The sequence below is a fragment of the Antennarius striatus genome, chromosome 5 (genome assembly GCF_040054535.1).
Source record: "Antennarius striatus isolate MH-2024 chromosome 5, ASM4005453v1, whole genome shotgun sequence".
NCBI lineage: Eukaryota > Metazoa > Chordata > Actinopteri > Lophiiformes > Antennariidae > Antennarius > Antennarius striatus.
This window is the reverse complement of record NC_090780.1, coordinates 22916447-23055760: the sequence shown is the minus strand read 5'-3', so window position 1 is coordinate 23055760 and position 139314 is coordinate 22916447. Positions and strand designations below refer to the sequence as shown.

The following is a 139314-nucleotide window of genomic DNA, read 5'->3' as shown; positions in this document are numbered from 1 at the left end:
ATGCAAACACATCCCACAGAGGTTGTCAGCTCTTAAGCAAGAGCAGCTGCGATAAACGGGGCGAGTGGGAGTTTGGCCGGACGAACCGTAATGCAACAGACGCTGATGTGATCATGCAGATGTGAGATATTTCAACAGGCTTGTTAGTCAGTAAACTGCAGATGTACTGAAATATCTGGTCAACAAGATACAAATGTCATGAGGTGGTGAAAAGAGTCCTGATATTTTGAGAAAAAGATCTGTGGCTACATACTAATGCTTTCCAAGTGATAAATCTAGCAACGCCATTGTGCTAATGGCTACTTGGAGCTATGTCTAGCTTATTTTATGAGCTTATATGTTAACTGAAGTAAATTGCTGAATGTAAATTCTAAGGTATATTTAATTTAAGGAAATAAAGTGTCATGGCTGCTGAGTCTTCAGAATCTATTGTGACTGTTGAGCAAAAATCCACTGTTGCAGCAAATGGTCATTATTTGATGATGGTAAAACATAAAATTCACTGAAAATGTTCTACAATTGAAAAATTGTAAGTGATTTTTGGTTACACAACCATGTCTAATGTTTGCTAAAAATTAGCTAATAAAAGCCAATAAAAACTGACTTGAGGTTGTTGATTATGAATTCAATTTTTTCAAAAGTCTTTAAAGGTTTTCTGTAATTCTCAATCCAGAGAGAGATTTTAAAATTCAATATCAAATCCAAGAGAGCAGAACAAATTATGTAAACTGAAACAGAATGCACTCATTTAACTGTTTACCTCCAAAATTTTTCCAAACACTCATGTAGTAACAGCCTTTACACAATCATGTGTTATAAATTCACCACATGTCATAAAGGATTACCACATTCTCTTTCCTTTCCCAATATTTTTGGCTACAGACGGTAGCATTAATCAACAAAACTCCACTGTGGTCCAGCTGTTATCATTAACGATGGAGGATATGCTTAGATGTTGTTTTATCTTTAAACTTTTCACCCCTAAAATCTGTCGAGTAAAACAAGTCGTGGGCGATCGGACTCATTTAGATCATGATTCATCTTAATCTCATTTTCGTTGTGAAATCTAAGGAGATTGGCGTATTTGACATCATCTTCTGTTTCCAAAGTTTACCTGGGGACAAAGCATTCTAGTCAATGAGGTTCCATTGACTACCAGATGCCTGCTGTGTAAACATATCTGTTATGTTACTTCACCTGCATTCCTTCCCTTGGGATAAATGTTAAATGCTGCAGCGAGGAAACTCGTGCCAAAACACAAATAGTTTTAATGCAATGCTGTCTGTAAATGGTGCAAATGTGGAAACTGGTAGGCTACTTCTAGTCTTGAGCAATCAGTAATTATTTGTTCAGATTATCCACCGCAGAAAGCCATTTCATAAGACTTGAAAACATCCGGATTTTTAAAAAGAAAAATCATATCTTTAAGATATTAACTCACAGAGTGCCAAAGACGTCATATTTCGTCTTATAGAATCCAAACGTTGAGTGCCAAAGACGTCATATTTCGTCTTAGGCGTTTTTTATAGGGAACGTTAGATCAAAGCGTTTCGCACATTCTGTGTGATTTTCAGCCTTGTATTCCATTTATTCCGGTCGGGGGCAGTGTTTGACACCCCAGATCACCAGATAAAACGACGAAGAAGCGTCGGTGTTGGGGCAGTAGTGGAGAGCAAAATGGCGAAGCGCAAGGCGAAAGCATGTGGAGGAGGCAGGTTCAAGCAGCTCACACTGGCACAGAGCTTGTCTGGCAGTGTAGCTGCTGTGAAAATGAGCGACAGCGGTAAGGATCGGGGGGCAGGAGATGCACCCAAGGAGATTGAAGACCGGATCGGAGGCGAGGAAAGCGTGGCGGGTTGTAGCGGGGGCCCCCCGCAGTTCGGCGGCGTCCCACGTGGGAGCGCCGCTGCGGAGGGTTCTCCGCTGCGTCTGTCCGGCGACAGGTCTAACTCTGAACCGGACCCGGACTCGTCATCTGACTGGATTCCGTCGGAAAGCAGCAGGGAGTCCTCCCCAGACCTGGGGGAGCCCACGGAGGATCTGAGGAGCAAAGGTAACTATTTTGCTACTTTGTTACATGATGTAAAAAACACGCGTCGGCCCTCCATCTAGCATAAGTTGTTCCCCATCTATGAATGTATTACTCTTTTGTGTAAAATGGTACTTATTTCAGGCATGTGTGTGTATATATGTATAATATGTGTGTGTGTATGTTTTGTAGAATGGTACATATTTCAGGCATGCGTGTGTATATATGTATAATATGTGTGTGTGTGTGTGTGTGTGTGTGTATGTTTTGTAGAATGGTACATATTTCAGGCATGTGTGTATATAATATATATATATGTTGTGTAAAATGATATCCTACTTATTTCAAGCATGCATATATATATAGTGTAAAATTGTATATTTCTATATTTTACAGTCCCTAAAACGAGTAGAGGACGTGCACCTGCTAGAGGGAGAGGTGCGAGGAGACGCCAATCACTGGAGGTGGATGCAGGTGTTTGGAGTCATGATGGCTGGAAACCCACTAAGTTCCCATTCGTGGCAACCCCTGGTCCCCAGAATGCGGCTGCAGACCTGGATTCAGACCAGCCGGTTGACTTCATGCAGCTGTTTCTGACTGACGAGCTGCTGGGTCACATTGTGTCTCAGACCAACCTGTATGCACAGCAGTTTATACAGGCACATCCTGAAGCTCTGCCACACTCCAGAGAGAGGGTGTGGAAACCGGTGAACGTTCCAGAGCTCAAAAAGTACTTGGGTCTTACGTTCCTCACCGGCTACATAAAGAAGCCCAGCGTCAGCATGTACTGGAGTGAGGATCCAATGGAAGCCATTCCGTACTTCAACAACACCATGCCACGCAACAGGTTCCAGCTAATTGGGAAGTTTCTCCACTTCAATGACAATGCCTCACAGGATGCTGGAGATAAACTTTATAAAGTGCGTCCTGTCCTTGATTCAATTATTTCCAAATTCAAAGAGCTGTATCAGCCCAATGAAAACATTTGCATTGATGAGGGGATGTTGCAGTGGCGTGGACGCCTGAACTTCAGGGTTTACAACCCTCAGAAGCCAGTCAAATATGGCATAAAATCTTATATTTTGTGTGACTCGCGGACTGGCTATTGTTACAATATGTTGCCTTATGTTGGCCAGTCGAGCACACTCCCAGACATTGTGTTCTCCCTCCTTGACCGCCTGACCGAGCAGGGGTACACAATATTCATGGACAATTTTTATAATTCCGTAAAACTGTGTGAGCAGTTGTGTAAAAAAAAGACTAATGTTTGTGGAACCCTCAGGAAAAACCGTGGCGAACCACAGATCATCAGAGAGCCGTCAAAGACAGACTTGGGTGAGGAGGGGAAGGTGGTGCGACACAACGGCCGGGTACTGGTCTTGGCCTGGCAGGACAAGCGCCTGGTGAGAATGATAACAACCTGCCACAACGACAGGATGCAGAGGGTGGAGGTGTGGCAGAAGGGTCAGCGGGAAAAAGTGGCACAGCTCAAACCGGAGTGTGTGGTACAGTACAATTCCTGCATGAATGGGGTGGACAAACTAGACCAGAACATTGCGTACTACCCCTTCATCAGGAAAACTCAAAACTGGACAAAAAAGTTTGTCGCCTATTTGTTCCAGATTTGTGTGTACAATGCCTATGTGTTGTTCAGGTCCAGGAACCCAGGGATCAAGAAATCGCACCTTGATTTCATGAAGGACATTGCAAGGTCCTGGACTGAAAAGGGGTACGTGTCACATGAGGGGGGCGAGGAGATGGAGGTCGAAGACGTGCTGCAAACCAGGTCAGTCAGAAACCGAGACCCAGAAGGCAGACTCGATGGCCTGATGTCCAGGCACAAGCTGGAACGTTTGAGGGCCACCACAAAGAAGGCACATCCCTCAAGGAAATGTCGGGTGTGTGTTAGAAGGGGTGGGAGGAGTGAGACCAGGATGTGGTGCAAGGCCTGTCGTATTCCCCTGCATGCAGGAGAATGCTTCACTGTTTATCACACTCAAAAGAAATATGATTGATTACACCCACACATACTCACCTGTAAATGGTTCTGACAGTTGAGAGTGAAATGAATGTACTTTGTTATGTTTTGTCTAATTTTCAAAATTGTTATAAAATCATTTGTTCATCAAAAATGTTTTTTCTAATGTTGTTTGCATTGTTTCAATAAGTAAAAGTATTTTCAGAAGTTTGATGTTGGAGTTTTGCTTGAATTTGCTTCTCTGCAGTAAAACGTCATTATCTCCGTTTTCTGGTCAAAATCAGCTGTTTTTGCTGAAACCACCCTGTGTTCTACGGGCAATAACTAAACACACATAGATGCTAGAAACAAAATTTTTTTTTCTGATGAAAGAAGACAGTCTAAAGTTTCGGGTGATATGTGGAATGTTTATGTAGCCTAAAAAATGAATATTTGGTGGGCCTTCAAAATTCAGTGAAAATGCTCAAAATCTCTGGCACTGGGGAGCTGTCCGCGCTGAAAGTGTCTGGCAGTCAATGAGTTAAAAAAGATTTTAATCTATTTCTCAAGTTGCACAATGTTGGAAAAACAGAAAAAAAAGAGGCAGAAAATATTTCTTTAATCCTAAAGTGGAAAAAAAAATATTTCACCCAGATGTTTGGAAGAGAATTTTAGGATCTTTGGAACTTTTTCTTTCCAAAGATCTCCAAGAATGCAGCAAATTTTTTTTATTTTTTTTTACAAATCAGAATCACAGCCCTGCGACTCCTAATGTCATGGGGGCAAACCTGTCTACTGTTGACAGGGAAAGGCTGGTACGCGTCACTCCTCACTCACATCCAACACGCTTTTGGATTATGGCCTCGACTTTGGTGTCCGGTTGAACCCACATCAGCAAAACAAAACAAAACAAAAAAAACCAAAGAGATGCTTTTAAGAACTTCATCTCACTCAGCAGTTTTTCATCCGTCACCAGAAAACCCATCAGGAAACCCCTTCAGTCCCGTTAGTATACTTTGAGAGGAAGATTACACTATTCCTTACTTTGCTGTGGGTTCACCCTCCCTCCTCCTCCTGAATCACACAATCAGATGTGGATGTCTGGTTCCAATCATACTTGGGCTCCAATCCAGGGAGTGTGAATGTGTGTGAGAGAGGAAGACTTCTTACCCTAACGTTTCCATCAGTATAAAATACACTGGGGGGAAAAAAACAACTTTTAACACGTTTCTTAATGTTTTCTTAATGTTTGTTGCGAAGACAGCTTTAAATTTTATTGGTAAAATCCCAAAATGTGCGTTATGTTCTAAATGAAAAGAAGTGAGTGGATGGAAACACGTTTTCACTGGAGGTTTTGGGAAAAGTTTAAACTTGATGGTAAATGTTTAACCAATCAGAACACTGTCTGCAGACGCACACACTTCAAATTGTTGTATTATTGTAGGGAAGTCAGATGAAAATGAAGTCATAAAACTGTGACTATAAATAATCAGATTTAAAACAAGATGCCATTAATCTGTCCCTCTTTGACTCAAATCATTCCACAACTTGCTTGGAAGTGGTGATGATGGAAAAGACAGTCAAAGTTTTTGGATGAAGACTCTTACCTGGATGAGTTGATGAGGAACTCCACCGAATATCCGAAATAACTTCCCGGAGGTCCGGTAAAAACGACGCGCTTCTCCGTGTCCAAGTTAAACGCAGCGCAAAGTTGGAGCAAAACCATCGCTACATGCGTAACCCACACGGTGCACTGACGTTTTCCCCACGACCGGGAAGGTGAAAGTCCACGAACGGTGCCCATCTCTTCTTCTGCGCGTCTCTTCTTTCATTGAATGGCTGAAGCGCAACACGCGTCATCCGTGCTGTTCCGTGCGTAAAGTGGTTTGGATCATTAACGGGCGCCCCTGAAAACTCCCCTTCAGCTCCTACAGGTCCGATGTTCTGATCCAGACTGAATGGAGAAGGGGAGAGAAAGGAGAGTCAGATAGAGGGGGGAGAGAAAAGGGGGAGTGAGAAAGAAAGGGAGGGAGAGAAGAAGGGGGATCGCTCCAGACTCATTTGGGGTGGAGCTTTAAATATTACCAGACTGTTTGCGCCCCCAAACTCGGGACATTATAAATGAGGCAAGACAGAGAACTACAAATAGGAGACAGAAAGAAGCAGTCAGGGCAAACCAGTCATTATGGGGGAGATTAAAAAACACAGGATTCTGCTGTCAAACGCAGGAAAATGACAAAACAACGAGGAAACACATGGAAGCATCTTGTTGTAACACTTAAACAAAGCAGGTAATTCAGAACCAACAACAGAATGGACCATCAGTTACAATCAGACTAATACAAGCTAATTTAATCAATATTTAAGTCTCAAGTTGGACTCACACTGGTCCTGTTTGTTTGTGTGTTTTCTTGTTTTGTGTCTGTTTTGGGGTCTTGTGAACACCACAAAGTATGGTTTAAATCTGTGTTAGGCTCGATGAAAGCACCAGAAATAATAAATTACAGACGCTAGTGGATAAAACCAGTAAGAGTTGATCTTGACCGTGATTAAATCTCATGATTCATGACGTCAGATTTTAAGATTTGGATTTACCCCAAACTTTAAAAAAAAACAAAAACAAAAACGATGTGCAACTTCTCATATCATACTAAAGAGGTGTCTAGATTAAAATCAAACATAAAATGTGCAATTAAGACGTTATTAAAATATTACTTATAGCACATGAAAGCATTTAATGTCATGTGACTGAAAATGGACAACATATGGACACATTTTGTTCTTGACTTCAGACTCTCCTCTGACCTCATGTCTGTTTTCTATCTCCAAACAACTGACATTAATGTGATGACTTGACCCATCTGTTCAATGCAAACTGAACAGAGCTGATTTGTTTTGAATAAGATTCACAAACTGTACAATGATCATCATATTTATCCAGACATGGTTTCAAGATGTTCCTGTCAGGACTTTTTGTGTCTCTACATGTTGAGACATAATTCAGTGTGACTAAACCTGGAAACCCCACAGACATCCATCCTCGACTCCGTCTCTCAGCGGCTCGTTGGAAGTGAGGTTTTCACCACGGTGGACTGAAAGGCAGGTTTACAGTACAGAACGTGATGTTTGTGGGTCTGAGTGTGTTCAGCTCGTAAGAACAGAGGGGACAGTTAAAAACTGAGTCAAGTAGAGTTTCCAAAGACAGTGAAGCTCAGACAAAGAGAATATTCACACAGCAGAGAGGCAGAGAGCTGTGGTTTGAATAGTTCCTTTCATAAAATCAAAAGATATCAATCTGGACTCTGAATTCAATTCAAAAAACTTTATTTGTCCCTAAGGGGCAATTGAAGGCACATAAAGCAGGATTGGTGCACAAAACAAAAAAATGCAGAGTGCAAAAAGCAACAAACCAGACACAATAAACAAAAAATTCACAATAAACATATATGTTCAATATAAAAAGGTATGTGCAATGGTGTGATAAATAAAAATATCAAGACCCTTCATATTGTGGCAGCATTTAGTGTGTTGGTATGAATACACTTGTGATTAATGACGGGCTTAAATATCAACATTTATATATTTAAAAAAAAGACAGTCATTTTGATTATAAGCTACAAATAATCAAAATTGGAGACACGGGCTGTAAGACAAAGAAAATAAGATGCAACATGCAGGAATTTAATCATCCGTGACCTTTACTGACCTCTACTGGCACGAAGCACCAAGTGTAGAATACCGTGCGACAATATTCACCAACTGTGGTGAACACCTGCAATCACAGACAAAGCACGATGAAGTCTATCTGTGAGGTAAAACAGAATAATTACTGTTTATCTGTGATTCGCCAGTCGTGCAGTCGAGCAGCTGGTAAACAGAACACACACTTCCTGTTTATGTTGTTGTTCCGTTTCAAAGCATGTGAAGTCAGCATTAGTCCACTTTAAACGGTGTGATGTGACAAAGACTGTGTTGTTCCTTTTTTATTGCCTGTGTCGGCAGCTTCGTAACACAAGGCTTTGGTTATGACATCACATCTGAGGTCACGACACACACACACACACGCAGCGACCTCAGTGACTTGGTAACATGAGTTAAATGACTAAAATGACCTTTAATCTGAACAAAGATGGAGTTAGGAAATTGAAAACAAGTGGCTAGTTTTTAATAATCATATATTTTGTCATGATGTAATACTGATTCAGATTTTGGAGGGAAAGAGTTCACTTTTTATGAGTTCTTGCGTAACTTTAGGAACAAAATCCGGATGAACACCACAACGTGAATGATACTTGTGATACTTCAATGGTGATAAAAAGAAGACAAATGGTTAGACGTGTGCATTTTTTGACGACATGAATAACCTCAGTGTGGACTTATTACTTTACAGACAAACCTAAAGGATAAAAACAGAAATGGATGAACTCCAGTTCCTCTTTCAAGGCTAATTATGGAAAGTTTGCAGGTCTAAATAGATATTTGCATTAACTTTTTTTTCTTCTATGGTTTCTCTTAGGATTTAGTTTTTTCTAGCAGTATCAACACCTGGAGCTTCACAGATGGTCCAAGAGTGAAACGAAACTCTCCTGATGCGTGGACTCCCTCCCTCCCTGCAGACATTCTGTCGTTTCACCTCATTTTCAAAGATGGAAATGCGGAAAAAAGTGATCACAGGTGACCTTTACCGATTTGGCTCCAGACTGTGGAAAAAACAGCAGCCTGTGAGCATGCTGAAACTGCAAAAAAAAAAAAAAAAAGCAAGCTCAAAGACCCACCATTACATCTGCAGACTAATTGGAAAAGCCTGAGAAAAAGTGGAATGCCCGTTCCATCGCTTATGCCATTATTTTTGCTGTGTGGATGCTTGTAAAGTTTAAAGGGGTTTCATTTTCTGCTGGCCAACGTGCCAGCCATGTGGAGAGTTTTATTTATGCCCTTTCAGAGCCAGAATTACCCCACCCTCCACACACACACACACACACATCTGCATTATGTCAGAACGACGGCGATAAGAGACGTAACTCACACCCACTGGGAGTGTCTGCAGCCGTCTGAAGCCTCCCTCCTCAAACATACCTGATCAAGGCTACCTACAACACACAGGAAACCACATGATAACCACCACTAAAAGCACAGCAGGGCTGATGTGTGTCTCCAGGTTGTTCAGAACCAGGATCATGACTTACATGTTCACCAAAGTTACCTTTGACTCTTTTATGGTCTGTGGAGTTTTATTAAAACAATCATTTTTAGTTTCTGTGTCACAGCGAGCATCAGGGATGTGGTTCATGACTCTCTTGACTTAGAGCGGATTTGAGGGGGAAAAAAAGGGTCACATTAATTATTGATATCTATGTATAAATATTATGATGATATTCCAATATTAAACATTGTAATTAGTATGTAAATTGGTGTGAAGAGTATTTTTGACTTTCTATTTTCACAGCTTCTGCTTCCGAAATGTGAAAATCTTGGTTGTGATTTTGTCTTCTGGTTCCCTTTTTCTCTTTGTTGCTATATGGGCGGCAGTGGCTCAGTGGTAAAGCGGGCGGTAGAGCGGGTCGTCCTATGATTTAAGATCGGCGGTTCGATTCCTGCTCCCGCCCCCCCAAAAATACCCAGAGGTGAGCTAACAGTGGGAGGTGTCAGCTCATCTCCGGAGCACTGCCGAGGCACCCTTGAGCAAGGTGCCGTCCCCTTTACAAATTGCTCATTTGAGGCGCACCAAGAAGGAGCTGCCTGCCACTCTACCTCCCCTGCATGCCTACAGGCCCCTTTGTGTGTGTGTGTGATACAGGGGCCTGTACTCACATATATGTATGCATGCGTTTGTAATCAGTAGCTAGAGTGTGCTTCTTAATTTCCCTTCGGGGATCAAACCAGTATATAAAATTTAAAAAAAAAAAAAAATATTCATGATAATTATTTATTTTAAGGTTTCTATTGCTTTTTTATTTATCCCAGGACTGCATTGTCATATAAAAAATGCTTTTTAAAATATTTGTGCATCCTATTCCAATGGATGAATGTGATTAGTGAAGGTTAGTTAACTAATCCCCACTAAAGGTTACTTCTCATTGTCACAAATCATTTCTTCAATGAAGGGCTTGTGCCAAAACATCACAAGTTACACTGGGTAATTTCCTTTGGTGACTTTTACTCAAACAAGCACATCATCTACATCCTTTGACTCCAGCACACTGGATATATCTCCATTTTCAGAGAACAGTAGCTCAGTCTGTTCTTGTTAGCTGCCTTTTATTCCTCTTCCTGCAGCCTGACGTAACAGGAGTCCAGCAGAGACAAGGCTTAAGTCACACATCTGGATAAAGACACTGGAATAGAAGTATTTAGAGCAGATATCTGTTTTAACATAAAGAGTTCTCTGCAAAAGTCCTTGGATGCGGTCACTGATGGCGTCAACTGGTAAGGCTACCGCCATACGAGCACGTGCACTGGATTAACAAAACAGAACCTGTAATAAAAAAATACTGAACTGTTCTTTTATTGGTCCAAAACTCTACAGGTAACTCTTAGAGATGCATTAATATTTTTACATATCTTTGAAAGGCTGAATGCATTGCGAAAAATGCCACGTGGATGGAGGAGTCATCTGCTTTCTCTTCTCTTTTGGAGGTTGTTTTAGAGTCTTTCAGTTCATTGTTTTGGTTTTACAACCACCAACTTTTGATTGACTTCATTGCTGTCATTAACCTCATTTCCAGCAGCTGGCAGCTGCATTCTGGGAAAAAACAACAACCCCAAATGTAATAAAGCAAATAGTGACTAGCTAATAAAAATAGTGGCACATTTGTTAGAGGAGTCAGATAAAAACCAATATTTCCACCCCTGGAGCTGGTAGAGAATGAAAACTGATTTAACGTTCATTGACTAGGTGATAACAATAATGTTCCATTCACAACTAATGTTTCTAAAAATGAATTATTAACGCACAAGTAAAGATAAGCAACAGTGCTCCACTTCATGTGTGATTAAACTCCCACTTCAGCAGGCGGTGAAGTGTCGTTGAGTTGCAACCGGCTCCGCGGATGTTTCGTGTCGCCAAGCGTGACCTCTGACCTTTCTTTGACCTCTAATCTTTCGAGGTATTGGAAAAGAGGAAAAAGAATATCATTACAGGAAGAAAGGCCGATTAGAGATATTTACCCTCTTCGGGTTCCACGGAGAATAACTCGACAGTTTTCACACGATTCACACTCGCGTTGCAATATTTGATATCTGCGTCAAAAAAGTTTAAGTTTTCATGGAAAATATGAACTTGAGCTGGAATTAGAAAACTATGCATTTTCATGAACGTGTCTGAGCAGCGGTGGAAACTCACACCTCCCCCCTGGAGATTCCGAACAAGTTTATCTATCATGCGCCTTGTCAACACAACGCTACTTGTTAATGGACCCGAGCTGTCGCCCCCCGCCCCCACCTCATGAAACCTACACGCCTGTTCCCCGGAGGACCCGCGAGGAAAACTCACACCACAAACAAACGGCGCAACTCGAGGCCAGAGAAGAAGAAAAAAAGGGGCCTCTGAGGTGTTCCTGCCAAGATAAAGGCTCCTCATTCAGTAAAAGACAAGTAATAATGCAATATATTCATATTGGAACGCAGCCCGGACTCTTCCACGAGGATATCAGCTTTCTGTATTAACCTCTCAGTTATGCAGCTTATTTTTTGGATTCGAAGTTACAGTTGGGCTTCGATCAGAAAGAGATGCCTGCACGCGGTTTTCTCTTGTCCTGATATTTCGGTATTTATTCCGAAAGGATCTTTTAGAAACATTCCGCAGACAAGTGTGTTTGGTAGCGTGCAGTAACATGTGGTTCCTCGGTCGATCGCTCAAACACCGTCGCCGTTTCACTGCGATGGAAAGATTGAAACCGAGACCAGAAAGTTTTTTCTACGAGAAAGTTTTAGGTGGAGTAAGCTCGGAAAGTTCTAAAGGCGATTCTGTTTTTGTTACGAAGTACCAGAGTAATTCAAGAGCTCTGGTCTACTGTTATCAAGTATGCATAAAACCTGAAATTGCTTCCTGCAAGTTAAAAGAGAAATTGGATTACAGTAAATATCTTTGGCTTTGGGTTTGAGGAAAATGTGAGAAGGAAGAGAAGGAAATGGTTTTGAAGCATCATTAGCAGCTGTAAAGGGCGGGTCTGAAAGTTTAATAACCGGATGTTAATTCAATCTATAATCAAAAAGAAATCCTAATCCTCCTAATCTGCATCAAAAACATGAGTGAAGAGAAGTCTAATCCAAGGTCACTTTTAGTTCTTGTGTCGACTCGATTTGTCTGGAACAATGATTTGTACTCCAATCTGGATTTAGGGTAGCCAGGGTTCAGGTTTAGAGGAAGTGTGAGGAGGTTGATGTAGAGCACATGATCGTCTGCATAGAAAGGAGATGGTCGAGGCGGTTTGGACAACTGATTAGAATTCCACCAGGGAATCTTCCAACCCTTCCAAAGGGAGGTGCCGTTGGAAGGTTTTCCAGCATGTCGGAAAGGGAGGAGACACCGAGTCGATAGAACTCACGAGAAATCTTACAAATCTCATGTAGCTGGGGGAACATCCTAGGATCCCTCAGGGAGAGCTGGAAAAGCGATGATTTGAATACCCTTCTTGGCTTTCTGCCATCGTAACCCAAAGTAAAAGAATAATTGATGGATGCATGAAAGTAGGATCCTCTCATCTGGAACAAAAGAGTCCAGTCACTACATAAAAACTAAAGATTACCTGGAGAAGGCATCGCCAATGCTCAAGGTTGTATGTCATCTCACATACTTCCAGTATAAAAAACGTTTTTTTTAGTTTTTAAAGTTCATTATGACCTTAAAAAAAACAGCAGTTGATAGCAACAATCTAAGCTCTAGATCTATTCAAGTTTTTAATCATATCAGCTGGTGGGAATTTCACATTTCCCCAAAATAAGCAGTTATGAGGATCACAAGTTTAACGCCATTTACGGTCTTCTTTTTTTTTTTTTAAGTTGGTTTGAAACACGCCCTCTCCATCCCAACTTTTTTTGACCAGACTGTAAACACACCATAAACACCTATAACACAGGTCTTGTCTTGCATCTACCTGCCTGAGCCAAACGCTCTTCATCGCCCCCTGGTGGTGTTCCTTAACTGACCGCTACGCTAATGCTGAAGTTTTCAATTTTCCCCACAGAATAACTGTAAAACAAGGGGAAGTTGATTCTTGTACAAGACATGGGTTCCATCCATGAACTGCTCACAGTCCACTGGCCGGCGTATCAGTTTCACGATCTTGACAGTATTTTCACATTCCATTCCGGTGATTCGTCGGAGTCCTCTCCCAGGCGCTGACTGTTTATCTGCAGCTTCATAGCAACAATTTCCTTTATTTACACAATTCAAATCAGATTCACCACACATCAACCATTTCTTTAACACTGGAAAAAAAAAAAAAGAACCCTCCTGTTCAATGGAAGGAGTCGCATTGTTCATAGAAGAATGACATCTTTTCTGTATTTATAACTTTATTAGCAAAATTTCAGACTAAATCACAGCCACGGTATAAAGATTTTTGGGTTCACAGTGTTTTCATATAAAAATTAAAAACAAAAATATCAACATGCTTGTTTCACAATTTCACAAACATCTCTTCACTTTCCGCATCATCCGAGTATAATCCACGCGTTTGACCATCTGTCACATCATCGGGGTTTTTTTTACCGCTCCTGCATCCACAACATATGGGTTCACTCCCTCTGTGTGTGTGTGTGTGTGTGTGTGTGTGTGTGTGTGTGTGTGTGTGTGTGTGTGTGTGTGTGTGTGTGTGTGTGTGTGTGTGTGTGCATGTGTGTGTGTGTGTGTATTGCCTCATTCCGTCTGAACAGGCTGGATAATTTTTTCCAAGAACAGCCCAGAGTGATTTTCTAGATCCTTGTGCCGGTTCCAGCTCTCCTCCCTGATCCCCTTCAACAGGCCGTCCTGCGTGAAGCACAGCCATCAAACACATGTAAGCCGTGAACAAAACAAATACACCCTCTGATCACATGCTTTGCGAGTGAGCGTTAAGAGTTGGCCTTTGCGGCGTTTCCTGCTCTCTAGGAGACTGACAAAAACATCTGGGACTATATTCCCAGCACGTCTCATCTTACATTTAGGATTTCTCCTGAATGACACTAAAAGATTCCAGCTTTTAGAGCCATTGAAGAGTTTTCTATTCAAATCAATTCCATGGAAACATTTTTAAATCTGATGAATTCATATTTTTATTTGAATGTGCACAGTTTTGCACAATGAATGTGCACAACCAGGTCCGATACGTCTGCCTGAGTCCGTCTTGGGGGTCTACTTTAAACACTTACAAGGTTTGGAGAATTGTTTGGGTCCAAAAAAGGAATTGCATCAGGATGTTTTGTGAACATGTTTCCTCGCGTTTACCGAAGATATTTTGATTTGACATTCGAGCGGTTTCCTTCTGTCACACTCAATTTCATCTGTGGTGGAAATATAGTTTGACATCTACTCGGCCAGAGAAAAATTAAAATTCATCGCAGAAACTCAAAGAAACCAAAATTAATGATCAGCGGGACTCAAAATAACAATTCGACTCAAGATCCGGTGATTTACACGAACACACACTGACCTCTAGAGCTTCTGCGAGCACCAGGATGACGTCTCCTTCATCAAACTGGAGCAGGCCTTCTTCAGACGCCTCATGGCTCTCTAGCGCCACCCCCTGGTGTAAAACACACAACATCACAGTTTGAATTGACCTCAATTAACTTCAGGATGAGCGTAGAGCTAAAAGCATTGGAATAACAATCTTCCAATACTGGAAATAGATACAAATATAATTAAAGACATTTTGTTTGTATCTGATTTAATATGTAATTGTTTCTGAAGTCCATGGTTGAGATTTTTAAAAGCAAAAACAAGTATTCATGCTCCTTTAAATGTCTTCTCTGATTAAAGTGTTCACAATTTGTGGTAAACAAACACGTTTGATTACAGATAAGCACTTTATAAAACTCTGTCTGTGCTTGCAGTAATAGTAATGCCAGAGTTATGCAACAGTTGGACAAAAACTTTTATTTCTCTGCCAAATTGTCAGATTTAAACGGAGTTCTGTGTGGATCCACTGCTGACAAACCAACGGTTGAAGATAAGAACATAAAAATCTGTCACATCATGAAAACAGTGGAAAATAAAATCTAAGCTTTTTGGAAAAATAGGTTTATTAATAGTTTTAATATTCTGTACTTTAGTTTTAAGATCATAGGAGTAAAGATTGAATAGTTTGTCAAATAAACAATTTTTATTGGCTTTATTAGAAATAAGTAGATTTGAACTCATCAGCTAGCCACTAAAATTCAACATTCAAGGGTTTTCCAGGAAGTCCTTGTAAAGGGTTTACCTTGTAAAGGAAGCCTGGTGGATTGTGGGAACTGGAGTCATCTCCTGAGTCACCTCTCTCCTGGTTAACCGATGTGTTCTCTTTCTTCTCCCGCCCCTCCTTGGGTAAAAGCGGCCGTCTGTCTGCGGAGCGGAAGGAGATCCGCGGTGCGGGTATTGGAGGCGGTTTGGACTTGGCGTTCTCCGGTGGCGGATCGCTCGCACACTCCTCCTGCGAACTCCGTGGGGCATCACCGTCTGCAGAATCATGATTGGGCGCTTCCTGGTTCACCATCTCCATCTTTGGCTCTCCCATCCCAGAGTCATCCAGATGGTCAGCAGCAAGTTCTGCCTCCGCCTCCGCCTCCGCCTCTTCCTCCGCCTCCGCCTCGTCTGGACTTGGACTTCCTGTACTCCTGCCGCTGCTCTCATTGTTGCAGACCGACTGCCTCTTGGGCGTGTTGGTGCCGCTGGAGCTGAGGTCAGAGTCTGAAGAGTTCGCCGTCTTGTTTGACTCAACGCTCTCCTCTGCTAGGCTCGGCTCTTCAGAGATGCTAACGGTCTGCTGGGTGGGGGACGTGGGGACGGCGCCTTTGGAGTTTTCAACGGAAGCGTAGATGGAGACGTGATCAGCGGGGAAAGCCGTGTTGCACGGGATGGGATTCGAGATGACCAGCGACTTCCTCTTCTTTGACTTGTTCGACGTGCTGTTGGACGTCAAAAATAACAGAATAACAGATTTATCCCCAAAACAATAAACATCACAACACAAACATCTGACATTCCACCTGGACGACCATCAATGACGTTACCTGTTCAGACCCTTGATGATGAAAGCTTTCCCAGAGTGCTGATCCCCCAGTCTCTTCATCACATTATACAGTTCATGGTTCAGCTTCAACACAAAGTGCGACACAGGTACACAAATTTAGCTGCAACTGACACACCACACCTCAGAAAATGTTTAAAAATTCAATTCAAGTGTTTTCCTAGTAAGTTATTCACACTTCACTTGAAAAGAAAGACTTAAAAGCGTCTGGGGTTTTATCTCACCACACTCATTTCCTTATAGAAGACGTCCCTCAGGTTGGATATGTTCTCAAACACGGTCACGTAGCAACCTATCCGGCTGTCAGAGACACAAAGACACTTTTAAGTTTATCAGTTCATCCATATTAAAAAAAAGAAAAGTGTCACTTCATTTATTTAATGATGTAAAATCTGGAAAATGTCAGATTCATTTGTGAAGGTTTTTTATCCGTGAGCTTTAAAATGATTAAATATTATCATGCAACATTTGTTAAAACTAATAATTTGAGCAATAAAAAACTTTCAATATTTGACACCCCCGCTGATAGTGATAATACGAGTGCTCTTTTCACAACCTAGGGGTTAGGCTGGAGACCTTGAACAGAAATGCCCAGTTGGGTGTTCTAATTATCTAAACCCCTACCTGGAAACATTCCTAAAATTCTCCGTTTGTTTAGTTTAGTTTCGAACCTGAAGAACTTTTTCCACACATTTATCACAGACTGTCTGTTCCAAAGTGTCCAAGCACCCACTGTTAGTCTTTGACTACCCAACAACAAGCCATTCGTAAACAAACATCCGCCGTTATCTCACACCGTGCTCACTTCCTGCCGTGGACAGTAAACCCTTACCTCTGGTAGAGAACGGGAAGCTCCTCCCGCAGCTCATTATTTATTTCTTCAAAGACGTTCTGGGCTTTGTTGAACTCTTCCTCCGCCTGTGGAAGAGGATGTTAAAGTATATTTTATTTCAACTACTACCGTTGAAGATACTCGACAATTTTTAGATATTACCTTCGCTATTTTAAATTCATCCTTTTTCTTGGCGCTCTGCAGCGCCTCCAGGTGGTGCCGCGCAGAATCGTAGTCCACAAGCTTGCGACCGCGTTTAGCCACTCGTTCCTGAAACGGAGTCCAGAGTTTCATCTGAAGACCTCGAACCAACACAAATACTTTATTTCTTTAGGTAAAAACTGAAACTGAAAGCGTTACCTTGACCTCAGGGAACTGGCTCGTATAATTCTCCATGGTGCGGACAATCTGGTCACTTAGTTTCTCCTCATAGTCGTTCCACAGTAAGTCTTCACTCTGATAGAAACAGTCGATGTCACATCAATGCAAAGGTAGCAAATCTCCAAGTGCAAAAAAATCCAGAGTGAAATGAACAACTTTAAGCGACTCGTGACAAGGCTTCTATCCTTCAAAAGGTGAAGTTAAACCACATTCATCAACACCAGCACAATGGAAACTACACACACTCCAGCTGCGGCCTGCATGCCATTGTTGGAAAGGCCTTTGCGTCTGAATAACGTGCTGCAGCTGAACAAACTCTTGGCTGGGACCGAGCAGGTCGGCCATCTCGGCCAAAGTTACGTCACAGTTTGGGTGTCGGACATCCATAATAGGCGAGCTTTGATGTTAGTTAAACACCATCCGCTGGGGATTATTCTGTGAAGACGCACGCAGTCCTCGAAGACTATCAATCACCCACAAGGTGCTTGCTTTAAATTGCCTCTAAGTGGAGCTGAGGTCAGACAATCAGCTGCCAAAGAAGTTCTTCCTTCAGGGTGAGAATCTTGAGCTCTGATCGCTCCTACAATCCAGAGTTATGTGAGAAGAAGTGGAAAAAGGCTCTGAACTGCAACAATCTGACCGTAGGAGAGAAAACAGCCCATAGACGCATGAGGGAGAATGCAGTTAAACCACCTCAAGTAACAATAAATCTGACAAAACACTCAGGACACACTGTATCACCGAGAATGAGAAACATACCGAAGATAAAAACTAAAGGAAAGAACAAGAGGAACATCAGATAACAAAAGAAAAGCTCCATCGAGGCAGAGCCTTCCCACCACAGGGTCCCTTCACCCCGAGAGTTGGATTTAGATTCTTTTAAGGAAAACAGCTGTTCCAGAAAAATCTGGACTTTTTAGCCACAAAACCACATCACGATCATACAAGGACCACAGTCTTGACCTGGTCGTGTTTAGCACGCCAAGTCTTAGCAGTGAGCTTTCCCTTCATTAATCGGATTAATGGTTTGGTCAACAAGGTTAGGGTGCAGGACAAGAAATGCATTCTAAGTTGTAATTTATATAAAGTTGTTTCCTCAGTTTTTTTCCTCAATATACTGTACCTCTGTGATGACGGCAAGCTCCGCCGCGCCGCTCCAGTCGGACTCGTAGACGTCTCTCAGGGTCTGGGACAGACGCTTGGATGTCTCGTGTACGGCTGTGGAGACGAACAAGAATTAAATTTTTAAAAAAAAGACTCATTATGGCTCCATAAGCATCAGGAGCACAATGAATCTGGGTGGTATTGTTTTTATGGTTTGTGGGACGGTTGCTACACCCACGCCGAGAAGGTCAGAACAACACTGACTTCCTGCCCGGAGCGGGCAGAGCAGGACTAAAAGCTGACGGCGCTGGAAACCTGACGGCTTCGGGTACGAGTTCTACATACGTAACGCTGAGTCGGACATTTTCACAGCAGGATTTGATGCGTTCTTGTGCGACATGGCAACGCAGACCGGATTGCAAAAGTCAAGACAAGAATCTAACAATAGTTCAAATTCACTTCCCCTTTCATTTTCCACCCACCAACCTTCCTGAGCAGAGAAAGGCATTGTGGGAACATGGTGTAGTGGGTCTGTACGTGCCTTTGAAACCTACCTTTCACCGCCATGTGGTAGGCTTTGACGTCTTTAAACAATCTGTTCCCATCGATCTGAGAGAAGAGGCCGAACGCAAAAGAGAAAAGGTTAGCAAAGGTCAAACTGAGTCCCTCCCGGCAGCAAAATCTGAACGGCCAATCAGAGCCCTTCGTGCGTCATCATTTCCTCACAACTGTGAATTATGAAATCAATATTTACTTGAGTATTATTTTTTCCCGCACTTTGTTAGCGCTAGCATCTCATGCTAACAGCTGTAAAAAAAAATACATTAGGCTGCAACAGTGGAACACCTCCATTTTTTTTACACTGAATAAACATGAATTTTGGTATTTTACAATAAAACTTTTTAAAAAAAACCTGCATTATGTTTACATTTAAATGCTATATCATGGTTCCCGAGAACATGAGCTCAGGGTAAACTGTCAAAATAGGAAGCTTTTTGTTTCGCTGTCAGCGTTCTGTTTTGTAGAGGAGACACAACAAGCACTATTTCTGCAGAACTGTAACGGGAGAGAGAAAAAAAATATGCTTCTTGTTTTTCCTGCTTTCGAGGCCAAGCTGATTGTCTGAACTTGTGGGTTGGCATCTCCACAGCAAAAACACAACGCTGCTCTTTTCTTAGACTTAGCAGTGCTCCATTTAAATGGAGCTTATTGGAAAGGGGGATAAAGTCAGTGTTTTAACCCTAAAAGCAAAAGTAAAAACTTTGAGAACTTTATTTGTCTTGTTTACCTGTTGTTTATTGAGGCTCTGGGAACATAACTCAAACTGTTCATCCTTGGTCTCCATGGTTTTGCCCAGTTTTTGAAGAACCTAAAACAGAACAATAGAGTATCTTTTAAAACTAGACAAAGATTAGACATTAATGACTAAACTAGTTAGAGACAATCGCCATCAGTTTCCACATCAAAGTACTAACCCACTTTGAATTTTTCGGTTGAACCGTTCCTCATCGCTGCTGGAAACTGGCAATGCAAGACTAAAATTACTGCAATTTGCATAAAAGTCCTCAAGCTCTGACTGAGCAGTTAGTAGTTCAATTGCATTGTGGGTAATGCAGATGATGCTCTCACAAGTTATATATAGAAATGCTCTAGTGTAAACACAGTTTCTAAATTACAAAGCAGTCAGACAGCATGTCTCTAATGATCCAGATTATGATTTGGAATATGGCCTGAATCATAATCCAATAATCCAACGGTGAAAAGTGATGGAAGATTGATTACTGGCAAAATAGGAAAGAGGGGGAGGAAAGTGATCTAGTATCATCAAACTGTTAACAACCCTTACTCCACTTCAGATCCACCCCTACACAAGAATTTATCCTCACATGTTGACAACTTTTCCAGATATCTTGAAGAAAAAACAACCAAATACTCAAATACTACCCCAAACTCTCACTGACAGAAGCACAAGAAATCATCTTTGGCAATCTCACATTGTAAAGTCTAGGAATAAATTAATGTCTGGACACATTTTCTCAGGTCTAACATGATTAGAGTTCACAGGCAGAAGATTTTTATATAGAACGTCACGCCTCCAGAAACTAAACACATGAATATGTGCTGGACCGTCCTTCACTCTCCACTGCTTGCAGCTGTTTGAACACCACATCAAACGACCTTCAGCTTTTAAATTTGCAACAACGGCTTTCATTTCTACATCGACCCCCCCCCCCCAAAAAAAATCCCTTAGTTGCCTTAAAATAACTTTGTTTTTGTGCATTGGAGCTTTGGAACACAGACGTCTGCAGCTACTATGTAGAGGTGGAGCAAAGAAATCAACCACAAACTGAGAGAGAAAGGCTCAGCAAACAAGAGGAAGTGCTCAGGCAGGAAGTGGCAGCTTTTGTCGCCTCAGACAGATGCACAACTCTGAACATCACCGCGGTTCCACCAGGGAAGTCCACGCTACCGTTTTCATTAAGGCCTCACACCAACAGAAGCAAACTGTTGCAACATACCAGTCTTTTACATTTCTTGGCTTACATAAAGAGCTTTATTTTCCACTAATGGTTAGGATCACATGATCCCACACTGTGTTATGGGGAGGGTCAGCTTGACCTGATTTTATCCTCTCACTTGGGAACACACAAGAACACACCAGTAGTTTTACTGTAGCCGTACAGAGAATCATATTTCGTAAGAAATACTACAAAATTCCATATATTTGTATTCATGCCACAGTCAATAAAAGCTATGCAAGAAATACTACTAATCTAAAGGAGCTGCATTGTTGTAAATCTTAAAACTTCTTTGAGATAAGACTCTCATTGTGTTTCCAAAACCTTTCCAATGGATAAATCTGTTTCAGATTAAACTGGGGGGGCCTGCAGCTCAGCCAGAAGTAGACCCCCCCACCATGATCCACACATTAAACCCTGATGTCGAAATACACTCAATCTGACGATGTCAGAAAAGAAATGAAAAAAAAAAGAATCCTGGATCCACCCCTTTATCTGGCCCTGAATGTAATAGAGACCATTCTGACCCAAAAACCCATCCTTAAACCAACTAAACTGGAAAACTGGATTTTTTGGGTAATCCCGTTGACAAACCCACAGACAAAAGGCAAAAAAAGCCGTGGTTTGCCAAACTGATGACAGCGCTTCAGAAGTTAACCCCCCCCCCCCACTCAGTATCATAAAGTTTCCCTGGCTCACCTTCTCCTGTGCGCGATTCAGAGACTTCTGGACGCGTTTGGCGAGGAATCCGGCTCCAGCCTGGAGGTTCGGGCCGATCTTGTTTTCAGCCATCGTAAATATTTCTCTCTCTCTCTCTCTGTCTGTCTGCTTCTCCTCACCAGTCCGCTCCTTCTCGTCCGAGTGTCTCCCCCCACTGCAGCCGAACTGCGACTTCAATCCAAGGCGATGGAGGTGGAGCAACAATAATAAGTGTCAAGACGCGCACGGGCGAACAGGCGGTGTCAGCCGGCTGAGAAGCGTTCCTTTACGCAGCCGTCAGCGGGACGCGCCTCCTGTTCCGACTTGTTCAAAGTATTACTGACTGTTTCCACGGTGACCCGCTCTTCTTAACAGTTATTGCGCAGGTTTTAAAAAGTGTTGCAAAACTGCGCGCCGCTCCCCACGCGGATGTCCACTAAAAGTCATCCGAACACACTCACCTGGAAATGATGCGTAAAGATTGCACTCCCTTGATGATACCTGTCTGATTCAGCAAGTGACGTCAGCCCGGGTGCCACAGGTGGTTAGTGACGTAATGCCGCCTTCAAATATAGCTGAAAAAAAATGTGAACTATGAGTTCAAAGATAAAATAATTATTCAGAAAGACAGCTCAATTTCTTCATTGTGCCAAGGCCGCTGAAAGTAGTTCCGATCATTTGATAATCACAATACGAATCATTGGCCATAGATGATGAAAAAGAAGCTATGATTTTTCAATCGCCCGTCTTCCAAAATGTTTAAGTGACATGGGTTAACATGTTAGAGAAATAAACATAGTTCGTGTGAGGATATTAGTGAATTATTATGTTTTTGGATTATTAAAGTTTTACTCATTCATTTCACTAAAATGCGGAAAGTTTGCTGAATATAAAACAAGTAAGTATGGAAGTTTCTAAGTACGAGTGAAAATACATTCATACTTCTGGTGTTAAATATGTAGATACCCCCAAAAAACGTTTCTCTTATGAGACACACAGTAGAGAAAGAACAAATACAAACAAAAAATAGACATCAAATAACGATTAACTGACCCCTACATCCCCAAAGACATGAAAATCATCAAAGAGATTAAAGTGATTACAAACGGGGGGGAAAACAGCAATAATGAGACACAGAACTAGTACAAAAAGACACAAAAAATCTTCACAAAAACAGATAATTTTCATGTCATTCAGATGATTTTTTTAATAAACATCACTCAAGACTCAGAGTGTTATCTGTTAGATTATAAAATAGTGAAACGTTGACGCGAATTATCCATTATTATTGGTCCTAGGACTAAGTGCCTGTAATTTGTCATAGCCTACATTCACCGGTAGATGGCGTGAGATACCCAAAAATTGCTCATGTGGTGCTTCACATTGCGTTAACATAATAATAGGAAAGCGAAATTATATTGACTACACAGGTAGTCTATTACTGATTTAATTAAGCAAGCTGTGTTCCAAGGCCTCTATAAGTCCCCGTTTTTATTACCAATCTTGCCCGAAATGGAACGTGGTCTTAATTTTATATTTAGTTATTTATATATACTGTATTTAGATGAATATAAGAATGTTAGGAGAGGGAAATAATCACGTTTTAGTGCTTTTACGGCATGTAAATGGACAGCCCTGTGACGTTTATTGGTCTGCGCGTTTTAAAGTACGGGAGTAACCGTGCGGGCGGAGCTCACTTTCTTGTCAATGATAAGCAGCGTAGTATCCGGCAAACGCGGAGTACTTTATCGAGCGCACCCATATGAACGAGACCACAAATGGTGACAGACGTTTGGCGCGGTAGGTAGTCCAGCTTGAGACGGCGGAGGGAAAGGCGGCTACGCACAGTCTGCGATCCGTCTTTATTCTGGCGTTTTCTCATTTAGAAAGTTCAAAGACTGTTTCGCACGTTTGTTTTTTTTTCCTTTTGGGATTTCCACCACTTATCCAGTCCACCGTCTATCGAAGCTTGCCCAGCGCAGGGCAGACGGAAATACCTTGAAAAATGCCTCCCGTAGAAAATGACACCGGGAAGAATGACCTCAAGTCGCGGATAGCGGAGCTCATTGACTCCAACCAAGTGATGCTGTTCAGTAAAAGCTACTGCCCGTTTTGTGTCAAGGTAGGAAATTGTTTAGTACTAAAACTGAGGTATTATTCTTTTTTTCTTTCTTTTTTTTTAGCAGATAACTTCTCTCGTCAAGTCAGTGGGCTCGGTCTAATTGCTGGTTTCGACCTTACTGCGTTACAGTGTGTAAAGTTGTGACGTCGTTAGCTAACTCGCACTAAACAGCTAACACCGAGATGTTTAACAAGACTTTTTTTTGTTGTTGACATGTTAACTCGGAAATGTGTTAACCGCTTATCTGACTGCGGACGTACGATTTGGGTAAGATAACCTAGTGTTACGTAATTGACGAGTCACAGCTAAAAACAATTTAGCTTAATTAGTTGGCACCACTTCCGCACACTTGTTGACAATTCACTGCTAATTAATCAGGTCACGTGATTTCCCACCCCTTTTTTGTTTAGCTAACTTTCCTTTTATCGTGAAACGTCAGGTGCGCATTGGAGGTTAGCTTCCAACATGGCGACTAATCTTTTTTTTTTAACCAAAATAAACAAATGCTTTTGTCAATAAATATTATGGAACAAATACATTTTTGTGTATTTGATGACTGACTTGCAATTTCTCATCTCTTCAGGTGAAAGACTTGTTCAAAGGTCTCAATGTCGAGTATAAGGTGGTGGAATTGGATCTCATCGGTAAGGGGAAGTTTTCTTTGCATATCTTGGAATATTTTTAATGAAATGTCCAAATTTTTAACATCTGGCAGGATTTTGCAAGTCACTATTGTGACTCTTCCCTCTCCCACGTATTCTTCCGTCAATATGAAATATTCAACCCTGCTTTGCACATAAACATATTTCACATCAAACTTATATGAACAACATGTAATTAAAATACATTATTTGTCTGATCAGGATTATCCTGACAGCTGCTTACAGATACACAAGTGTCTGTGTTTAGTCTATTTTTATTTAAAGTGCGTTCACAGTTTACTGCAAACACATCTGAGGATTATCCTGTTGATATAGTGAATATTTTGTTACACAAAGTGCACTACAGTCTCATTTTCAGTGGCACAAAGCATGCTGAGTCACTCCATGAATATATTTTGGCCCAGTGCCATATTTCAGTCAACCTTTCTGCTCCCAGGTATTTGTCACTGAAGTATTGTATATTGATTAACCAGAAATCATTAAGGTGATCATCCGAATATTTGTCACCTTAATTTTGTCACATTATGTGTCTTTAGTAAATAAAAAAAATTCCTGTGGGATTTTTGACCACCGTGTTTGCATCACCGTGTTTCCTGAAGCAACCGTCAGTAAAACCTGATGACATCCGCATCATTGCGTGTGTAACAAGTGTGAATAATATGGTTGTGGATTACAGGAAAGTCCAGCAAGTCTTCTGTCTAAACTGATAGATTATTAAACTGATATTAATGCTACAGCATAGCTTTGTTAGCAGTGAACAGACTGGATTAAGTAGGAGACTATTTGGACTTATAGGTGGCCTTGGCATTGACGAGACTAAACAGGTTTCCCAGTGTAGATATTCTAGTTCTACTGTGTGGCGTGTTGTCATTTAAATTTTTTTGCATACTGATTGTCATCGGTGAGGGTGTACCTGAGGCCAAAAATGCAAAGCAAACTCATAAGAGCTACTATTAAAATTAACCACTAGAGAACTGGTTATAAATGTTAATGGTTAACAACGCAGTTCAGCCCGATTGAAACCACATTAATTCTTCTGTGCAGAGGATGGGACAAACTACCAGGAGATGCTGCTTGAGATGACTGGACAGAAAACTGTTCCCAATGTCTTCGTCAATAAAAAACACATCGGTGGCGCTGACAGCACGCTGAAAGTGAGTAACAAGGGTGTAAATAATATTATTCTTTTTGTGCTGAGTCTTGATACTGTACGTCGGTTCTTGGATTCCTACCACACCCTGAGCGGTGCCATTATAGTCCCAGGATATTGCAGTAGAAACAAAAGCAGAACCTGCAGGCGTAACGACACCCTCGCTTCTCCGTCAGCCTGTTAGTGTCGTCATTATGTAACCTTATTTCCTGCAGGCATACGAAGATGGCTTCCTGCAGAAGCTATTAAGTGGAGATAGCCAGGCTTATGACTACGACCTGATCGTCATTGGAGGAGGATCTGGAGGCCTCGCCTGCTCAAAGGTGACAGAATTCAGTCCAACAAATGCATCCAGCAGTTATTGGATGTTGCTCGGTTGTGCAATTTTTTCACATCTCCAGATAACCTGTGAAACTGAAGCTGGTGTTGTAATCAGTAACCAGCTATGTTTGAGACATTAACTATTTCCTCCTGCGCCCAGTGTTTACACTATAAGAGATATGAATAATTCACAGATCTATGGATTACTTTAGTGACTGTTTGTTGACAATAGGAAGCTGCCACTTTGGGAAAGAAGGTCATGGTGCTGGACTATGTTGTACCCACTCCAAAGGGAACCACTTGGGGTGAGAATTCCACATCCGAGACACCCATTGAGTATATCTGATGCAGTGTTGATCTGTTATGTGGCTGATAATTGATCATTCCTGTGTGTTGGGGCGATCAGGTCTCGGCGGAACATGTGTGAACGTGGGCTGCATCCCCAAGAAACTGATGCACCAGACGGCGCTGCTCGGCACAGCCCTGCAGGACGCTCGCATGTATGGCTGGGAGTTGGATCAGCAAGGTGAGGCGTCTGTGGGGAGTCACGAAGCAGGGGGGGTGCATCAAACTAGCTTGGTCATCATTCCACTGATGGCTGTCTGTCTGTACGCAGTGAAACACAACTGGGAAACGATGAAGTCAGCAGTGAATGACTACATCAGCTCGTTGAACTGGGGCTACAGGGTGGCCCTGAGAGACAAGAAGGTCCAGTACGTCAATGCCTTTGCAGAGTTCATTGAACCACACAAAATCAAGGTAAATCAGCACTTTAAAGGAGGAGAAATGTTCAGTTTCTTTTTACAGATGTTCAGATGTAGAAATATCAGATGGCAGCTTTGCATTTTCCTCGTAGGCGCTTCTTACTCAAGGTGACCTGTTGAAACTTGTTTTTCATCTCACTTAGTTGACTGCTTAGAAATAGTCTGGCTTTTGAAGCAACCCTTCTTTTAGTTCAATCATCAATCAATCAAGTTTTATTTATGTAGTGCTTGGTATTGGCAACAGAGAAACCCAACTGAACCCTCCAGAGCAAGCGTAAGAGACAGTGGTGGGGAAAAACTCCCCTCGATGAGGAAGAAACTCCGGGCAGGAACTAGACTCTTTTGGGCGGCCATCCGCCTTGACTGGTTGGGTGGAAAAAAAAGAAGATAAGAACAGGGTCAGAGAGAGAGTGGCAGATAGGCCAGATAGTCAGTGTCAAGTTGACTTGATCAGGTTCGTCTGCATATTTACACTCATCTGTCAGCATTGTTGCTTCTCTAATTTAAGAAAAAAAAAATTCTCTGCAAAGAAGGGTCATATGTTTGCTTAAACAAGTTTATATTTATTTGCAGACAGTCAGCAAACGAGGGAAGGAAACCTTTTACACAGCGGATAAGTTTGTCCTAGCTACCGGCGAGAGGCCACGTTACCTGGGTATCCCTGGAGACAAGGAGTACTGCATCACCAGGTGAGACCTTGGCACCAGATTCACCATCCTGACTTGATGGCCTGCTGTGTTTTTGCTTTAGAGTTCATTTTAAGACTATGTGGTAACTTCAGACCATGTGTGTGATCTCACACAAACACACCTGGTAACGATAGAGGTTCATATCCACTGGAGGTGGTTTTGATTAAAGCTGTCTATTATTCCCAGCTGTCTGGATGTTGTGAGATAATCCTCAGGTGTGTTTGGTGATTATCCTGCTGTTGCCGGCTGGCAATACACCAGCGGTGTCGTGCTGCTCTCCTGAGTCCCACAAAGCCCTCAAGCCAAATTTTGTTGCCTGGGTGCATCTTTATGGAGAATGTTTCCTACAGTCTGTTGTGTAAATTTAGGCTTTTTATTTGAATGTTACTGTTGGAACTTGCAGGTTGTTAGATTTCTGCTTGTTAGTCAGAAAAGGAGGTCTGACCCTTCTTCCCTGTTTTCCCACCAGTGACGACCTCTTTTCACTGCCTTACTGTCCGGGAAAGACCCTGGTGATCGGGGCGTCTTATGTGGCTCTGGAATGCGGCGGTTTCCTGGCTGGCCTGGGTCTCGAAGTCACCATCATGGTCCGATCCATCCTGTTGCGAGGCTTCGACCAGGAGATGGCTAACCGTGCTGGAGAGCACATGGAGGAACACGGAATAAAGTTCCTCCGCAAGTATGTCCCTACGTCGGTGAGTGAAGACTGCAGTAATATTCATTTCACCATAGTGTTGTGGTGATTTTCCTCTGACTTGACTCCATCTGCGTGTGTCAGATAGAGGAGCTGGAAGCAGGTTCTCCTGGCAGGCTGAAGGTGACAGCCAAGTCTACGGAAGGCGATGACACCATCGAGGGAGAGTACAATACGGTAAGTACCGATCGGTGTGTCCCTCCCTCACCTCGCCCATCTGTTGTTGTCATAACTCCAGTGCAGCACCATGGAAGTCACTGGTGCGTGTTGTGACCAGTTTAGTGTTAGACTAAAAAGTATTCTATAAAGTTTTAATTGCAGAATTATTTCACAATTTGATTTGTAATTGAGTTTTAACTCATAAACTATCATATTTGTCCGTTCTGGATTTGTATTTTCAGTGGCCATCCATACTCGGACCAAACATGGATGGAATATTTTTAAGATTTTGAAATTTATCTTTGAACCCTTTCATCAAAATTTCAATTTAAACATCAGATTTTGTTTTTAATCTCAAAACACAGCAATCTCCTGTGTCATGTTTAGCCATCAGGGTTTGTGTAAAAGAAATTAATTTGTGAAACCGACTCGAGGCCTGTTAAGTTTCTTTTCTGTTAACAGTTTCCTCAGTCACCTCATGTGTAGATAAAATGGCGGGAACATCGCGGCAGGAACGAGTCGACCTCCTGTAACCTCAACTAACCCTCTTTGTTCCTCAGGTGTTGATAGCGGTCGGCAGAGACGCGTGCACAGACAAGATCGGCCTCCACAAGGCGGGGGTCAAAGTCAACCCCAAGTAGGTCTTTTTACGATCTCATTCCATTAATTTTATTATATACATCCCTGTAAAGTATGTCCATCCTATGAGACGGGGGCAACCTGTGCCTTTAAGACTGGTGGTACAGTCATGGTGATTCAGCAGTTGTGCCGTCCCATGACTCGGGGCAGGAGTGGTGTTGGAGGACTTGATGAGGAGAGATGTCTTTCAAGAAATGTCTCGGCCCTTCAGCGTATCAGCACTGTTTTCTTGGCAGAAACTCGGATCATCTGAATGTTGGAGTTTAAGCTAGCAGCACAGCAAAGAGCTCTTTAATGTGGTTTGTTTTGTATGTTAGTAAATTTAGATGAAGCTGGTTGAATATTGGAAAAGTTTCCTTAGAAGGATCTTTTCATTGTTTGTGCAGTTGTTCCAACAAAACGTGCAATCAATGATTGATTTTATTTTATTTCAAACACATAAAATGTATTCATGTCCACGAGGGAGTGTTGGTCTTTTTAAGCCTACTTGTTTCCCTCCTTTGTGATGAACATAAGGCTATTAGGACTGCATGGCGCAGCTTTAGAGGGCGCTGGGTGAGTCACATGCTCCAGTCCCATGATGTGCAGATGAAACATGCACACAGCCTCTCTGGTTTGATGGTTTGTCCATTAAATAAAGTAAAAGATAAAGGCTGGCTGCTTTTGGAGTAAATGATGCAGTTTTATGTTAAGGATATAGTCTGTGTTTTTCCACAAATAATTCAGTTTTCTACTTCTTTGTCCTCCAGAAATGGAAAGATCCCAGTGAACGATGAAGAGCAGACCAACGTCCCCTACATCTACGCCATCGGAGACATTTTGGAAGGCAAGTGGGAGCTGACGCCCGTCGCCATCCAGGCTGGGAAGCTGCTGGCCCGACGCCTCTTCGGAGGCTCGAAAGTCAAGGTAGGGCAGCAACAAGAGAACCCTTTTTTTAAACTTTAGATCGGCAAGTCTGATTTCCTGTTGAACAGTAAAGGGGAGAAACTTGTAGCTGCATAAAATGGATTTGCAATGGTACAAAACATTTTATCAATTCATTTCGGTTTTAATTGTAAGTCACATTTTAGAAGCGTGATTTAAAAGTGTCGCATTAAAAACAATTGGCTTCATTGTGGCTGTAGCTGCGCTGCAACGAGGTCAAGAGATCACATTCAGTGTTACGTCAGCCTAGTTTGATATGACGGAGAATTCATCTCTTTTGTGTTGAAGTTGTAACTCTTGTGACGTGTGACTGAGGTTTTTATGCCTGATTTGTGTTTTTACAGTGTGACTACATCAACGTTCCGACGACTGTCTTCACCCCGCTGGAGTACGGCGCCTGTGGTCTGTCTGAGGACAGGGCCATGGAGATGTACGGAGAGCAGAACCTCGAGGTAAAACACACACACACAAATCATTTGAATAATAGATGAGCGTCTCTCAGACAGGGTTCTCTCCTGATCAGCAGTGTAATCCTGTAGCACTCTAGGTTTGTTAAAACCTGTCGGTAAATTCTCGGCGTAGATGCCTTGCGTTGCCTGATGCCTGCCTGAACATTCAGGTGTGTCAAACATTTTGAGTTAGCTTATTGAAAATGAAAAACAAATAGGTTCTCCTCTTAAAACCTCTGCACAGGGTTCAGTTGAAGGCTGATTGTTCCAGCTATGTTTGCAGCCGAGCAGAAACGGCTCAGGTTTCCTGCGGTTGATGTGCTTTACATTCCACCGCTGGGTGTGTCTGCTTGGGTGTGAATAATGGGACTGATGTTAATCTTTATGACATGAATTCGACTGCACACTGATCGTTTCTTGCATCTCCAGGTGTACCACAGTCTGTTCTGGCCTCTGGAGTTCACCGTACCTAAAAGAGACAACAACAAATGCTTCGCCAAGATCATCTGCAACAAACTGGACAGCGTAAGATAAACTCCACCTCTACGTGTCCTCTGTGTGCTGCTGTCAAGACCTCCTCTCACAAGAGGATCGTGTTCTGTTGATAGGATCGAGTCATCGGCTTCCACTACTTGGGCCCCAACGCTGGAGAGGTGACGCAGGGCTTCAGCGCAGCCATGAAATGTGGCGTGACCAAGGAGCAGCTGGATGGCACCATCGGCATCCACCCAACCTGTGCTGAGGTGAGACGTCAAAGCTTGATTTTGGTACATACGAGATGTCGATGCGGCGGGTCTCGGACTCGTCCGCCGTTCTCCGGATGGGGACGACACGATCCTGCGGTCAATCCAGACTGGTCACCGGCCCAACATCCTTCACCTGATCATTATTCACTCTGCAGCATTGTTTGGGGGAAAAAAAATTATAACCCATACTACCGTTCAGCCGGCTGGTGGGTGTGTTAACGCACCTATACCTTAGGATTCCTGGTGTGTGCTGTGCTTGTCAACATGTGAACAACATGTTAACAGAGATCTAGATGATACTGGTTGGATTGCATGAAAACTCATCGTCCACATTTCTGGTGTTTGCCTGGTTCAAGCGTTAATTCAGATATCTGTTACAGTATTTTCTGCACTATAAGGCACACCTTCAATGAACGGCCTATTTAAAAACTTTTTTCGTGTATAAGGCGCACTGGATTACTGTTGGTTTTTGAGAAAATCAAAGGCTTCTAGGTGCGCCTTATAGTGCGAAAAATACTGTAATTTTTGCAGCTGACTGTTGATTTCTCCACCTTGTGCCGTGTCACTGATCCCGGTGCCAGGCACTGATCTAATCAGAATACACGGAGCGGCGCCGTCTGAGGCAGCGGCTTCAAGTATTAGCATGTCTGTCTTTATCCCCGTTTGAATTATGCAGTGCTCTTTCCCTCAGCTGTCCCACTAGTTGTGCATGAATTAGCTTTAAAGCCGTCATTATCAGACATTCATTATGTTAATATAGTACATGGATAATTATAGCAAATTAAACTGCTCATTTGCCTCTTATTTGATGTTCCCTTTGTTTCCAATTGGAGATGAGGCGCCACGTTTTAATGTGATTCATGCAGAACACTTTAAATGTTGTCTAGGTGTCATTTTTATCTGTTCGACAAAAGTTCGGTGCTGAAATGTGATGTTTTTAAGTCGTCGGATTGTAATTGTTTAGACTTCTTTTTCTTATTCTCATATATAAAATGTTGACCCAGAATCAGGATCACATCAAGTGACGGGTTCTCTTTGTAAATGTTGTTCCAAGTAGTCGTGACATGGTCAGCAATTTCCTGATTGTTGCTGGTGGTCTGTGGGAAGCTGAGCTGGCTGATGTGTGTTCTCCTTTTCAACCCTTTAGATCTTCACCACTTTGGAAGTGACCAAGAGCTCCGGTGGAGACATCGCCCAGGCTGGCTGCTGAGGTTAAACCCTGCTGGTTTAGCGGGCTGCTCTCATGTTAGACACTCCTTCCATCTGATCTTGGTTTAGCGTTCAGCTCAGCCTCTCGGGGTCGTTCTTGAAGACAAACCTAAACAACCTGGACCGGCTCCTGTTCTGAGTGAAAACACTTGTTTGAGCTCATCAGGATGCGATTTTCTTGCTCAGGTTGAGGTCTTTGATATGAGGGCAGCCTGCTGAACAGCGGGGTTACTCTGCTGCTCTTTTTTTACCGGGCTCCATTAGCGTGTCCTTCTCAGAGGAGCACACACACGTCTCCGGGCGTCTAGGTGTTCTGTTTGTGACGTCCTGGCCCGTAACCTGAACATTCAGGTGGGTGAGGATCGATGTCCCTCTGCTTGAAGCACCTGATGGTCGCCCCCAACCCTTCGTCCAAACAACGTAAAACACTTACTGCTCACCCCAGTGGGTGGCAATGCAGGCTGAAATTGGAACATTTAAATTTGCACAACAGGGTTTGATTTGGATGCATGGCTCTGAACTCTGGGAGGGGAAACTAGTGTAAAATGGTGTGTGTGAATTAGATGTCACTGTCTCCTGTTGCTCTTTATTCCACACATTCCTCTCAGCTCTTAGACTGAGGTGAGCATGATTGTGTCTCTGCTGTTTCGAGGTTCTGGGTTTTTCACCCTTTTATTTCTACCAAAGCATCTCTGAACAAACCAGTAGAGATCAGGAGCCACTGAAGGTCAGACCCTGACTTGCTGCAACGTCATGAAATATTTGAGTGGGGTGGGAAAAAATGACCCAAATTGTACTAGATGTAACGAAACATCACTTTTATAACTATTAATTTAAGGCTTGTTTGTTGCATCTTGCTGTTTGCCTCTGCCTTATATGTATGTAAGAGATGTATTCAGTCTTCTAGAGGACAGTATTCTGTCATATCGGTCATCTGTATGAATGACTTGTTGGTTTCGAACCAATACGCATCATGTCTCTAAATTTAATAAATGCTACTTTCATCATCACTTCCCCGACTTCAAGTTTATTGGTGGATGTTCTAACCTGTTTGCACTGAGTGAGAATTCGTTATTTACTAGAAGAACGTACTCGTCCTTATTTAGAAGAAAACTCATGTTGCCTGTTAGGTTTTATGATGGCAATGAAGTGACTGTTCCCATTTACAACAACCGAAAAAGATTTTTAATGCCTTCCATAATTGTAATACTAAACAGTAGCCGTTGGTGAAATGTTTCTTTGAAAAAAAGGACAGTTTCTAATATTAGCGTCCGAAATCTTGAGGCATTAAAGGTCAAGATGTTGAAAACGACTAGGATTAAATACTTTTCCCATATACTAACGCAATGAACTAAATATACAAGAAATACTCATTTACAATAAAGTATTCCACTGCAAACATGGTTCTTAAAGATGCTTATTTGATGTCACATTTGTTTTCTCATTATGTATCACCATCTAGACCAATCATCAGTCACTCAAGCAAATTACGCAAGCCAATCACGTACATCCTTCCTCTGAGAACCAATTCAGTCCCCACTGTAGTTAGCTGGCTAACTTCTTGATAAGTCTGCTATTTCTGGATGTTTCCCAGTTGGTCTCTGACAGGTAGCGTGACCAGGTAGACATGAGACGGTCACGCTATCTGCAGGAAATCTTGTTTGACAACCTGAGACACCCATGTACTGTGGAAAAAACAACACAAGGATGGAGGTGTCTGTGGGAAACATGCAAGCATGAAATAAAACCAACAAAAAGGGCTTGAATGACTCCAGTTTACGGTCATTCGTATTTTTAAAACTGAGTCTGTGGCCTTCATCCCACCCACAGCTGCAACAAAAAAAAATCAGGTGGATATTTTTAGTGTTCTTCTTGTGCAGGTACAGTAGATCAAAATCGTCCCATTGAAGTGAGCGAGCCTTTTCATCAGAGAGCTGGGGTGGGTAATAGGCCGTCGTCTCCTCGGCCCATCTGTTCCAGCGCCACCATTCAGGTCAAAACAAGCGTCGGTCCAGATCAATTGCTCCTGGTGTAAAAGCCTTTGTTGGATTCACATCTGAAACCCTCTTTACCTGCACAGGTTGTCATGACGACTCGAGCTTTGATGAGTTGTTTTGTTTTTTTTTATGGTGGAAATCGATTTTATTATCAGTGATATGAGCTCATTGGTTCTAATGTTTGTTATTCCAGTAGCACAAAAAAACTGATGCCTGTTTAAATGTTGGCGTAGCTCAACGGGCATCTGAGCTTGGATGTGTTTAATACTTCAGCTAACTTAATGAAGAGTTCATGTAAGCACAGCTACTGTCCCCTGATGCCATAAGATGGTAGTAATAGGAATTATTGATGAGTCTTTATTTTTTTTTCCTCAACTCCTCTGAGGAAGTGAACTTTGCAAAATCTAACGTAACTGAATCCCAGACGAACCACAAACCGCTTCCTCTGTCGTCTAAATTAAATGTCTCCTCAGTTGACATTTTCTGGATTTATAAGAATATAGTGGTGTTATAATTCTGCTTCAGATTGAACCCAGTGTAAACCTGATCGGGTTGATGGCAGCTCAGTGAACAAAGGTTATCCTGAAAAGCTGTCAGGAGACTGAAAACTTTACTGAATCCATGAGGTGTCATCAATGAGAAGTCTAAAAGTCGATATGTCTCACTATGACTTGCTGTTTTCAGACTCCTTATCATCACCGCTGTCCTTGCATGACCCATTATGTAATCAGATTACCATTTGAATTCAAGTTTTTAACAAAATAACAGAAGATTGAACATGATTTAAATAAAATGAGCTCAAATCAGTTGATGATGAGCATTGAAAGCTTAACATTTACACATTTCTACATGAAAATCGATCAATAAGTAAAGCTGAGTCATGCAACCAGTCCAGTGTTAACTGAACATGATCGTCCATTCATTTCCTCAGAATCATGAGGCTGGAGGCTCTTGTTGCTGTTTTATTGTAGAATAACTTGATTAAAGGACATTAAAGAAATGAAAACCAGAAGCACAGCGACCAGTAGGTCCATACTGGAATCCATTGGAAAGCATTTAAGTGAGAAACTACATCAAGCATTAGTAAATTATTTAATAACGTTTTAAATGACAGGGATGGAGCCATAAAGGCTTTCCATGTTTTACGATAAACAATGTTGTAGTAATGAGACAGAAATGCAAAATGTCTGGAGAAACAATAAAAAATAATGGACTATAAACGTAAAATGACAGCAGCTGTAAACCTCGGGGAATAAAAGGTATTTATACTGGAAAAATAATAGATATAAAAGAAAGGAAATGAAGAGAATTGACCTGAGCATCAATAGTTTTGTCCTAATGATTAATAAAGGGAAATTAGTTTGTGACTTTTGAGCAACCCATTAATCTCTGGACACCTATTGTGAGTTCTATTTGTATTAATCTTTTAAACACTCCTTTCTCATGATGCGATAATCTGACATTTTTTGTTTTCTAATCTCTATAGACTTGTGTTTGATGTAATTAAAGCTGACAGTGATCATGTTTCATTCAGACATCTTAATTTTATAGGCGCCTTAAAACAAAGGGGGGTGGGTGGCATGATTAACAGCTTTTACAACATTTTATTCTTTTCCCACATGGACTCATTCAAAAAGACATCAAAAACACTGTACGTCTGAGCACAATTATACGTGCAGTTTTTGAATGCTATGACGTTGATCGGCCTCTAGAGGGCGGCCCAGTCTTGGTAATATCTGCATGTTGCCCTATGAGCTGTGAGAGGACACCTCCTGTCTGTGATGAAAAATGCATTTACATTATTACACTGAAACCTGATTATAAAACAACATCAGATTCAATTAATAGTTTACTCAAGTCTGTTACATCCTCAGAATGTCAACCATCTCTACACAGAAACTTTTGAAATACTTTAAGGTTACGCTTGTTTAAGTACTCAGATGAAACCGTGACAATGATTAAAGTGAACATATAACTTAAATAAGATAAATCAAAAGATTCTAGATGGTTAAAACAAGCATTCTGTTTCTTTGTTGAATGTAAAACAAGAGATTTCAGTGAAGATGAAAAAAAAAAAAAATTCCCATTCTTCCTCGCATGAGGTCTGTATGTGATGTCAGTCTGAACAGGCCTGTGCCAGGATCCCACATTTACAGCCAGCATGCTGTTTAAATACAGAACATGTTACTGGCAAGTTGACCAAATACCAATGTGAGCACGCTCAGTGGGAGAAATAAAATGATCAGCAGGAATCAGACATAAATCTGACTTATGTGGTGAAAGGTATCTCATCTGCTCCTCTTCTGTTGCAAATTGTTATATTTTGATCTTTGATTCAAATTTCAAGTATGTAGTATAAATAATTTTTAATGATCTATCCTTTTTTCTCCATCTCTTATAATGTCACTGCTTTTCTTACCTACTTTATTCATTGCATTGACACCGGATCTATCATTGGTTTGTTTTGTTGGTAGTTTTATCTAGAAAAACTGTACCAACCTCCTAACCCTACCACCCTGGCACATTTTGTGGTTTGGCATGGCTCCTCTCCAGGTTCTCTAGGTTCCTCTCACCTCCAAAAACATTCAGCTCAGGTGAATTGGTAACTCTAGATCGACCGTAAATGTGTTTAATGTTAATGTTTGACCCTGCAGTGATCTGGCGACCTACCCAGGGTGTACCCCACCTCCCGCTTGATGTCAGTTGGGACAGAAACCAGATTAAACCACCGATTTCAGAAAAGCTTCAGAAGACGAAACTGATGATCTTCAAGAAAATTAATGAATAATTATTTTTTTCCCATCTCTTCCTTAAAATAAAACAAGTGTTATATGATTGAAGTTCAGTTTTCTCTGCTCCTCCCAAACTTTTCGCCATGTGAGGCAAGACATAACGCATTGCTCTTCATTTTTTTTACATTTTACGTTAACATTGATTTGTGTTACTGCAGTCAGCTTCATTTGTACATAATGTTCCCTCTAAAGCAGCGTGTGCCCCCCTCCTTGGCTGCAAAAAATGTGTTAGTAATGAATCTGCGGGACTCTAAAGCTGGAGACCAGAGCTTCAAGCACATTCTGTTCTGGACATGCATGGTGCATGAAAGTTCATTTAGCATTGTGTCACTGAATCCTCACTATGTATACAGTAAATAACAGGAGCTACTCCTTTTAGACTTCATGTCTAAAACAGTTGCACCTCTTTTGCCAAGACAATTCCACAAAGCCTGATGCCTGATGTGGCTCCAGAAGGATCTGAGTAAAGTCTGACTTAAGTTATTTCACTTGATGTCACGCCTGAGTTGCATTTCAGTTAATGATTGAATGAGTTGAGATTTTTGGATCCAAATTAAGAGGTAACCTAATTTTTTTCCTTGTTTCAGGAATATCGCACGATCCGGATTTTCTTTATTTTTACGGGGGTTGATTAAATTGTTTCCCCGTTTTCTTGCAAACATAAGGTTTTGTTCTATAAAAAGGAACCAAACCAAAACTCGATTTGTGAATTCTGCAATCAGAAGCATCTCTTCTACGGAGGAAATGATTGCGAAGTTTTGGTGCCTCAATAACCAGAATTTCATTAAAACCTCGACGCATGACTGGGGAAACAGTTCTGCTCATTTGCTTTATAGAGATAGGAAGTCGTTCTTTCTCATTTTTCCTCAAAGCCCACACTTAAACCCAAACCTCTGTAGAAACAAATGCATCGATCCTGCTCTGCACCTTCCGTCTGATTGGTCAGCCGCTGAAGGAAATGCGCGGCGACGCCTGACCAGCCCATAACCCGCCGGTGCTCTCGCCTCATTCCATTCTGACACAGTCAACACCGGCAGGCTTCGCACAGTCTTGCCATCCACGCCTGGGGTTTGATCAACCGCGTGTGCTCTTAACCCATCCTGACTCCTTCCGGGGGATTTCATCCATGAATCCTGGGAAGAAGGACGTGAGGAATGTTGGAAAGGTCAAAGGTGAACAGTCGCTCGGCATGAAGTGCCGTCTGTTCTCAGAAGATGAACTTGAGTTCAGGACCTGTGATAGATGGAGCCACAAGAAGGCGTCTGGTTCACCCCCTCTGGGTCCCAAGGTTCAGAACGGGAGCGGTCGTCGCACATGTCGGATTAACGTCAAGCTGCGAAGACCTTGGCGCAGTCATGTGATTCCTTTGAGGAGGTAAAACTCCCCATGATGCTTCCATCTGATAGGATGTGTAAGAAATATATGTCTGTGATTTACGAGTGACTTCATTTGTACCTGCTCTCAAAATTTATGAATGTTTGACACGCTGAGCAAGAGCCAAAGTTCCAAAGTGAATTTAGAGATGAAGGTTCGGTCGATGTTCGTGCCAGGAGACTGTACACTGACAAGATTTAGAGACCCAAACCTCTTGAAAATCCTGGAACTGACAGTTCAATCCACATCGGACCCAAGGCCAGCACGGAAATATGTCACTATGATTGGAGGATCCTCATTCTGTCACAAAGACTGATTATATGACTTCTTTGGGCATGAGGGAAATGCGTTGGGAAATGGGGATGCAATTTGGATATCTGATATGCTGAATGATAAAATAACAGGAAGCAATGCTGCATGTAGTGAGGGATGAAATGTGTGACGATGGCTACACCCGATCCAAAGCTGGAGTCACTTAATATATCAAATTATATTATAAAAGTCAAGCAAAACAGAATTATTTTATCATTTTAAGCCTGATTACTTGTTTCACACTAATATTTTACTGTATTTCTGGACTATTTCATTGATTTAAAACTTAAAATATATCCTTCATTAAAAAACAAAAACAAAAAACTAAATATAATCCCCCACAACATCCAACATGGAATTCAGTGAATAAACTTTAATTATGAGACAGTTATTTCTCTTACTTACGCACCCCAGCTGCCAAAATATTACAGTGTTTTAACATAGTACAACTAAATTTATCAAACTGCTACCACAGACTTGTGTCATCATCGCTTAAATCGCTATTGTCTGAGTCAAAGGAGTGACCTGACCTTTGCTTTACCTTTTGTTTGTGCTGTTAAGTTAAGCGTGGATGTTTTCCACTTCATGTTATCTTCTCCTGGAGTATTCTGCCAATAATTAAACTGGGGACAAGATTAAATAAAGATTTAACCCCCCCAAAAAAACATTAAACAATTATAATACTGCGAAATGGATTTAAGGGCTCAGAAGTCACTGAGAGATGAAATCAACAGCAGATGTCTCACAACAGCACATCCATCATTTGTCACAATTTGCACTTGTGCAAATGTCTGTGTGTGTGTGTGTGTGTGTGTGTGTGGTGTGTGTGTGTGTGTGTGGTGTGTGTGTGTGTGTGTGTGTGTGTGTGTGTGTGTGTGTGTGTCTTTCACCCTGTAGAAATAAACCGAACAACACCGGTTTGTGTTCATTCTTCCTTCAAAATAAAAGCACATGGCCAGTCTTTTAGGAAAACGACATCTAAAGCTTAAAAATACACTCAAGAGATTAATAAAACTACACCAGTGTATTTATTTACAAAAATGCTTGTGCTGAATGATTATCTTAAGTTGATTGGGGATGAAAACAGTATCATTAACAACAACAAAAATATTTGAACCATCAATTGCCCTGATTTTCTTTTATAGTAGTGGAACACTTTAAGAGGGTCTCAAGAACAGATGCTGCAGAACGTTTCTATCTCAAACAGATAACTCTTGTTTTATCATGTTCAGTATTTTCACGATGTTTCACAATGAATATAGAGCTATATAATTATTTCCTTCCATTTGTCGTGGTCATACATTACAATTACTTTCTGAATGCATATTTATGTACTTTATTTTTTAAACTACAGTATGTATTGCTACTTTTTATTACATCCCGAAAGCGGTGATGTATTGTAATTGTCAGTGTTCGTGTGTGTGTTCTTCCGTCCGTTCATTAGTTTGCCCACCAAATAATCTTCGCAACGGTTGCAGATAGAAAGATGAAACAAAAAGCACATTACTCGGGCGACAAAGGGGATGAAAATGAGATGATGACCTTGACCTTGAGAAAACTAGATCAAGGTCAAGGGTGTCGTGGGACGTTGCATTCTGTGACTCCCTTGGTTCTAGTTATCCATTTTATAATAACCATTTGTTATTGCATTATTTTCTCATTATTTTGTTAGTCGCTTATTGACCTATCTATGAATTCAAATTATGTTCCACCTGAATTAAAGATTTACAAGTCAATAAGTTATTTTTTTTTTAAATGAATTTCAAAACTGGGTCGTGTTCCACTGTAAATGTCACAGATAGCAGTTTTACTTTGAAAGGCCAGACCGGAACTTCTCTTTTAAAACATCTCCCGCTTGACGGTGAGGTGTGGAGGCGCAGCGAGCGTCTCTTTGGGCAGAAAGGGGTTAAGAGTCAACCCTCCCCCCCCCAGACTTACACAAATAGACCGGTGGCCTCTGCCCGGACTCACCCGGCGCCGCAGCCCGTCCCGCTGCTCTGATGTGACGCTAACCGGGGGACGGGGCCGAACCAGCCGAACCGGGACCTTCATCACTCGCCGCTCCCGAGTGGACGTCCAAGGATGAGCAGGAGCAGCGCGGGTGGACGAGCCGGATCGATGCTCCGAGCAGTGATCGATCATTAACGCCTCCCTCTCGGATGAACCGCGGACAAAAGCGGTCCAGCAGCTCAGGATGAGGAAACCCAAAGTCATCCGGAGGGTTTTCGCTTTGTGTTTGGGCTGTTTCATTATGGTCATCCTTTACTTCAACGTCAGTCTGAAGCCAGGTGAGCAGGAAAATCCACATTTATACCAAATAATCCAAAAAAAAAACCCAAAAAACAACACCCATTGTTTTATATCTGATCCTGGTCAATCAGGATCTTTATCAATGGAGAAGGTGCTCCAGTCTACATCACTAAGATAAAGAAATCAAATTAAACATAAGGCACAGTCATCAATTCACCCCCCCATGTGTTTTCCAGTGGGTAGACCTTTGTTAAAAGAGACATTTAAAAATGATTTTCCACATGCCATTTTTAAAAAATACAATCTATAACATTTTGATGGTAAAGGTTCTTTGTATTATCAATCATTTTTGACTAAACTCGATCACATGAACACTGTGCTCGGTGCAAATTTCAAGTCAAGGGTCATGTTGGATAAAAAAAAAAGTTTTTTGGCAGAAACATTCAAGATTGATCTCAAGTTTAGGGTAAATGTAAAACAGAATTGAATTTTCTCATCTGAAACATTTTTGAGAGAATTTGTTTCATTTGCAGAAAGTGCAAATTTCTAATAAAGGACCGTAACTCTACTAAGGATAATTTCTCTGAATTAATATTCTCACTCAACCTACCACAGTACATGATAAATCTCTCCACAAAATTAAATCTTATTATCGTTAATATTTCTTGAGGAAATCCGTTTACATTGAATTACAATGCATATATTTGAGGCACGTCAATAATCCATCAGTGTCTTTTTTAAATGATGCTTCTGTCAATGCTAGCATACTTCCCCGTGTCCTTTACGTTGACATGTAGACGTCCACCAGATGGCAGTGATGAGACAAAGGTTAAGAAATGTCGATGGTATCGGAGGTTGAATTAATGTACCCAGAATACGGGAAAAGCAGAATAGTGATATATTTGTCTGTTTTTCTTTGTCACATCCAGAGACATTTGTCGTGTCTTTTGTTCATTATGGTTATACTGCCCCCAGTGATTTCTGCTGGTACTGCGCCATGTCTGTACAAAATGAAGAAAGAATTGACCAAACTTAAGCACAAATGAGAATTTGCAGACAAAAGGATCGACAGAAACATTTTCCAAATCACAGTCTTTGTAGTGGGAGAGAAAGCTAAAAAATGTTGTGCCTCAGTAGTATAAAAACACCACAAATCTCCACCAAGATGCAATTGGCTAGCTTGAGCCAAATAATGAAGTGGATTACATCAGTTGAGTCCATCAATTTGTCACCACTTTTATACCCATGAGTTTAAGCAAAATCAATCTGCATCCAAATTAAATTAGCAATCAAGTTAGAGGCCAAACCCTGCAGCTTCACTTGATACAAGACTGCAAAAAATACCGACTGATAATAACTGACTGAAGTTCCAGTACTTCCCCTCTCCCTCCCTTCATGTTCGCCCTTCTTCACTCCCATCCTGTGTTTGATTTTCCCCGAGAACCGCGGATCAGAGATGAGGAACAATTTAATTACAGAACAGATTGGTGGTTTGTTGCCTCTGCTACGTGGAGGAGGGCAGGGAGAAGTCTCAGCTGGCTGGTTGTGTTGTTGGCTCTCGCTGAGATCTGTTTCCACCTCTTCCAGGTCACACATACTGCCACATTCAGCCATGAATGGCCTCATTCAGACAAGCCCGGCTATATCATGGACAGAATAAGCTTGTAGCCCAAGCTGTGAGGGTTTTAAGAGAGGGGTCAGTCAGTTCTGGATATGTGTGATGTGTGAAAGACTTCAGCGTTATTAAAAAAAAATCTATGAAAGACCAGCCTCTTTAGAGACCAGAAGATTTCCATGGGAGCAAATTATTATTTTAAAATGGGATGTTTCACAATTAGGGTAATGTTTGTAGAGCAATTGAAAGCATTCAAGAATCCCGTCCAGTGCCCCTCCGTGCTTGCAGGTGTTACACATAAAACAAAATAAATTGCTCTGGCTTCAGAGTTCTCACCCCCTGAGGTCTCACAAAAAAGTAGAATGTTCCAGATAATTAACATGTTATGAATTTAACACATTATAACATAATCCAGACAAATTATCAGTAGACTCGTTCAGCGACTTCTTGGACTGCCCATAGTAACAAGTTTCAACAACATTCGCATTTTTCTCCAAATCCTCAATGTTTGGGGGCTTTCCTCTCACCCTTTAGACAAGAGTGACTGGTTTCAGTATTACCATGATAACTTTAACCACAGCTGAAGACACGTATCTGATTCAGATAGGGTAATTAGTCCTTTTTTAGACTCAAAGGGGGTAGGGATGGGGAAATGTTGTCTCTTACAGGCTTTGATTAAGTTGAATGGGCATGGAATGTGTCAGGCGTCAAAGCAGCCTGTCAGTGTTAAATCAGTTTGTTGGAAGGCAATGAATGGGTCTTCGTTCTCTTACATTTCATGGGGATTGGATTGGGGGATCCAACTGCCGACCTTGCATTAGGGTGATGATTACTATCCCCCTGTCCTTGAACAGTGGCTGTATGTCTGAAACCAATTGAAAGTGGTTGCAGCCAATCTGCCCCCTTTGTATTTTGAACACCTTGATCTTTCCTCTCTCTCTGTGGTAAAGGTTGCATTCTTTGTTGAATCAAGTCAAATGGACTTGTAGGAAAGTCCTGAAAAGTCCTTTACTCCTAAGAGTCTAGTTGACTTGTAGGAAAGTCCAGGAAAGTCCTGGAGTCTTACATTTTTTGGGAAGGACTTGTAGGAAACATCCTGTAGTCTTACAAGTCCTGTTATTTTTATTCAACACATCTACAATGAACTGGATGACCTGACAATCTCCACAGACATAAAGGTTGCATTGTTTGTTCCAAGGCTTCAAAAACAAAGGAACGCACCAACCAAGTCAGAGGTACACTGTGTCAAATTGTCTTGTTTGTGAATTGCTCCCTTTTTTGTACATGATGTACAGTACTCCTCTAAATTTAGTATAATTACATGGACTAAGGGTGGCTTTACTTTTTTATTGCGCATGTTGCACTAACGTAGGATGAAAATGGCAGTCTTAAATAGCAGGACATGCCTCCCACACTAGAAAGTGGTTGCTTCTGTAATCTGTTTTACTTTACATCTCAGACTTTCTCAAAAGATTTGAGATTCGTCTGTTAGTAGGATCTTTCTAGTGCTCCTTCAGATCAGTGTGCTGTGTATTACTTTATTCAGTGTCCCAACCTTCTTTTAACATCTTAGGATTTCCTTAGCTCTGAAAGATTTTTGTCAATCTTCTTAGGATTACAGTAATTTTCCACGGTTTCAGAAGAAATTGCTTTCTAAGATGGGAATTTTTTTCATTTTGTGGTGTCTTTCAAAGACAGTAGTGATTTTATCCATGAAGTTTAGCAGACATAAAGACTGAGGGGGTAGAAGGCAGTGTGTCGCCGCGTCGTCTGGAATGTGTCTTCTGTGTTTAACAGTTGGGATTTTCTCTTGTTCATCCCCCCCTAGACAGTAAAACCAAGGAGTGCTGGTCTTTATGTCTTCGTTAACATTTACTGGCACAGATATGAGCACGGCTATTTAAAATATAAGCAGAAACTCAAAGAATGGTGTGGAGTTCCAGTCATTACTCCTTTCCTGAGTCACCCCTACCTCATACCTTTCTTGTCCAGGCTTGACATGGCGCCATGAGAGCCGTGAAGATAAATTATTCAGCTCTCCAGGTTTATTGGTACACCTGCAGTCAACTATGTAAATTTGCTCCAGGGACACAGCATCAGTCAATGTCCCTGATGACAGTGCACGGACTACTCCGTCGTCTCCCATCCCTTATACTATCTTTATGTTGGGTTAAGATGATCATTCTCTTACAACTTACAGTACCCCTCCCCAGACAACTGCATACTCATCACCACAGAGCTGCAGGAGTTGATGATTCAGCAAGAACTCTGGACCCTGTTTTTATGGTCCTGCCAGGGGTGAAAATGTAGGGTTTCCCTTTCCCGTCTGTCTGTCTGTAACAGGAGATGTTTTATCCTTATCTCTTGAAAACTTAGTCGATAGAATTCAATAAAGGCTTACAGATGCTTTGCTGGGGCCCTGAAGGTGTGCATCTCATAATTGGTTTCTTTGGTTTGCTTACTTTTACATTTTTACGCATATTTGAACTTAGTTTGCTCCCATTCCCCTATGATCAGGAGTATAGTCTATCCACATCAGCATATATAGAGTTTTTCCAGTCCTGGGGGCATCTTTGTCCTTCAGTTCAGATTAACTTGTTTTTTATTAAAAAAGGATTATCTGCAGTTTGATTTATCCCATCTTTATGTAGGGCCATTCTTAAGTCAGGACATTCAATTTCCCAGTCAAATCTCTACCTCTATTTGATGCATTGGTTCATTGTTCATTGTTCTTAATGATTTAGGTATCATTGACATTTACCATGTCAGCAAATGTTTTTTTCATCTTCCTTTTAACCTCAGTTCAGAGGGAACAATTCAGAAAATGTTTCATATATTGCCATGAAATACAGTATTTTAACATGGTTTTTTGCCCACAGTTTAAACTGAGGGCATTGAAAGAGGATTTGTTTAATGTTTTACATGATCAGCTTCGTTGATTGTTGTAAATTTTCGCTCATTTTGAGTTTGAGAAAAGTAATGCTTGCTTTTTGTGCATCAATCACATCCAGACAAAAATTGGGTCAGATGCAAAAATAAAAAAAGGCTCAGAAAGTTGTGTGATACTCTCAGAACGGAACTTTAAAATATCCCACAAATAATTTTTATAATTGGTAAAACCATCATGATTGATTAGGAAAAAAGACACCCTTAAAAGGCTCTGTTGTTCAGGACCAACAAATGGCTGTGGTTCACCATTCACCATGTTAGTACATGAAGTCAGGAACACTTCCTAAAACCCATTGTCAAAAGCACTGTTTTGCAGATGACTGCATTCTGTTTTCATTTAAGTTTTTTTGCATGATCCCAACATCTTTATTACTTGGCTTGAACCTCCAAAACTAGAGCCACTTCCATTCGCCTCAGATGTTATGTATTTAGGATTCGTTCTGTAAGCTATTATGCTAATGATAGCATGCTAATACATATAACTTCAGAATAAAATTGCAACAGCAGTCGGACTATCCTGGATCAGAATTTGTGTTGGAGATACCTGTGGTCCTAGAAATGGTAAGAAACTTGTTCAAGGTTGGACTACTACACTTCATCCTTTTGAATAAACGCTCCAACGAGATATTTAGTGGCCACTGGAAATAGTAACACAAACATAGAATTTATAAAGCAGCTAATGGAATGCATAAGAGGTCTGGGATTTCCAAACCTTGTAACAGAGGATGACTTCATCCAGCATGGAGGGAAGGTAAATAACTGTTGTCATGTTAATCCCTTGTTTGCAAAGCACTGCTCAACATACATGTATGATAGATGGTGATGTTATGTCACACGAACCTACATGCCTCTTTTACTTGCTATCTAACCTCACTGATTGGGTTTGGTCAGGGATCAGAAAGACAACACTGAGAACAACCCTACTTCACCATTAAAACCCAGAAACACAAACACAATCAATTTATTTAATGTTAAATTAGTGATGCACCAAGATGACGTTTACCAAGTCGACCACTTCAGTTGATATATTTGACTTTAAACGCAGTTAGATCTGTGTTGAATGAAGTCAGCTGGACTTGTGGGAAACTCTTGAAGACTTTTCAGCCTTCTTCCAAGAGTCTCTTTCAATTCTGTTGTTCAGAACGAGCCTCAAGCTTTTCCTTCAAGTTTGGTTGACTTTATGACCGTGTCAGAAACACCTTTGTGAAAGTTCACCTTGCTTGTGTTAGCATCTGAAGTCATTGTTGCCTCTACTGAGCTGCTAGCATTGCTCAATCTCTATCGGAATCTGAATCTTAAGTCATATTATGTAACAGGATGATTTAAAAAACAGTCGTATGCCTTTGCTGAGCTTGTATCAGAGTGTGGCAGGCGTTCAACTCTAGTAAATGATGGGAGCGTTGGACGGGAATCAGAAAAACAGAGGAGACAGGCTGTGACATCTGGTAATCCGATAATTTAATGTCTGAGCGCAAAAGTGTGATCGTACATCTGATAACTGTACGTTTGTAAGATAAATGTCTACGACCCACAGGTGAGCACCGAACCCTTGTATCGCCTCACGTCTGCAGGCAGGCTCTGCCCACATTCTCATAAACAGACACTACACCACCCACATGCCTTTGCCTTTGCACTAACACCCTTTACACATACATTTGTTGGCTAAAAGGATCAGGCTTTCCGTTGGACAGTGTGTCTCAGTAAGGTTGCTCTTTGGCAGGAGAGGACTGGGAGGTGGGGGATGGGTTGGGGGATGGGGTGGGCGGCCCGGTTCTCCCAGTGGGACCTAAACACAGAGCTCCGTTTATGGCCCGGGCAGGAGGAACACACATCAGCCTTTCTATATTTTGCATTTCCTAAGCCGTCACTTCTATACAAGCTGGGAGGAATGCTGCAGTGTCGGGTCTAGACAGGGTTAAACCAACAGGACTAGTCCCTATTCCCTGCTTTGATTTTTGTCTTAGGTGGGGTTGGTGAATCCCTTCAGCGGTGGAATTTGAGCTAACAGCTGAGACAGTGTTTGGTTCGTACAGCAACATGAATGCAGCCCATTGCTTGAGAAGCTGTGCATCTTCTGTAGCAGGAAATGTCGGCCCAGGTTTTCCCTTCAACTCCGGTACAATGAACACTGTCCCGTTTTGTCTTTCCTCTGATGCCCAGCCCTTCCACCTTCAGCTGTCCTGGCCCTGTGTTATCAACTTTTTTGTTTAATACTTTACGAAAAAAAATGTCATGTTGATACTCGAACAGCTGTTGAGCAGCAAATGATCGTATTGTCATTTAATGTTTCCTCATGATCATAATGATTGACACTATTTATGAAGCTTCAGTGTTTTGAGTTGATTACTTAATTATGTATCTTTTGAAATTGAGTGGAATCACATTCACCTGATAGACAAAACATTGAGGTCTGATCACAAAACAGTTTGGTTTTGTTTTTTTGGGCATCCACTTTGAATTTGGTGACCTTTGACCTGCAACTTTGTACCATTGACCAATAGCTCGCTGGTCTTTAAAGGTATACACAATGCAAAATATGTTTGGGTGTCCTGTTGTCATCCCTGGGAGCTGCTTCTTTGGAGATCCTAGCTAATGATGTAAACTAAAACTTGCTAGCTCAAAGCAAGGTTTATTTTCCCACTTTTAATAATTTTATATTCACTAATCCTCCATTAAGAGCCTGCGAAGATGATGTAATATTTGTGTAAGAGTTGAAAAAGTATAACTGCTTGGAAAGTCACAAGTTTATTATAGGCCTTATGTCATTTATATGAAATTTTTTTTATCTATTTCCATTTTAAAGCACATTTTCTTGTCCATGTAGGTTTTAACACATTGACATTTAACTGATACAAAATACTGCAGTTCAGAAGCCAGTTCTTAAAACTCGGTTGTTTGAGTGTCTTTGGACAGAAAGCCTTTGGCAGTGAATCTGAGTTGTAACCTCTACTGCGAAACGCATATAAATCACACGTCAGAAACTCTTAAGTCATTATGCTCAGTTACTTTTTTGTACTCTGATCATAACTACACAATCCAATGCTGGATGTGTGTGACTGGCTGCCTCCAGCATTAGTGTGTTAGTTTGTTGACAGGCCTTAAGCTGCTTGTGTTGACCAGCCTTGATCTCAACACCGTGTGGAAAGAGACAAACAAATACACGTAGGCCTAATTTGTTCCTCCAGTGGTGAGAATTGTGCATTACTGACTCAATGTGAATCGTAACTTAATGTCACCAAAGACAGAATAATAGTCAAGAAATTGTAGCATCTCTACGAAAGAGAAGCTTTTGAAACATGCAGTGACTCGTAAAGGGTCACGAGTTGAAGGAGTTGTACTATGAAAGAAATTCTAGTGATGGAATTTTACTTAGCCTCAATCATACTGGATGTTAATGCACAAGCCAATGCTGAGTCAGGGATTTTTCACCGTTCATGATTTTGCATTGATCGACAGGAAGATCAATACCACTCTGGTGTTTGTCTGTTTCAACATGAACCCAGGGAAAGTAACCAAAGCAAACACTTCGGACATGGTCTTTGAGTTGAGTTAAGGTTAGACAAAAAAGGCTTTGGGTGACACAAACTGTCTTCCAGAAGGTCGTTGTTTCGATTCCCCGGCCCAGGACTGTACATGTCCAAGTTTCCATTGCGAGATACTGAACCGCAGTTTGCTTTCAGGGATTTGTAAGGACTCCTCAGGGATGGATCAGAAGCATTGAGCGAACTAGCGGTGAAACGCTGCACCATGACTCTGACCTGGTGGAGCTGTGTAATCCGAAACCCGAATGAAAGCTCATCACTGCAAACAAGATCTCAGGCTAGCAGCGAGTAAATGCATCTCAACGTGTCCAGACTTTTTATTTATTTATTTATTTCTCTGGCTCCTCTATCCAGCCTGCGTTCACCAATAGTATTGAACAGAAGTTAATTTTTAAGCACAGTAAACACAGGAAGGAGTAACCTGGAAGCGTGGTGGAGCAAAGGAAATTAACAATCAAATGAAGATTATTTTCAGTTCCTGGGATTTATATCAGAATGAGTCTTTTCTGATATCTGAGACTTCACGCGCGTTAACATTTCATTGTCGTTCATTGTGCACTGCTCTGATTGGTGCCTTGAACAAACATTTGCACGCTTTGATCGCTCGTCCAGTCAGATTTCTTGACAGGCGTGTTGTGTTTCCTCAGCATCGGAGACGGTGGCAGAAAGAAGCAGCGCGCAGAAGTCGAGGAGGAGTCCTCTACAGACACTTTACGACGGCGATCAGGTCAGTCTTCTTCATTTTACTGCGGATATCTCACTCGCTGCCAGTCTAGATGTCAATTACCTTTTCCAACAGGGAGAGTTGGATGGTCTGGCAGAGCTTCTCAGGGAAAATCAAGTTTCTAATCCTGGAATTTAGCGTAATAACTGATCAGTTACGAAGTGGAGGATGGAGAAGTTGCAGCAGCTTAAAGATGCAATAAAGTTTGAGTATGTCAGCACGCACCCACAAGCAAAAATGATGTTCCTGTGAGTGAAGCATCTTGTGATCAGTCAAGAACAGAAAGAAAACACCGGTAAATATCCAGAACGTCGGAGAGAGTCCCCCGAAGGAGATCGATTGCCACAAAGCGCTGGCAGGGAATGAGTTTACTATTTGACTCAGTTTAAATTCTAGCCTGACACTCTTGGCAGGCATTTAATACTTATTTCTAAGTATTTATTCAGGTATGATACAGTCTTTAGCCAAAAAAAGCATCGCTGCATATTTCCACTTGTCTGCTGTCTGATGTGTAAATTCAGAGCAGCTCACTTGTCGACGGGAATGATGGATGGATAATGCATGATCCTGGTTTTATTATTATGATGTATTCATCATCATAATTCAGGGGGAAACTGACTATATTTCACAATTGGTGAAGTATTTAATTTGTAAAACTAATCATCTCCTTCCACACCATTATAATTCATGCTGGGAGGATGTGTTGGTGTTAGAATAAAGGCAGGATTTTGACCTGTCAGCATCTCAGTCCAACCGATGAATACCATCTGTCCTTCGTGAGCCTGAAGAGAAGCATTCTCCTCCTTGGAGTCATCGTGGATACGCATGATCACCAATATTTGTGGTTTCTTTGAGAGTTGTAATCAATTTATTATTTATGTCAGCTCAAGCGGCCTTCATGTCATTTCATCCTGATGAATATAAAGGTCCGCCATCTTGGTCGAATTACAGCGGTGACATTTATTGAGCTGGATTCATGGGTTTGACCGGGTTCAAGTCAGATCCAGTTACTTCAGAGCAAAGCAGGAGATCAGACGCAGACTTCTTCTATGTTACACACACTTCGGTGGCAGTGTCATAACAAATAGAAGAGTTGTTTATCACAGAATTAGTGAAGATGTTCAAGGTACCCAGAGGATGAACCCCACAGACAGGAGGTACCACCATAATGTCAGTATTTCACCTGGCGGGTGCTTTGTTTTCAAACCACAAACTTCCCATCAGCCTCAGATAGATCTGTCTTTGCTTGTGCTGGTTAGCCGTCGCTAACATGCTAAACATCCATCCATCCATCCATCCATCCACTCAAAGGATATGTTCTATACTGGGTCAATAATCATGTCGTCATGCAGATTTGCTCCCTCCTGACATCTTCAGAATGTTTTTGAATAAAATCTAACTCTTCATTGTTGACAGAAAGTCAAGACAATGAGCTTTTCTGCACAAAATGACTGTTATGTTGACGTTTTCTATGATATTTTTTATTTGAATTGAACATCAAGGGGCTTTCTCTCAGAAACACGATTGGCTGAGGCTTCAGTTGGCGTCATGCCCTTTATATAAGTCCTTACAAGTTTTCATATATAACACGGTCATATGTTGGAGTGGCTCTTGGACACACGACGCAGTAAAAGCAGCTAACAGCTGTTACCAGTTACAGCTCCCTGTGTGGAGATGGAAGGTACACACGCCAGAAAACAAAGTAAACACGGTTGACTTTAAACCACTCGATATATTTTATTCGTTCCGTTCCACTTCTCATTTTAAAAACTGGCAATCTGGCAGAGTGGAATCAAGCAGCAATTGTTTAATTCATTTACGAATGACATTTAGAATGTGAATTATCTTTCTCTGCTCACGTTTGTTGTATTTTTTTTCCTAGTAATTAAATAATTAGAAAAATGGAAGACATCCAGAAAACACTGTGTGTGTCCTGTGCGGATAGAAAAAGCTCAATAAATCACTAGGTTCAAGACTCGGTTGATGGGATTATATCATAAAGAAGAAAGCATTTTTCTCCATATCTTAATCTGTAAGAGATCCTTGCAGTCTAATCTATTTGATACACATGTGATGACCCTATGTAGTCAGACTTAACCTAACATGTACATTATTTAACTAAAATGAGGTTCACATGAAGGGTTTAAGGCTGAGCTGCAAAGACAGTTTTTGCAAACGGGAAACAAACTGGAAGGTGTCGCTTTTGGGTCGTTCCAGCCTATCCTAGACCTAAACACGGAGCGCCACACAGAGTGTTAAACCAAGAGATGGAGGCTCCCACCGCTGCGCTGATGAGCCAGACCGAGTAAAACCGAAGAAGTAAATAAGGCGTTTGTGCCACACGAAGGCCAAGTTGAACCGATTGACCCGATTGAAGCACGATGACGAAGGTGTGACGATGATGAAGACCTCCAGGGCAAACCAATCTGGTTAGAAACATCCTAACCCATAAATTAATTGAATCTTTCTCTCTTCGTGAATGCAAATTCCACTGATAAAACACATCAAAACCCATCTGCAAGTCGTGGAGAAATGTGTGAAAAGTGATCTTGCAGAAATGTTCAGTCTCTGCAAGACTGTTGCTGCACTGGGAATTAGTGTGCACACACACTTACGGATGATGCAAGAAGTTACAGCTGTTTTTTTCTGATTTCTTTTATAGTTGGACACTGTTTTCTTTTGCAAATGCATTTGGCTCCCCCTACCCCGCTCCGTCGGGATGCGTCATAAAAGCTGGAAGAAGAAGCAGACGAGCAATTGCCCCAAATTTTATTGCTGATAAATCTTTTTCCTTTTCCCTTCAGGTTGAGTCACCGGTGCAGGCCATCCATCAGGGCCGGCGGGAGGTGTTAGAGGAAGCCTGTCGCTCCTACACCCGCAAACGCAGAGTCCTCATCCCCGAGGACCTGAAGCACATCATCGTGGACGACCAGCACGGCCTGCTGTACTGCTACGTGCCCAAAGTGGCGTGCACCAACTGGAAGCGGGTGCTGATGGTGCTGACGGGCGTCACCGGATCCCTCCGAGACCCCTTAGCCATCCCCGCCAACGAGGCCCACGTGGCGGGGAACCTCCACACTTTATCGGAGTACACCGCCTCCCAGATCAACCAGCGCCTCCGCTCCTACCTGAAGTTCATCTTCGTGCGCGAGCCGTTCGAGCGGCTGGTGTCGGCGTACCGCAACAAATTCACACGGAGCTACAACACGGCTTTCCATAAACGATACGGCACGAAAATTGTGCGGCGGCACAGACTGGACCCGCACCCGGACGCTCTGGAGAGAGGGAACGACGTCTCCTTCGAGGAGTTCGTGTACTACCTGGTGGACCCTGCCACCCAGCGGGAAGAGCCCTTCAACGAGCACTGGGAGCGGGTGCACTCCCTGTGTCACCCCTGCCTCATCCACTACGACGTGGTGGGTAAATACGAGACGCTGGAGCAGGACTCCCGCTACGTGCTGCAGCTGGCCGGGGTGGACGAGCAGGTCAGCTTCCCCACCTCGTCCAAGAGCACCAGGACTACGGGAGACATGGCGGCCCAGTTCTTCCACAACATCAGCCCGTTTTATCAGAAAAAGCTGTACAACCTGTATCGGATGGACTTCCTGCTCTTCAACTACTCCATACCGGCCTACCTGAAGTTTAGATGAGGCTGGGAGGCGTCTCCTCCGTGGACTTGAACTGGTGGAGCCGGGATTCGTGTAAAAGTAGACTTTTTCTGAGACGTTTCTCTCTCTGTTGGCCTTACACAGACGCTGCACGAGCCGGTGGATGCATATCCAGACTAGAGCTGAAGAAGAACGACTTGAAGGACTTGAAACAGAGGATACAAGTAGAAGAAGATGCAAGTTGTCACCTAAAGAAGTGACGTTTTACTGCACCGGTGGGCGGACGTCGCCTACGAATGTGTGTGAACTCACCAGTTTGATTTCCGCTGTTTCAAAAGTGCACATTTGCACGACAGATATGATTTCTCCCACGCTGAAGTAGCATCATTAAAGTATTCAAACTTTATTTAGACAGCAAATGTCTGCGATCATATGTGCCTTTCAACATCGGCCTTTTTTTCTTTTCCAGCCACCCTCACGGATAAATTTTGTAACTGTGACCGTTTTTATTCGTCTTCTGTGCTGTAAGGAAGAGATTTCTGTGAAACTATGGTACTGTATTAATTTATTGTCTTTATTTTTTTGACTGCCCAAAAGTCAAGACGAACCAAATAAACATATAGTTTCTCTTACAGCTTTCAAATAAATACATTTCTGCAAGAAATTTCTTCGTATTAATATTTGGAATATTTAATGGTGATGTCTTATGAAAGGAACAAGAATGGAGACGCGTGTTTACAGATCATCATCTGGACGGGGTTTTTTTTACAAAAATAAAAGCGCTACAGATCCTAACTATAGACCTGATCATTAAAACGTCACCTAGAATCATCTTTTCACAAGAAAATATTCACATTCTCAATTTATGGAGCACATTTGAACCACAAAAAGGCAAAATAAGTAACAAACTATGTTCTGTGGCACTGTGCTGCAGAGCAAATAAAAGTGCATAGACATTTGGCTACAAAAAACTCACTGCGCAATAGAAAACTGAAAGCTCATCGCAGTTGCAAGGCACAAATGTACATGAAATAAGCACAAGAGATTTTAACATTCGTTGTGACGGTGCAGCATCGGATTATATTAAAGTACGTTTAAACAGATATTATTATTATTATTGCCGTAATACAATCACGTGTCATCTAACATGTAAGAGCTGACGACAGGAACACGGATATCAACAATTAAGTTACAGATTTCCCACATCTTCGTTTCCAACTTTTCACCAAAGTCAGCTAGAAAACACACAAACCAACATGCATCCACCCCCCCAGGAGGTCTTTTTTTTTTCTGTCTGTGTACAAGATCACACAAAAGCTACTGGACGGATTTTCATGTAAATCTTAGTTGGAGGGTCATAGGTCGTACGTCCACGTCGGTATGTGATGGAAACCTTTATATCCTGGATTAGAACCAGGAGAATGAGACGGATCCATGATTTTATTATTACAAGACAGGGATATTTTATTATTATGTTTAAACTACTCAACAGCTTTTCATTCAAATTGGCCAAGGAGTGGAGCCAAACATGGAACAGAGGGATTGACCAGATTGCAGATATATCGATGAAGCATGTATCCTGTTACATTTAATTAAAAGCGACTGTGGGGGGGTTTGGTAGACGAAAAATTGTCAAATGAGAAATGTGTGCAAACAAAACTATCTTGTGTGTTTGTTATTACGGGAAGCACGCCATAATAAATCACTGGATTTTAGAAATGTCCAGACCTAATTCTCTGCCAGATTGCTGTTTTACGTTTGTCGTCTGAGGAAATGTGGACGCACATGGAAGCCACCAGATGCTAAAAAAAAAGAAAAGAAAAGAAAAAAAGGCTCAAGATAGCAAAATTAAGTTTGAAATATCTGCTAAATTTGAAGGCGATTTTCAGAATTTGCTTCACGTCAGGTTGAGCCTGGCTAACATGAGCAAGAACTTATCCAGCAAGTAGTTTAAAAAGCTGAGGGGTTAATAATGTGCACTTTTTAGTAGAGGCACAAATTAATTTGATTTACTCAAGCTAAAACACCTGCATTATAACACACTAAAATTTATTTATTTATTTATTTTTTTCAAGCGCGCATACAAAAAGTTCTGTTGTCGGTTTTTCTCCATCTTTTCCTTCCAAAAGTCCAGAAACTTGCTTTCAGCTGCTGGGAAAAAATGGAGAGAGCAGAACGTTCAGTCCGGACAGGAGTCACGACCTCGTGCCAATCAAACTCCAGTCTCATCAGAACCAGTTCAAAGGTCAGAACCGAGGATCCCGTCCCCCAACACGTCCCCCACAGCAGCGAGGGAAGGGATGGAGAAGTTGTCTAGATGGAGCAAAATCGCCACCTGGATAATGAGAATTACTTGTGCACAAAGTCTGAATGGCCTCCTCAGACCTGAAGCAGCGCTGCAGACAGGCAGCAGAAGATGAAGGCGGGTGTCATGGCAACGCGGCCTCTGCAGGAGGTGGAAGACGCACAGGAAAAGGATTTGACCCGGAATGACAAGGATGACCAGGGCTCGATTTGGAGTTAACATCTGGAGAAACAGAATGAGTCGAAAAACGTTTGACAATGTAAATATAACGGATCAAGGAAGAGATGATTGGTTGCATGTCTTACGGGATTTTATATCTTCCATCAACTTGGTTATTTATTAATTTCTGGTTGCTTTAAAAGAAAACTGGTGACATAAATATTAATTTTCTGCAAAGTCAATTCTATGTCGTTTGGAGAAGGAAGAGGAACACGGTTAGCATGCCTCTGCCAGAAGTCATCAATATCTGCCCATCAGTAAATCAATAATCGTCAGGTCCTGTCATGGTGTTTCATTTATTATAATTGTATTTGTGAGGATTTAACACCTTCAGTTTCCAGATATTTCCACTCATGTCCGGCTGAACCCACCAGCCGCTGAGTGTAGCCTCATTTATTGATCTGTTAAATTTAACCCCGTGAGAAATAAATAAGAACATTTTCTAAAAAAGGCAAAATATTAATGTTTTGTTTATTTCTGTTATCAGCCATCGCCACAGGCTCTGACAGCTGGATCTCCGTCCTGTCTGGAGGAACGTCCTCCTGTTTTATTACATTTACAGTTACAGGATATTCCCTTGAGCTCTTGGGGGCACATCTGGTCCAACGCTCCAAATAACCTCAGGAACTGCCTCTACGTTATGTCAATATTGTTTGGGCACAACCCTGATACCCTGATAATGAGTACTAACCAACTATAAACCTCAGCTCATAATGAGTTCAAGGGTTTAACACATTTTTTGTGTCTGACTAGAGGAGCAGAAAGGTCCAGATTTCCTTCCACACCTGCGTGGATGTGGAAAATGTAACACAGATAAATTCCATCTTGAATATTTAGTGTATTTTATGTTTCAAAAAAGTAGAAAACAGTTAACTTTTTCCACTTTTGCCTTCCTAGCTTGTCTTAATATCAGGTCATGAGTTACCATCCATCGTCTTCGTCATCATCAGGCGCTCAGCCTTTCGTTCCCTCGCCGACCACAAAGAAGCTCAGCAGGCGGCGCGGCAGATAAGAGCAAACAGTAATTAGGCCTGAAATCCAGTCAGCGGTTATCCCTAAATCACAGGGTACCATGAGAGGGTTTTTTTTTCCTCCGAAGGCTTTGAGAAGGCGTTTTGGATGTTGAGCAGCATTGATTAAAACAATGCTCTCATTCAGGCGGGTTTCAATAGAAGAAGAATCTCTTTGTCACTCAGTGGAACGCGGTGAAATTTGTTCCCTATCTTTATCCAGTCCTCCAGGGAACGGTGGTCTGACGTCGCGGTGGATCTACAGTGAGAGTTGGACCCGCCGGGCCACCGTACTGGCTCTGGCTTTGACATCTTTATCTCCTGCACTGCCATACAGTCACATGAAACCACGTTTAGCTGAAGGCACAGGTCTATAAACACAAGAGGTAATTGTAAAAAAATACTTTTTATATTGGTATTTCTCTTAGAAATGTATTAGTGTGAATTACAGACGAGAATATAAATATCTTGTAATTAATTCCTGTTTGAAAAAAAAAGTTTGAAAACTGGTTTAAGGCCGGCCAGGCAGGACGGGAAATAGGAATGCAAATGCACTTCCTGTACTGGGAATCTGTGGTGGAGCTGGTGCTGGCAGGGATGCTGTGTAAACAGCAGCCAGTGGACGCATAGTTGACATTCTGATCAGGTTTGAGGTTTACGGAAAGACCATTGTCACGCCCGTCTACTTAACATGCTGCTTTGTGGGCAGCGAACTTCACTTGGTGAAGATCTGGCCCCACTGAGTTTCCTCTGACGGGGGGAGGGGGCTCAACCTCAGAGGCTCCTGATGCTTCATGATTGATTCATAGCTGCGATTTAAGGCCTCTTTAAATAATCTTGGGTTTTGACGCCAGGTGTCTGCAGGCTCCAGCAGCATTCATAGTTAGCTGCCTGTATAGAAAGAAGCTAATTATGAAGCTTCATAAATAAAGACCAGTGAAACACCACTATTATTATTATTATTATTATTATTATTATTATTATTATTATCATTATCATTATCATTATCATTATCATTATCATTATCATTATCATTACCATTATCATTATCATTATCATTATCATAACACTCTTAGCAACGGGACCTGTGATTGGCTGACGGGTGAGTGGGCAGTTTAACCAGAGGTGTTTCCATGGATTCTCTCTTTTTCTCTGTTAATTTGATTGGCCCTTTAGGGGTTAGGGTGGGATTGCCTACCCATAATCCCCTAACTGGGTTGCAAATAATGACTTCAAAGGTTAGTGAGAGACTTTAGGGCCTCTCTGATTGATGGGGAGGGACCTGAGATAAGCACCCCCGCTGTCTGCAGAGTGTCAGGATGATGACATCATCACATTCTTCAAATACCACAGAAAAGTGTGCTTGAATGGATTTTTTTTTTTTAGAAACTGACAGAAAGTGGACAAAATCTGAGCGATTGTGACTGTTTTAAGTCATGCTGGAGTTTATTAAGGTGGAATATGCTTCCCTCTTCTGGCTGAAATACTTCTTACCAAAAAAAAATCAAGCTGCTTCTTCACGGCAAGAATTTTGACCATTCTTTGCTCTATACGCTTAAACAAACTGAGCTTTGTTGGTGTGATGCGCGACCTCTGACCTCTGGAACAGTACAAGAGGTTGCTGACCCCTCCTGGTGATAAGAGATGGGTATGGCCACGTTATCTGGGTTAACGTCCACTTTCCTAGATCCAGTAATCGTCGCCGCCATCATCACATTTCAGCTTCACCTTAAAATCACAAGAAAAAATGAATGAAGATACAACTACTTATCAGTTTGAGTGTTTCTTGCAAAAAAAAAAAAAGTTTTACTCTAAAGAACACCTGCTGGTTTATTTGACATTTTTCCATACCTGCACTGCATCCATGACCATCCCGTCCAAAGTCGGACACCAGGCACGGAAGCAGGACCCGGAATCCGATCCCCCCTGAAGCTCCGGAGCTACATGAGTCACCACCATGACCAATTCCCCCATCTGGAGGGCACCGGTAGCAGATCTTCAACAAAAACCAGCTGCCAAACTTTTTTCCAGGCTGACTTGAGGAAGATGTAATGATTCATTTCTACTTGGGGGGGAAGACTCTTCTGATAGTTTTTATGTCTGAAAACAGATTCCAGCTCAGAAAAAAATAAATAAAAACAAACTATGACAGACGAATACGCTGAGCTGGTTTTACCCTTCACCCGTCGCCCGAGCAACACAAAGCACAAACGGTGGGCTGAGGAGTCGAGGCTGATGTGATGCACACACTCACACACATATACGCACACAAACACACACACACACACACATATCATGCCTCACTCTTCAGCAGCCGGGCTGAGGAGGTGGACCGCTGGAAGCCCGGTCTCTCTCGCAGCCTAAAAATGGTCCAGGTCCTGTGGGACAGACCGGTCCAGAACGCCAGCAGCTTCTTCTCAGCCCTGCTGTGCTGCCATTCCTGCTCCATCACCTCCTCCTTCTGAGTCTCCTTCTCCTCGCCGCTCTGGATCCTCTTTCTCATATCGACCAGGGGGGATTCTGGGATGTCCGTCCAGGCTGCGAGCTGTGGACAGAGACGGATGGTGTGACTTTCCTGTTGCTGCCTGGTGATGGATGAGTCGTGACGGTTTCCTCTGGTGGATGGAGGTGTGTGTGTGTGTGTGTCTGTGTGTGTGTGTGTGTGTCTGTGTGTGGAGGCTGATGCTGCAGATGTCTGTACGTTAAAACAAGGTGACCCGGCTCTTCCTCCTTCCGTCCTCTTCCTCCTGGTTCTTCTTCAGATGATGCTGCAGCCGTCCTCTCCCTCCTCTCTTGCGTGGCTCTCCCCCCCCCCATCCCGTGCTGCTGTGTGTGTGTCCTCCTTGGAAGTGTGTGACGCACTGAGCAGCAGGTGCTGGACCTGTCCACCACACGTGGTGCTGCGGCCCGGAAAGAGCATTTTGACCCATTTAGACGCAGGATAGTTTATCTATCAGAACCCAGGACATCACTTATTTGTTTGGGCCTTCTGTCTTCATTGTGTACTTTTTGTTTTAGAATAATATTTGTTAGGTAGAATAAAAAATCAACTACTTCTATTTGGGAGTAAAAAAAAAAGAGAAAGAAGTTCTGTTTCTTTATTTTTCATTCTCATATCATAAAAAAACATGGGAGGAAGACAAACCTGTATGCAATAGTTATGCAATAGATAGGTCATGTCCTTACGCGCGCGCGCACACACACACACACACACACACACACACACACACACACACACACACACACACTAGCTGTGACTCAGCTGTAAACTGTCCTTGAGATTAGACTGTGCAGCTCGTCCTAATGTCCCTGCAGCACCCCCTGCTGGCGGCTTGTTGCAAGTTCACCTCCAGTGCATTTTGAATGCTTATGTTTTTATGTGTTTTATGTGCACATAAATAACAGTCTAAATAACAAAATGAAAATGAAGCAAGTTCCAGTAAGATGTTCTTGGCCAGTTATTCATTACTGTTTCCGTCCAGATCTAAATCCTAAATTCACTCCTCGTGAAAATCATTCACACAGTTTATATTTAGCTGAAAAAACTTTGACTCATAGTGGAAAGAAAAAAAAAGAGGATGAATCTGAGTGTGTGTGATTGTTTGTTTGTTTCACCTGTTCCACTCAACCACACCTGAATCGCATGATCCAGTTCAGCTGTTCTCCATCAGCTCATCAACCTGCAAGACTTAAAAACTGGTTCCTCCCCCTGACAGCTCAGTCTGCTGGTGGGGTGTCAGTCCTTAGCTTGTGGTTTGAGTTTTACTGTTGGAGTTTTCATGTCTTTCTGGAAAATCTGAGAGCGTTTGGGTTCACAGCAAGAAAACTAGTGCCCGTTCACACAGTTTCATATCAGAGACTATCATGAGAGACATCTTCAGAGATCAAGACACACGCCTAACTGCTATAAATATTCACTCTACACCTCCCATCCCTGGTTAGGGGTCTCATGTTATATGTCAAGGGCTAATCTCAAAGAGTGGGTGTCATTTATTGCGGTTTATTCTGGATTTGGTTTCAGTTTTTTTCATTTGCGGCCGATTCGTTGATGAAACAAACACAAACTTGTTGAATCACCTCCTGCCGACGGCCGACAGCGTCGTCGTTCCTGTTTGCTTTTGCATTCGGTTTCCAGTGGAGCGTCCCTGGAATGCTCTGGCAGAGGAAGACTCTTGTCTGTCATCTGGCGGCTGTTGGGTTGGTAGCAGCTTTCTGTGCAGGCAGTGAAACTGGGGGGGGGGGGGTCAATCAACCGGTTCAACCACAGAACAGGAGATGTCTCTGCTGTGAAGGTTTGGTCCTTCCTTATCGTCTATAACGTGCAGCAGCATTTGCATCTTTTAAATTTCATGCATTTGGTTTGCGTCAAATGCAGGACGTTTGCACGTAAGTGATTTGACTCGTGCATCGGCTGGTTTGTCTCTCAAGGTGCATTTAATGCCACAAAAAAATGTCTGGGCTTTGTGAGAAATGGCGGCTGAAAGGATCGGATGAGAAGAGGAGCTCCAGCGGTGCATCCACCACCATCCGACTGCGGGACATCTACGATCCCAAGACTCAACCTCCTAAAGAACCAGTCCGGATTCGCCCCCCAGGCCCGAGAACTCCTTCGGTGAAAGAACTCGATCTAAAGCGCAACCTGTCCGGCGAAAACCCAACCAAGACGATCATGAGGAGGCGAGCTCAGTCGCTTCCCGGCTCCGCGGAGAGGAGGAAGGAGCTGAGGAGCTTGCAGGTTCGCTTTGTGGACTCCTTGGGCCTGGAGTTGGAGGAGGTGAAGCTCTTCCGAGCTGGGGAGTCCCCGCTGATACCCCAACATGTGATGTTCAGACTGCTCATGAGCTCCGAAATGGCTTTTGGGAAGTCTTTGGAGTTGTCCATGCCTTACTTCAAACCTTGTTTCCCTGAGAATCCTGGAGATCAGCCGGACTTCCTGGAGCGTCTCCGGGCTCGGAGAGTGTGTCTGGAGCAGGTTGTGTGTTCAGACCTGGGGATAACCGGTACTATACAAGTACTCAATTTAGCTTATGAGAAAGACGTCACAGTACGCTACTCTTTCACCAACTGGAGAACCATCACGGAAACCAAGGCCTCCTGGGCATCGAGCGGACATCGTGACTCTCCGGAAACGGACGTCTTCAGATTTCGTCTCCCTGTGCCGCCCTTTATTTTGCAACCAGGAGCCGTCCTAGAGTTCGCAATCTGTTACCGTGTAGAAGGGACTGATTATTGGGACAACAACGACGGACAGAATTACAAACTGTCGTGCCACAGCTACAAGGTGACCGTTCCGAGGGAGTGCGAGGACAGCATGCTGCACTTCACCTGAATGTCAACCCGGGAGACGCATTGAGAGATATGGAGGGTGGGCAAAATGCTGCCCGGTACTTATATTAGCTTTAGTGGGTGGAATTAGTGTTACATAACTAAATCCAAGTGGAAAATGCCCCCGGATTAGCCCAGAAGGAGTAAACTGAACATCCTTTGTAAAATTTCTGCTTCTTTAAGGCTATTCCAGTCTGGTGAAGGATTCCCGTGGGGCATGCTGGGATGTTATGTTGATTAAATCCCTGCAAAGTTCTGCAGGAACTCACAAAAGACTCACATTGCCCCTTGTGCGAGTCTGCTGACCCCTTTATCGGCCATTGAATCCTAATCCTGAATTCACGTTATTTACTAATTTCACTCCGGAGCTGCTGGTTTGTTCAGCCACTTAACTTTCCGTTACGATCAACGGGGCTCGACCTCATTCTTCAGCAGCTTGTTTTGTGTTTAGAAGAGGATTATGAGCAGCGACATTAGCCCCACTTTTACTCCCTGACCGGGTCTCTCGGATCCCCCAGCGGCGCTGACCTTTCAACCAAAAGGTTTCCGCTGATATGAGAGGCCGGATTCCAGAGAGAGCTCTCTGGCGAGCTGGAGTGTTTGGCTCCCAGGAGAGCATTTTTTCATCCTCATTAGTTGCTGCGTGACATGCTTTTAACGTGAGAGCAGCCATCTGATCGTTCATTACATTACCGTGTCGAGCCTCGGTCTATGATCCATCAACCAAAGGGTATGAAGTGGCTGATTAATCCTTAAATAGATCTTAAATGCAACTTTCATAATGATTATAGGTCATTCCAACACAGGAATAAACAATATTTTCAATTATAAACACCTAAAACAATAAGAAAATCATTGCATTATTTATAAAACAACAGAGTTGTTGTTCCAAATGGGCTTATTTGCTGTTTAATAAACATTACTACTTGATTATTATGGCCGGAACACATTTCACTCATCGGCCACTCATGACTGCAGGAACTCTGCGCAGCCTGCAGAGGTTCGTCGTTACGGCTATCAGACAGCAGGTGGCGCTGCTGTTCAGACACGTTCAGAACACATAAACAGTGAAGAAACACTAATATCCTTAATTACAAAGTAAAAACAGCCACGCAGCATGGGAAAATGTACCATTTAGAGAGGGAATAGAAGATAATATTGAAGATTATGATGTTTGCGCATTATTTGGGCAAAAGTTTTCTCTTTCCTGAGCTTGATCTGAAATTAATGTGTGTATTTTCACATTTGTTGCCTTGCAACACTGTGCCTTTATTTGGGACTCCTGAGCTCATTTGCCGGTAGTTATGTAAGGCGCCGCCATATTTGGAGCCGGCATGATGCTCGACGGTGACGTCTGCTTCCTCGACCGCCCGACATGGGATTTAAAAGTAAGAAAATGACACATCATTATGGATCCTAGCGTTGCATCACTGAAACGTCATCGCTTGTAAGCATCGCTTATAATATTTGTTCAGGTCTACCCCTTAAGATTAGTTTCCTTGTGTGAATAAACCTTCGTAGAGGCAAGATTTTGGTAAAAATTGAACTAGTGTGTGGTCTTGAAATAACCATCTGGGTGAGAGACAGTAATGTCATCTATTGAATTAATAAAATACTGGTTTCCTCAGGATGGGGAAAAAGAAAAGGGTCCAAAATATATCATGATCTACGACCCAAAACTGAGTTATCACACTTAGAATTGTCTAAAACGCCTCTCTTCGTCTTTCTGAGGGATGCCCAGGAATCGGGGTATCCCCTTTGCTCCGACAAGAGCATTGTCAGAGCAAACACACACACACGTAGCTCCACAGGTTAGCGGTCGATCCTGGACCGGTTCGGACGCTCCATTGGCCGCGGTCAGCTGTCACACATTCCTTTCATTACTGTTGCCCCCGGCGAGCGGTCCTCGAGTAAAGAGCAGTTTTAAACGGGAGCAGCCATCTGTTTCTCCACCGGTGCCAGGAAGGGAGGCTGTGACTCACATTACATCCATGCTGATGTCAGAGAGGAAGCGAATAAACGCGTGTGCCAATCTGAACGTGACCCACAGAGATGTTAGCATTAAAGGATGGCGTCTGTTCTATTCAAATCCCGGAAAGACTTCTTGCCAGAAACGAGATTGAGTGGCTCATTCCTGTCATCCTTTACCCCACGTGATACAGCAGGAAACCGCTATTGGATCAGGTGAGCGGATTTAAGCAATAGAATCATCATCATCATCCCCGACAAATGACGCTCATCCTCATTTTTCAGAAAAAAAATCGTGACATAAATTCGATCGCAAATAATTCACGGTGCAGAATCAAACTCACATTCAAGTGTCACACGTTTCTCTGAAGCCCTGATGGTAAAACAGGATTAGAATGATGCTCAGAAATCACGTCGCACACTGAACAAAAACCAAACCTTTGTTACAAATTGAAAACCTGTATTGTGCAGACAATAAATAGTGATTACAAAGGGATTTTCGTCTTTTCCGTTTACACCGTCGATATGAAACATCATCAAACATCAGACAGCCCGGGGATGTGTGACTACTGATACTGGAAAGGGATTGGTCACCTTAGTCACATGCACATTCCCCCCACCCCCACACACACACACCCCTTTGGCATCAAAAAAAAAGTTCAAAACAGTCTGTTTACAAAAGAGTCTCTGCTTGTCTGGAGGGCAAAAAAATTCACGACCTGGGTTCTTCTGCTCGTCTCGACGAAGGTGAAGCCGGGGTTCAGGTCGTCTTCCTCCCGAGCAGAAATGGGAACTCGCTTTCGCTCGCATGCGTCCCTAAAACTACCGGCAGCTCCGTTTCTAGAGACATAGCCTCTAAAAGTTTTCTGGACACTCCAGGACGCCCATCCGCGGTGAGCCGGCGTTTTACTGGAAGACTCCGAGGAAAAGGTCTTCACTGACAGATCAGCAACTCTTCACAGAAGAAACCTTGCTAAGGCCGGTGGAACCTGGGGAGGGGAGGAAAAAGTGTGTGTTAAAATATTCACCTTCATCAATCAACGTTGGGGCCAAAGGACGGCGCTTTCAAGAGCAGCCAATGGCCTCTCTGCAAAAGTGGGTCTTAGATGAGCACCCCCTCGGCTAATTCAGCTTTTTTTTTTTTTACGACCACAGACAGTCTTGACATTAGCCAAACGTGGGCTAAATATATCAAGACATTTATTATACTGGAAAGAGAGTGCCAAAAAAGGGGGGATTTTTTTTTCCCCCTCATCTCAAGGGATTTGGGTGAAGCTAAATTTAAGCCCCGCTCTTCAGGGTGTGCATTCATTGATGTGAAACCGCTGGATAATGCACTTTTTGGAGTCTCTGCACAATGTCACGCCGACCCCGTCAGGCGTCGCCGGCGACGACGATGCGGGTTCAAACTGACCTCGTCAAATGCTTGCTGGAAGAATGAACCTCCATCTCGTTGCTCTTGAACTCGTTCAGCTCCTTACGTATTGCCGCCTGAGGAGAGAAAGAATATCTGATGTTTAGATGAGGATCGCATCATGTTCAATGGGTTTGATATGCGAGGCGGTTTTTTCCGGCTACCTTGTCAGCGGCTGACAGTCTGGTCCAGGGTTTGTCGGCTCTCCTGTCATAATCCTGAGCTTTGGCCACCTCTACATAGTCGCTAAAACGAATCAGGATCTTTCTGTCCCGCAACTCGTCCACCGTCGGTCGCTGGTTGAGCTGGAACATAAACAGAAAACCCGTCAGGCTCACCAGCGACGCATTCAATCATCAAAAGAGAGGCGACGAGGGGAGGCTTAATAAAAAAACACAGCAGGTTGTGTATTAAAGTTCTATTTTGGCAGCTTGGGGTGTCGCCCCACCCCCCCACCCCCCAAACGTGGGATTAAATGGATGAAAATGGGAGTTAAAAAAGCAGCCGCCCACCTTTCTGTTCAGCCGCTGTTTGATTTCCCTCCTCTCCTCCTGCTCTGTCTGGTCATTTCTTTCTGTTGATGCACAAAAAAAGACAAATATAATAAGAAAAAAGGAACTTAAAGCCATTTAATCACAGTGACTGGAACGCCGCGATGATTCAAATCAAATGAGAATCGGCGATATCGAACTGGAGATTAAATAAGACAAAACCAACAGAATGACTGATCTGCAAATGTGTTGGATTGGTTTCAACCCCCCCACACCCCCACCCCCGATGGAGTCAATCTGATCAGAGTGATAACAGGATCCATCTGCGTTCGATAAAGCATAAAAATCATTCCACTTATTCTTTGTCAAACCCTCTGCAAGAGACCGGAGGGGATGAATGTTAGTGGGTTCATGTGCTCAGCTTTAACACATGTTCCTGAGCAGGGGGCGATGGGGTCAGCTGCTAGGGGAGGTTGGGGGGGCACAGGTGGCCCGTCTCACCCGGGACTCCACTACAGATCTCATAACGGTGTTTCATAACTGGGCCGTTCTGTCAGGACAGCTCGGCTGTTTTCACAGCCTGAAGTGCTACAAACCAACACCTCCTCCTATTCTTCTGAATAAAACAGTGTCCTCTCCTCACACAGGAGTCAATTCATTCATGTAAATATGAGTAAACCTAGCACAACAGTGTTTTCATTATTTAGCTGAGTCTGTGGAAATATTATAATATAATAATAATCATAATTATAACCATAAGTTTGTCATTAAATGGAAAAAATCAGGAGGAATTGCCTTCAATTACATAATGAAACTATTATGAAAAACTAGAGCAACCACTGTGCTGAACTTTACTGATAATTAATATTTAAATTATTACGATATAATTGATTCGTAATGACAGAATATACAAAAAAAAAGTCTAGCAAAATTTACAAAGAGTCAAAAGAAGGTCTGGAATTTGTTTAAAGGACATTTCATTAAGAAAACGAAGGAAATTTCCAAACTGAGGATTTCTATAGTTAATGATTGTTTATTTTCAAAGATTTTTCAATGAAAAAAAATAGTAGTAAAAGTATTGAAAACAACAACTAAATTTCTTGAAAGTGATTTTTAAAAGTATGTTAAGCCGTTACGTTCGTTTTCTTTTCAAAATAAAAGCATAAAGTTGAAAAAGTCAAACAAACAAACAAAACAAACAAACAAACAAACAAACATGGTTGAATCATTTAAACTCACGCTTTAAGATGTTGCGGCTCTCCAGCTCCTCCACAGCCGGCCTTTGGCTCAGTCTCCTGCGGAAAAACACCAGAATTACGTTCTGGACCATGTTCCTCCTGTCCGGTTGAGGTGTCTCTCCTCAACGCCTTTTCTTTTTCTCCTTCTTCTTCTTCTCCTTCTGGCACAAAGTCTTTTCACTCCTTTCACTCCTTGTTTCACTTCAGATGCTTGAGTCGGCGTGCAGAGCGCCGAGATCCAAAACGCATCCAAAACGCAAACGCCGCGTCCCACCTCGATCCCAAAGAGCAAATTATTGAGATATTTTAACATTTAAGGAAACAAACATCGAGGGGAAAAGTAAAGTTTTGCCTCTCATGTATCGCGTCAGAGCCGCTTTTAGAGACCGAACCAGCGGCTGATGTTCCAGGGGTCCAGGGACGCGGATGCTGCGCGCTCGGAGTTGCTGTGAGAGGACTGAGCGCAGCCTTTTTACTACATGCACAACTCCAACACGGGGGGGCGGGGCCGAGGAGGAGATTCCCTAGGCGCGTGCATGTAAACGCGGACGCGCATTCAAAGAGAGAAAGGGGGGGGGGGGGGGGCTCATGTCCTGAAAAACACCTGTACACTCAGGTAAACCCAACTAACCTCACATTTTACCATCATTGTGTGTGTGTGTGTGTGTGTGTGTGTGTGTGTGTGTGTGTGTGTGTGTGTGTGTGTGTGTGTGTGTGTGTGTGTGTGTGTGTGTGTGTGTGTGTGTGTGCACTCAAGGGAATTAAAAAAAACCCCACCATGTGTATTAGGGAAATGTTTTTGGGTTGCTTGTGCTCCATGAAAACAACAACCCAGTTACTCATGAACTTTTATTGATCCTCTTGAATTAATCACGTAAAAACAAACAAAAAAAAACAACAAAGCACAATAAACAGGTCAGGTGACACGACAACAACGAACCAGTGTGTCCACCATCAGAGTTGATTACGTCTGTAATCTGCCTCCTTTATGGATCAGGAAGACCTCTGGTTCTCATCCACTTCTTCTGGACCCTGACATGTCCCGCCCCAAACGTGACAGCAGACCAATCACATTTCCCCATTCATGGAATTCTTCCAAAAGTCATTTTTACCCAAATTCTAGTGTCATATTTTTGGCATTGTGAGTATTTAGCCGAAGAAACACGTTTCCAGCCCTTTCACGACAATCAATGTGTGGTGACAGCGATCGCAAAACGTCGCTTACAAACGGATGTCCGGCAAATTCTGATGAAACGCTACTGAAAAATGTTAACAAGGAAATAGAAGACATCTGTTACTGAGCAAAAAGAGTTCAACGACCTGAGCATCAACAGGAAATAATCATTCCACGATCAAAATAACTGTTGATGCTGCCGAATTTTAGTCTCGACAAGCAATTTTTTTAAAAAAAGGTTTGAAATGCATGAAAATCAGTCATGAAAGCTTCAGATTCGTGTTCTCTGAATTGTTGTTGTTTGTTACTGTCAAACAGACTTAATCACAATCTGTCTGGTTGCCCAAAGGGAGAATCTTCAGCCTCATTAGAAAGCCACCTGATCCCACGCTCACGTGTATGACTGAACACAACAAACCCATCCCTGAATCGCTAGAAAGAAGATCAGTCACGATTTCTCCTGCCATCCTATGACAAAATCCATTTTTATAAAGCGACCAGAAAGGGGTCAGCCCACAAGGTTTTCACAATCCAACTGTTGGGAGATGGAAGTATGATTCACACCGGCAGCAGGGACGGCGTACAGCAGGCCGGGCAGGAAGAAAAAAAAAGAGATCAGATGTTGCTCTGATCAGCACAAGAGCGTAGAAAGCTGACATTAAACTGACATTACATTTAGAGGGAAAACAAGGTAACCGGCACCCCCCTAATTCTCTAAATGGAGACAGTTTTAAGTCTAGGCAGTTGTTGTCACCTGGAATCACTCCACATATGCATCAAAGCCCCAGACAACAATAGACTAGAAATGACAATAGACTAGACAACAAAACCATAATGTTAGATGACATTTTTTCACTCCAGTGCTCACATTATGACAAATTTCTGTTTTTCACATTTGCAACCAAAATGCAAATCAATCATTGCTGTTTTCAAATATCTGAAAATCTTTTCTATCCATGTTTAATCTGTTGAAAGTCATCAAACTATCCACTTTGTTGGTTCCCGATGAAAACACAGAGCACTAAAATTACATGTACAGTATTTTCCGCACTATAAGGCGCACTGGACTATAAGGCGCACCTTCAATGAATGGCCGAATAAAGCCCACGGGATTATGAGGTACACTGTCGGTTTTTGGGAAAATTAAAGGCTTTTAAGTGTGCCTTATATTGCGGAAAATACTGTAATCTGAATTAATTTGATCTAAGTGACCCCGATTTCCAATAGAAAGGCTAAGAAAACAGGTTTATTGCAGGTCAGTTGAACTCTGACCTCTTGCGAGAAAAATTTGCATTTGGAGTGTTGTGGTTACGAACTGTATCCTTAGAGACGGTAGTCTAGCTTCACAGTTGTGATTTTGTAATGCCCTTGTAATGACGTACAGTAACTGTACTTTTTTAACATAATGACCCAATTTCTACCTCAAATCAGCTGAGCAGAGACTGCGTCAAACATAAAATCATGGAAAATTTTCAAGCAGCCGAGACAGTTTGTCCACAGCCCTAGAAATAATGGCACCCGGAGTGCAGATCTAAAATAAGCCTCCCGTCCTGTGTGGCAACTTCAGATGTAACTGGGACCTCCGACCGCTCACAGAACATCGCAACAGAAATGGCGATATTGACAGCTGAGGGGAGTCGACGCGCTAAATGGAACGGGCTTTAGTAGGATGTGTGGTCAGCAGCGGAAAACATTTCAGGTCAACGGCATTCGCCTGAGTGCAGAGGAGCCGATCGGATCCGCTGCTCTCTTTAACCCACAGGGGATTCGTCACAAGCTATTTAAATTTGCTTTTAAATTTAAATTTGGACTGGACTTCATTCAAAAACTAAATTCAAATACTAATAAAAAAGTGTGAAATTTTTATTTTTGCAAGCAATCCTACCGGGACTGAGTCACAGCCCTTGCAGTAATTTGGGCTTCACAAGTACTCACCCACTTCTCTTGATGAGAGGTAAAAGTTCCTCGTTTGTTGGCGAACTCGCCAGCACGTCAAAGCGATGAGCTGCATGTAAGAGCAAGGGCTGATGGGAATGTCAGGCCATGAAAAGTGGAGGAGAATGGTATGAGTAAGGCGCCACAGGCCGGGTGGCGGCCTGCTACTGCCCAATGAGGTATGTCCTAATTCCTCGCTGATTCCCCTCAGTGACAGAGCCCCGGGACAGGAGCGCCACTGTCAGATGTGGAGTCTGATGGACTCCGGGACGGCCTGGGGGATAAGGGGGTGCAGGGGGCCAAGATGGAGGGTAATTGGTGGGAATAATTACAGGAACCTTTTTTTAACAGTAGCATACCAGAAGCTTGGTGTTTGTTGTAACTTAGTCATCGTCCAAGACTTGTGCGTTGACCTGGATGTCTACCGTTAGTAGGCCGTGAGTATGAATAGACAGGAAACGCTTCCTAGAATAAATCTAGGAATAAACACACAATTCTGATAAAAACCTCAGTTTGCTTGTTTGTAGCTTGTTTGTTTGCTAACAAACAAGCTACGCCTGTTTTCAATGGTTGAGATTGTAACTATAGCATGTTAGCATGCTAACAGACTCGCAATGATGCCGCTAACATGTTAATGTTACACTTATTTACAGTGGTTGACGACGGTTATCAGGGTGTTAGCGCGCTAACGGGAACGCAACGATGGGGCTAACATGTTAGTGTTACGCTTGCTTACAAGTTAACATCGTAATGTTAGCATGTTAGCAGCATCATTACGAGCCTGTTGGCACGGCAACAAAATGTTTACAATGTCAACTTGTAAACAAGCGTAACGTTAACATGTTAGCCAATGGCATTCTCATTAGCATATAACACAAAGTCCACTGTACGCTGATGACACTGTTGTTTATCACTGGAACAAACAATGATGAAATCTTCAGGCGGACATTGGGGGAATCAGGGAGCCAATCACATCGAAGGGATGATATGGAACAAGTGTGATTGGGTAAGCATTTTTTTGTGCTTTAGTACACACACACACACACACAACCTATCTATAGGTAAGCATTTCACTTTGTGCTATCTCTTCAGCCAATGACTACACGTAGGACGGTCATTAAAACACAAACAGTGGGCTCTGTATTTGGACTACAAAACAGTGATGACCTCATCAGTTCACAGGTCAACGACACGTGACTACTAACACATGTACGATATCTGACATCACAAATCTAATTTGTTACGTCATAATTCCCGAAAAGTTTATATATATATATATATATATATATGTGTGTGTGTATATATATATATAAATAAAGTGGTGGAAACAAAAGGAATGTTGGGTATTCCAGAAAAACTACACAAATATTGATTTCTTAAAATAATGGGCATCCATTAGTTTGCATAGCAGATCGTCCAAAATCCATTTGTGATCCTGTTGGCATAATAAACTCTTACATTTAACTGGGGAGCCAGAATCAATACTGGAGATGGACGACAGCCACACTGGGTGAACAAATGAACACCCTGCAACGACTGTTTATTTATATTCACAGAAATGTAGCAGTGGGAGTAAAGCCAACAAAATTAGCCACATGTCACAGGTCGCGTCCCTGAAGGCGATCTGACCCTAATTTGGCAAGAGGTTAGAATAGAGAAACAAATAGCCAGTCTTCAGTGTGTGGGTTGCTGGAGGTTTGAGACTTCTGACATTTCAATTAGAGGGTGCGCGCAAATAGATCGGCAGAAAAAAAAAGCCATTGTGTGGCGTTAATTACCGCTTGTGGGACAGGGAAGGTCGACAGTGTTGACAACGTGTAATTTGACGATTTTACTTTGTGCCATATATGTTCAGGCCGTGGCACCCGGCTCCAATTGTTTTGCAGCATTTGCCAAATCCAGTCTTGTGATTGGACCGCTGCCGAGCTACTAAACCACAAATAGAAAACTGAGAAGCGCTCCTCAGGTGCAATAGTAGTCACCGACATTCAACTTCCCTTACAAAAAAAGGCCTACCCTACATTCAAACTGATTTTATCAGTCTAAATATTGGAAATAAAACAAATTCATCTATTTTTTTTAAATATATATTACAATTACATGTATACACCTGAGTGACAATGTAATTTCCCTGCGGGGATTAATAAAGTATACTTCTTCTTCTTCTTTTTCTTAATAAATTTTGGCATCTCCCTTCCATCTAGTTTCATAAAATGTTGTACTTTGATAAAGATGGTCCAAAAAGGCCTCACAGAAGCCCCTCACAAAATATATATAGCGTGTTATTTGGATCCAATCCAAACTTTAATGTCTTCTCCTTAGTTACCAAGTTCCATTTCGTCCGTCCATCAGGTAGTTTTTGCACTAAACTCAAAATATTAAAAAAAACCCATAGAATTGGACAATTTTAGCACTTGAACACATCTCTATGAAGGATATCCAATCCAGTCAAACTTGGACCATTCCTATTGGCTTTTATGTCTCCATTATAGACTTAATGAATAATCTTGTGCTTTCATTGTGCTGCTGGTACAGTAGGTGCTATTCTGACTAAAATGGGTCAATTCTGTTGCCTTAGCCACAGCAGAGGAAGGAATAATACCGCTAGGAAAGGCTGTTTCCGCTTTCACAGCTCCCATCTTTCTCCGTACAACGACACTTGGTGACAATATTAAACCTCAAGAAATAAAACTCATACCTTCTGCAGGTCAAACACAAATAAACCAGACCTTTTTCTTCATCAATTATGCCATGTCTCATCTTTAATTGATTGAATTCCAAATATTGGCCATGACAGTGTTCTTTCCTGGATTCTGAGTTGTGAGTGCGGGAAACCCGAGCAGAGCGAGAATCAATATTTCATCATATGATGATGTTACAATGAAACTGAAAATATCCTCGCCGTGGAAGAACAGCCGGCTGCCTTCGTGCGACGGCCTCGGTTGCTTAGAAACCGCTATTGTATTGAATATTGTTCACAGATATATAATTCTAAAGGAGAGCGAGTGAAAAGACGATTTAAGATCAGGAATCGATGGCGTACAGGCGGACAGTTCTTTTCAGGAACGCTTAATAAGCCTCATCCGCCTTCCTTTTCTTCTCACTGTGAATATCAGCTGCCGTGAGGCCGCTGAAAGTTATTTATGGTCGTCTTGGATGACAGCTGTAGTCAGTTGATCTGTCCTGCTTCATACGGTGAGTTGTGGAGTCAGCAAAAATTGGTTTACATGCCACAAATATCCATTTATTGGTTCTTCAATTGGAAATGCTAATTGGATTTCTGCTTTTTTTCACCATCGTTGCTGTGAAAATAGCAAAAATCTCTTTCTTAATTCTTTGGTTACCTGTGTTGTTAAACTACGGGAGTTTTTTCATGATAGCGGCTTATCGGAGAGGAGTTCATCGAGTTCCTCTGCAGTGTTGAGGTGAACTTTTGCTCCTGAATTTGTGGCGTCGAACAAAAAGTGAGCGTAGAACTCATGAGGGGACGGAGCTGAAGAGTCTTTTAGTTGTGCCCACCCACATGCAGCTGGCATGAGGACAGTTACAAGTACAGGTCTAGTTATTCACCAGTTTGGAGGATTTTTCCATTCTTTTTTATAACATTTACTCTTTTTTTTTGTCTGATTATATCCAGAATGCTGCCACAACATTGAGGCAAAAAAGTGAATTTGGGTGCCTGTTTGGAAAATTGTCCTCACATTTGCACATCGAGGCGCATGTTTGAGAGTTAACCGGCTAGCTGCATGTGTGTGTTTTAGCGCGTTTCTTGATATTTGTCACACTCTCACCCTGTTTTTGTCAGTGGGTCTTCAAACTGTGAGACTCTGAGACTGTATTTGCCCCCAGAGCGACTTTGCCACCAAGTTTTATTAGTGCAACTAAACTTCTGATTTTCTGATTTTTAGGTTTTGAACTAACGAAGTGTTTGAATTATTATTTAACATAAACAGTGTATTTATGTTAATTATGTTATTATTTAATTATTATCTATGTTTATTGTTTATGTTTACACTGATTATGTTTTCACTGTATGTTTGCACTTTTACACCAATCACGCTTTATGTGCTTTCAATTGCCCCTTGGAGACTAATAAAGTTTTTTTGAATTGAATTGAAATTGATGTGTTCAGTCACTAAACGAATATCCTTTAAATATCCTTGTATGTTCCTTTTGTGGTGCTCTTATTTCCTCTCTTATTTCTACTCTTTCAAACTTGCCCCTGCACAATCGCCCACACAGCGATCACATGACAGGTCAAAGGTCGACCTTCCAAAAATGCAAATAATTCCTCTGTGAAGGGAATTCAAGGTGACTTCGCCACGACTTTTACTGAAACCCATCAGACACAAAACCAGCAGCCATCTTTATGTAAGGACGTCCTCAGCCGAGGGTGCGAGCTGAGGATAACTGCATGAAATTCTGGCACCGGGGGGGCAAATATGGAGATGAAGATCATTGCAGTAAATGTGTGTCTTGCGCGCCAGAAGAGCCCTGCAGCAAAAACACGGTTCTAAAGGAGGAGAGGGAGCAGGCGAGCTGGGGGCGTGACGTGGACAAGCAATTGATTATGGCTGCCGCTGCAGTATTTGGCCAAACGGAGCTAAATTTAGAAACAGAGGTTTCCCTTCTGCGATTGTGGAACCGGCACACTGCTCTGCATTCTTCAGCAGAGCGCTGCAGATAAGGATGGTAAATCAATCCTCCATGCAATGCAATTGTCATTGTACAGTATATGTAGACGTGTGGTATCACAACGCACATGAAATGCTCTATATGTCTATTTGAAAGGTATTCCAAACTGTCTCCTTCCTCCATCCAGACAGTGAGGTTGAACTGAGGTGAAGGTTTGGTGTTATTTCCTACCAAAGATAATTTCAATCTCTTTAAAGACGGAACAGCTTCCATAATAACAGATGGAAGGGGTGAGTGTGAACTCAGTTAAACCCAAACATCTCTTTCTTCACAGTTAATTTATTTAATTTCTCTCTTTTTCTAAAAATCTAGACTCTATATTGCTCCTTTTCTACTATTTTAGGCTAATCTAATTCAAACTCCAATCTCGTCTTGCTCTTGCTTTCCTTTTGAATAATGATGATAATACGTGATCACGTTGCCTGGCATGTTTGCTTGTTGCCGTGCAAAAGGAGTCAACATGAAAACGATTGTTCTGTGTCTGTGATGGAGGCTGTTCTGTTTGTGCAAACACCTGCGCCACCCACGACTCCACGTTGCATTCGAACGCTGCCTTGAACGCTGTGGACGGGACACAGTGTGCCTGACGCCGCTCGCTTCCATTGAGCACGACTTATTCAATGCGACACATTCAGTAGAATTCATTCAGTCTCTGCACAATGGTCGGTATGGAATGGATTCTTAGAGCTTTTACTGCCTGAGATGCCAGCAGAGGATGGTCACGTTCTCCAGCAGACATGAACACCTTGACAACGGGGTGTCTAAGCTGTCCAGACCTTGAGATGGATGACTTGTTGATCTCTGCTTCAAATCATTATGCATTTACAGACAAACTAAAATCCAAAAACTGCTGTAATCACAGCTGGTTTTGCTACCAGGAGAGACTGACGCCTCAATACAGGAAGCTCCAGTTTCAGGATCCTTAGCTTGTCTGAATTATTTTTAAAATGATCTCAGAGGAAGAATAGACCAGATCCTAAATTAGTCCTCAAAGATTTAGCTAAATTAGAAAAAGAAAAAAAAAACAGAAAAGAAACTCTCAGTGAGGAGGTGTGGGAGATCCTGTTGTTAGGTATGACACATTCTTTGAAATGCTGTGACTGTAAAATTATGCCGTGTCGCTATTAAGACACAGTGTAATTAGGATCACTGCCTCCGCCAAGGGGGGGGGGGTGTTTTTACTGGAGTTGCTGTGGTTGTTTGTCTGTTAGCAGCACTGCTCAAAAAGTTAATGGATTTTGATGACACTTTTTAAGGCCAGGGGTACAAGCGTTCAGATGTTTTGTGATGATCTGCAACACCATTTAGATGGAGGATTATTTACCGCATCGTAATAGGGGCAAATACACATTTTGTGATTACAATTTCACAGCTGATGCCTGCAGTCCTCATAGGTTCCAACACGGATCAAAGTCTGACCAGGACCCAACAAATATTCCAGATCAGTTGATCCAGATTATCCCGACACTGAGATAAAACATTACAAACGTTGCTAAAAGTTGATTTGAATCCTGATCCATTCCGGACAAAGTGTGATACTTGTGAAAGTAATGATATTTTCACTCATCCAGCTTTTTCCATTACATTTGTGGATATGGACTGAGGGACAAAATGTCTGCCAGGTTGACAAACGTGAAACATGAACTGACTGGTATTCCAGCTGCAGACCCATCACACGGTACTTTGATTGCTTTATTAGGTTATTAATAGGAATTTGGGTTTAACATAATTAAAGGGGACTGTTGGGCCTCTGTGTTCCACTGGGAAAACCTTACAAAAGTGAATAATTCTAGCTAGAACTTAATCAACAAATCATAAATGGCTTTCCTTTATGTTGGAACTGCATCTATATGTCAACATAAATAAAAAAAACACCTACTGTATATTTGTTGAAGCCTATGGAACATTCCTGACATACTTTATTGATCGGTTGTTACCTCACTGCAGTCACAACAGACCCGCTTCTGTGACCTCTGACCTCTAATCGGCACTGTTTACATACTGTCCCCATCCCAGCAACCCACAGCCCCCCAGAATCGATCGCTTCCTCTTGTCGTTATGCAACAGCACCCAGGAACGTAAGGCCGCCGGGGTTTGTGGTGGAGCCTGATCTTGACGTAGAGTAAGTGAGTCCATAACGCCTGTCGCTATTCCACAATTACCCGTTGGAATTTGTCCATGTGCTAACAGAGAACGTCACATGGAACACGTGGCGCTAAGGGGGGAACAGCTTTAGGTCTATAATAACATCGCGTACATCAGAGACGCTTCGGCCTTCCAGATTGACGGGCAGCTGAGAGATGCCATGGGTGAAGGCGTAGCATTCAAAAAAGAATTCACGTGGACAGGAGCGATGCCAGAATCACTATTCAGCTCATCTGAATGCCATCGTGACTCATCTCTCGCAGTGAAGTCACCGAGCACGGCGCAAAAAGGCCATACTGTAAGTTAATTAGAGTCGATCAACATCTCGCTGCTGTTTCCTTCCCAGCGTGGTCAGAAACCAGCTCCGGTTCCTTCTCAGCGCCGAGGCTTCATCGCTCTAATTATTATCATGGTAGCCGCTTCATAATGAAGCCACATCCAGGACAAAGCGGGGGACCAATCTCCCCTGTAGCTCCCTGACTCACACGGTAACCTTTGTGCTGCAAAAGTTACGTAACGACTCTTGCCCTGTTTAATATCTATTCCTAAAGGATCATCATGGATTATAAGGAGAAAGCATCCAAATATTTATCAGGTTCTTTATTTCAGGTGTACTTTCCCTACAGATGATCTTAAACATGCATTTAACGAAACAGTCCTGTATCTGAAACTCCTCTACTTAACTCCAACTCATGAGTCCGACGCACTTTGGCAGGATGATTACGAGGCTAAATATCCAAATCCAACCACTGGAAGCTGATCTTAATCGAAAATGAAACTCAAATAAACATGTGAACGACCCGATGAAGGAAACTATCTGTGCCTCTTGGTGGAAACGATTGAGAAATGACGAAAGACAGATTTCAACTGGTTGGATTTCTTGGCATTATATGATCGGATTTCACAGCATCCGCCATTACGAACTCTAAAAAACACACCCTACGGGCATCCACTGCTAATGTCAGCTATTTTCTGTCAATGACTGCCTTTGTTTGAGACAGGCTCTATTGTAAACATCAGCACCATGTCATCCATCGATGCCCCCTGGTGATGACATCTGACGTAAGCCCATTCAGGGCATGGGATTAAGTGGAAAGCCATTAAAATTATATTTAAAAGTTAATAACATACATTAGAAACAAAAAAAAAGTTTGCAGTTTTGCTTTAAATTAAAACATTTTCACTGAACGAACTTCAGCAGATTTGGACCCTCACTCAATGAAAATTTGATCAAACTATCAAATAGGTCCGAGTGTAAAATGCAAATTATAGAAATCATCAAAATGAGATTTTATTTTTTGTACATGTTGTGGCACTGCCAGCGATATGTGTCTAGAGTCAGAATCAAATTAATTTGAAGGTAACAAGCTTTATTAGTTCTATTAGACAATTAAAAGACCTGGACCCGCTGTTACGGAACATCATATTTCGTTGATAGCTCCTACAACTAGGTTTCCAGTGTGGAGGAACAGTGTGTACTGTACGCTGATGCCAAAAATCAATTAGTCACATCGGCGCTGGTGCAGGGACATCATGGCCTCTTTAAGTGCTTGTAGTCTCATGCACATAATGAATCAGAGCTGATTGTAAGAAACACAACCTGCATCAGGTGCAGCTGAGCCGCTGCTATCAGGAGCAGCAGGACGAGAAGCCGTCATGTGTTCAGCATACAAACTAAAGGAAATGTCACAAACATGAAACATGGGTGTCAAACTCAAGCACACAAGGGGCTGAAATTCAAGACACAACCTATGTTGCAGGTTATTACATTTATTGTTCCTGCAATATTTTGACCTGAAAAGGTCAAAATCGAAGAGATTAGAACTGCTCTTCTCTCAATAAATTAGATTGGTGATTCAGCTACGCCATGAGTTTGACACATGTGGTCTAAAGCATTCTTTTAATTCATTTCAGATGTGAAATGAGTTAATGAAAGGCATAAATATACAGTTTTTGCAGATATATGTCTGCAGACACACCTCTGGTGTTGTTCATCAAAAGGTAGAACGTGTGGTTAGATGTTTCACGGAGTGAATGTGGTAGCTTCTGTCCTCATTTTTATTGATGAGGCCGAACTACATCTACCCATAAATACTGTATATATACACTGTATACAACAATATGTACATATATATATACTGTATATACTTTTTTTTGGCTGTGAAAGCCATTCAAGGCTACGATACCTCAAATGACTCGGACGATTGCTATTTTTTTCATCCAGAAAGTGGAGAAGTAGCTTCTGTTAGAAATTAAATAGCAGGTGAAAGAAGGTCGTCCACCAATTAAAGCACTCCGAAGCCGTCAGCACAAAGTGTTCAAGGTAAAGGTATGAAAAGTATTAAAAAAAAAAAAAAAAACCTGGAATACCAGCAGCTTCAACTCTCTGAGGATAGAGTCATCATCATTCTATATCATGAGTTATTTCACCAGCATCAACTAGACAGCAGCCGATTCTTCATACATCCAGACAATGCACTTGACTTTGTGGCTGCATTCCATTACTTGCATTGCATAATGCTACCAGCACACCCCGCCACTGCATTGCTCCCTAAAAACCATAATTTGACTGCTAATCCTATTAAAGTTGCCATAACAGCGGCCCATAGCCCTTTATATAACATGAGATTATGTGCTGTGCATTCCTGCTCCTGATCCCAAAAATCAGATCATTTGATCCAGAAAAGCCACAAACCACAGAAGAACATAGAAACCTTTGTTGTGACACACAGAATCATGCTTTACCCAAGTCTAGGTACATGATAATATCACAGTAATAACATAAGTACACTTCAGCTGCTCAAATGAATCTGTTCATATCAACAGCTAAGCAAATATTTTCATTTTAGTGTCTTTCAGCTTGTTTTGGTTTTAGTGTATGCAGGTTAAATAAGCATTAGAGTAAAATGTTCATTTCTGCTGGGAGGAAGAACAACATACTTCACATTTCATGACATTCTGTCCACTACTTTGATCAAAACTGAAGCTGCCTTTAGCATCACAAATGCAGGAATGATTTGAATCTGAATAAAGTGGTGAATAAAATAGTTAAAGTGGGTTTACCCTCCTCATCCGAAGATATTTAAACTAATGTTACAAACTGGCATCTACAGCGAAAAACATTGTGACACGTTCAAGGACTGAGCATTTATTTGATGAGACCGTGTAGACAAAAGTAATGAGACACATGGGGCAGAAGATGGCTGATGAAGGGGAAGTGGTCCCAAAAGGAGCAACTCACTTGGCTAACTTGGTCTCGATCTGCTGGCGGATTTCCTGACGCTCCTGGTCGCTGCGGACGGGAAAGATGTTGCGATCCTCCAGCTCCTGCTTGCTGGGGCGATTCCGGAGCTTCACGGCCAACAGCTCCTTCCTCATCCTGCGCGGTAGGGTCCCTGTTAAAGGTGGTAAAAGCTAAAGTTAATGACGTCTGACTGAACCGATAAACTTATCCTAATCACTACAGAAAGCATTTGATGTACAGTATTTTCTGCACTACAAGGCGCACCTAAAAGCCTTAAATTTTCTCATTTTCTTATAATCCAATGTGCCTTATATATGAAAAAAGTTTTAAAATAGACCATTCATTGAAGATGAGTTCTCAGATTCGTTTTATAATCCAATGAGCTTTATAATCCAGTGCATTTTTATAATCCATCGCACTTTATGTATGAAAAATATTTTTTAAATAGGGCGTTCATTGAAGGTGAGCCTTGTAATCCAGTGCGCCTTAAAATACTGTAATCAAATAAATACACATCTACATTCTTATTTCAAAATGTTTGCATTTGTATTTTCCAGTGCTAGCAGCTAATTCATGGCTTTGCAGAGGAGGAGGGAATATTTCATTCATCCACAGATGGAGCACTTAGACATCTGGAATCTGCAAAAAAACTATCTATCTACCTAGAAATGCTTATTTTCTTGTGTCTGAGAGAAGAAAACAAAAATGTCCCTTTTCATATAGAAGCTAAATAGAGCCCTGTTTAGCATAAATGAATCCTGATTTGGATCTAAATATCTTCCAATGTGGATGTGGCATCATCAGATATGCACATCCTGTCCATCATAACACCACAGTCTACCCTTTGAAGGTTTTTTTTGCCTTTAGACTCACAGATGCCACAGATGGCTGAGCATCATTGACCCACATGAACGGCCAAGAATTAGGCCACCACAGCAGATGTTGACGGGCCGCTGAAAACTCAACACCAGGAACTCTGCGGTTAGTCATGTCTGCCATGCTCTCCATGTAAACAAATATCAGCTGGGTTTACGTCGATGCATTATCAAATGGCAGGGCCTCCAGCTTTTTGGCCTCTGTACAATAAAAGGAAGATCAGCGCCGACGTTCAGGGACCTACCAGAGATCACAGACTCGTTCCAGCTGTCCTGATCGTTCAAGTATTCATCCAGACGCCAGTTCTCTTTGTTCTCGTCGGACTCCTTCTTGCTCTCACACTCCCCGTTGGCCTCCCTCTCCGTGCTGGAGGTGCGGGACAGACGGCCGTCCAGCCGGCGCTTCAGAGAGGAGCGTGCCTCCTTCGCCTGGAAACTGAGATCACACATCACAAGAAGAGCCTGTCAATTATAACGTCGTGATGCCACGGTCCCAAAGAGGCTTCAGTCGCCACCGGCTGGAGGGCCACAACCAACTCACAGCATAGCCGAAGCGTATAAATGGATACCTGTGACACAACATTAATGAGGGAGGGTTTGCAAAGAGACTCATTTATTTAAAAATGATGTGAGAGAGGAAATCTAATTTCATAAAAACACCTTTTTTTCCTCATCATTTCAGGAGATAGATGTTAAAAACAGGAAGGCAGAATGAAACAAGTTGCATAAAATTATTCATTTGGAATAAAATGATTAAGTTCTTGCCTTTTGTTGGACTGTCTGACTTTATATAATCTCATTCACTCATTAGCATAGATATCTAGTCATATACATTTTTTACAGGTGCCATCTTATTTATATGCAACACCTGGATTTGCTGATTGGTGAAAACATAAACTTGGACCTTGGATCCATCTATAATTTCGGTGATGTTCCAGAAGGGTCAGTATTTCTTCTCCCGGACAAACTTTCACCCACATTTAATCACCTACTCCAACCTCTAATGCAAACCTCTGATGAAGATTTTGTGTAAATGTTCTGATAAATTTACCCAAGCATACAGGCTGCTCTAGAGGCTTGTGACAAAAAAAGACAGTGAAAGAAAAGTACGGATCCAAAAAAGTATCCCACTGTACCTCAAAATGTTGTGGTTTTTTCTTTGGATCGCTGTTCAATCTTTAACCTCATCAGATTTTGTTTCAAAGTAGGCTTTAAATAACTTCGCTAACATATAAACTATGCAACCAAATTAAAAAGTCGTGCTCCACCAGCAGCATCTGACCTGTCTTGTCTGTGTTTGGTGGCCAGAGCGCGATGCAGTTCTTCAATGATGCAGCTAGGGGGCAGCTGTTGTTGTAGTGTCCCAAAATGTGGGGAGCCGGTAGGTGTGGACATCCTGCCTCTCAACAGGGAGCTGTGAGGGTCTTTGGGAAGTGTGAAGTTCCTGGGTAAGGTGGCTGGGGACTTCTTAACCGGCACCGGAGGAGCGCCTGAAGGAAAATCATCCTAGTGAGACGTCGCGGCTGCAAACGTGGCCGGACGTGCAGTCACGGTTTGCCTGATAGACTCACCATCGAGGCTGCCCAACCTGGTGAGCAGCTTTACTGGGAGGTTGGGTGGAGGAGAGGTGCTGGTTCGTCTGGGGGGCTGCGCCGCTGTCGCTTCCTGTTTGCCCTCAGGAGCCTCTGCCTTCCCCATCGGCGGTGACTGCTCATCGCTGGGGTCGCTTATGGAGGTGCTGTCGTCTTCTCCATCTTCGCTCTGCCCGGCATCTCCAATGGTCTTCGAGTCTTCAGTCACATCTTGAACTAAAAGTACACAAAGGCAATGGTTACGGTTGATTGGCAGGTGTCTGACTCCCCCTAGTGGTCAAATCAGAAAAATGGCGCTTCTAACTATTATTAAAACTGCAGCCTTTCATTGCTTGATGTAGTTTCACCAATCTTTTTGTTACCTTATTGATCTATTTTGTACTTTCTGATCATTTCCACACAAATCACAGATGTGACTCACCTGTTGAAGCTTCTAAATCGCTGCCCAGGTCTTCACTGGTGCTGGCCAGAGGCGCCACTGGCTCCTCATCCCTGTCCTCGCCATCAGAGTGCGTCGGCGTGTCTGGATCGCCGCTGTTACCCCCGCAAGCCAGATCCGACTCTGCACGCGGGAACAGGATAGGGATGAATCAGGTGTCGTGTGGCTGAACAGGCAACTGTGATCAGCTTGGAGACGTGTGTGTGTGTGTGTGTGTGTTTCATTTTGCACCTGCTTCCGACTCCCCGGGGTTCCTCCTGACGAGGTCATCTCTCTTCTGTCGTACAGCTGCCTTCTTCTCTGCAGCTAAACCACACAAACATTCATGAATCTGTTCCATTTACTGCAGTGAGACTAAAACATGAACCGTTTTGCATCAGTTTCTTCAAACATCCCCCACTGACTGATTCCTAAAACCCAGCCTGTGTTGCACAAAAGTCTCACACTCACTGGGCTTCAGCTTCTCGTTTTTCTTTTTCCTCCACTTCCAGGGCTTGAAGATGCGTCCCAGGCTGGCGAGCTTGCTGTTGCGTCGGACGGGAGGCGTGCGAACCCCTGAGACCAAGCACCCTGAATGCAGCGCCCTCTGTTGGTCCATCACATCTACGACACCAAACAAACACAGCTGCGTTTATGATCAGGTTCAGGCAGTGAAATCCATCCTGAACACAAGGCCTTAATGTCACCAATCAACCGTAAATCAATCACTAAAATCCTGGTAAGAGAGAGGCAACTGTGTCTCACTTCGCTGCGAATACCTCATTCATTCATTCATTCAAGCCCCGATCCCGGAGGAGAAGCGAGCGGAGGGCAGAGGACATAGAAACGCATTGTTGGCGTGTGACTCACATGTTTTCGTGGCAGGCCAGCTCTTCCTGGTCCCAAAACACTCAGACAATAGGGGGCTTTTAAAAGACCTCTTGAGAGACAGAGGGAATAAATACAAGCAGCTTCAGCACAACTGCGTTTCTTTCTAAGGTCAGCGCAGACATCTGCAGCCCCCCCCCCAATCACCAGCTGACTATTTCAGGCAGCAGACTTTATGGTAGCACCCATGAATCTACAGCAGTCTGACGTTATATAACAGCAGTGATAGAACGGAATACATCCTAAATACGGCTGCAGGGAGAACATCTGGCAACATGTTTTTATTACTCTTGCATTTGTTGGTAGTTTATGTCACTGTCAAGAACACATCAGGGAGAACTATTTCCTGTGGTTAAGACTAGAGCATTTTTACATAATATTTTACATAATTTTTCATTTACAGCGTTTGCCAAATGGATTTCACTCTTACCTATAAGTTATGTGAGCTGAAACAAATAGTCCAACAATCTAAAAATTCATTTAAGGACACAAATAAAACTTTATTCCATCATAAATTCATCTTGGCTCGGTTTGGTATTTTTATATGTATGCTCTTTTTTTATTGTTTCTCTTATTTTGGCTTTTTCTGCTCACCATTACTACATAGTTCCACTTCATTATTAACTCATTTACGATGATTTTCTCCACCTGTTTTTGAAATTCTTTGTCATTTTTATCACTTTGTGCATATGCATTCTCCGCTGTTCATTTCCTGCATGAAAGGAGGTGCACAAAATAAAGCGGTGACCCATTTTGTGAGAAAAACATCAAAATCACCAGCTGCACTTTCCCTGAGCTGAAAGCAACACCTTCAAAGGGCTCATCTCGATATATCTAGTTTACAAAGAGGGGAAACAAAAATCTCCTCTCGACGGAGAAGCCGTTTAGAATTTTTTTGATGCCGCTGCTGGAAAAGTGACTCAAAAAAATGAACTAATCTGGATCGACCGACTGACTGACTGACGACTTGACTAATCGTGTGCAGGAGCATCGATTTCTCCAGTCGTTCGACGGCTATCGCTCTGATCTGCTGCTCAAGACGTTCTTAAGTCTGAGGACTTAGCTGGAAGGACCACAGAGGACGACTTCTGCAAAGAAGAGAGAGAGACAGGGAGAGAGAGGTTCCTGGGAGAAAGGACAGAAATAGGCACTCCCACACAGTCTGGCTCTGACAACAAGCTGACACCTCAGGGAGCCTGCAGCTGAGCTGGGGGGGGGGGGGGGGGGCGACTGTGCAGGGACTTTATCCATGAACACTTTCATTTTCTCTCTACAGCATCTAAAACCCACAACATCTGCTCATCCTGGAGAAACCAAATCCGTATACGTATTATTATAAAAAGATAACACGTGTATAAGAAGGAACTGTATTGTGGTTTGAACAGATAGGATCCACAGGAGAGACGAGATTCTGGCAGAGATTTGATGCTGATGATGATGGGATGTGGAACGCTGTCAAAAATCCAACATGCATCAAAGATACGCTCTACTGCAACCCTTGCTGCAGCAAGATAGATCAGTCGCCCAAGTCCTGTCTGCCCGGCCGCCTGCCTGAGATGCGGTGATGAATTCAGGTCAAGCCAGTTGCTGCTGCTGCTGCAGCAGCAGCGCACCGCGGGTCAGGCTGGCGTTGCCATGGTTACCACGCAGGATGCTGCAGAAAAGACCCTCGGTGGAAGAGAATCACCAAGGCATGAGGAATGGGGAGTTGCTGGGTGGATGGGATGGCTGTTGCCACACAGAGAGACGGAGAGTCGCAGCCAATCACGGCCGAGCGCGTAACGATGCATAATGTAAGTCGTGGAGTTGCTGTATTTTTAATTTGCAGGTCATGTTTAAGTATTTATAAAAGGGTTTGCGTGTTTTTCTTAATGGTAAAGGACAAGCAGGGTGAGTCGGATGCTAGACAGGACAGCGTGGCCTAAAGCAAAGGATTAATAAATGCACACAGACGCCCTGTCACAATATCTTCACTCATATGAGATTGAGATTAAGAGTTGCGCTCTTTTAAATAAAAAAAGACGCCACAAAAACACATAAACAAAGCAAAAAAAACCTAATCCAAGAAGCCATATGCTAAACACTGTGCGATAATAAAGTCAGATAAATAAAGAGAAGCAACGCGAAGTACCACGTGGTCACAAAGTCAAGTCACATAAGACACATCACGTGATCGATATGGAGTTTAGGGTAAATGCTGCGTTATAAATTAATAATAATACTCTGTTCGGAATGACACTTACATATCATAGGATGAATCGCGATCCAGTCCTTTACGGCGCTCGGTGTCCTGAGATCCGGTGGGTTCAAATCCGGACACGAGAAGTCAAACTAGATATGAATAAACTGGTGTAAATATCATTTAAACTATGCTAATAAACAAAACTGGAAGCGGAGTTTGTTTATCGCCGACCGGAGCGGTCCGAGGGGGCGGAAACAAGTGAGGTCGAGCATCTGCCGCGAGCTGCACGGGTGCTGGTGTGCCACGCGGACCCCGCCCCTCCGGGCGGGAGGAGGAGGAGAATAAATCCAATGACAAACACGTCCTGGAATAAAGTAGCCTCGAGCAGGTGACACACGCACAAGCGGGGAAAACAGCTCACGCAGTGACGTCACACGACGTAAACCGGTAATAAACCGGCATCCTTCTGTCAAATCATATTTTTTGATTTTTATTTACCTTTTATTTATATTATAATGACGTAATATTACAATAACAGAAAAAACTGTACTGTGATTACTTTTATTTATTCATCTACTTATTTATCTACATATATTTTAAATAAAGTATATGTTAGAATATCTCTTTATCCCCTACACCCATACATTCCATCACCACAAGACACGACTTATTAATTATTCAGACACCATCACTTGATGTGTAAACAAAGCCTTTGTGGTTTCAGATCGATTTTCCAGAGGGCCACTCATACATTAACAGCAGGAAGGGCCGAGACGATGAAAGTCAATTGGTGGATTTCTCCTCGGGGAGACACAACAGTAAGAAAAGAATCTAAACAATGTGTAGGTTACTCTATGGATGTGAATCTCATTCAGTATTCATGAGGGTGAGGATGAAGGATGCAGTAAAAGGGTTGCTCTGCAAATTGTCTTCGGTTAATAAATAACAGACATCTGACCTTGTGAAGATGAAAAACTCTGAGGCACCAGCAGTGCCAAACAAACAAGTTTGAATAAACTGATTATTTCTTTGGTAAAAATGGCAGCTGAAAGATCTGTAATTAATAATAAGTATGGATGCATCCTACTTGACTTGTGACAGACCCTGGATTTGCATATATAAGGAGAAAATCCAGTATTTTTCTGCAATTGTGATATTCACATTATATCATTTGGATTCTAACCATGCAGCAGAGTAAAGAAAGTTTATTCATATACAGTATTATAGTTTTTTTTTCATGCTGTGTTTATTTCAAGTGGGTGGGAAGTGTATGGAGGGAATGTCTATGACATTTGATGTGACTTGGATGTCAATAGGAATCTCATTAATAAAGAAGACGCGGCAATTCCGTTGTGACGTGAACGCAGTGGAGGCGAGAAAACCGATAAATCTGACGTGACGTGAACGTGGCAGCAGAATGCACCTGCAGAGTGTTGCAGAAGCGCCTTGTGTGCATCACCGGATGAGTGAAGACGCCCCGTAGTTTGTGTTAATATGTGAAAGAACACAGCTATGGTGCTCAGTTAGTCTCATGTCTTCACATTAGAGCTCACCAGTGACTTTGACATGCTCCTTAATTGTGAAATAATGCTTTCGTCCCGCCAAAACCACCGTTTGGAAAATTAAATTAATGCTTTATAAAGTGTAATGGAAGTGAGGCCTGTTTGATTTTAACATGCTGCTAATGTTAATGCGTGAATACTGAATGTTTTCTGCTCCCCAGTTTAAATTTATTTCATTATATAACTTTTCTGTACTACACCAAAATAAATAAACAAATAAATCTAAATCTAAATCTAAATAATTACATCGAAATAATCTTTAATTTTACAACACATTTTACTAGAGCATAAAAATAACCAGTACTTGTTTGTCTGTATCTGGTCTCTCTTACTCATAAGCTCGTAAAATTATGTAACACAATAAAAAAAACCTCTAATTTAAGCAAATGAAACCATGTGACTGCAATGCTGCAACAACACAACCATTTCGGATTAATACGCAGATGCTCCAAACAAACAGGAGGTGTTCCTCGTCTGTCATTCCAACGTAATACATTATTACATCCGTGTTGAGCAGATACTTGTGTGGTGCTGGTTTGGGTTGGAACAAAGGATGCTACCATTAAAGACAGATCCTGACCCACTTGTTTCAAGGTATGAGAACAGTTAAAGCTCCTTATAATGAATGAAGAAAGCCATGAAACAGATGGAAAGAAGTAGAAAATGTTGTCGCCAGTTATTTTGCAAGAGACACAGTGCAAATTCAGACAGATGAGAGAGAGCATTTCTGAAAAAATCCCTGAATACTTTCAATTATAATCTTATTATTGTTCAGATTTCAGGTCAGCTTCGGGCTATTTAACATGCAGAAACTGGAAGCCTGCTTCATTCAGTTCAAACACACACAGGTTATATTCCTACAACCCTGTTGCCGCTGCGCTCCGGAAACGCTCCCCTTTAAAGCTGCTGAATCATTCATCAGGTACAGCCACAGGCTGTGCAGCCGGCGAGCCGGAGCAGCATCGCAGTGACAGTGAGTTGGGGGAAGACACGGCGTGTGTGCGTGTGAGCCGCAATTAAATTAGTCTCTGGGATTCCACTGACGGGATGGTTCAAGGTTGGGGAGGAAAGCCGGGGTTTCAAAAAGGCCGGACTCATGAGAATGCAGCGTGGACTGAGAGAGGAGCAGAGAGGGAGCGGTTTTATTCTTTTCGGAATAAAGTCAAATAAATAGAAGAAAGTAAAACTGCAGCTAAAAAGGGCAGGAAGATGAAAGAGAGCTCCAGAGCTTTTGGACTCCAGATCTCATTCTAATCACGCTGAGCCACAAAGACTTCACCCCACAAGCCCGCACCATCCAATCGGGGGACGTTAAAGCATTGTGATGGCAGATGGGAGCTGGTGGTTTTAATGTTTTGGGTTGTCCACGCTATTAAAAATAATAAGGATGATAATCAGCATTTCTTTGAGTTTATGGAATGTCAGAAAACTATATAAATATATGATTTTCCATGTCTTCACATTGCTCGTTTTGGGTCATCAACGGTGCATTTTTCACACCACGAACACTTGAGAACCGTAAAAAGGTTAGAAATGAGGAATTCCAGGAATTTCCGGATAGAATCTGTCCAGAATGTCAGATCTTTGCTGAACAGAAGCTTTAATTTTGACACTTTCAAGGGCTTCAGATCCAGCAATCAGTCTGAGCGGACGGCCTTTATTGGCAGCTGCTGATCTCACCCCTCCTCATCTACTTTTTTACACTGACGGATTCAAATCTTTCAAAGTCTCTCCATTCCCGGTTCTGGGTTTAAGCTTTAATTACATCTGCCTTTTTAAGCTCTCATTTAGCCCAATTTCTTTTCCTTATCCCCCTGGGATGTCGTGTAAAAGTCAGTGAAAACAGACGTTACTCTCGCCTTTCGGTCACGCCACGGCTCAGTTTTCTTTTCATCGGGCCTTTGTTGTCCAACGAGGATATGAAAAAGATCAGCTGGGCGCTCTCCCGTGTTCTGGTGTGCAGCATATTGCATTTTGCGCGGCTCTGAAAGGAATTAGGTCAGCACATGAAACATTCATAAAAGATACGTTATGTGTAAATGGCTGACAGCTTAAGTCAAGTAGCTCCATCCCCAGAAGGCCTGGCCCCCGTTGCTGGGTAGATCTGGGCTCCTGACACACACACACACACACACACACACACACACACACACACACACACACACACACACACACACACACACACACACACACACACACACACACACACACACACACACACACACACACACCCAGGTTCATCTGTCTTTCCTTAAACAAAAGCGTATCATGGTATGTACAACCTCCAGCGGAGGTGACTGCAAACATGCGACAATTTGAGCGTATTAAAAGCCCCCATAAGGGACTGAAAACAAAAGGGTAAACATGCAGAACGCCCATTAAAAGCCACAGGCGTCAATCGGTGGCAGCTCCGGTAGAAATTGTCTGTTGGAAGAGGAAACGCTAAGTTGGCTGTAGATAATGTGCAAAATGAGTCGCATGCTGTTCAGTCTTTTTTTTTTGCAACAACACCAGACTGGAAATTATTAAGTCCTAATCTATTTGTGACATGATGTTTACAGATTCCTTTTTTTGGGGGGGGGGATGCTGTGCATGCACAGTACAGTATATGTCTGTTTGTGCGTAGTGGGGGAGGGGTAAGTACATTTGCCTGTTTCTCTTTCTACTGCCATGAAAACAAGGCTGTATGTGGACACAGATGATTTATTCATAGGTTAAAAATGGTTTACGCACCTTGATAATTTGAAACAACTATTGTACATTACTTTTTTTTCTACAATGTTAAATACATTCAGTGATTTGTGACAGATGGTTGAAATAATCCAAAACTGAACAAGATGCATGGTTGACGCTTTGGCATCAGCAGAGTAATCAGCTGGCACCAGCAGAAATTTCCACAGTTTAATTCAATTTCACCCTCAAAATCATGCCCATTCTTTCTTTTTTTTTATTTGTTGAAGACTCCAAAATTGTGGTGCTGAGTTTTGTCTAAAATTCCAACCACTTCATTGAAATGATTTGAAGCACGTGGTCTAAAAACCACTCACAAATAACCCTTTTAGTCGGTTAAACCGTGCAAAGAGCACGGATGCAAAGGGACGTGTTGTGGTAAAATAAAAATATGGAACAAAGATGGAATGACACGTGACACGTGACACTGACCTACATCTACATGAGCGTGGCCTACATGTGCATTTTTCAAATGATGGAGGGTGATGTCATGTTTCATCTTTGCTGCTCCGTGGGGTCGGTCAGACCATAAGGGACGTCTCTTTGTATGCATAATGGCACGGGAGATGAGTTGGCACTAAAAAAAAGACGAGGTGATTTTGAAGTAGCCGCTGTTCCTCTGAGTCTTGGCCAAGTCGTAAAAAAAATAATCAATCCTGCACCAAATACTCAAGGGTAAAACTCGCCGGTGTAACCACCTATCGCCGTCTCAGCGCATCCCTTCTATGATGCTCCACACTGATCATGTTGTCCATGTTACTGCTTGTTAAAGATTCCACTTTTGAAATGAGTCAAGATTAAAAAAAAACTCTTAAGGAGCTGCATTAGCTCCAAAAAATAGTAATATTTTAATATCCTCAGTTTTAATTGCAAAACATGCAAATTCTACCTCCATTCATCTCATTCTGAGTTCTGATTGGACATAAAGGGAACAGAAATCTTAAGCATATCTGGTTTAAGCTTCAAACTCATTCCTTTCTATAGTGCTGAGTAACTCCATCACACTGTAGGTCCATTTCCACTCTATTTGCAGCCTGACCTTGGACCAACCATGTGTTCCTATTGTGAGGTCAGCTGACTGCGGCTCCCTGTGACAGTGATGGCTTACCTCATTTGCGCTACACCTTTCCATCTGCCAAGCCGAGGGCTTCTGTGGCACATCCTCCCACAGATTCACTTCAGCAGCTCCTGACCTCACTTAGCAGCATTTTTTGGGGCCGATACGTCTAACATTAATCTTAGTGCTGTACAGGGCAACAGATTCTATGGTAATGTCTGGGGGGAATAAAAATCTTGACCGATATTCTGCGCCGTCATGGCCACCTGGAAATTCAATCACCTATTCAAAAATACTTGACAGATGCAATGCATTCTGGGATGCTTGAGTAAATGCAATATTAATGGTTAATTTTTGAATACACAGACCAAATACTGATTTCAAACTAAATTTGCCATCATACTTGAAATGAATGGTGCATTAGCCTGTGATTCTAAACTTTAACACTACATAAAGAGACAAAATTCTCATTTAGAGGAATGTAATGAGAACCGATGACTCAAACACACTCAGGAAACCCCTTCTCCTCTTGATTATTGACCTGAACATCCATCCAAGTGTTTCATTTCTGTTTCATGACCAAATGCCTGCAAAACAAACATCTTTCTATCAGCCTCAGCTGCACAGGGTTTCTTTTATTGTTTGTTTAGATGCATTTCCAACAGAGAAAAAGATTATATGAAAAAAATCTGCAGGCCTCTACATGCCTTTGAAGGATTAATGGACTTCAGATCTTCCTACATAATAATCTTTGGTTGGGAACTGTTTCATCATAAATGCATCATGACTTTTCGGGTGTCTAATCATGATTAATTGGTGCTCCAGGGTTCCCTAAAAGCCGCAGAGAACACCACAATCCATTTTTCAGATCTCTCCTGGCCTATGCCAACAAATTACTAAAGTTTTTGAACGAGCAAACATACAGAAGACTGCAAACAATCAAGGCAAAGAAACTGATGTCTTTCAGCGGCTTTGCTGACCTCTTATTTCATCACTGCATTTGCTGCAAAATGACACATGTGGCTGTTGAAAGATTTAGCCGGGGGGTGGAACATGCCCGTCGGAGTGAGCTGCCAGGTGCCAGGCCGGCTATTCTATCCGTTCAATCACAGTTGTGAATATGGAACGAGGCGAACTGGCTTCTGTATGGACTTCCTGATTAATAAAACATGAGGTACCCTGAACGAAATAAAAAGAATTCTAATCTCCGGGCCCTCTCTGCCTCCTTGAAGTGAATGTGAGGACTGAACTGGTGCCTGCCATTAGATGAGAGGTGTGTGTGTGTGTGTGTGTGTGTGTGTGTGTGTGTGTGTGTGTGTGTGTGTGTGTGTGTGTGTGTGTGTGTGTGTGTGTGTGTGTGTGTGTGTGTGTGTGTGTGTGTGTGTGTGTGTGTGGTGACAGCAGAGGAGTCCAGGGAGGAAGCCCTTCATGTTAGAGCAGCATGTCAGATTAGTCCAGCGGCTCGAAGGGCGGGATGAGGGAAGCGAGAGAGGACAGACTCCTGCAGGCTACATGCAGCACCAGGGACTTCAAACATTTCTATTAATGTGCATCGATAAAGATTCTCACAGGCGGATGCGACGATCTGAGCTCCAGCTACATGTTAATATCACCAGCATACCAATCCTGCTTCTGGACATCATCACAATGACATCGCAAATGCCAATTCATTTCTGAGATTTGGACAATGGTGACATAATATCTTTTCCTGTTTAATTTAAGCTACTTATTTGCAGTTTTTAATGCTTATGCACATTAGATACCTGGTGGAAAAAACATTTTCTCCATCATATATGAACAACAGGGAGTATTCACATCTTAAATTGCCTGTTGCCTGGGAAACGGACAAATGAAACAAGGTTTACAGGCCAGGTATTGGCTCTTGCCAGAAAAATGTCCTAAGGCCCACCCTCAATGTTGTTTCAACAAATAAGATCACTTCTCAAAATTACTTGAACCAATCAGATAATATCTCATTGTTTTTGTCATTTTGGAGGGCACAATGTTGGAAAATGCACTGATTACCAAAGTATTCTATTCTATTCTATTTTTGTTGTTTTTTCGTGTGTGGCTTTTTTAAAATACATTTTTATCAACATTTGGCGGTTTAGCTTGTTGCGTTCCTCCACATTAAAGTAATTATTATTATATGACTCGGGTGATAATAATAATAAAGTTGTTATGTATGGCTAATTGATAAAGAAACATAATAAGAAATGTTTGCTGCTTACAGAAAATACAGATCCTGATCCTTTTTGTCTGCTTGAAAATCTCCAACATTCTGTTTTCTCTAAGCAAAATCTGGACTTGCCCAACTTCTTATAAAATGTCTGGAAATATTTCTCCGTCTACCGTTTTGCTGCTGATTTTATCAGAACCTCTCAACAAAAAAAACACAAAAAACCCCAGCCGTGTCCTGTGAAACAATGCCAACCAGAATGGACTGCATTAAAATACCAAGGTTGTGATCCATAAAACCAAAAACAATAAAATGGAATGTGGGGGAAACTGCTGAGTCAGGTGATCATTTTCTGCCAGTTCATCGCTGCAAATGACCCCTTTCACATTAATTCATTCATTCACGGTTATTAATCTAACCTGATTGATTAGTGCAGCTAAAAATCCGATTCAAATCCATTAATTAAGCGTATCTTTAATGGTCATTAATTACTGCATGATAAAGCAACTCATGCGGATTCATCTCATTTAGGTGCATCTTTTCTAAAATCACACCTGTCTCCTCTGCCAGCAGTCATTCTGCCAACTTCAGTTTTGCAGGCAGGTAAAATAGCACTCTGCATCCGTGCCGTCTCTCGCCTGACGAGCATCCAACTTGGCTGCAGTTCGTCTGCCTGCATTCGAGTTCCACCTTTTGGACCGGAGTGTTTTGGCTGTACTTACTGTTCTGCATCATCTTCAACACAGCTAATGATGTAACCTGTATTTGCTGAACAAGGTGCTTTGCTTATCACCCAACTCCAAATGAAACCACAGAGTCCATTTAAAGAGATGTCAATCTGCAAGTGCAGTGTTTTGTTCTCGGTGTGCTGACGTGGTAAAGCAATGTCAAGGTGGTACATGTCAAATCAGAGTCCTCAAATCACTCTTCCAACTGTATATAGTGTCAAAATATGCAGCAAAAGAATCGGAGAGAATGACAAATTGTTTTACAGCTTTAGTTGCAGCCACAGAGAAAATTCTCGACTTTTTTTTCCCCGTGTCACGATGGAAGAAGTTCCCATTTGTACCCTGAGTCTAATCTTTTTTGCGGCGCTAATTCTCTGTGACATTGCCCAGCTGGATGCCATGATAATGCCACCCTAAAAGATTTGTCACTCCTCTTTTCTCCTCTGAAATATAGATGATTGCACGAGGATCAGAGTCACAGGGTACGAAAGGGTTAGCAACGAACACAGAGAGGATGGAGACGTTGGAGGAGGGTATAGTGCAGCATTGCCTATAATAAACCCTGTCTGCCTGATGCTGCACAGGACACGTCAGCTTTGGACCAAAATTGGCTTGGGCATCGTCTGAAATTAACAGTAGCTGCAAGAAAGGATGGGAGAGTCGGCCTTAAGAGTTACATGTATGTCAACACTGTTATGTAACCATAACAACCACACCAACGTGACGAGCTGCGGTATCGAAAACCGAGGATATGAACTCACCCGTATCCGCCGTTGGCAAGACAACTTTTCTGCAGTATTGCGTTGACCCTTGTAGCTAAATATAGCAGATCGTGTGAAATGCTCTGATGTTCAAAGAGGCTGTAACATCATGGAAATAGAGGTGCAGTGCATGATGTGCGCAACAGTACGAAGATTCTAAGCATCGTATGTGCACAATCACAATAAACCTGTGGATACTTTACACTGCAACACCGTGTTATGATTCCGTATCCGAGCCGGTGTTTGCACAGATGTCACAGCTTCTCTGTTCAACTCGTCACCTCTATTCTGCTGCCACGCCGTCACGCGGCCACCGGAACACAGGGGGGCGTGTGCGAGCGATGACAGCGAGCAAATGTTGACATCAAGGGCCGTGCAATTCACACCCGACAATTCATCGCTCAACCCTTGCATCAATAAGGGGCCGAACCGTGTATCGTTTCAGCATCAGCACTGCAATATACCCACAAGCAGCAGCCACACTGCCGGACGACCTGTACCCAAGTAAAGCAGGTAAACTCAGACACTTCATGTCACAACTTTTTCACCACCTGACATGAGGGATTCTCCTTTTCCATGACTGATCTATGGATTTATCACTCAAGTCTGTCAGTTCTGCAGGTATTAAAGTAAGAATTTATTTAAATAACAAGTAGATTCAACCGTGACACACGACACAGTTGAATCCCATATTTTTCACTGATATTTCCACCTGTTCCCTCCTTTTTTTTTGTCCACACCGGTGTCAGAATCCCATATGGTTTCATCTAAAGTGGAGGGGCGGCACTGGGTAGAGCGAGCTGTGGTAGTTTCAATGATTAATTGTCCATCTGTACTGAATAACACACAGAACACGTTGAAGAAATGCCAATGCACATAGATATGTAACAGTTTTTACCGTGTCGCTTTCTGCAAGCCTTGTTATCAATGCAGTGGCTTTAAAAACAGTATATCTCAGTAAATGTCTGCCCACTGGTTCCCAGTAGAGATGTGGAATCTCATCTCACAAATAACCACAATTCACACCCTAAGTGACATTTCACTTTGAATGGCTGGCTGCTGTACATCACCCAGTGTATTGAGAAAAAAAATAAAAAATAAAAAGACCTGTGAGTGGAGCAGACAAACACCATGTCGGTTCACAGTTGGACGGCCAAGTGCTGCCTCCTGCCATTTGGATCGCCATGGAAACAGCCAAATACACAACCAGCATTCTCATAAGCTTCAAGTCAAAATACTGCAGTTCATGTGAAAAGACAAGTTGTACATTCTGTACTCTGGTGGTACACAAATAATATTTCAAATATCACAAATAATAATAATAATTATAATAATAATAATAATAATAATAATAATAATAATAAAAACAGTCAGTAATTTTCTTCAGTGCATTAATGAAAATCAATGTGTTGTGGCAGATGAGTAGGTGATATGATGAGATATCCTACCAGCAATAATCATACGAGTCTGGAAATGACAAAATGAGAAAATCGATGCATGTTTGATGAAGGTAGAAACGAATCCAGCTGAAATAGACCTGACTGGTGTGAGGGAGGGAATCTCGTGTTGCATCAAAACGTCTTCATCGAATATAATATTGAAAATAACATTATTATAATAAGAGCAGTTTAACGCATCAGGCCCATAGCTGAGCAGTGAGTTCATGTAGGGGGGGGGGGTGTAAATGACGCACGTCGACAACACAACCTACGTTTGTTGCATACAAATTCAACGGGATCACCGCGGACGCGAAAGGGGCTGCAGGCGAGCCCCTTATGCCGTGATGCGCTTCCTATCCGGCCAACAGCGCCAAAAGCGCAAAGTCCTGAGCAAATGACAGATATCCAAAGCGCGTTCTGCGTCCCCCCCGCTCCTCTTTTTTTTTCTTCTCACCTGCTCTGTGCGCTTCACCCAAGCGAACCTCGGTGATGCTGCTCGGGTCACTCTGAGATCTCCCCCGCTGCAACACGCAATCCTCATCGAGTCCGTCCGATGATGCCATAATAAATAAAAAAGGAAAAATACACGCGTGAAAGGCGTAACCACCGTCAAGCCCGATGTCACTGGCATCAAGTGGCGGAGAAGCTTTAATGTGGATGGACTGCTGCAGCTGCAGCTCCTGGTCCCCGATATGGAGCAATGCATGGGAAACCCATTACGCGCTCAGCATCACGCCTCCTTCGGGTGCTGCTCGTAAACCAATTTTGAGCATATAAATAAAATTTTTTAAAAAAAATCTTGGTATATAATTATCCCAAACGCCCTTCGGGTTCGTAATGTATAATGAATCAACTATTAAACTTTTTCCCCAAAAGCTAAAATCTATACAGACACTTGGATCCAACTATGACGTACACTTTTAATACATTAGGCACAAAAATGAACCGCAAATATTTCTGGGTACTGTACACGATAGGTAATTAAATATATCCCACAGTCTGTGAAGGCAGCATGGGATTCATCTTCTGATTGGCAGTACAGTAAATGAGAACTTTCACGTCATATTTTCACTGAAGCACACTAGCATACATTTATTGCAATAAGTTTGTTGCTTGACTTTAAATGAGATATCACAAAAGCGGACATAAGGATACCTGTGAACGATACACGGACACGTGAATGTACGTTGTTGAATAATTTATTTTTAAAAATCCAAACTCAATCACGTTTTTGTACTTTTGTCAGAATAAAGCAAAATAAATTAATGAAGGTTCTGAAAAGAATAGATCCCATTTCATTCCAGAGGGGGGCAGCAGTGCAGTTTAGTACTCATCGGCTGCCGTAACGTCTTAAAGGGAACGAAGAAGAAGAAGTAGTACTAGATGTAGAAGAAGAAGAAGTTATCAAACATGGAGGAAAACGAAGCAGACGGAAGTGGTGGTGATGCTAAAATCCTAGTCGATGATAATGTTTATCCAGCGGGTTTCGTTTTGCCGAAACCGGCTGAAGATGAAGATTCCGAAACTCCTCCAGCACCATACGAGCAGGACCTGAGGAGCGTCCTGGTCACCAGCGTGTTGAACCTGGAGAAGCTGGACGTAGACCTGTACAGGTGCCTCACATTTATTACCTTACATAGAAAAAGTTTAATTTCACCACTTTCTTCTCTTGAATTTACCGTAATTCCCTTTGACAAACATACACTTCGAACATGCGACACTTTTTAGGTCTGTTTTAATACATCCCAGTTGCATTTGTGTCGTCATTGTTAAAATAAGAGTTTTAACTCTGGCTAATATTTTATTTGACTTAATTTGCATATATATATAAGCAGTTTGCTAAATATGACGCGTTGCAGATCATTTTCCTCTTATATCTAATGGTAATTTTCAGTTACTACTTGGATTCAGACACTGATATTCAACTGATGCCACAATCTGTTACCTCACTAGGATGTGAAAGGTTAATTTATTGCTGTAGCCTGAAACCACATTGGAAAAACAGTTTTCTCTGTTATTAGTGTAAAACTGTGTTTTCAAATTGGGATGAAAATACAGCACAGCTTTAATGGTTTTAGCAAAGTTGTCAAGTCATGAAATTGAAATGACACAGTTCTCACACCTAAAATAACATCTCACACATCTTTAGATGTCTGACATAACTTTTGTAAAATTCTGTATTTGCATTGCATCGTTGTCCACGTTTCCAATGTTATTGTATTTTTTACATTTTTCTTTTAAAAGCCTCCTGTTCATAGGTGTTTAAAGTTTGCATTTTGCTATGAGCCCTGATTGCATCAGGGTTCTCTACATGAATCAATGTTGTGTTTTTGTACAATAAAGAACAACGCCCATCATCTAATATGGTTGCATTCCATACATGAAAACTGTTGCTCTGTTTGTCTGTAGAGGAACGCACCACTGGGTGCCCCGGTCCCAGCGGCTCTTTGGGGGACAAATAGTCGGTCAGGCCCTTGTAGCTGCAGCCAAATCTGTCAGTGATAATCTATATGTCCATTCCCTTCACTGCTACTTTGTACGAGGAGGTAAGATCATTTCTGGTGTGACTGGAAAAGGAGACTTCAAATTTAATCCAAGTGATGATAATTCTGATCTTTGAAGGAGTCTCGTACACTCGTTGCAGTTTGAGTGGAATAAAATCATCTTCCAACAATTTCAAGTAGAATAACTTGATAAATAGGCTGCAGTCAGTTGTTCACGGCTGTCTATTTTGTATTTTCAGGGGATCCTAAGATTCCAGTCCTGTATCAGGTGGAGCGCACAAGGGATGGTCGCAGTTTCACCGTTCGTTCCGTGAAGGCGATCCAGCATGGACATCCCATCCTTATCTGCCAAGTGTCCTTCCACATGTTACAGGAGAGTCCGCTGCAGCATCAGTTCACCATGCCAGCGGTTCCTCAGCCGGAAGAACTTCTAAACGTAGAGGAGCTGATCCAACATTATCTTAGGTAATGTCATAGCAGAAGTACTATTTGGTATCATAATTACGAGTGCCATGTATGAAGATATGAAATAATTAAACTTGCTTCCGGTGGTTTCACTTTGTGGGTTTTAGCTGGGGAGAAGCTAAAAGAGTGTAGTCAGGTGCTGTTCCACCAGCACACACATAAATATATGCTGTGAGTCTGCATTGCCTTGACGTGATTTCTGTTGGGGTTTTTTTCTGTTTCATAGTAAACCAGATATCACGGAGAATTTAAAACGAGGTCTCAACAAACTGCTGGCTGATGATGTCCCCATAGAGATAAAGCCTGTCAACCCACCATTCTTTCACAGACGCAATGCTACTGAGCCGAAGCAAATGTTCTGGGTGCGAGCGAGAGGATATATTGGTAATATGCGTTTAATGCGCTGTATCACTTGCACTGCGTACATTACAGTTAGTAATTAAAATAATGAAATTTAATGCTGAAGCTGTGGATCTAGAAATCAGAATACAACATATAAAGAATAATAAAATGAGCTCATGGAGTTTTGATTTCCCAAAATATAAATTCAGCATTAACAAATTTTAAAATTTATCATGCAGTCTCAGTCAATTTTTGTGTGTGTTTTGTGTGTGTGTGTGTGTGTGTAGGTGAAGGCAGCATGAAGCTGCATTGTTGTGTTGCTGCTTATGTGTCTGACTATGCATTCCTGGGCACGGCGCTGCTGCCTTATTCCAACTATCGGTCCAGGTTTGTGGCCTCCTTAGATCACGCCATGTGGTTCCACAACACATTCCGCAGCGATGAGTGGATGCTGTACGAGTGTGAGAGCCCGTGGGCAGGTCAGTGTGTCAGACACTCTCTGTCTGCTCTGTAGCAATTGCTCCATTGACTACAAGAAGTTAAAAACTCACAGTCAACATTTGCATTTACTATCTTCTAAATGACAGTATCATTAAATTAACAGTTCTATAGAAAGGTTAAATGAAAATCAGAATGCAAAGCTCACTTGAACGTTACGTTACGTTTTTATAATCTTTATAATACAGTACAAGAAAAAATCTAATTGAGATTTTCAATTATTCTGGCCAAGACAGGCAAATTTTTCAATTCATTTGTATAAGTACAGCATTCAAATTATGTTGCTATCCTATTAGGTGTAGATGATTGTAACTGTGCCGTTGATGCTTTTAAACCTATGTACCTCATAGCCTGTACCGACCTAACATAGTTTTTTTTGTGTTCCACAGGGGGCAGCAGAGGACTGGTTCAAGGCCGACTGTGGCGAAGAGATGGGGTGTTGGCTGTCTCATGTTCTCAGGAGGGTGTCCTGAGAGTAACACCTGTTTTAAAATCCAAATTATAATTTAAAAATATATTTGTTTTATTTATATATGTAATTTAAGTAAGTTAAATTATTTCATCTTCAAACATGAAATTGTTAATAAACTAGTTTATGATCGTTTCATTAATGATTTTTAAAAAATGAATTTGCAAATTGTGCGAAATGTCAGAAATAGCACATGTGTCGAAAAAGATTGTTTCCAGGACAAGCTTGATTGTTTAAAATTGCTGTAACGTGACATAACATTTTGTGATATAATATGCTCTTGTGTAAAACTTCTATTTGAATGAATATTGCTAAGAAAAAAAGAGTAAGTTTGTATCTTTATTTCCTGGCTGTTATGCTGTAATCATGACTTGGGTTTTCTTTCCACATTAATTTTACCATTACTTATCAGTATAATTTATAACTTGATAATAATAATGTTGAAAAATACGCAAGTCACAGCAAAAGAACACATGTCGAGAAATCATCAGTTTATTCGTTTCAAGTCATGACCATAAAACCTGAAAATGTGTGACATCTTTGTTCAAACAAATGGGGAAGTAAGTTTAAAATCACAAAAAAAAAAACAACAACAGTGTGCAAACAATAAAAATTATCGTTATCGAATAAGTTTGTGTACCCAAACAAAGCGGAAAGATAGTTTGTTTACATATTAGACTCGGCCTGACACTTGCAAGGAACCGGAAGTGGTGTGTCCGTGCTGTATGTCGTCCGGGTGCAACACCATGGATTTACGTTCATTTAATAGAACTTTTTACAAAATTGACGTAATATTTTAATCTTTTCAGAAGCGTGAGCGATAAAACGTAAAATCCTTGTTAATATCTAAATTTTCACCTAATATATTGCCACGCTTCAGATAGATTGTTGTGAGGTTAGCGCCCGAGTTGCCACTGTCCTCCCATCATGCATCTGTGGTGAGAACGCTTAAGAGGTAACTTAGGAAACGAGAAACATTTGGATTTTGCGTAGCTTCGTTTAGGGGACTTAATCCTCCAAATGAGCTGCTGATGTCGCTTCCTTCCCGTCAAATAGATATAACAAAAACATCATATGTATGTTGGACGCTGATGGAACAGCGTTAGTTAGCAATTAGCCGCTAATACTTCAGAGCCACTAGTTACAAACTATTTCAAAGCGAATGAATGCAGAAAAGGATCCTGGTAAACGATGGAGAATGGACAGAACAACACGGTCGTTTTCAATTTCTCAAAAAGAGAGCTTTTTTCTGCAAATAACGGATTCAAATTTATGCAGAAAAGACTGAGAGCTCAATGGAAAATCCAAAGGTAAGGAAACACTCGTGACTTCATGAGGACTGACATGCAAAACAGCTTTAACATAGTTTGTTATCTCTGTCCTTCAGTATGAAAGAAGAGCTGTCTGTGGAGAGGCTAAAGAGTGTCAGGTTGTGGATTACTGCAGGGCCAAGGGAGAAGTTCACAGCATCAGAGGTGACCTATTAAAAGAAGATTTGGTAGAAATGACAAGCTTTACCATCCACATTAAAATCATCACCTCATTGCTTTTAAATTCTGCACCTATCGCTTGGTTTTTCTGACAGTTGTTCCTGATTTTTGCAGCTCGAGGTGCTGAAACACTACCTGAACGCAGGAGGAAACGTCCTGGTCATGCTTGGGGAAGGAGGAGAAAGTAAATATGACACCAATATCAACTTTCTCCTAGAGGAATTTGGAATAATGGTGAACAGTGGTACGTATTAGAAAATGCTCGAATCATCTCTGCAGTTCTATGGATTTTTTGGTGCAGTTGTTCAGAATTCTGTGTTCTGCAGATTCTGTTGCGAGGAATGTTTATTACAAATACTTCCATCCGAAGGAGGCCCTTGTGTCTGATGGTGTATTAAACAGGTTTGTGTTTACTTTTTACTCATTAAAAATCTTTATTCCATTATATTCGCATGCTTTTGCAATTTCAATACATTTCTTGTAAATTGGTAAAATTTGAAGCAAATTTCACCTTTTTTAGAGAGATGAGTCGGGCTGCTGGAAAAGTGGTCACAGGAATCATTGAAGAGGAAAACGGTGGAAATAACGCACAGTAAATGATTTATATTCTCAGTTTCTACATTAAATGTCGCAATTAATGGTGCAAATCAGGTTTGAATGCAAGCCTTTGTGTGCTGATTTGTGCAGGGCTCTTACATTTGTGTACCCATACGGCGCCACCCTGAGTGTGATGAAGCCTGCTGTGCCAGTTCTGTCATCTGGTTCGGTCTGCTTCCCCCTCAACAGGCCCGTCCTAGCCTTCCATCAAGGAAAGGTCAGACACACCTTGTCTTGTATTAATTGTCATTCCACATAGTGTTTGTGAATAGATGTTGAGTGATATTTTATGTGTTTGAAGGAATCTGGCAAACTAGCAGTGTTGGGTTCCTGTCACATGTTCAGTGATCAATACATGGACAAAGAGGAGAACAGTAAAATCATGGTGAGTCCAGTTTCTATTTAAATATGTCGGGTTATAAATGATAATTTATTCAGCTTTGTGTTTTAATTTTTGCTTTCCAGGATGTCGTTTTCCAGTGGCTCATGTCCGACAACATTCAGCTGAATCAGATTGATGCTGAAAATCCAGAAGTGAGAAAGAATACATGGAGAATCTATCACTACAGCTTACTTTTAAATGATCTGACATCCATCATGTCTTTATGTCCCCCAGATCACAGATTACACCATGTTACCAGACATGGGTTACCTGTCAGAACAGCTCCGAGTGTGCTTCCAGGAGGGGGAAGAAATCCCCAGAGATTTTACTTCTCTCTTTAATACATCGCTGTTCAATTTGTCAACAGACTCTTCCCTCCTAGTACACAGGTAAGAATGCAAAATGCACCTTTGTCTCATCACAAGTCTATATGTTGTAGTAGGAGAAGTTAATAAAGAGTTGTATGCAGTTCTTACAAGCAGCTTAATGTCAAAGACGAGCCGCTTCAGCTGATCATGCCACAGTTTGAGACGCCCCTGCCGCCGCTTCAGCCTGCCGTGAGTTTCAATCCTACGTTTGTGTCTCAATGTTGCTCAATCCTTACATGGGATTTCTTTGAGGGTGAAAGCTCTGAACCCCACACATGGTTGAATTGTCTTTCAGGTTTTCCCACCCGCATTAAGCGATTTGCCACCACCTATGCTTGACCTGTTCGATCTAGATGAAACATTCTCCTCTGAGGAAGTGCGTCTGGCACAGCTCACAAACAAATGTGGGTTTAGTCCTGTCTTATATAAAGTATTTACCTGCTTAATATATCCTTCATCGTAAAAACTTCTTTACTTACATTCCCAGGCACGGACGAGGATCTTGAATTCTATGTACGGAAATGTGGGGAAATTCTGGGGGTGACTCCGAAGCTGGATAAAGATCACAGGGAAGCAAAGCACATTTTGGAACATGTTTTCTTCCAGGTCGTCGAATTCAAGAAAATGGCCTTTTCCCCCTTGCAGGATCAGGATGTCGACGCAGAGGCGCAATTCACTCCATTAGAATCTTGAAATTTTCCACCATTGCCTTTTCAATATACAGTCTTATGGCTAAATATAGAATAGTCATTAGTAGATTGACTTCTGCCCCGTTAGATGGGTACTATTTTTGTAAGATATGCTGATGCAAATAGTAATTTATTTCAGTTTTAATAAACATTGAAAAAATAAGGAGTTTCGTGCATTTATCCCAAAACATTTCTCCCCAGGAAAAAACTTTCAGATACGTGCACATTTTTAACAGCATGCATTGATGATTGTTAAACTGAACACTTATCAAACAGTTTAAAAATCCAAGGTCATGCTTTGTCACATACAGCTGAGAAGTTCATGCATCTCAGATTTTTAAAAAAATTTCTCCATGGGTGGTTCAGACGGACATTCATGGCTTCTTTTCCTTCAGGGAGAAACTCCAGCTAGCGACTGCTGTGTGGACTGGAGTTTCGGACTCCAAGTTTGCTCCAGAGTGCTGATCTCCATGCTTAGTTTGGGGCTGTTGCTTTCTGTTTTAATCAAAGACAAATCCCAGGACATTTGAGTAGCAGTGAGATCGCTGTTTGACTGGTCGAAACAAGCCGCCTTTTTTTGCTTTTGAAGCAGAATTTGTGGAGTGGAGAACCTTCCCTGTGAAGGCACAGTTAGGTGACAGCCGTCAGGTTCTTGAGCGTTCAAGTTGCTCACTGAAAAAGCCTGAGAGGGAGAACTGGAGTCCAGTGATAAGCTGGAAGAAGCCCGGATGGGTAGCCTGCAATCTAATCCATCAGCTTCTGCATCATTTGATGCTCTTGATGTAGAAAGTTGTTCCAGAGACAAAGCAGATAAACTTTGTTCCTCAAAAAACTTTCTGTCAAGCTCCGACGGAGTTGAAAAGTCAAAGCTTTTTGTATCTGGAAGGAAAAATGCAAAATGCCATGAATTATCAGATTACACTCAAATTATAAATAACACAAGAATAAATCTATTTCCTTACCGTTACTGACAAAAGCTTTCTCCATTGTTTCCTCTGGCCAATGAAGAACAGCTGAGCTTCAGGTGGCTTTTAAATAGTTGGTGCTGCCTGATAATTGATCCACCTGGAGTGAAATGAGGTCATCAGCCTGGAGGAGGTGGGGAGGGATTGAAAATGTTCTTTTAATTCTGCATAGCTTCTAATGAAATTACAAACTAATCTTTTTCATTACAACGTGAGCACTCAACTTTGTAGTACAGGGACAAAAGTTACCAATAATATACATTAGCTTACTTCTTAAAATAAAATTAATTGCCTGATTTATCTCTTCATTGAAGTGATACACTCCTTTCAGACTGGCACATTTTAAAATGATCAATTGCCTGAAAAAAACAAAGTACAAAAACTGCAAATATTTACATTTAAAATTTTTTGCCATTTGATTATTTGATGTACAGTTTTTGATTAGTTACAAGTAAACCTATGATATCAAAACTGTTTTTCAAGTAATTTGAATAAACAGAATGTTCACGATCTATTATTTTATATCTAATATTACTTTAATTTGTCTTTATGAAATTACTCCTCATTATACTATGAAAGTATATGCTACTTTTATACTACTTTTGTTTCGGAGGGGAAAAAAATTAATATTATATAAATGAATTTAATTCTAAACCTCACACCGGAAGTTTGGGGTCTGGTTTCATGGTGAGGCTTCGGTTCTGCGCGCACACCTACTGCGCATCTACGTCACTATCTGGGTCGACGACAGAGAAGAGCGCGAGATAGAAATCCAGGAGCGCGGACAACCCTGGCGCTCCGCTCCAGCTGGTAACAGGCTAAAACCTCCTCATTCAATTCAACAGCAGCGAGCCTCCATCGCCACCAGCGACCGCTTCAGAAAGACACACCCGAACAATATATAACGGTATAATAGCGAATATACGCGTACATGACGTGCGACAGCTGGACGTATCTACGCCTGAACGTAAACAGAAATAGAGGGAAATGTCCTGGTGGCCGCGCGGGTAAGATGCCGACCTTTGTTGTTGTCTGAATAGTAGCATTAGCAACACTTCATGTTATTTTAATGTCACACACAAGCTAACAATACTGATTACTTTTCAGTTTCCTACGGTGGAAAATTACTTTTCGTGTTAGCCTCCTCAGTTGAGACCCCTTCACGGTCTGTCCGTACCGCCCTTTTCCGGAATGTCGGGTCAGACGGGTTTCAGTGTGAAGCTATGTCACTGTCTCCAACTCAGAACGGAACATAAATCAATCTAATACCGCTCCGACTTCAGATCTTTACCGAAACATGATTTGTGTCTGTGACAACACAGTCAGATTTTCGTTACGTAAAGGGTGTGTTGGAGGCCGGTTGGTGCCTTCACTGTCTCCGTAGCTTTACTTCACCAGCTGTTCGTTTCTCAGTGAGGATGGAGAGGAGGCCATGCATCCAGACACCGACTCTGATGTAGCGGAACAGAGAGACGGCGGGAAGCTGAAGGTGAAATGGACACAAGAAGAGGTGACTACCAGAACTCGCTCTACTTATTTTCTTATTTAAGTGGATTCTGACGCGATTAAACGGGGTAACGATGAACGTTTTGTTTTTACAGGATGACACGTTGAAGGTACTGGTGCAGAAGCTGGGAACCAATGATTGGAAATACATTGCCAGCTATATACCAGTGAGTTTAATTCATTTCTTTGTTGTTATTGTTGTCCTCCAGGTAAATAATGGAGGAGCATTTTCCCCCCCTGTCTGGTATACAATGTTAAATTAGAGTGGGTAATTTGGGAATCTGATTTTAGTTTTTGGGGAAACATATTTAGCATTTGACCTTCAGACATCATTAAATACACATCAACCCATATGGAAGTGGTACCTTTTGCGATGCATACATTTTTGTACTTTGGCATGTCCATGGCACAACTTAAGTACAGTACTTGATGATTGGTTCTTGCTGACTGCTAATCTGAAGTATCTTGTGTTCATGTAAATAAACTCAGTTTGGCTCAGCATGGCTTTTGTATAGCGACTTATATCCACAGAAATCCAGTTTCGTATTTTGAATCTTTCTGTTCTTGTTTTGTCTCACTTAAGAGTCACACTGAACACCAGTGTCAACACCGTTGGTATAAAGTCCTGGATCCGGAGTTGATTAAAGGTCCTTGGACCAAAGAGGAGGATGAGAAGGTAGATCACGGTTCAGTTAGATAAGCCGAGTTTATATTTTGATAACTGTCTATTAATTACAATTTATCAGAATGAGTGATAATTTTGACGCTGTCCTCTTGTTCCTCAGGTTATAGAGCTTGTGAATCTCTATGGCAACAAACAGTGGGCCATGGTAGCCAAGCATCTGAAGGGACGACTGGGGAAGCAGTGTAGAGAGCGCTGGCACAACCACCTCAATCCCAACGTGAAGAAGTCATCGTGGACGGCCGAAGAGGACCTCATCATCTACAAGGCTCACCGCCTGATTGGAAACCGCTGGGCTGAGATCGCCAAGCTTCTCCCTGGAAGGTAAATACGACTTTGGCTTTATGTTCATCTCAGAAAAGGAGAATAGATAGATAGATAGATAGATATATACTTTAATGATCCCAAGGGAAATTCAGGAATTTCAGAGATATGACTCATTTGCCGATGCTGATTCACAGGACGGATAACGCAGTGAAGAATCACTGGAATTCAACCATCAAACGCAAGTTGGAAATGGGCTTCTATGCGGGGGAAGTCATCAAGCCGAGTGAGCTGGAGGAACTGCTGGCACGTGTGAATAAAGTTATGCAGGTGGGCTGCCCTGACGTCATGCTCCTTCTTTGAAACGTTGAGTACCACTGTACAAAACATAGTGAAAATGATATTTCCTAATTCCACAGATGCCCAGTTGCTCTGAAAATGATGCCGACAAAGACACAGAGCAGAAGGAATGTCCTTCGGTAAGCAGTCGCTCACACAGACTTGTGATGAGTGAAAAACTTTTTATTACACTACTGTTATCGTGTTTTTAATGTCAGTATTGTCTACTGTGTTCGGCAGATGCACGAACCTTCGAGTTCAATCTCTCTTAAAGGTGAATCTGGTGAAGCGGGACCCTCAAGGACGGAAACACCTCCAAAGAGGGGTGTGAGTCCCAAATGTGAAGCAGACACATCCCCGGGGGAAATGAGCTGTTCCAGCTGGGTGGTGGACAGCTCTGGCTTTCTCTCTCCTACTGGTCCAGTACTGAAGGAAGTGCTGGACATGGTGGATGGGGTAAGTATTCCTGATAAATGACCAATAGAATGAAAGTTAAAGATGTGTTCAGCCAATGGGAACTGCTTTTGCTCCTGCTGTCAGGACCTCGACGGTTGGTGCAACCTAGCAGCGTTCGACCTGCCTGAGGACAGTCCAAGCCCGGAGCGGCACCAGTTCCGTTTGGAGGCCAGTGCCTTGCAGGAGTTGAGCAAAGGCAGCAAGGGGGAACTCATCCCCATCTCTCCTGGAGGGGTCACACCACCCTCCATACTAAGCCACCGAAGTCGGAGATGTATCGCCTTGTCTCCAGATGTTAATAACTCCATGACTCCAAAGGGCACTCCTGTCAAGATCTTGCCATTCTCTCCATCTCAGGTGAGTCATGTGACGCTGTGACACTGACTTTGGTGCCGCATGAGATGATCCGATAACTGACCCGTGTTGTTCCAGTTCCTCAATATGTGGACAAAGCAGGACACCCATGACCTGGAGAACCCGTCGCTCACATCCACACCAGTGTGCAGCCAGAAAGCCATAGTGACGACACCGCTACAGCGTGACAAGACCCCGCTGACTCAGAAGGAAAACTCAGTGTGAGTGGTCTGGAGCCACGCATAGGTTCTGATAGTTGGTCACAGTTTCCAGTTCTCAGAGTACCTGCTTTCATTCAAATAAATGTCACTGCTTTCATTTAGTTTTGTTACACCCAACCACAAGTCTGAGCTCTGTTCAACCCCACGAACGCCAACGCCATTCAAAAGCGCCATGGAGAAGTACGGTCCTCTTCAACCTCTGGTGAGCATCTTCTACTATCAATGGAAATAAGTGGTCGATAATGATCAAAAAGATAATGATCGGTTTCAAATTTTGACGACATTGCATCAACCTTATGATGTTGCATGTGTGTGTGTGAATTTAGCCTCAGACTCCAAACCTTGAAGACGACATAAACGAGGTTATCCTGAGAGACTCTGGGATAGACTTGGTTGTTATCCGCTCCACTCCACCCGAGCAAAGGCGTAAAACGATGGTAAGCACAAAACAAAACTAACACCCTTAAAAAAATAATTATAGTCCAGTAGCCCTATGTGTTGTACCTATTTGATCACATCATATCTTTATGGATAGAAAGCATTTGCATCACTGAAAGATCACCAAAAAACCTCCACATTAAAGGCTGTACTAAAATGTGATCCTGTTAAAATGATTCATGGTAGCACTTCAATGAAGTGTATTTTTAATGTCATAAAGCTAAATCAGGCATTCAAAATAATGAATGGTAAAGGCAGCGCGATATTTCATCATCCATTTATTATCCCTTTATTACTATTGTCTTTATGTCACGCCATGATCTTTTTTGTAGTTGAAGTATATTTTGCAGACCCTATGTAGGCTATATTAGATATACATTACCCACAATAAGATTACTGTGTTTGATTTATAAATAGCACCGCCCTCCTCTGAAGAAAGTGCGGAAGTCTTTGGCCCTGGATGTGATGGACTGCCAGGTGATTCCTAAATCCAGACGTAAATCAATCAAAACTGAGCTAAAACATGGCTTCAAGGTAAAAAAAATAAAAATTGAAATGTGGAAATTAGTTTTCAGCCCCCATCCAAAAGTTTTCACATCATAATTATTTTTGTCCTCCCTTCTGCCCATAGGACGAACCTGTGATAGTTTCTATCAGCTCCTCGCCATTTTGCAGTAAGCAGCAAGAAAATATTTTGGATCAAGGCTTCCTCTTGGGACCTACTGACAGTACCATATTTCCTAACGCTGTACCACCAGTTACGGTAAGTTTCACTTTTGCTGTCTAAAATGGAGAAATGTCATCAATGGGAAAGTATTTTTGCTTTTCTTTTCCACCTTATCCCAATGCCGCTGTGATTTTTGTCTTTCTTCAGATGTCAAAGGAATGGGAGAAAGTTGTTTGTGGACAAACTAAAGACCAGCTCATAATGACGGAGAAAGCGAGACGCTACCTTCGTTCGCTCAAATCCCACACTCCCCGGGCTCTGATCCTATCCTGAAACACCAACATGTCACACAAATACAACTTCCTGTTGCTATTTTTTCCCCCTTGCTTTTGTAGTTGTACATTCTGTTGGAGAAAACAAGTTATATGTAGGTTTAGCACAATTTGTGAAGAACAAATTAGCAATTAAGCCTGACCAGGCACTTGAGAGAGAATGTTGTTATTACAATTGACCTTGTTGCAAGGATTGAAAAATACATCAATCACTTGCTTTTCATTATATTGTTAGTTCAACATGTGTTAAAAAAATGGCATTGAAAAATCACAACTATATACTGTATTTTTGCTATCACTGAAAAGGTGTGGTTTTACATTACCAAATATGGCTGTAACCGTTTTTAAAATTTTTAAAGAGTACAAACAATCAGGTTGCACCTCTAGTTCTGAAGCTCCATTATAACGTGACCATAGAGTGAAATCAGCTGATTCAGGTATTGCATTTAGAGACCAAGGATCCCTACTGAAAATGTAGGTGAACTTCTTTGTACTGCAGAATCTGTAGATTTATGACACATTAAAAGTGAGGTCCACATATGCCTTAAATTACTCGTGCTGGAAATATTCATGCAACATCCATACGTTACAAATTTATCCAAGCGACATTACTGGGGTCCAACAAAATGATGAATATGAATGTTTTAAACTGTGTGATTGAAATGTAATGGAGACATGGAAGCTGTGCTTGCTTTAATGTCAAGGCTGTTTCACATATTTTTGTAAATATTGACTTTTGAGTATTTTAACTATATCTAAAAACATTTTTGTTGTGAAAATGAAAAGAATGTCAACAATAATGCCCCCTGACAGGTTTTCCTGCTAATATTGGAACAAAACATCTTAATTTGCATTCTTTTGGATGACAGTGATTTGTCACTTTTATTTTGGCTAAATAAATTCACTTTTAACGAACAGTGTATAAATTTCATCTTTTCAGTTTGAAAAGTTGTAGTTTCTGATTGACCAACCACCACCAGAACTGAAGAAGCCTATTGGATGAAAGTTGAAATGTTTTAAAGAAACTTTCTACACATTTAGTTGATTTGATAAGTAATCATTTCACATTTAATAGTCTGAATGTTTCCGATCTGTTACTACTCGGAAGTTGTTTTCTGTACCTGCTTTTATTTTGAAAGGTGAATTTACTATCCGGATATTACGTGTCACGATGACGGCTCGCTCTCTGACACACCGGAAGCAATCGTCCGTTTTGGTGACGCTGCATTAGACAGTAGACTATGGACCGGTCAAGTAAGTGAATTGCTTCATAAATGTGAACTATAATGTTGTATTTGTGTGTTTTTCGTACTGCATACGCTGTGCGAGCAATTAAAAGATTGTCAGTTTTAAAAATATGACAAAAATAAGATAGGTGCAATCGACGTGCTATCTAATGTCGTTAGCTAGCACTGTACGTTAGCTGGAATTGCAATGAACGAGGAAGCTTGTCCCTTACATATCAATGAATGAATGAATGAATAAATGCAAGTTACAATATATTATAAATGTTGAAAATACGTTTCCTCTTATTGGTTGTTATGGCTTTGTATACGTTTCGATCAGCGATTTGGTTAACGTGTCATCTACCGTTCCGCAGGGCTGTTTGGGTTGTTCTTCATCGGTCTGGCTCTCGGGGCTCAGGCGCTCACACCAGCGCACTACCTGTCCCTGTCCGATGTGGCCCGCCTGCAGAACCTCCTGAGCCAACAATTCACCGATCTGGAGTCCGCATACTACTCTGTTGTTGGGCTGACCAAGCTTGGAGCAACTGTTCCTGATCACGACGTAAGACTATCTATTTATGCAGCTGGGATTTCTGGTATGATTGTAATTTTTCATTGGCTTTTAACTCGTGTTTTTATTTATAGGGAGTATGCCAGTTCCTCAAATCCCAGCTGGACCCCACAAGTATTGATTCTCTGTTCTTCGCTGCTGTGACCAGTCAGGCTATTTCAGGATGTGAGGTAAGAAAAGGTTTTTTATTACTTTTACCTTCATATCTCTCCTCCTGCCATTGTTAAGTCTAAAAGTATTTGAGGAGTAGATAATTTCACAATGTTTAGAAGACTTTTTCCTCAAAATAGCTGAGTTTAATTGAACTCCACATAACTGCTTCGTGGTTGAGGTGTTGAAAGCGTTCTTCATATGATGACAACATCAGTAGAATGAGCATATTAACTAATTAATTATTTTGACTTAAACATCAACATAACAAAGTAAATGTTGTTACACTCTAATGCTAAACTGCTTTATATATTATATTTGCCCGCTTCATAGATCCCTGTGTCCAATGAAACCCGTGACATCCTTCTGGCAGCAGTGAGTGAAGATTCAACCATGGCTCAGATTCATCGTGCCGTGAGCGCAATCAGCGCTCTAGGGCTACCTGTGGCTACCCAGGAAGTTGTAGGTGCCTTAACGGGTCGCATCAACAAGGAAGACAATGTTGTGGCGTAAGTGCCAGTTGTGTAATTTAGGGAAGACAGTAATATTCATTGTGGAGGGCCTGCAGTTGTCATGATCAAGTCATTTCAGCACTTCATTTGACGGCAAATCTATGTTCTCTTTGAACAGCATCACGTTAGCTCTCCAGACAGCAGCCCGTCTCTCCCAGCAGGCTGAACTTGGAGGGATACTGGAGGAAATTGAAGTGAGTTCACCATTTTCCACCAGGTGGTGCTGTGCTGCTGTTTTTTTTTACCCAGGTAAAGACACGCTGGGTTCTTATTGGGTTTTTGTATTTTCGTTCTCAGGATCTGACAGCTCGTTTGGATGATCTCGGTGGCGTCTACCTCCAGTTTGAAGAGGGGCTTGAAGCAACTGCCTTGTTTGTGACTGCTGCATATTCCCTGTCAGATCATGTGGACATGGAGCCCCCTCTGAAGGAGGTATGATTTCTGTCTCTCAGGTGTTTATTGCACTTTATCGCATGATTTTATCTATGAAACTGATGGAAGATGTTTTGTTCCTCTTCAGGACCAGGTCATCCAGCTGGTAAACTCCATTTTCAGCAAGAAATCATGGGACTCTCTTGCCGAGGCCTTCAGTGTGGCAAGTGCTGCCGCTGCTCTCTCCAACAACCGCTTCCATGTGCCGGTTATTGTCAGTGTTCAGGGCCCGGCCACAGTGTCCCACAGCCAGCCAACTGTGCAGGTACAGCTGTTGCATGTCCGCCGCGCTGCAAGCCTCTTTTAAATCCTTTCATAGAGACAACTTTTCTCTCTCTGATTCATAGCTCCTCGTTACTGACGTCATGTCTCAACGCCTGCCCTCAGCCAACGTGGTGGTTGAGTCTGCGAGTGCTTTGTCCTCAAAGAGCGTCATCCTCAGCCAAGCACCGTTCACTCTTAATGAGTATGTATTTTTAGATATAGAATTTTTTTTTTCTCAGAAACTCTTTACTCGACCCACAAAATATATATCCAGCTATTAACAGAATGTATTTTGAATGTTAATATATTAGAAATCAAAGGTTTAGCTCAAAAGCTTTTTCTTTTTTCAGTGGCGTCTATGAACTGAACTTCATGTCCAACCAGCCAGCCAGTGGATACTATCAGTTTACTGTGGCAGTGACCGGAGACAGCCGGCTGGTTGCCAATCATGTTGAGGTGAGGTGGTGGTTGTTATGGGAGACATAACTATTTTTACACATGTGATGCAAATAAAAATTGTGACTGCAGCTCATCCTAGTTAGTCAGTGGGAATCATTTAAAGCATTCTTTTTTTTGCCCATCCTGACTTAAACTTTCATGATTCTGTCCACCTTTAGCTTAAAGTCAAGGTATCCACTGAGGTTGCCGTCACCAACATGGACCTGTCTGTTGTGGATAAGGACCAGAGCATTGGCACTAAAACCACCAGGTGAAGAGCCAAGTTTTACAAGTGAATCCCGTCTCTGTGACGTGGGACAGTAGAAATACTGAATACTTTTCCTGTGTTAATGTCCCAGGGTGGATTATCCTTCCAAAGCCAAGAGTTCCTTCACGGCAGACAGCCACCAGAACTTTGCCATGTCCTTCCAGCTGGTTGACATCAACACCGGAGTGGAACTCACCCCTCATCAGGTACATAATCATGATGAGACATACAGTCACCACACTGTGGTTATATATCTGATTGGCCAGAGTCATTTTGAAAACAACCAACCGCTACTAATGTGACTGTCGCAGACGTTCGTCCGGCTGCACAATCAGAAAACCGGACAGGAGGTCGTGTTTGTCGCCGAACCAGACAGCAAGAATCTGTACAAGTTCGAGTTGGACACAGCAGAGCGCAAGTCAGAGTTCGACTCCATCTCCGGCACTTATTCCCTCTACCTCATCGTTGGAGACGCCACCTTGGAGAATCCCATCTTGTGGAATGTGGTGAGTGTCTGCTCAGGCTCGGAGGGTCAATGATGGGATGTCCCGATGCTACAATCCCTCATCAATGATGTTCTGCTGTGGTTTTTTTCTTTTATTTTAAAGGCTGATGTTGTCCTGAAATTTGTGGATGAGGAGGCCCCAGCTACCATTCAACCCAAAACCCTTTATGTACCCAAACCAGAGATTCAGGTAATACTTATTTATAACACATGTATGGGGGGGGTCAAACAGCAGCCTGCAGTAAAGTCTTATCTTGTGTCTGCAGCATTCATTCAGGGAACCAGAGAAGAAGCCTCCCACGGTGGTTTCCAATACCTTCACTGCTCTCGTCCTGTCCCCGCTGCTGCTTCTCCTCATCCTGGTAACATGAGTCTTAATTACACCAATTTATCTACAGGAATAATTTAGTAACTAATAATATTATTTCAAGGCACAAATAACGAAACCCACCTCCATCATTAAACAGAAGCTTTGTTATGTTTGCTCTCAGCACAGTGTTCTGGTTTTTTCTCTCTCTCTCGTCCAGAAAAGCCCTTCAGGACGGTGAATGAGGCTCCAGTTATATCATGAATATAATGTGTGCTTTAATTTGAAATCACAAAAGCTGTGATGTATTGTTTTCCTGGCATTTGCAGCGCTGAGTAATAGTTATTGTCGCGCGGAATCGTTGTTTTTGTGTGCGAGGTAGTAAACAATGTTTGGGTCCTTTTGTTCGCCGCTCTCACGGGGGATGAACATCCCATTGTGTTCTGTTCCTCCTCTCTTCTAGTGGCTCAAGCTCGGCGCCAACATCTCCAACTTCAGCTTCTCTCCCAGCTCCATCCTGTTCCACGTGGGACACGCAGGTTAGGGATGAAAAAAATTGATCACAGATGTGATTATTTATACATGCCTTTTTATTATTCATACGCTGTTAATCACAGTTGACGTGTGAATGTGTAACCACATAAAAATTAAACCCAGGCGTTTCTTCCATACCTATCCTGTCGTTTCATTTTAGCCATGCTGGGCCTGATGTACGTTTACTGGACCCACCTGAACATGTTCCAGACCCTGAAGTACCTGGCGATCATTGGCGGCGTAACTTTCCTCGCCGGGAACCACATGCTGGCTCAGAAAGCAGTGAAGAGGTACGTCTCCTGGGACCGACTGGCACCAAATGGGTCCCGGAGAGCCCTTCATCCCTGAGAGAGAACGCCTTAGCCACGCTCCCATGATGGAGGCTCAAGTGCTTCTTAGACCTCGTCGGTAGTTCTCCTCAAACCCGAGCTAAAGTACCCCATTCCATATCTGTAGTTCCTCAGCTGGTCCCCATGGAGCTGACATCCATGGAGGGGGCTCTCTACTAGGAGTGTACTTCTACCAGGAGAACAACTCGCTGCTAAGATTTGCAAGTGTGATGATCTAAGTGGGCAATTTTATCACCATCATCATGTAGAGCCCTTAAAGGGCCAGAGCGAGCAATTTGTGGTCCGTCACGGACCTAAGAAATCACCCCGAAATGGTCCACTTTTACTTTTTGCTCTCACCGCAACCCAAGTAACCATTATGAGGAGAATATCCCCAGTGACGATTTCGCACACGTCCTTTTTCTTCCAATGACTTTTTTTTCTCTGCCCTCCTTTCCTGCTTGTTTCTGTCCTCCTTGCCACTGATGCTTGTGTCTTTTTTAACTCCTCTATCTTTATACCTTCTCATCTCTTTTTTACTTCTTTTTCCAGGATTGCCGCAGAGCAAAGTAGTAGGTTGGCAAAGTATAGGAGTCTACGATAAAGCCCCCCCCTCCCTCCTCCCTCATTTGTAACACAAGTCGGCCGAGCTTCCGGCCTGAAGTAAGGGACTCCTTCTAGACCGCATCCACAGTGCACCTCCATAATGGCTGGCAGCGTTTGCATGGCTGTGTGTTCCTCATTCTAGCTCGGAGTGTTCACCTTCATCACCGTGATCATTACTGGCGTCGCCGTGCCAACACTAATACGTCCCTCGTGGTTTAACACTCATGTTCCTGGTTACACCCCCCAAACTACGCCCCGGTGTTGTTTGTGTGTCGATTTCAAGGTGACATCCTGTTTGTCGTGGAAGTGTGCTCATCAAAAAAAACCCAACCCAACAACGCATGATTGATGCTTTTACACAATAAGCCGTAAAAGTTTTCATTTCCTGTTTCCTTTTTTTTTTTTTTTTTTTTAACTCATGTTACCGTAATTTATGTTTACCTGTTTTTATCTTCCACAGAACTGAGAAAAAATAAGACCGGAAATAAGAAAAAGACACTGAACAAACTCATCTCCCCCCCTCCCTCCCACCAAGGAATCCTTCAACGATGCATCCAATCAGAGTGTAAATGTGGAATGGCAGTAAAAGAATCGGAACATTTCCGCATTGCCAAATGGAAGAAATCGGCCTATCGCAGCGCCTCTGAGGACGGACGCTCCTCCTGAGCTGCGACGCTACTGATCATTGCACTTCATCTTCCTGTGAGATTTGATTTCTGACGGTTCAGTGTTTTCTAAGTGAACTGGGAATTTTTTTTTGTTTCATTTTGTGGTTTTCTGATGCACATTTGTGGTTTTGGTGTTTTTTACATTCCTCTCTTGTTGCTCACTGCTCATTTCACCTCATAAAAGGAACACGACGTGTTCCAGTTCTAGCTAATAAAATGTTAGGTTCAGCCGTTTTTGGTGCATCACATGTGAGGCTGCCTTTTATGTGGCACACATTTGGCTACAAACACCCCCCTGAAAATGTCTTTATACATAAGTAAATGTGGGCAATTTGAGGATGTGATACTTTTTTGTAACGGAGGAGAGGAAATAAAGAATCTGAGGTGAATCTGTGTTTCTGGTCTTTCTTTAGTGAACAGAGATTTCTTTTCCTGAATTGTTGATGTTTAAAGTGTTTCTTTTGAGAAAAATGAACTGAACCGAACTGAAACGTTGAGTAGAAGACAAAATCCAGACTAATGGAAAGAAAAACATCTGAGCTGAAGCCTCTTGTCAACTTTAGCTTAATTTAAGAAACTTTTCTGATCAAATTTTTTTTAATTTATCCCTATTCCTTGTAAAAAGACAATATTTTCTTTAGCTTTGTATTTGAAGACATATAGACCTTTATAACTGTGTTAAACTCTTAAGTAATATTGACTTAAGGTGTTTCTTTTAATGTATTTTATTTTTTATGGTTGTTAATTAAGCCAATAGAAAAGCAGAATGACTTGGAGTTGAATGGAAACTTCTAGCCTAGCTTTGTTGGGTTTTATTGTCCAGACTTAAAAACATTAGTTTAACACAATTATTCCCTTTAGTAATGACTCTGGCTGCAGGTTTTATTTATTAGATTTATTGGTAATAAAAAAATTACAACATTGTTTTCATCTGTACAGAAGCGGATTGGAGGAAATGTGGTAAAACAGTCGGCGGTGATGACATTTTATCTCCACTTGTTTCAGCTCAGCGGTCTGTGAAGAGAGAATCAGGTCAGGGAAAGATGACATTATTGGATGACTTCACCAGAACTCTAATCTCACCTGGGCCTCGTGACCTTCACACGTAATGCCCCGTACTTCCCATCACTCCGGATGGACGTCAGATCTTCTTTATAGGTCCCTTCGTAGACATCCGACTGACGCTTCACGTAACTTTCGCTCTCACCTCTGAAGAAAAATCAAAATTCATGTGTCATCGTTTTAACTGTGGTTGACCTGAAAGCACTTCCGTCTGCTCCTCCTACTTACCCCAACCGTTTGCCCATGATCGTCTGAAGGAACTTCCTGGCAGAGATCCGGCCCAGGACCTTCCTGTAATTGTTTGTAAAGATGGCATCAGCGTGGCGTTCTGAGCTAAAATCAGAAAGTGGACCGTTTACATCTGTTTAGTTATTAGAAATCACAGTACAATGAAGCAAAAAACAGCAATAAGTTGGGTATAGCTTTATCTGCTCACTGGTTTGGACGTGTGGAAGTTCTTTTTTTTAAGTAAACGGCTTGAAATGAGAGTTCACCTCCAAGAGAAGCACATTTTTCATTCTGGATTTACAGATAGGATCATTTCTGCTAGACCAGATGTTCAGATCCCCTTCTATGTCACCTTCCTGTGAAATAATTCATCTTAGTGGCCCCTCGAAAAAGCTCGCCACAGAAGCAATCAGGTCACCTCTATGTATCAAGGTGAAGGCTCAAACTCTCTATCTGGATATCTAAAGCGACCCTTGAAGCCCATCTCCTCTGCCCGCGTTCACTAACTGACCGTATCTCAGCCAACTCGTTGGGAGGGCTGGGGTCTTCCTCCAGCTGCTCCCCAGGACTCTTTATGGATGTCATCAGGATGGACGTATTCCTCTGACCAAACCTGTGAAATATCCCAACACAGAACATCACATCCACAGATATATCACACTAACATACATGTTGTATGTTGAGATTACAGCATGGATTTAGCCCAGATCTTCCTGTAAAAATGCTCCATTTCTTCTGTGATTAAACATTCTGTTGCCTTGGGGACGGGGGAATGGGGGTGTCGTAATTAAGTCACTGTGTAAACATAACAGGGACACAAGTCCTGACCCCACTTAGCATAACAAGCACAGAGAACATGGCTGACACATGTCAGGTTTATGACATCGTGAACTGTGGCCATTCTTTTAGCCAGTACACAGATTAAATCGTTTCATGTGCTCATGACATCGTCTGTCTTGTCACACGTATTGATTTTGTCTTTTTGAATGTAAAGATAATATTGCTAACTTTGTTCCCTTTTGAATGTGTACAAAATGTTTTAATTCAAATTATTCTCATGTATAGAATGTTTTAGAATATTTTGTGATGGTTCTCAACTCCTTCTCAGCATCTGACCTGAGCAGTTGAGTAAACCAGTCATAAAGGGTTTAAAGAACTTTGAAAATACTTCATTGAACGGTAAAATCTAATGATCATCAATGTAAATGAGGACTTACCTAATGGATGGGTAGAGTGGCGAACCGGATAAAGACACGACCAGGCAACAAAACAGCAGCAGGGCAGATTTCTCCATCTTCACAGCTGGTCCTGGAGAAGAGTGGACGTCTAGAATAAATGACAGGGGCAGAAATTATATGAGAACCAGACTCACGTTCTAGCAGATACACATAAAATATCAGCATTTAGTTGTTATTTAAACAGGTAGAGGAAAAGTTACCTACATATTTTTGTGTGACTGTAGGTTGTCTTATTTGGAGTCCTCCACTCTCATCATCTCACCGGCAGGAGAAGGACTGAACAGAAGAAACCCTGGAACACTTTGTCATCACTCTATCCAACGTCACTTCATACTGAACCTTTTACTGAACCTGTAGCTCATAGTCACTCCCTCACCCCCCCTTCTCTCTCTTTCTCTCTCTCTCTCTCTCTCTCTCTCTCTCTCTCTCTCTCTCTCTCTCTCTTTCTCTCTCTCTCTCTCTTTCCCTCTCTCTCCCTCTGTCTCTCTCTCCTGATTGATCTGCATGCTCTCTTTTGTTCTATTTCTCTCTCAAATTCAAGTTTGCTCAATTGTCGTGGCATTACATGGGACAAAAAAACCTCACAGCTAATTGATGGATCATCGCTGTAAAGTATAACATATCATTAAATTCTAATGAAACAGTAGTAAACACACAATTATTGACAAATTAAAGACAAGACCATTAAAAAGTAATCCACATTCCAGAATCTGCCTATTTATCTAAATCCACTATGTGCACTGCTATGTCTGATGCATTTCACAAGTTTAATTAAAATTTGTTAGGCAGTTTATTTGTAATGAACAGAAATTATGTTACAGAATAATAATTAAAAGAAATCCTGGCTCTGCTCCTATAACTGGATGCACGTTTAAAAAAAAAGTCCTGGTAAATTTTAGAAATCATTATGAATGAATGAATGAATACATTACCATCTTTATATTATGCAACCACTAAAACAAACTCTTCTGATAAAGAAATTGTAGAATTATTGCTTTCCAAGATGACACAAATACATCCATAGACCAGTGAAACAACATTAAACGTAAACATGCTTGAAAGTCTTACCAGATTTTAATGCTGCTTAAGAAAAAAAATATTTGCATATACTGCTGCATCATTTCAAACAAGGCTACAAACTGCAGTGATTTAATTATCTATGTTATGAACATAGATAGCAGTTACAACTGGTTTGACTCCAGCATACATCGTGCATGTTGTAACTTCGATCGTTTAATTGAGAAGCAACACAACTGAACTGCTTCATATTTTAGTCCTACACCAACCATCGCTCCTCCTCACCCTACCTCGACTGCTACGTGATTACTGTACTGTAATTGACGCGTGAGGAACATTGTTTTAATTTAACAGGGTTTCTAGACGGACTGTAATGTCGGATGTACTTGTGGGGACATTTTTGTCAAACGGACTGCCAGGATACAAGATAGTTCTCTGTCATCTACTTCCATGTTTGTTTAAGTGAACGCAGTTCAAATATTGAAACATTTCCTTTTATCAAAATCTGCGATTAAATATAACAATAAAAATGTCTAAGTAAGACACTGCATTAATGCATGACATTAAATTATATCTTATTTACGAAACAAAACATTTTATTATAGTTTAAGCACGTTTAGCTAATAAATTTGGTTTAGAGTTTCGTTTCTTTGGACCACTGGGGTAATATTCCTCTTGACATTAAAACATCTTTGGCTCCATACAGGCTGAATGACATTCCCTGCGTTGCTAGCGTCGCTAACACAAACAAGGAGCAATTTGTTCGCAACTTAGCGCTAAAATGAGCCAAACTGACAGAAGTTCGTGAGTTTTCAGAGTAAAGAGCTAAATATGACAACTTGCTACAAATCTTGTGCGCTAGGAGCTAATTTACTAAACCGGGGACACGCCAGGGCTTTAAAACCCTTGTTTCCCAGCCCATGGCGACCTATCACGTCTACCCGCTCCAGATGCTGCTCAGATTTAGCGAATGCCGATGTGTCTTCAAGAGAGAGGAGGACTTTGGACAAGTTCAAGTCGAGGATTTCTTCTGGTCCAGGTTTTGGGGATTTCATAAAAAGCGTTCCAGTTAATCAAACTTCTCTTGGAGATGGAGAACATTTGGATGAACACACTTCTCTTTACGAGGACTTGGAAATGGCCAATTCAAGGACAGGTTAGTTTAACTCACTGAAAAGCCTTTGGGTTTATTTGGATCGTTAAAGGACAAATGCTAAACTTTTGACTTTACAGTGTATTTTGAAACCTATGGATGTCAGATGAACGTCAACGACACAGAGATAGCCTGGGCTGTGCTGCAGAAGAAGGGATACCAACGCACCGTCGACTTAAAAGAGGTAAATGAGCTCTGTCAGGTTATAACGTGATCTATGTCACAGGGCATGACTTTAAAGAATCGCTGTGCTTACAGGCAGATGTCGTCCTCCTGGTGACATGTTCCATAAGGTGAGTTCAGACACAAAGTTAAAGTCGATGTCACACAGGTTTCGACAATAAACGTGACGCTTCAACTCCTGACAGGGAAAAAGCTGAACAAAAAATTTGGAATCGACTCCAACAACTCACATCCATGAAGAAGAGACGGTTAAAATCCCACACGCCGATGAAAATTGGGATTTTAGGTAAGCGCCAAGCGGGTTTTACTCTTCTGCACACATTTAAAAGCTTCAATTGATGCTAAGAAGACAGATCAACATTTTTTTTTGTCCAGGATGCATGGCAGAGAGGTTGAAGACGGAGCTTTTGGAGCGAGAGAAGCTGGTGGATGTTGTCGCCGGTCCGGACGCCTACCGGGATCTTCCCCGCCTCTTGGCCGTCGCGGATGGAGGTCAACAGGCGAGCAACGTGCTGCTGTCATTGGAGGAGACCTACGCTGACATCATGCCTGTCCACCATGCTGCTCAGGGACGCAGCGCCTTTGTGTAAGTTTCACATCAACACATATGTCCACAGCACTACCGCGTGTTAATAACACAAAATCTGACCACTTTGTGCACGTTTCTGTGTTGCCAGGTCCATCATGCGAGGCTGTGATAACATGTGCAGCTACTGCATCGTCCCCTTCACCCGAGGGAGAGAGAGGAGTCGACCTCTCACCTCCGTACTCGAGGAAGTTCGCATGCTCTCTGATCAGGTAAGAAATGACTTTAAACGTGAGGCATGAAATCTTCAAGACTGGTGTCAGGTCATAAGGAGCTTCATAAAGGTCTATGTATTTCTGTGCTGTGTGGATGCGGGTTGTGTGTTACTCAGGGTGTGAAGGAGGTGACTTTGCTGGGTCAGAATGTGAACAGCTACAGAGACATGTCAGAGGAGCAGTTCTGTGGCTCCCAGCCGACGCAGCTCAGCCGCGGCTTTCAGACCATCTACAAAACCAAGCAGGGGGGTCTGCGCTTCCCCGACCTGTTGGACCGAGTGTCGCGCATCGATCCTGACATGAGGATCAGATTCACTTCCCCTCATCCCAAAGATTTCCCCGACGAGGTGTGTGATATAGTTGTAGATTTTAAATCTGGTTGTCAAAAATGTTTCTGTTGGACCCTGCTGTCGCCCATGTGGAACTGACTTCTTTGAGGATCTCCTGATTTTCATATCCTCTGGTTTTGAAAGGTTTTGCATCTGATTGCGGAACGAAAGAATATTTGTCAGCAGATTCACCTTCCTGCCCAGAGCGGGAGCAGCAGGGTCCTCAAAACGATGCGACGCGGGTAAGAGACCGACGGCTTTGTTCAAACTAAATCATGAAAGAAGTGTGACTGAGTGTGTCATAAATTTCTTACACAGCTACACGAGAGAGGCCTACCTCGATCTTGTGAAGAACATCAAGAACATTATTCCAGGTAATTAAAATAGCTAGGTTCATTTGCTCCTTTTAATGTGAAAAGAACTGATCATTTCTGCTAATTTAAACACCATTACTCTGATAATAATGAAGTGTCTACTGTGTGTGTGTGTGTGTGTGTGTGTGTGTCAGAGGTGAGTCTCAGCAGTGATTTCATCTCAGGCTTCTGCGGTGAAACAGAAGACGACCACCAGCAGACCCTGTCTCTCATCAGAGAGGTGGGCTACAATGTGGGCTTCCTGTTTGCCTACAGCATGAGAAAGGTAACGCCTGTTGTGTTTTTCAAGTGAAGTTTACATCGCAAAGAACTCATGGATTTAATTCTGAACCAATCGCTTTCTCCCGATCAGAAAACTCAGGCCTTCCATCGGCTCCGGGACGACGTGCCGGCGGGGGTGAAGCAGCGGCGGCTGGAGGAGTGTATGGGTGTGTTCAGAGAAGAAGCTGCGAGGGTGAACGCCGCTCTCATCGGCAGCACGCAGCTGGTCCTGGTGGAAGGGGTGAGTGACCCCTCATGTCTTAACAAGTACCAATGACTTGTTGAGGTGAAAACTTATGCAATAATTTGATTTATGACTAAATCTTAATGAAATCTTCATCTCTGTTCAGGATAGTAAAAGATCTGCTGACGATCTGTGCGGGAGAACTGACGGCAACATGAAAGTCATTTTTCCCAAAGAAGACGTCTCTGTCCAGCCTGGAGAGTCCAACACCGCGTCGGTGAAGGGTGGAGACTACGTCCTGGTGAAGGTCGGTTTATATCGATCAAATACTGCTATGTGTCGGAATCCACAGTTTTTATATTTCCACAGATGAGAAGTCTTTTTTTCTGTGCCTACTTTTTAAAGTAAAAAAAAAAAACGAGTTATATTCCATTATCATATATTTTCAGCAATGTTACACCTTACTGTTTATTTATCCTGGAATTAAAAGCAAAAACCAAAAATATGTCTCGTGCTTTCAAATGTGGACTCACCTTTTAAAGAAATCATGTAAAATCCAAGCCGAGCTGAGAGACAGTGAACGTTACATCAAACTGAGAAAACGTTTTCCCTCCGTTCGGCGGTACAACAGGAGGATGTCGTTCCAACAACCATCAGAACGGAGTTGAAGTCTAAAACTGAACACGTTTTTTTTTTTTTTTTTTAATCCAATCGTTCTTTTCTTTGGTGTATTGACACAGATATCGTCGGCCACCTCCCAGAGCCTGCGAGGCCGAGCCGTCAGTCACAGCTCCCTCAGAGGAACGACGACGCGGGACGAGACTCCGCCGAGGCACCGACTCGACGAACATCAGATGCGAGCGTGATGAATGTGGAGCGCGACATCTTGTGGAAATGTTACGGTCACACTGGACTGAAAGGTGTGATTTATTCAGTCATACCCAACTGCTTCATGCCATTGAACATACATATTGAACACTGTTGAATGTAAACTGCTGTAAGTGCTTCGTTTTTATTGACGTGGAGCTCCTCTGCAGTAAAAATCATGATTCAGCATATTTACATGATTGGTTTGTGAATGACTGAGTTGTAAAATTTAAGGATTCACCCAGTATCGTCTTTGGAAGGAAGTTTATAACCTAAAAATGATGATTGTGTCGACCGGTGACCTTAATATGACATTTTACACACAGACAAATTCATCTGAGAGAAATAAAGAAAAAACAAAACAGAAATAAAAATGTAAGGGGATAAAAAACAGGATATCTGAGTTGGAGACAAAATCATTGTAGTTTTTGTGAAATATCTCCTTGGAGAAATGAATCCCTGGAAGGTTGTTCAGCCCGTGAACTGAACATCTGTCCCAATCAGAGTGTAGTCCTACAAAACAAATACAGCATCACCCGTAAACAACAACAACAACAACAACAGCCTCGATAGAATGAGTCAACTGCAATCGATGCCGTCTCTGACCTTCAGGACCAGAAGAACGGTGTTCACGAGCTTCATCTGTCCAAGTGCAGGAAGTGGGTATCCCTTACCAAGTTGAGCTATGAGGAAGAGGAGTTGATGTTAAGTTTTAATTTTGGTTCAGGCGGTAATTTATTCCCCTTAATTTCCCTTCGGGGATCAAATCAGTATATAAAAATTATTTTTTTTAAAATGGAGTTCAGATAAAGATACAGAAACGATGGCGATGATCCAGAAGTACACAGATTTTAAAATGAAAGTTAGAGTCTAACAACTGTGTATGCAAAGAGGTTATATATGAAATATATGTAGAAATGAATGTTTCAAAATATTAAATATTGATCCCACAGTGTAAGATCAAAGTAAAACAACACCATCCTGGTTCTTCCTGGTTTCCAGTCGGACTAATTCTGTGAATAATCTTCCCAGATCTTTACAGATTCATCTCTACCAGCAACTTTTCCATTTTGTTTTCACTTTATCCTTTGATTTATCGCCATGGTGACGTAGTGCCAAGCAGAACCCTGAAGGTTTCAAGAGCTCACCGTTCAGTTTCGGGATCACCACCACTTTGAGGACCATTTGGAAGATGCTGTCGAGGAATCTGATCTGCGGGTCGGGGGAGGGTTACAGGGAGTCAGTCAGTCGGGGGACAGAACGGTCCCCACCGGCGCCTGTCAGTGTACCTCTCACCTGAAAATCTCCGACGTAACTCGTCCCCAGGGTCAAATTCATTCTGTGCAAATTACACAAAATTAGACCGTTTACACAAGCACCTTTTGACCCCGTCTTACGTTTTTGACGTATTTTTTAATGTCTCACTTGTTCAGCGTGACGGCTCCAGCCAGCCTCGTGTCCCTGACAAACACTTTGGCGCTGACACTCGTTTCCTGGAAAGGCAGAAAGGTGAAAAAGTGATTTTTATAAATGACGCAAATGGCTTTGCCTACCGCTGTCTTGCGTGACCCACCAATTTTATGATAAAGAGAGGGGTGAGGGTGGCGTTGCGTTGGATGGCGTAGGCCGTCACCGTCCCGGAAGCCTGAACCGTCGCGTTGTTAGGGAGGAAAGTGATGACGGGATTTTTCACCGTCTTCACCAGTAGTTTCATCATCAGACCCGGAAAAGTCTTTGCAATCTAACAAAACAAAAATGTAATGGAGCTGACAGAACTCCGGCAGAGGGGTGACGCTCAACGCTGAAACAAACCGTTACCTGTGGGATGAATTTGCCAAACGTTTCGGTATTCAGTCGGAGGGGAGAGCTCTGTGGGATCTGTGGTAACACAACCAGAGAGGTCAAAGGTCAGGGCCGGTGTCACCACGGTTTCCTGATGGAGCAGGAAGTAGACGAGGCTCACCATGTCGTCGGTGACGTACAGGCTGATGACGCCGGCCTTGTTGTAAACGAAAGCTGCCGAGTTGGCGGTGAAGGAGGAGACACCGATGTACATCATGTTGTTGACCTGCGGGGGCAGGAGGAAGGCTTCGGGGGGGAACGGAGGCTCCTCGTGCTTTCCGATGTTGTAGAATTCCCCCTAAAGGACCAAAAAAATCCCAGTAAAGCTGTGCTGAGACCCCGACTGATGCATCATGGGTATGAAAGTATAATAACACACAAATCTGCACCTTCAAGCTGAAATCTAGATAAGATTTAGAGACTCTGGGCGACGACACCATGGAGTATTCGATCTCTGCGTACTGGTCCACCTTAGCTATAACTGGTAGAGAAAGAAAGTCTCAAAAGATGTTCATGAAACATGCGAGTAAGATTCTTGTTTGTGTGTTTGTTTTTACCATTGAGAGTTTTCAAATGAGGGTTGAGGTCAGAAACTGCGTCGGCCACCAGGGGGCAGATCTGCAACGAGAAAGAACATTTATCACAGGCTGATGGGCTTTCAAGACATTTTAGGTCGAGGCAGGAATGCAAAACCTGTATTTGATTGAAGCATTTTTACTTTTCTATTTTTACATTTTCCACCTCGTATCTTCCTGGTGTCGTCGCTGGGATTCCTCATATTAAACTCACTGGCTGTAAACAGTATGTGAGCATGCCAAACCAGAGTGAAACAGATTACATTTCACACGATTACGAGAGAACAAGATGCTGATAAGAACTTTTAAAGAGGAAGGGCGATCACGAAAACCAACAGATTGGTCGGCCCTCACCTGTTTCTGCATTTGACTTCTCAAAGCCTTATCGATGAAATTTTTGAAGAGGTTGTAAAGCCAGCTGGAATTAATTTTTTTTAAAAAAAAATCAGTTGTTAGAAAAGAAGACAACCTGTCACGATTAGGGTTATTTTAATTTTTTTTTTACCTGCCTCCACCGTGAAATTTGATGGTCGCGCTGCCGACAGTGGCTTCGCATTTAACGCTGCTGACCTCGGGTCGGCCCGTGTTGTCGCTCCTGATGGCGATGCTGGAGGTCACGGCGAGGTCGTTCACGTTCAGTTGAAAAGAGCCACTGTCCCTTCTGATAAGAGGAGGAACGTTAGCGACGGGAATATATCGCGAAGTATATCTGACGGGGTTTTCTCGCTCACATTATTCGGAGGTATTTGACCCTCCAGTTTCCATTGAGGCTGATGGAGGCCTTGCTGATGGACTGTCTAATCCCAACCCCTGGCACCAGATCCACCGCAGTCGTCGGTAATCCCACATTAAATATTTGCATGCTGAGAGAAAGAATGTGCTTGTTTGTACAGAAACCAGTGGAACTTGTTATCGTGCAACTTTCAGTTTCTGAGACATACTTTGTGAGACTGTACTCGACCTTCCCAATGGGGGGCACGCTCTCCTTCCCAGAAATATCCGGGATTTTAATGGTTTTCAGTCTTTGCTGGATTGAAGCCACCCCCAGCTGTCTGCCTGGAGAAAAAAAAAAAACCGAAAGAAGATTTGGTGATGAAAGTCTGGAAAGATTGCTTTCAACTAAAAGGAGAAACTGCCGTTAGAGTTCTTACCATACTCAAGACCTTTTTCTGTGAGTCTGACCTTGACCCCGGGATCGGTGCATAAGATGGGAGGAATCAGAAACAGCCAAAAGCACAGCAACATCTCGACTGCATGGAAATAAAACTGAAAAAGTTAACATGAGGCCATAAACCAGGTGAAGTTTCTGCTTTCATACAGAAAACCTGTTTGTTGTTCTACATGGAAAGAGGGAAACAGTGAATCAAAGATACACTCTTCTGATCACAAACCATTTGGAAAGGGGATCCCTGATTTAATTGAGATCTGTGAAAGAGCTGATTGTCAGAGCATGAGAAGAGATCACATGACTGACATTTTTGTGCCATTTCTTTTTTACATCAGTGATATTTGAATTGGAGAAGAAATCATCAACGTATCGCTTGTTGGAAAGTGAGCTTTTATCTATCTGGTTGAACTGCAGTCAGGAAGAGATTAAACATTGAGATGGACTGAACTGTTGTTGTCTCTTTTCGGTTGCGTGACATCTTTTCTCATTCGAAAATGAAGCGAATCAAAGAAAAAAAAAAAGGCTCATCCCTATTTCTGACTGCACACATCAGCTCATCAGCACTTTGATGTCTCCCCCAGGTAGCCGTAGTTCATCTAAAAGTGCATAATGACCCAACTTGGTGCAATTTCTCTACAGGTGCATGCAATGTTCATAAATGCTGATTATATCCACCTAAACATCTCCCTCTGGTAACATCGTGGCTTTATGCAGTCGTTTGGTAAATATCCAGCGTTACAAAGGTTAAGAACAAATTTAAATAAAACTTTAGATTATATCTAACACCCATTGGGTGAACATCCACACACTCTTACCTCAAGCAGCGACTGACGACTTTAAAACTGTCTCTCTGACGAGCAACAAAGAAATGAGGAAAGAAAGAGGAAGAGAGAATCATGTGGGCCCTAACTCACTTAAATATTTAAGCCAACATCCACCAGAGGAATGTCCCAAATGAAGCAACAATAGGAGAAGTGTTGTCGGGCTGTTTGCCCATAAACAGAAAAGTGAATAGTTTTCTTCTTTTTTTTGTGGCTGTAAAGCTTAAGTTTCTGTTTCATTGTTTGATTTTCACAAGGAACTAAGAATAAAAGTGTTTGTCTTACTGACGCACAGAGCTGAGCTGCACTTGTTAAATGAAATCATGTTCTTCCTCTTGTCTCATGTACTTCCATCCAGTTCAAGCTGGAGGTATGGTCTCCTCTGTCGAGTCTATTCTGAATTTGTTATTTCCCTATTCCTCATAAATCTCTTTATCAATAAAATCTGATTTATCAATAAATGGACAGTTCAATCCAAAACCTTTCCATGTGATAAATTAATAAATAGCATATTGTGAGATTTAGTTAATCATGAACGAATTCAGAAACGAATCCAGTGCAATTATAAAAGTAGGTACAGCTATTACTTGAATTATCTAAAGCTCCTGTGACGTCACGCAGGATACATCCACGGTTTTAAAACATACTAATGGTTATCTACTGCCCCCTAGAGGCCAAATGCAGTAGTGCAACAATATCATGTTATGATTTGTCTTAGAATAATTTATTTAAGTACCCAATATTACATGTTCTGCCTGTATATATAAGACTTTATATTATTTATTTATGTGATTAGCAATGCTTTAGAATAGTTCAATATATGATATCAAACAAATGTTCTGCATGCATCTAAAACACACAGAATAAGTGAGGGATAAGGAAGCGTTGAATAGAGATGTAATCCTCTATAATAGAGAACTGAGCTGAGGCTGCAGGTAAAACACTATTAATTTGATCACATGTCTGACCTTGAACAATCTTATTAAAAATTCATCTTGCTTCCCAGACATCTATATATTCTAATGCGTGATGAAGTGAGTAGTTGGAACCATTTGTGCTTGGACAGATTTGTAACAGGCAGCCAAGTATTTCCAGCTGCTTATAAAAGGAAATATCGACAATCGCACCTTTTTGCATCTGTCACCTGCATTACATGCCCTAAAAACAGACATACTTTGCATTGACAGGAGTTGGTGTGAATGCACTTGCCGTCGAATAATGGGATGGCTCAGATGGCCTTGGCACCCTGTGGGCAAAGCCATTACTTTTTCTTTATGTTTGGAGGAGCATCGAGGTCAATCATGATGCTTATTTCACCAGCAAGGGGGGGGGGGGGGGGGAGATCAGTTTTCTTTTAGCAGAAGAAGCCTGTCTGTACTTGTTCACCCAGACAGCAAAATAAAATCTTTAGGGTCCTTTTAAATGTAGGTAAGCGTAAAAAAACCAACGTTTTGTTTGACTGGAAGAGCAGCGCGGCCTCTAATTCACTCCCAACAATCGAGGAAAATGTTTCTGTTTGACAGCATGATTACCTTTAAGCCACTGAAACTGGCGTTGGAATGGCTGAACAGCAACACAAGTGGACTTAATAACAGAACTCCACACTCCAGCAACGGTGATCGCCAGAGGGGCGACGAGGATAGAGCCCGCGTCTCCGCCAAGGCCCCGGCAGTATCGTTCAATTACACTAAAACACCATCCGAATTCTAATGAGAATCCTACCGTCATAACAAAGTCAGCCAGATATCTAATAAAATGTTATGGAAAGTGAATAACATAAATGCATCCACTCCAAATATTGGCTTATTCCTTGGCATTTGCCCAACCAGTTTCATGGTTATTTGCATTTCACATAGAACCTCCTAGATTTTCAGGCCATGACATGGAACAATTTTCTGCCGCTCAGCCAATCCTCCGATAGCGTTTCATTACATTCAGTGGCTTTAATGGGTGTCAAAGAGCTCAACAGGAAAATGCCCCAGTGTGCAGTTTGCAGTCCTCCTTTGGTAACCCTTTAATTATTGACTCCAAAATGGCAATGAGAATTAATTTAAACTGCATCATGAAATCATGCAGTGGGGGATCAGCAAATTGCACACAGCGTGCTCACGATTAGCTCTTTTATATTTGAATACCAGAAGACACCAAACGGGCAATTTTAACATCAATGACTTTTTCTTTTTTTTTTTTTTTTGTTTCATTTTGAAAACTATGCCTGCTTGCGGCTGGGTGGTGGGGTGGTGGTGGTGGTGGTGGTGGGGGGAACTCGATCCATGTGTCAATTTTCACATTTTCATTTCCTGTTTGTGTGGAAGACTGCTTATCTGATTATGGATTTTTGTTCTTTTTCTTTTTTCTGTCTGCTCCAGACTCGACTAATGAAGGAGACTGATGTTATTCTGATGGAATGAGGTCAAGACTCTCCCGCCATGGCATCACCATCGGCAGGCTGTGGTCATCTTCACAGTAATTCTAACATTAACTTATTTATTATCCTAGTTCAGCATGTTGGTATGCTAACATGTATTCCTGAGCAGCGGAAGCTGAAAGAGCAGTCGTTAAAGTTACAAGAAGCGGGTCGTAAACGAAAGTATTGAACAGTTTGACCCCAATGAAAGTCACAACATCACAGATATTATCACATCTCACCCAGAGGGAGACGTAAATGAATGCATCAAATTTTATGGCAGCCTGGTGGACAGTCGTGAAGATATTTCACACTAAAGCATAAATTTTAACCTCACTGAATGGTCCATCCTCTGGGAACCCCGACGAGCGTTTGCTCCACTCGATGCAAGAGACGTGGAGAAGTTTCTGAATGAGAGCTTTGACTTGGTGGCAAAAATTCATTTCAGTAAATCTCCCCAAAATAGATAAATCAATAAAAATAATGATAAGAACTGCAAGATAACAACAACAGTACTACTATTACTATTAATAATCACAATAATAATCATTTTTAGCACGTATTAAAAACACAAAAAAACGTAAAACCAATATTAAAAATATAAGGTAATGAATGAATGAAACATGAAAAAAAGCAAAAGCAGTAAAAGATGAATAAAATTTAAAAGGATGGATGATTAAATTGACATAAAACAAAAGGATCGAATGTAGAAAGTGGATTAAAATAGGACAGTGTTAGAGTTGAATAAATAATTGAAATGAATATTGTTCTCTACAGTAGTCTTGCCCCATGCAAGTCACTTAATATTTTATTAGTTGCTAGATTGTATTTTATGTTTTCCTTCTTGCTGTACAATAACACACACACACGCACACACACACACACACACACACACACACACACACACACACACACACACACACACACACACACACACACACACACACACACACACACACACACATTACAAAGACAAGCAGTGGTTCTAACTCACAACGACCGGATCACAACACGACAGGAAATTTCAATCTGTAATGAGATGAAGTACACTTACTTATTGCCGACACTCGCACACGCACGAGTGAAGGCCACTGCAAGGACAGCAAAATATCAGAATCTGAAAAGTTTCATTTTCCAGAAGCATAAAACGGCCTCAGCCGTGTGTTGACAGACTTCCTCCCACAAAGGTTGTAAAGTGTTCAACGCATTAGCCAACAGAGAAGTGCTGTGAATATCAATCAGGCAACGCAGAGAGAAAGAGATACATAAAGAATGAGAGCCTGGCCGGAGGTGGATTGATTTTTTTTTTTAATCGATTGGAATAATCGAGCCCCGCGGAGAATTGACCCATTTTCAAATTTGATAGTTGACCTTGTTGAGTTTTAGAGCTTGAGACATAAACCTGTGGGAAGCTGGTTCCATCCATCCATCCATCCATCCATCCATCCATCCATCCGTCCATTTTAGCATTGGGGGCGGACATTGCAGTGCCATATAAGGACTGGTTAAACATACTTCCTTTTGTAGATACTTCTGTAATAATACTGTCATATCAATAATGTTGTCAATAACAGCGATAATAATTGATAATAGGAGCACAAATCCATCAAAATGATTTTATTTTTCATTAAATCACATTCAGTTTTTCAAAAAATGCATCTTTGAATGGGATCTCTTCTCATAATGGACTGAGATGATGTCATCTCATAGCTGCAGCGATCACGCTCCAAACGTTTCTGCTCCTACTTAGAAAAAGCTAAATGAACATTTGCGAGATGCTGTCAGATATCGTGTTGGCCGAGCGCTGCTGGATCCCCACGGCGACCTGAGTTCGTTTGCTGCAGCAAAGACGAGCGAGCCTCAGATCAATGGTGCAGTGTGTTGGACATAGAAGGAGCAATGTGCCCCATAGAGAAGGGCTGTCTGTGCCCCGGTGCCATGCAGCTGGGAGACCCGGGCATCCATCCATGCCCTTCACTGCACACACACACCGTTAGGCCTCCTACTATGGCCAAAACACCACGAGCTGTCAAATTGTTTCCATCAAGGACTGCACTGGAAATGCAGTGTTACACACTATATATACCTGCAAGGGAGCCAATTATTTTAAAGTTTTATTTATATATACTGTATATATATGCCTGAAATGCACTGTTGGTAATATGGGCCTGAGGCTTGGCCGTGAATGAAGGACGTGTCGAAGTAAAAACAGACGACAGACTTTGATTCGTCCAGCCTGGATACAGTTTACAGTTGTGTGATCTTTATATTTCTACAGAAGTTATATTTGAATGTTTGAAAAAGGCTCCCAGAGCCAAAACCTGCAGTGCATCGACGCAACTGCAAAGGCCCCGACCGGCAAATCTATTAATAAAATCGAATATGAGAACGATTTTTGACATTTATACAGGCAGAATTCGTCTCTGAGCCTCTAATGAGACAGACGCTGTAGGAGCGACTGAGCAGGAAAGAGAGAGTCCTTCATTTAAGCCTCGGGCAGCAGAAATGTGTGTGTTAGTGTGTGTGTGTGTGTGTGTGTGTGTGTGTGTGTGTGTGTGTGTGTGTGTGTGTGTGTGTGTGTGTGTGTGTGTGTGTGTGTGTGTGTGTGTCCACTAACAGCACACAAAGTTGACAGAGAGCTGAACAGAAATGAGGGACCCATGCGGTTCTGTATGATCATTAATAATATAATATAGAATCTTTATTATTGTCTGACGTCATGGAAACACACATTTGAAAACAACACACTGATGCTCGATTTAAATTGTACTGCACTGGAAATTAATGAACAGATCATCCATTTTTATATGTTTTAGATTGTAAAGTTTCAGATTTACATTTTATATTCGTGCAATAAATTGGAGGCCATTCCTTCTAGTCAGGTTATTGATATTTGTTAAATGTGTAGCTCATAAAGAAAATAATTTCCCCTATGGTGGAATAATAAAGGTTGATTCTTGTTGATTCTTCTTCTTCACGTCATGCAGACTCTTAAACATCTGTGTCAGCAGGCAGCTGCTGGTGGGTCAGGACGCTACGCCTGGTTTCCTGTGCAGCTGTGAGGGAGCTGTCCAGTCGTCTGCCATCATCGAACATGTCTAGACACACACACACACCCACACACACACACACACGCATTCTGTTGCATGACGTGTGGAACCAAGGCCCACAAACACGGGAGGGCGATGCTGCTAATGTCTCAGAATTAATATGCATCAGACCGGCCTCCTGAAATAAACAGGAAATCAATGCTGGAGCATCTCTTTATTGTTTTGGGCAAATGAGCAAAGGTGGTGCATTGCAATTGACCTGTGGATGTTCTTGAATATTAATTTGTTTAAAAGTTTTTTAAAAAAAGCTTTTGTCCTGTTAAAAATATCCCGAATGAGGTTTTTTAAAAAAAAGATCTGTGAAACACTGAAGACCTGCAGTGCAGCGTTATCCCTCCGTTCAGTCAGTCCTCTGAAAAACAAAGCAATCATTTCTTTTATTGTTACGCCATCAATCATTTTCTCAAAGTATGGTTATCACCTTCTCGAGTTGAATACGTGCCACCGCTAAAATCCACACAATCATAAAAGCATCCACCAAAAAACCTCCAGATATATAAAAACAATGTGCTGACCCTGTGGTCCCTGTAATGCATTTTCTTTTTTTTACTGAAGTTGTTTTTCCTTCACAGGAACTTCCACCTCCTCAGAAGCCATCTGTGGAGGTGGCAGATACTGTTGAACAAATGAACGGGATGGAAGAGCCGTGCCGTGGCCAACAGATAGCAGCGGAGTACCACAGACATAAGGGATCAGGTGGTGAGGAGAGAGGACGCTGCAGCCCATCCTGTGAGTCTCTTCAGAAACACGTTAAATCACTTGGATGGGCCCATTTTATCATTTCAGGCCAGACTTTGTCACATAGAGGGGAAAATTGGACGGGATGTGACTGTTTTACATAAGCAGATGGACTAAGTGATAAATGCCACAACAGGAATAATTTAAAAATTTGGATTTTTTCCAAGGTGCCGTGCAGAACACAGCTCTTATATGGGTATTTGCATAAGTGAATAGGTAGCATTGAAGTGGATTAATATACCGTAGATATGATTTATTTCCAGGACATAAATCCTGCGCAACAGGAAGGACATAGATTTGTTTTAAGACACGTGTGGACACCTGATTGAAAGCAAACTAAACTCAATTTGAACAATTTTAAATTAACTTGAGGCGTTTCCTTTAATGCCAATTAAATATGCCAGCTTTAATAACTTTAGTAGTTTATTATCAAGCTAGCGACTTTCTGCTAACCTCTAATCCAGGGGTGTCAAACTCATTTCCACCAAGGGCCACATCAGCACAATGGCTGTCCTCAAAGGGCCAGATGTAACTAATAAATGTAACTAAATGTAACTCAATGTAATGTAAAATAAATGTAAGTACTCCTTAATGTTAAATAACTCTGAATTTATGACATATTTAAGTTACAAACATTAAAGTTAAACAGAAAAAATGTGTTTGCTTGTTCTGTTCTCACATAAATCATTTTAATTTGTCAGGATATTAAACCCACAGAACTCCATCAATCAAGGATCCAACTATCCAATAAAGAAAGAAAAATAACATCAAACACAAGTTAGGACATCAACTTTGTTCAATACATTTTTGTCAGAGTTAAAATGGGCTGAATTGCTGCATTGTGGGAAATGTAGTTTTGCTCAAAAGCACACTTTTGACCTATTTATTTTTAGACACCTTTTATGCTCTTGTGGACTACATTAAAATGATGTGGCGGGCCACATTTGGCCCCCGGGCCTTGAGTTTGACACATGTGCTCTAATCTAACAAGCTCAGTGACTTCTTCTAGATTTACTCGATTAACTCATGTTAGCAACTCTGACTCTGGGAATTAACTGAAACCCTAAATGCAGATATATTTACGGATGGTACAGCACCATATTATCTCATTTATAATATATTTATTATGTAACCAAATGGTTTTAGTGGAACATCTTTCCTGTTTTTTCATATCTGCATAGAGACAGGCCCCGTAGACATATCTCCTTCATTTGACTACATTGAGGCAAAATAGGACGAGCAAATTGCCTCACAGACTGTTGTTATCTTCATCAACTGTACTGAGCACTTCATCACTGGCTCCATCTCATCAGCATGTTGTCATTTTCTTCCAACAATATTTAAATATGGATGTTGGCGTAACCTTGAGCACCAACAGACGCATATTATACTTCTTTTTTTTTCAGCAGATTTTTAGATGCAAAGATTTAATGTGATGGACACGTGTTGCCTTCTCTGCACACAACTTTGCTCCCTGGAAATGTTCGTGTCTAAGACGAATGTCTGCGGTGGTCATGTGACATCCTCCCTGCACGTGTTTCTTCCTCCTGGGATAAACTGCAGAGGTGAGAAAAGACAGGAAGTGAATGAAATAATTATGATGTATTGTCCTCTCATAAAACATTATGATGGGCAGCTTATCTCTGAAAACAGGCAGCATCAGTGCTTCACTCTGAATATTTCTTTATGTTTTTGATTTACAACCTGCACCTAAGAGCAGGTGCCGGTGGAATTCTAAAAGCCTGTTTTTTAAGATTTTTCCTTAGATTATATCCATTAGCTCTAATGTGGGGAAGCAGAAGCCTCAACCCGTCTGGTGATGATGTAAAAATAGGATTTGTGAGTTTTTGTTGTCAGCAGTCCTGCCAATAGAGTATTTGGTTCCAGCCAGAGAAATCACACTCCACTGGAAACATAAACATATAGCTAGTTTATCCTTTATTTAAGGAAGGCATGAAATATTTATTACTACACTAGGTGAGCATAGTTTGATTTTATCATCCAGGGTTCGACTCTGTGAGAAAACTTCTTGAATCCCTTTCAACTGGAACACGCAGGTGGATGCTGGGGTGATGGTTGGCGCCGAAAATTTTAGACATCAATTTCCCCACACAGCAGCCGTGGTACTGACAGGCAGAGGGAAGAGATGGGAAATTGTGGGAGCTTAAGTAGTCCAGCGATTGGGTGTTTGATGACGATGGAGGAGAATGAGGCCTGCCGTAGGTGTGTGTAGCAGTGCCGTTGAAGTTGACTGCCTGAACTCGCTGATGGGTTTCGCTCATGGTCCTCCCAGCATGTGATTGTAAGATATACTGTCTGGACCGAAAAAAATAAAAACCAAAAAAAACTGGATTTGCTTTGCTAGGGATCATCAAGACAGGACCGGAGCAATGAGAACAAGGGTCATGTGGTCTGATGAGTCCAGATTGACCCCGTTCCAGAGTGATGGGGGCATGGGGGGGGGGGGGGGGGGGCAGATGAAGTGACCACCCCGCCTGGTGTCTACCCTACCGGCCAGTAGGGGGCAGCGTTTTGATCTGGTGTCTCTTCAGATGGTGAGGTGACTACCTGAATATACTGAATGTTTGTAATTGATATTGATTTAACGCTCATAATATCACCAAATATAAAAATAGAGTCGGGATATAAAAGATTTAACAACCACGGTTAATCCAGAGCAGCATCCACCTCCATATGTGAGAACATTTACTGTTTGAATTCACTTTTTTTTTTCTTTTTTCTAATGCAGTCTATTGCACATCTTTTTACCTTTGAAATCAAACAAACTCTTTATGTCTGGGAGCGTTTTTCTCCATGCACAAGTTTGTAACTACCCTCTTAGGCCGGGTCATCATCTCTTCAAACCTCCAGCTCCTCGATTGCCCCGTTATGAAGAGCAGCTTGAACTGTTTCCTGCTTACAGATGGCAGAGACGCTTCTCTCTGAGTCCCCCGGTCCAGGCAATCAGGTTACTCTGATTGCATTCTGCTCCTTATTTGTGTGGAATAACCTTTGGCAGGTGGCCAATTGTTATGCAGCGTACTTTTTAGTATTTCCCTCATTGTTGGCTCACATAAGGGAGGTGCATTGTGGTCACAGATCTGCTTCAACAAATAAGCAAAG

General features: G+C 42.1%; 14 protein-coding genes across 21 annotated transcripts in view; 9 read left to right on the top strand and 5 right to left on the bottom strand.

Moving 5' to 3' along the window:
• The window catches only part of LOC137595968 (integrin alpha-5-like), a 31305-nt gene extending 25352 nt beyond the window's left edge, over positions 1-5953 (bottom strand). The window contains exon 1 of the mRNA XM_068316354.1: positions 5594-5953. Within this exon, the coding sequence (XP_068172455.1) occupies positions 5594-5790 (197 nt within the window). The 5' untranslated portion in view covers positions 5791-5953. The remainder of the gene's footprint in view (positions 1-5593) is intronic.
• LOC137595969 (piggyBac transposable element-derived protein 4-like) lies at positions 1439-4217 on the top strand. The gene is made up of 2 exons (XM_068316355.1): positions 1439-2053; positions 2426-4217. The coding sequence occupies exons 1-2, from the start codon at positions 1678-1680 to the stop codon at positions 4042-4044; spliced, it is 1995 nt and encodes a 664-aa protein (XP_068172456.1). The 5' UTR covers positions 1439-1677; the 3' UTR covers positions 4045-4217.
• A 7528-nt stretch (positions 5954-13481) lies between the features above and the next one.
• bin2b (bridging integrator 2b) lies at positions 13482-22090 on the bottom strand. Its single transcript, XM_068316010.1, has 12 exons — positions 21731-22090; positions 19801-19881; positions 19067-19121; positions 18532-18626; positions 17388-17483; positions 17190-17297; positions 17028-17113; positions 16420-16495; positions 16179-16261; positions 15389-16073; positions 14618-14710; positions 13482-13956 (listed from the first exon to the last, which is right to left on the bottom strand). Exons 1-12 carry the CDS (start codon positions 21821-21823, stop codon positions 13846-13848), a joined length of 1662 nt encoding a protein of 553 aa, XP_068172111.1. The 5' UTR covers positions 21824-22090; the 3' UTR covers positions 13482-13845.
• Positions 22091-23509: 1419 nt separating this feature from the next.
• txnrd3 (thioredoxin reductase 3) lies at positions 23510-33271 on the top strand. Its single transcript, XM_068315357.1, has 16 exons — positions 23510-23852; positions 24436-24496; positions 25559-25668; positions 25880-25987; positions 26218-26290; positions 26392-26511; positions 26602-26744; positions 27323-27438; positions 27908-28133; positions 28217-28309; positions 28852-28928; positions 29680-29836; positions 30199-30306; positions 30733-30828; positions 30912-31046; positions 32197-33271. Exons 1-16 carry the CDS (start codon positions 23736-23738, stop codon positions 32257-32259), a joined length of 1803 nt encoding a protein of 600 aa, XP_068171458.1. The 5' UTR covers positions 23510-23735; the 3' UTR covers positions 32260-33271.
• A 7412-nt stretch (positions 33272-40683) lies between these two features.
• Positions 40684-55127, top strand: si:ch211-236h17.3 (carbohydrate sulfotransferase 11). The gene is made up of 3 exons (XM_068315190.1): positions 40684-41021; positions 49737-49816; positions 52618-55127. The coding sequence occupies exons 1-3, from the start codon at positions 40928-40930 to the stop codon at positions 53461-53463; spliced, it is 1020 nt and encodes a 339-aa protein (XP_068171291.1). The 5' UTR covers positions 40684-40927; the 3' UTR covers positions 53464-55127.
• A 6160-nt stretch (positions 55128-61287) lies between these two features.
• Positions 61288-63003, top strand: ppp1r3db (protein phosphatase 1, regulatory subunit 3Db). The gene has a single exon (XM_068316251.1). The coding sequence runs from the start codon at positions 61406-61408 to the stop codon at positions 62282-62284; it is 879 nt and encodes a 292-aa protein (XP_068172352.1). The 5' UTR covers positions 61288-61405; the 3' UTR covers positions 62285-63003.
• A 1304-nt stretch (positions 63004-64307) lies between these two features.
• Positions 64308-97606, bottom strand: phactr3b (phosphatase and actin regulator 3b). Of its 3 annotated transcripts, none has more exons than XM_068315527.1 (13): positions 97450-97606; positions 83941-84093; positions 83722-83796; positions 83473-83613; positions 83031-83267; positions 82742-82949; positions 81705-81895; positions 80582-80735; positions 67393-67448; positions 66175-66236; positions 65827-65967; positions 65663-65739; positions 64308-65237 (listed from the first exon to the last, which is right to left on the bottom strand). In XM_068315527.1, exons 1-13 carry the CDS (start codon positions 97556-97558, stop codon positions 65222-65224), a joined length of 1620 nt encoding a protein of 539 aa, XP_068171628.1. In that variant the 5' UTR covers positions 97559-97606; the 3' UTR covers positions 64308-65221. The 3 variants fall into 3 exon arrangements, with proteins under 3 accessions (XP_068171628.1, XP_068171629.1, XP_068171630.1); XM_068315528.1 differs by lacking the exon at positions 97450-97606 and adding an exon at positions 86601-86815 and having other exon boundaries at positions 64310-65237; XM_068315529.1 differs by lacking the exon at positions 97450-97606 and adding an exon at positions 84340-84449 and having other exon boundaries at positions 64310-65237.
• A 789-nt stretch (positions 97607-98395) lies between these two features.
• Positions 98396-101623, top strand: acot8 (acyl-CoA thioesterase 8). Its single transcript, XM_068315777.1, has 6 exons — positions 98396-98608; positions 99405-99541; positions 99739-99964; positions 100191-100348; positions 100594-100785; positions 101194-101623. The coding sequence occupies exons 1-6, from the start codon at positions 98406-98408 to the stop codon at positions 101307-101309; spliced, it is 1032 nt and encodes a 343-aa protein (XP_068171878.1). The 5' UTR covers positions 98396-98405; the 3' UTR covers positions 101310-101623.
• A 493-nt stretch (positions 101624-102116) lies between these two features.
• Positions 102117-104975, top strand: ift52 (intraflagellar transport 52 homolog (Chlamydomonas)). The gene is made up of 12 exons (XM_068315765.1): positions 102117-102583; positions 102661-102748; positions 102878-103007; positions 103090-103165; positions 103284-103355; positions 103451-103577; positions 103662-103745; positions 103826-103894; positions 103977-104131; positions 104212-104299; positions 104406-104514; positions 104598-104975. Exons 1-12 carry the CDS (start codon positions 102465-102467, stop codon positions 104801-104803), a joined length of 1323 nt encoding a protein of 440 aa, XP_068171866.1. The 5' UTR covers positions 102117-102464; the 3' UTR covers positions 104804-104975.
• Positions 104976-105761: 786 nt separating this feature from the next.
• mybl2b (v-myb avian myeloblastosis viral oncogene homolog-like 2b) lies at positions 105762-111909 on the top strand. Of its 2 annotated transcripts, none has more exons than XM_068315572.1 (15): positions 105762-105897; positions 107178-107274; positions 107366-107437; positions 107854-107946; positions 108056-108276; positions 108414-108546; positions 108636-108695; positions 108796-109011; positions 109096-109368; positions 109444-109586; positions 109689-109788; positions 109913-110023; positions 110442-110558; positions 110656-110787; positions 110899-111909. In XM_068315572.1, the coding sequence occupies exons 1-15, from the start codon at positions 105875-105877 to the stop codon at positions 111022-111024; spliced, it is 1917 nt and encodes a 638-aa protein (XP_068171673.1). In that variant the 5' UTR covers positions 105762-105874; the 3' UTR covers positions 111025-111909. The 2 variants fall into 2 exon arrangements, with proteins under 2 accessions (XP_068171673.1, XP_068171674.1); XM_068315573.1 differs by lacking the exon at positions 105762-105897 and adding an exon at positions 106520-106771.
• A 308-nt stretch (positions 111910-112217) lies between these two features.
• Positions 112218-118226, top strand: rpn2 (ribophorin II). 2 transcript variants are annotated; one of them, XR_011035388.1, is made up of 18 exons: positions 112218-112277; positions 112624-112811; positions 112895-112990; positions 113304-113479; positions 113601-113676; positions 113780-113914; positions 114003-114179; positions 114262-114380; positions 114529-114634; positions 114796-114887; positions 114976-115090; positions 115196-115390; positions 115493-115579; positions 115656-115751; positions 116160-116235; positions 116391-116520; positions 117112-117222; positions 117626-118226. XR_011035388.1 is itself a non-coding variant. In XM_068315010.1 (17 exons), exons 1-17 carry the CDS (start codon positions 112265-112267, stop codon positions 117639-117641), a joined length of 1893 nt encoding a protein of 630 aa, XP_068171111.1. In that variant the 5' UTR covers positions 112218-112264; the 3' UTR covers positions 117642-118226. The 2 variants fall into 2 exon arrangements, 1 of the variants encoding a protein (XP_068171111.1); XM_068315010.1 differs by lacking the exon at positions 117112-117222.
• Positions 118227-118713: 487 nt separating this feature from the next.
• ghrh (growth hormone releasing hormone) lies at positions 118714-120688 on the bottom strand. Of its 2 annotated transcripts, none has more exons than XM_068316110.1 (6): positions 120566-120688; positions 120341-120449; positions 119635-119736; positions 119124-119228; positions 118917-119042; positions 118714-118847 (listed from the first exon to the last, which is right to left on the bottom strand). In XM_068316110.1, the coding sequence occupies exons 2-6, from the start codon at positions 120415-120417 to the stop codon at positions 118835-118837; spliced, it is 423 nt and encodes a 140-aa protein (XP_068172211.1). In that variant the 5' UTR covers positions 120418-120449; positions 120566-120688; the 3' UTR covers positions 118714-118834. The 2 variants fall into 2 exon arrangements, with proteins under 2 accessions (XP_068172211.1, XP_068172212.1); XM_068316111.1 differs by having other exon boundaries at positions 119124-119186.
• Positions 120689-122090: 1402 nt separating this feature from the next.
• Positions 122091-125541, top strand: cdk5rap1 (CDK5 regulatory subunit associated protein 1). The gene is made up of 13 exons (XM_068316116.1): positions 122091-122534; positions 122612-122715; positions 122790-122824; positions 122900-123000; positions 123090-123300; positions 123392-123512; positions 123632-123862; positions 123989-124086; positions 124163-124218; positions 124353-124483; positions 124571-124720; positions 124830-124970; positions 125404-125541. Exons 1-13 carry the CDS (start codon positions 122210-122212, stop codon positions 125527-125529), a joined length of 1830 nt encoding a protein of 609 aa, XP_068172217.1. The 5' UTR covers positions 122091-122209; the 3' UTR covers positions 125530-125541.
• Positions 125542-125659: 118 nt separating this feature from the next.
• Positions 125660-129990, bottom strand: LOC137595804 (bactericidal permeability-increasing protein-like). Of its 3 annotated transcripts, none has more exons than XM_068316118.1 (16): positions 129931-129953; positions 129099-129213; positions 128889-129003; positions 128679-128810; positions 128453-128608; positions 128302-128365; positions 127930-127990; positions 127762-127853; positions 127494-127670; positions 127349-127408; positions 127104-127271; positions 126956-127023; positions 126827-126869; positions 126679-126742; positions 126137-126213; positions 125660-126043 (listed from the first exon to the last, which is right to left on the bottom strand). In XM_068316118.1, exons 2-16 carry the CDS (start codon positions 129190-129192, stop codon positions 126002-126004), a joined length of 1413 nt encoding a protein of 470 aa, XP_068172219.1. In that variant the 5' UTR covers positions 129193-129213; positions 129931-129953; the 3' UTR covers positions 125660-126001. The 3 variants fall into 3 exon arrangements, with proteins under 3 accessions (XP_068172219.1, XP_068172220.1, XP_068172218.1); XM_068316119.1 differs by lacking the exon at positions 129931-129953 and adding an exon at positions 129791-129803; XM_068316117.1 differs by having other exon boundaries at positions 125661-126043; positions 129099-129197; positions 129931-129990.
• Positions 129991-139314: the final 9324 nt, after the last annotated feature.

Coding starts and splice junctions, on each gene's coding strand:
- LOC137595969 (XM_068316355.1), top strand. CDS start 1,678: ATGGCGAAGCGCAAGGCGAAAGCATGTGGAGGAGGCAGGTTCAAGCAG. Junction 2,054..2,425: donor GGAGGATCTGAGGAGCAAAG/GTAACTATTTTG, acceptor TATATTTTACAG/TCCCTAAAACGAGTAGAGGA.
- bin2b (XM_068316010.1), bottom strand. CDS start 21,823: ATGGCTGAAAACAAGATCGGCCCGAACCTCCAGGCTGGAGCCGGATTC. Junction 18,627..19,066: donor CTACCACATGGCGGTGAAAG/GTAGGTTTCAAA, acceptor TCGTCTCCACAG/CCGTACACGAGACATCCAAG. Junction 14,711..15,388: donor CACCAGGCTTCCTTTACAAG/GTAAACCCTTTA, acceptor GTTTTACACCAG/GGGGTGGCGCTAGAGAGCCA.
- txnrd3 (XM_068315357.1), top strand. CDS start 23,736: ATGCCTCCCGTAGAAAATGACACCGGGAAGAATGACCTCAAGTCGCGG. Junction 23,853..24,435: donor ACTGCCCGTTTTGTGTCAAG/GTAGGAAATTGT, acceptor TCATCTCTTCAG/GTGAAAGACTTGTTCAAAGG. Junction 30,307..30,732: donor ACGGAGAGCAGAACCTCGAG/GTAAAACACACA, acceptor TTGCATCTCCAG/GTGTACCACAGTCTGTTCTG.
- si:ch211-236h17.3 (XM_068315190.1), top strand. CDS start 40,928: ATGAGGAAACCCAAAGTCATCCGGAGGGTTTTCGCTTTGTGTTTGGGC. Junction 41,022..49,736: donor CAACGTCAGTCTGAAGCCAG/GTGAGCAGGAAA, acceptor GTGTTTCCTCAG/CATCGGAGACGGTGGCAGAA. Junction 49,817..52,617: donor CACTTTACGACGGCGATCAG/GTCAGTCTTCTT, acceptor TTTTCCCTTCAG/GTTGAGTCACCGGTGCAGGC.
- ppp1r3db (XM_068316251.1), top strand. CDS start 61,406: ATGTCTGGGCTTTGTGAGAAATGGCGGCTGAAAGGATCGGATGAGAAG.
- phactr3b (XM_068315527.1), bottom strand. CDS start 97,558: ATGGCATCATCGGACGGACTCGATGAGGATTGCGTGTTGCAGCGGGGG. Junction 80,736..81,704: donor GAACGAGTCTGTGATCTCTG/GTAGGTCCCTGA, acceptor CACCTTTAACAG/GGACCCTACCGCGCAGGATG. Junction 66,237..67,392: donor GAGCCGCAACATCTTAAAGC/GTGAGTTTAAAT, acceptor GTGCATCAACAG/AAAGAAATGACCAGACAGAG.
- acot8 (XM_068315777.1), top strand. CDS start 98,406: ATGGAGGAAAACGAAGCAGACGGAAGTGGTGGTGATGCTAAAATCCTA. Junction 99,542..99,738: donor CTGCTACTTTGTACGAGGAG/GTAAGATCATTT, acceptor TTGTATTTTCAG/GGGATCCTAAGATTCCAGTC. Junction 100,786..101,193: donor GTGTGAGAGCCCGTGGGCAG/GTCAGTGTGTCA, acceptor TGTGTTCCACAG/GGGGCAGCAGAGGACTGGTT.
- ift52 (XM_068315765.1), top strand. CDS start 102,465: ATGGAGAATGGACAGAACAACACGGTCGTTTTCAATTTCTCAAAAAGA. Junction 102,749..102,877: donor AGAAGTTCACAGCATCAGAG/GTGACCTATTAA, acceptor TGATTTTTGCAG/CTCGAGGTGCTGAAACACTA. Junction 103,356..103,450: donor AACGGTGGAAATAACGCACA/GTAAATGATTTA, acceptor TGATTTGTGCAG/GGCTCTTACATTTGTGTACC.
- mybl2b (XM_068315572.1), top strand. CDS start 105,875: ATGAGGTCATCAGCCTGGAGGAG. Junction 107,947..108,055: donor CCAAAGAGGAGGATGAGAAG/GTAGATCACGGT, acceptor CTTGTTCCTCAG/GTTATAGAGCTTGTGAATCT. Junction 108,547..108,635: donor GTGTGAATAAAGTTATGCAG/GTGGGCTGCCCT, acceptor CTAATTCCACAG/ATGCCCAGTTGCTCTGAAAA.
- rpn2 (XM_068315010.1), top strand. Junction 112,991..113,303: donor AGGCTATTTCAGGATGTGAG/GTAAGAAAAGGT, acceptor CCCGCTTCATAG/ATCCCTGTGTCCAATGAAAC. Junction 114,888..114,975: donor ATTGGCACTAAAACCACCAG/GTGAAGAGCCAA, acceptor TTAATGTCCCAG/GGTGGATTATCCTTCCAAAG.
- ghrh (XM_068316110.1), bottom strand. CDS start 120,417: ATGGAGAAATCTGCCCTGCTGCTGTTTTGTTGCCTGGTCGTGTCTTTA. Junction 119,737..120,340: donor CCACTCTACCCATCCATTAG/GTAAGTCCTCAT, acceptor GATATTTCACAG/GTTTGGTCAGAGGAATACGT. Junction 119,229..119,634: donor AACGAGTTGGCTGAGATACG/GTCAGTTAGTGA, acceptor TTCTGATTTTAG/CTCAGAACGCCACGCTGATG.
- cdk5rap1 (XM_068316116.1), top strand. CDS start 122,210: ATGACAACTTGCTACAAATCTTGTGCGCTAGGAGCTAATTTACTAAAC. Junction 122,535..122,611: donor AATGGCCAATTCAAGGACAG/GTTAGTTTAACT, acceptor TTGACTTTACAG/TGTATTTTGAAACCTATGGA. Junction 123,863..123,988: donor CCAAAGATTTCCCCGACGAG/GTGTGTGATATA, acceptor TGGTTTTGAAAG/GTTTTGCATCTGATTGCGGA.
- LOC137595804 (XM_068316117.1), bottom strand. CDS start 129,192: ATGTTGCTGTGCTTTTGGCTGTTTCTGATTCCTCCCATCTTATGCACC. Junction 128,366..128,452: donor AAATTTCACGGTGGAGGCAG/GTAAAAAAAAAA, acceptor AATTAATTCCAG/CTGGCTTTACAACCTCTTCA. Junction 127,991..128,301: donor GAAGTCAAATGCAGAAACAG/GTGAGGGCCGAC, acceptor TTCTCGTTGCAG/ATCTGCCCCCTGGTGGCCGA.